This window comes from Brassica napus, chromosome C7 (assembly GCF_020379485.1).
Source record: "Brassica napus cultivar Da-Ae chromosome C7, Da-Ae, whole genome shotgun sequence".
In the NCBI taxonomy this organism is placed as follows: domain Eukaryota; kingdom Viridiplantae; phylum Streptophyta; class Magnoliopsida; order Brassicales; family Brassicaceae; genus Brassica; species Brassica napus.
Genome location: NC_063450.1, coordinates 20,079,659 through 20,223,837, shown reverse-complemented (window position 1 = coordinate 20,223,837; position 144,179 = coordinate 20,079,659). Strand labels below are relative to the sequence as shown.

General features: G+C 36.7%; 7 protein-coding genes and 2 long non-coding RNA genes across 11 annotated transcripts; 6 read left to right on the top strand and 3 right to left on the bottom strand.

Moving 5' to 3' along the window:
- Positions 1–26,100: 26,100 nt before the first annotated feature.
- Positions 26,101–27,829, top strand: LOC106394615. Its single transcript, XM_013835183.3, has 2 exons — positions 26,101–26,315; positions 26,434–27,829. The coding sequence occupies exons 1-2, from the start codon at positions 26,271–26,273 to the stop codon at positions 27,616–27,618; spliced, it is 1,230 nt and encodes a 409-aa protein (XP_013690637.1). The 5' UTR covers positions 26,101–26,270; the 3' UTR covers positions 27,619–27,829.
- Positions 27,830–28,158: 329 nt separating this feature from the next.
- On the bottom strand, positions 28,159–29,793 carry BNAC07G09110D. Its single transcript, XM_013831118.3, has 2 exons — positions 29,545–29,793; positions 28,159–29,436 (listed from the first exon to the last, which is right to left on the bottom strand). The coding sequence occupies exons 1-2, from the start codon at positions 29,578–29,580 to the stop codon at positions 28,375–28,377; spliced, it is 1,098 nt and encodes a 365-aa protein (XP_013686572.1). The 5' UTR covers positions 29,581–29,793; the 3' UTR covers positions 28,159–28,374.
- A 10,511-nt stretch (positions 29,794–40,304) lies between these two features.
- Positions 40,305–42,286, top strand: LOC125590242. The gene is made up of 3 exons (XM_048763603.1): positions 40,305–40,556; positions 40,943–41,706; positions 41,785–42,286. The coding sequence occupies exons 1-2, from the start codon at positions 40,509–40,511 to the stop codon at positions 41,621–41,623; spliced, it is 729 nt and encodes a 242-aa protein (XP_048619560.1). The 5' UTR covers positions 40,305–40,508; the 3' UTR covers positions 41,624–41,706; positions 41,785–42,286.
- Positions 42,287–74,289: 32,003 nt separating this feature from the next.
- Positions 74,290–76,388, top strand: LOC125590241. The gene is made up of 3 exons (XR_007326541.1): positions 74,290–75,584; positions 75,662–76,117; positions 76,233–76,388. It is a non-coding gene; the product is annotated as an uncharacterized LOC125590241 (long non-coding RNA).
- An 18,183-nt stretch (positions 76,389–94,571) lies between these two features.
- LOC106393659 lies at positions 94,572–95,953 on the top strand. The gene is made up of 2 exons (XM_048764054.1): positions 94,572–95,282; positions 95,387–95,953. The coding sequence occupies exons 1-2, from the start codon at positions 94,572–94,574 to the stop codon at positions 95,951–95,953; spliced, it is 1,278 nt and encodes a 425-aa protein (XP_048620011.1).
- A 1,162-nt stretch (positions 95,954–97,115) lies between these two features.
- On the top strand, positions 97,116–97,532 carry LOC125590476 (secreted RxLR effector protein 161-like). The gene has a single exon (XM_048764053.1). It carries the CDS (start codon positions 97,116–97,118, stop codon positions 97,530–97,532), a length of 417 nt encoding a protein of 138 aa, XP_048620010.1.
- A 14,573-nt stretch (positions 97,533–112,105) lies between these two features.
- LOC111211301 lies at positions 112,106–114,475 on the bottom strand. Its single transcript, XR_002662402.2, has 2 exons — positions 112,754–114,475; positions 112,106–112,454 (listed from the first exon to the last, which is right to left on the bottom strand). It is a non-coding gene; the product is annotated as an uncharacterized LOC111211301 (long non-coding RNA).
- Positions 114,476–125,134: 10,659 nt separating this feature from the next.
- Positions 125,135–128,450, top strand: LOC125574997 (CBL-interacting serine/threonine-protein kinase 23-like). 3 transcript variants are annotated; one of them, XM_048763601.1, is made up of 15 exons: positions 125,135–125,151; positions 125,375–125,734; positions 125,813–125,875; positions 125,952–126,023; positions 126,106–126,213; positions 126,285–126,365; positions 126,438–126,491; positions 126,583–126,708; positions 126,876–126,965; positions 127,069–127,188; positions 127,284–127,409; positions 127,494–127,610; positions 127,715–127,771; positions 127,854–127,928; positions 128,066–128,450. In XM_048763601.1, exons 2-15 carry the CDS (start codon positions 125,498–125,500, stop codon positions 128,189–128,191), a joined length of 1,452 nt encoding a protein of 483 aa, XP_048619558.1. In that variant the 5' UTR covers positions 125,135–125,151; positions 125,375–125,497; the 3' UTR covers positions 128,192–128,450. The 3 variants fall into 3 exon arrangements, with proteins under 3 accessions (XP_048619558.1, XP_048619557.1, XP_048619559.1); XM_048763600.1 differs by lacking the exon at positions 125,135–125,151 and adding an exon at positions 125,161–125,237; XM_048763602.1 differs by lacking the exon at positions 125,135–125,151 and adding an exon at positions 125,210–125,225.
- A 2,902-nt stretch (positions 128,451–131,352) lies between these two features.
- Positions 131,353–133,423, bottom strand: LOC111211298 (putative tyrosine-protein phosphatase auxilin). The gene is made up of 5 exons (XM_022712278.2): positions 132,873–133,423; positions 132,228–132,771; positions 132,037–132,126; positions 131,767–131,946; positions 131,353–131,655 (listed from the first exon to the last, which is right to left on the bottom strand). The coding sequence occupies exons 1-5, from the start codon at positions 133,307–133,309 to the stop codon at positions 131,611–131,613; spliced, it is 1,296 nt and encodes a 431-aa protein (XP_022567999.2). The 5' UTR covers positions 133,310–133,423; the 3' UTR covers positions 131,353–131,610.
- Positions 133,424–144,179: the final 10,756 nt, after the last annotated feature.

The window sequence follows — 144,179 nt, the reverse complement described above, 5'->3', positions numbered from 1 at the left end:
GATGATAGACAGTCACGTCTTGGAAACTCTCGGTTTCCATAGACGCCAGAACAGACAGTATCAGAACAGTTATGCCTCATCAAACCCACTCGGTTCCTAAGGACATATCATCAACACTAACACTAAGGTTTCAGTATTCCCACTTGTCCAGTTAATCAGACACTTAGTCTGGTCCAGCATTATCATTCCATGTCATCGAGCAGCCGTCTTACAATCAAGCTAAGTCTTAATGAGCATCTCAGCCATAAGTACCTAGACTGATCTAGACTCTCGCATGAAAGGAATCAATAATCTAAGCTCAAATGATCGTCCCAAATCATCGAACCGTCATCCAAAATCCAGCAAGCCTTAGCAAGCATCACAGCCCCTAATTACATTGTGTGATCTAGACGCTCATGGCAGGAACCGATCATTTACCACTTTTGAAACTCCGACCACAACTCATCATCTATAGCATCTTATACCTCCGAGTAGTTTCTTGCTCACCTAACAAGTGTTTGGCAAGTACACTTGACTTCCAATCTCTTGTTTCGATAATCTCAACTCTCGGACCGTACAAACCTACTAAGACAATCGAGCTTAGTCATACGTGACAATTCTCTTGTCCAGTTCTTTATATCCAGACTTGCTTACACTTGCCACTTGCTATGTGTAAGTCTCACGCAGATTTTTCTGAATCCTTCCATGGAACTTCCAGTTTCAATTTCCCGGACCAGCTTGTCCATCACTTGAAAATCTTAGAATCCGTCTAAGCATCCTCAACAGAACGTTCCACTTGAATGTAAGTCTCTCAACTTCACATTCCAGCATCAGTGTCTTAGTCATTATAGACTTTTCCATGGATGACTTGTCCATTTCAGTTTCCCGATTCCCCGACTCTTTCAGGTTATCTCACAGTAATCCATCCATTTCCTTAACCCGTTCATTGAGATACTATCTCAATTCTCGGACCACCTGTCCAACTCAGTTCCCGTTTACAACATCCAGCTCATCCACTCGGCTATCTTGCCTTGAAGGCCTTCCGTCTGAAGTCCCCCTTTCAGATCCAGTTACGGACGTCTTGTCCATACAAAATTAAACTCGTCAGTTCCTTGGCTCCATATCTGACATCATTGTCCTTGACAGTTCATTGTCTTACTTTGACATTTTTGAATCATCTTTCGCTTTCTCGAACAGCTTGGTTCTTCTTGACTCCAGTCTACTAAACCTTCCTTAAGCTTCAGAAATCTCTCAGTCAATCCTTCCCATTTCTTCACTTCAGAATCCGGATCCATTGACTGAGAATAATTTCTTGGATAACTCTCTTGAGTGATCCAACACTTAGAATAATTTCTTGGAGAACTCTCTTGAGTGATCCAAAACACCTTAAGCAATCCATTCATTCTCCAAGTTAACTTAAGCAATCCGATCATTCTCCAACTTAACTTAACTCAGACTTCATTCCAGCAGTCCAATCATTCACCAATGATCTTAGCTCCAGTTTCTATACACACCTTAACTTACATTTGCCCATACAAAGTGTAAGTCCGACTTGATCACTCCCAAGATCAAGTCTCTGGTCAGTTCTCCAATGCTCGCCCTTAGCATTCTTCGCGTCCACTCGGTGTAGATATTTTTGTTTCTTCCTTCGAACTCTTGTCCTAGAACCGTAATCGCTCTGATACCACTTGAAAGGCCCCGACCCGGTTTTCCTTACCGCCCGTACAACCCCAATTCGCTTCCCTCGACCAAACATGATCGATACCCGTTTTTTCTCTAATTTAGGATTTTATCCCAGTTTTCCTCTATGAGGTTCAGTCCAGTACACAGGGTTCGCTAAGTCTAATCCAGCAACTTAGCAGTCTACTAATTTTCGCAGCATGATAAACATTTACCTTAATGCCTCGGTGCTTCGTTGTCTGACAATCCATCCATATGCTCCTTCCTTGTTGTCTACATGCTTTCCCGTCCTTCCTTATCTAACCAGTAGCTTGATCAGACACTTAACCGAATCCCCTTGTTTCTTAGTCACTCAACCAACCATCCCCACGTGACCAAAGTAAACAAAGAGAGACGGCTTGGTCTCCAACCAGCCATCTAGAACAGACAGTATGCTAACCATGCATAGCGCCCCAGAACCAGTCCTTGATCCACCCGGATCAGTCAGTACACAATCGGCTCCACAGCCTCGATCCAGTCAGTTCTCCTCACGGCCATCCTACTCATCAATCTATCCCTTCCAGTACGTCACCAGTCCTGATCATATCCATCAAACCACTTGAACCAGTACCTTGCATCCAGACAGAATTGATCCGATAAGTAGAAGGAACCCTTCCATACGCTGTCTCAAGAACCCGCGACCATTACCTCTCTAACGTAACTGCCGAGCATTCCACAATCGTCGCGTTCCATTAGCACACAACTCCCATCAGTACAGACTAGGCCGACAGTCTCTTTTCTGTGGCTTCGGCATGGTCCGACAGACTGCACGCGCCGTATACCGTAGTAAGCACATCGCGAACCATCGCTCAGTACGCGGCCCGCCTTACACGATTCAACTAAGCCGCACACACCGCTACTCGACTCTCAGACGATCGGATTAGGACCCGATCAGCCCTTTTCCACAAAACCCAGTGTCTCTCCGGTCAGTTTTCCCTTTGTCTCTCTCCGGCATCATTAGTACGATCTGGCCAACGTTCAGATCAGGCGTAGTCGCATAACAGACAGACCCGCGGCCATATCTGAGACTCCGATCAGCCTTCCGGCCATCTCTCTCTCTTTCCGATCAGTTTCCTTCTCTCTCGGCTCTCTCTCCCCTGTTGTCTGTCCAGAACCGTGTAGAGAAGCCCCCCCCCCCCTTTTTTCCTTTCTCATCCGCGGGATTCCATTAAAAGGAGTTTGAGCGGTTACTTCTCGGCCTTAACCGTCCATAACCGTCCCAAAACTGCTTCTACGCCCCAATCCCATCAGTAACCGCTCTTAGACAGTTTCTTATCAGTCTGTAACCGTCCTTGACGGTTTCCCAATAACTCCCTGCAGTTCCAACTGCTCTATAACCGCCTTAGCAGTTCCTTAACCCAACTGTCCGTAAATCGTCCCAGTCAATTAAGCAGTCCAGTAACCACCCAGAACCGTCTTGTAACTGTTCCGGTAACTACTTTGAAACCGCTCCAGTAACCGTCAGTTAACTGTTCCTGTAACCACTACTTAACCATTCCAACCATTTTCCTTGGCTAATCAGTTCATGTTCAGCTCAGTATACGTTCCTGTCAGAGCTTATACCAGTCAGTCCACACATTGACTAACTGATCTCAGATGACAAGTCCAGCTACCTTGTCTGAATCCGTCCAGATTAGTCCGACAAGCTCAACTGCTATGTTCGGACAGATAGTATCGTCTTAACCTGGCCAATACTATCCAGATGTAATGTCCAACATGTCTATCCCGTCTGATCAGTCCGACCTTGGACTGATCCAGTTCAGAATGCGGGATGGGGATGCTACAGAAGGCCTTTGACGGTCACATCGAGCGCCGAGCGGTCGATCGATGGGTGCGTTCCCGCGCATGAAGTAAAGTTTTCGTAATTGATCGATCATCACAAAAGATTTGACCGGCTTTTGTTTTGTTGTCACATTCAGACGATCGATTGTTACATCTTGTTGTGCAATTGAAAAATGCTTTACTAACTTGGTTTGTTGATGGATCGATCCGACATGCGAACGGTTTCTGCGATCGATCGATCGGTCGTCGCAGGGGGAGCAAGTGTGCGATCGATCGTTGCAAGAGACCCGACCGGTTTTGGTTTTGTCGTAGCCGAGCTGGGCCTGGGCCTTGACATAGCAAAGCATGTTCGGATCGTTTTTACCAACCCTTGACGCATGATCGTCAATAAGATGAGAGCTAGTCTTGCTTATTGAACGGATTTCATCGGGAGAAGGTGTAGCATCCCCGTCCCGCAGTCTGAGCTGGATCAGTCCAAGGTCGAGTGTTAGTAGGAATGATCAGGCAAGCCAGACATGTTAGACATGTTGTCTGTCTGTCTGGACATAGCTGTTGAGCTTGTCAGACTGAGCTGGTCGGATTCAGACAAGGCAGTTGGAGTGGTCTTCCGAGATCAGTTAGCCTATGTACGGACTGACTGATGTACGTTCTGACGGGAACGAATACTGAGCTGAACGTGTACTGATAAGCCAAGCAAATGGTGGGAACAGTTATCTGGCGGTTACTGAATTTATAAACTGCTTGGTGGTTATCAAGAGCAGTTACCGAGTGGTTACCGAACAGTTTGGCGGGGTGGCTATTAATCCGGTTACTGAACTGCTGGAGGAGTTGGGAGAGCAGTTACTGAACTACTTAAGTGAACCGGGAGCGGTTACTGGTTTCTGAGTAATAAGTAACTGGCCGGATAGACAGTTGGAAGAAAACGGAGCGCGGGGATGGTTAGAGCGGTTGGGAGGCGGTTATGTGTGTCTGAATAACCGCCCAGCCTATTTTAATTAGATTTCTGCGGATCAGCTAAGGCATCTATTCTCTACACGGGTCCAGAGAGAAAACACAGAGAAAGGGGGAGAAAAAGAGAGAAATGCCGAGAGGGAAAGATCAGATCGAAACCTGAAGAGAGATGGCCGGAAGTCCTATCCGCCTAGGAGATTGTGGCCGTAATGATGTTCTTATTCATGTTTGGTTCCGATGTAAGTTCTCGACAGATCAAGACTGATAGGCGGTTGATCGGCGGTTATTGCTGCATAGGATTGAAGTGGAGTGAGCGGAAACAGTGGTCGGTGCAGTCTGCGGTCTTATTGATCATTAACGGATACTGTGTACTGGATCGAGTGGGATTGACGGGCAGACAAGCGGTTGATGAACTGAATGGTGGGTTTGGTGCGTCTATGGGTGGTTCTGAACGTGTATTGGAGTGCGAGTGTGCTCTAGATGCAATGGCTTACACTAACGGTATGTTCCGATGATCTATGGGAAGTATCAGATGCATATATCTGGTCGTGGATACTGAGCGTGGGACGGTCAGAGCTTAGGAGGGATGCGGAACTGATGAGAACAGTTTGAGTGGTTTGAGGGAGACGATCAGGTCTGGTGATGTACGGAATATGATTGACTGATAAGCAGGATGGCCGTGAGGAGAACTGACTGGATCGAGGGCTGTGGAGCCGACTGTGTACTGACTGATTCGGGTGTGATCAGGGACTGGTTTTGGGGCGCTAAGCATGGTTAGCGTACTGTCTGTTCTAGATGGCTGGTTGGAGACCAAGCCGTCTCTCTTTGTTTACTTGGGTCACGTGGGGATGGTTGGTTGAGTGACAAAGGAACAAGGGGATTTGGTTAAGTATTCTGATCAAACAGGCTGGATAGGCATGGATGGGAAAGAATGGAGCAGCAAGGCAGGAACTTATGGACGAATTAGCAGGTACCAAGCACCTAGGCAGTAAGATACACGTTTATTATACTGTCTGTTGTAGTGATTTGCTAGGATGCTGGACAGACTTAGCGAACACTTGGATCTGAACTGAACCTCTTAGAGGAAAGCTGGTTAGAAACCGTAAGTAAAAGGAATATTTCGTAAAGGGGCAGTTTGGGTCGGGGCAAGCGAACTAAGGATGAACTGGCGGTAAGGGAAACCGGGTCAGGGCCTTTCAGAAGGCCTCTGGCGGTCGTGTCAAGCGGTCGATCGACGGTTGCCTTCTAGTGTGCAACGTAGGGTTTACGCGATCGATTGATCGATCGGCATAAAAGACTTGACTGGTTTTGGTTTTGTCGTAGCTGAGCTGGGCCTGGGGCGGTTTGCATCGGGAGAAGTGATCGTTTGTGGTAAACGAAGCAAGTACCAAGATTTGATAGGGCTAGTTATCACACAGATCTCGTACTCCGTGACTGACTTGACTGATTTGATTGGTACTTTCTCCCTTCTCTTTCCTTTTTTTTATTATTCTCTTTCCTGTAAATAGGGGGGCTTTCCCAACTTTCCATCTTCTCCCAGCAATAAGGTATCCTCTCTTTCTTTCTCTCTCTCTTCTCTCCCTTTTTTTCTGGTATTCCTCCGCGACCTTCTCTCTCTCCGCCGTTCCCCTCTCCTTTTTTGTACTTCTTCCTCAGTTGAGATTCGCACGGCGTCAGCGTTTCAGTCGATCGCGTCTGATGCGAGAGCCGGCTTGCAATCGATCGAGCCGCTTTTGATTGTTGGTCATCGCTGCGATTTGTCTGATGGCGGGATTTTGGCCCAGGTTATCCGAATCTAAGAAAGGGAAAGGCATTGTGGCAAGCTTGAGTCCTTCGATCGACCGGTCGTCCGGTCCTAAACTGTTGGATATTTCCGGCGATGTTGTTGATTCGATTGCCGGTAGACTCGATGGCGCCGTCGACGTCCCAGGTGAGCTTGGGAAAAACGATGAGATTGTGGGAACCGAAATTCGCATTGTCGATTTCCGGTTAAATAAGGAAACTAGGAAAACTCAAATTTCCCAGAGGTCCCGGATATCTGCTAATACCACACGCCAAGCAATTAGAACACGAAACGAGAACAATAATGAAATAAGAAATCGAAAAAGAGAGCAAGATAGTTCTTATTCCGAATCTGCGTTTGAGCGTTTACAACAAGGTAAGTGCCTGGGTTACGAGAGCTGTCGGCGAGATTCCTAGTTCTAAAACCCTAAGACGGAAAAAACCTAATTGAGTCGCAACTCAAATAACAAAAACGGAAAATTGCCTAAAATTGCTCTAAGTGCTAAGTTTGCTGTGAAAAGTCCTCCTCAATGCCTCTCGCCTAGGACTCCTTATATACTGGCTCCAAGGTCGGTTTACGCTTTTCCCCTTCTGCCCTTAAGCCGCCATAGCATAAAAATGGAGATATTCCATTTTTTCCGATCTTTGTAATTATCTTCAAAATTTCGTATTTATCCGCGGAAACTTGACATTTATCTTTCTTTGCGAACCAAGCGTAAACCGTCATGCGGCTTACGGGATGTTGGATAAGAAATCGTAAGTTGGGCTTCGAGTCATGTCTTAGGTCCCTTTGGGCCGTATTCCGACTCGAAGCGTTTGTTACGGCTTCTTTCGATAAAGAACGAACTTTCCGCGGTTTTTACGGTAAAGTTTGATCGATAACTTAGAATGGCAGGGAATCAGGAAATGGGTTCGCTATGGTCTTCGGGAGATAGCATCGAAGGGTAGACGAGAACGCATGGACTAATGTCGTATCGATGTTTCGGAAGAGCTCGGTCGCTACGTAGCGACCAAACTTTGGTTCGAGCTTGGTCGCTACGTAGCGACCGAGCTCCGGCTCGAGCTTGGTCGCTACGTAGTGACCGAGCTGTGGCTCCAGCCCGGTCTCTACGTAGCGACGGGGCTCCTGCTCGAGCTCGGTCGCTACGTAGCGACCGAGCAAAACATGTGTTCGGCTGCTGCATAGCGACCCTCTTCGAGCTCTTGTCCGATGACTGGTGTTTCTTCCGCAAAGCTTTTCGTAAAGAAGAATCTATTTCGAAGAAGTATTTGTCAAAGAAGGTTTCTACGTTTTCTTCTTCGGGGATTTTGACGTTAACTTCGTTGCAACCGTTTTCGACCCCAACAGAGATTGCCGGTGGCGATTTTGATTTGCTTAGTGGTCGCGCGGAGAACAATTGAAGAGAGGCCGTGGTGGACGACGCGAGAGATAGGTCCGTCGATCCTGAATTTGCCGATGTGGTTTGGTGCCGATCGATCCCATTCCGTCTAGGTAGCGACGGATCGATCGAACAGCTTTTAGACCTTCCTCAAGAAAATTTTCGTCTGTCGGTGGTTTCAGGGCTAGATTGGGGAGACGTTTTGCTGACACAGTCTTCGGTTGGAACGGTGTTGCTGTTGTTGAAGGGGTGCAAAGCTTGCGGAGTGACTCTCATAATTCCTAGGGCTGAGCAACATCCATGGTCCGCTCCGATTGGCTACCATTGTGTTTATGAGTCCTTTTTTAGGAGGATTCGAGGTTATGGTTTCTGATCCCTTGTTTGATCACTTCGTACTGCTCGCCCCGTGGTATTGCGCTTACCCAACTAATGACTGGGGTTATCAGAATTGTTGTGGCGCTAGCGGTGATGGCGGCGGAGATTGACGTCTCGATGTCCAATCGCATCTTTGAAGAGCTGACACAGATTCAACCAAAGCCGAATGGTCTCTACACGGTGCATATGCGTTCTGGTCTTCAAATTTTGACGGGTCATTCTTCACGCACAAAGAAAGATTGGCACCGCTTTTACTTTTATGTCAAGGCGGACGAGTTCGCTTTTGAGGAAACGCCGGGCGATGATTTTCAATTTTTGTGGAGCCATTGCATTGGTAGATAACTTATGTCGAGTGATTTCTTTCTTTCATTGACTCTTACTCCTTTGTTCATGATTTTGCCGTTGGACATCCGACTACCATTGGGCCTTTGGATACTTTTTGGAGGGACGTACCGAAGGTTGTTGTACTCAGTCAGCACGAGTGGGGGAGTTTCGATCGTAAGAGAATTCGTTGTCAACGGAAACAAATCGCTTAAGGTGAGTTCTCCTCCTCTTGCCTTTAGGATGATAACCGTTATTTCTGTTCTTATTCTTCGTGCCCGATCGATCTTAACTCCGCCTTGTATCGACCTCCTCTTTTGCAGATGACTGGCCGTCGAACCCTCCTTGTGGATAAACTAAAGGGAGAAGAATAAAGCTTCCTCTCATGGGGCAGACTTCGAAAGCGTATCCAAGCTATAGCGACATTCTCCGGGCTCAGCTAGGTGGTGAGAATTTTGCCGCTGCGACTGAGTTGGGGGAGCATGGTGGCGAGACGTTGGATCCGAAAGGTGGGGAACCAAACCTTGTGGCTAATGAGGCCGTAGTGGAGAGTTCGACTGATCTTGTTGTTGATGCTCACCCGTCAAAGAAGAAGAAGAAAAAGAAGAAGACGGTCGGACCTGCTGAGAAAGCTGAAGCAGATCCCAAGAACGAGGTCGATCGGACGATAAGCAATGATGGAGCCGCTAAGACCGATGGATTTCCTGATGGAGTGCAGGCCGGTGGTTCCGCGGACTTAGCTAGGAAGGTTGTTCCTTCGGGGACGAAGAGAGGAAGGGTGATCGTTCGGGATTTTCCTGAATCTAGCGGGAAGAAGCCGAGCAGGAGTGAAGATGACCTGCCTCTTGCTCTTAAGGAGATGGAACCGTTGGTTGAGCGAGACCTCCAGCCTTGGGGTGGATCTGATCCTCCTTTCAAGAAGCCTTTGCTAGCTTCATCTGAACACCTGTGTTTTCTTTACAACAAGGACGCTCTGTTTGCTAGTAACCCCGATTCCTGTGCTGAGTTTGTTCGTCGGATTCGGAGCGGCACGCACCTGATGCCGGAGGTCTTCGAGTTCGCGTTTCCGGAAGGGTTTAGGGAATCTGCCCGGGCGGATATAGAGGTAAATTCTTGGTTCGCCGAACATGTTTTGTTTTGCATTGGAAAAGTTTCTATATATGCGACTGACTGTCATTCCTTCTCAACCTATGTCGATCGTCCTTCTCCTTTTCTTTTTTATTATCTCACCGGTTGCCTTTCTTTCTTTACAGGCTTTTGTCCGCAAAAACCAACTTTTATTGGATTATGAGATGGCCTTGCAGAAGATGGCTTCAGATCTTATCAAGGCCAAGACGGTTATTGAGACCAAGGATGCGGAGATTGCCAAACTCAAGAAAGATGCTCTCGACAAGGCGAGGGGAATGGTTGCTGAGCGGAGCCGCCATTATCGTGAACGCAGGCAGTATACCGAAACAGCCGCAGGCCTTGAAGAGGAACTGGAGAACGCTCGAAGTAAGGTTGCTCAGCTGGAGGCAGAGAAACTGATGAAGCTGGGAGAACGAAGAGGGCGATCGATCGTATGAGGCAGACTCACCGTCGCGAGCTTACATCCGCGACGAGCTGCATTGGGGCCGCGGCGACATACCGCTTTGATAAGTTTAGGCAGTATATTGCTGACTGGGATAGGCGTGAAGTGAAGCTTCTCCTTCACGGTTAGGCTCTCGGGACGTTAGAGTCGATGGGTATGTTGGAAGAATTGGGTATGCATATTCCGAAGAAGTTGAAGGATGCCTTGGCCTCTAACGAGGCAATGTTCAAAAAAGAGATGGAGGAGGTGACCGTTGAGAGTATTACGGAGCAGGACTTTGTTCTCCCTAGGTTCCACGGTCTTGATGCGCTCCAAGGTGTGAACCAATTCGGCTCGAATATAGGAACTGTCGATCCGATCACTGCATCTGCTCTTCGATCTCCTGCTCTAGTTAGTGAGCATCTCGTGACTGCTTCGAGCTCGAGTTCTGATGACCGATCGAAGCACACTACGTCAGGGGATCACGCGGGTAAGCCTTTGGGCTCTGGTTTGAGGGTTTCAACTCAAGAGACCTTGATCGAGGGGCGGGAGCCTCCGCTTACAGATTCGAAGGGAATGGAGGTCGCAGGGGTGACGGGTACTGCCGCTTCGAGACCGGTTGCTGAGGATTAGTCTTCAGGGATCGGTTGGACTAGCTGTTGTTGTGTTATTATATATCTTTTTTTTGTTGAAAATTGTTGGTTATGGTTTTTGAACTTTGCTTTCCCTTTTTGAACTGTTCCTTATGTTGTAGACCTTTACACCTTATTCTCTCATGTTCTATTTTCTCGTTGAAACTCCGTCATGAAATGTTTTTTCTTGATTAAGTTTTATGACGCCTTGATAAGGCCTTTGTTCGATCTCTTCGTCTTCGTTTTTATGTTTTGCGGATACTGTGTTGAGTCCAGATATGGACGATCGGCTGTCTTTGATCTCGTGCCAAAGCTATGCTATCATCGTTGCGGGCATAAAGACTTTTGCCAAGATAAAGTGATCTCCATGCTCCCATGTTCCAAGAGAGGTCAATAATTTACATCTTCTTAAAACTCAACGGCCAGCTCGGGATGTGACTTTGAAGACCACAGTTTCCAAGGGTTGAGACGGTGAGGTTGTCGAAGCCTGTGACGTCTCTTCGCACCTTCCACACGCATGAAGTTCTTTGAGAGGATAAGTGTGGAGAGGTTTATGTAACGTTGCAGCACGTCCATCTCTTCTGACAAATCCATAAAGCTGTTGTTGGATAAGGACAGTAACAGAAGAGACTTCATGTTCTTGGATCGCCGGTGAACTCGCTATTGGCCAAACTCAAGATCTTCATCTTGGAGTGGTGCCTGAGAAAATCCACAAGTATTGGTAGATAGCCTATGCCACGCAACGTTCAAGTGGCGATGTGCGATGTGCGATTGTCTGGACCGAATGAATGTTACGTATGGCCATCCGTTGATGCTTAAGTCATGATATACAATCATTCAAGCTGATCGAAAGTGATGTGTAAGCGTTCGCTTGGTACCTTCAATAGCACCCGGTCCATAGGACCGTCGTACAATCATTCGCGATATATATTTTTTGTTTTAAGTTATAGCTGGACCTGGTGACAGGCTGCCTACGTACCCCAAAAGAGGATCAAGCCAATCGTAGTTCGATTTGACCGAATGGCGGTTTGGTCAATTGCCATGATTAAGGCAAAAGTGGCGAGAACGTGCTCATTCGGCTTTTGGGCGGAAGTGATGCGGTGTCATCCGCCTGAAGCTGGAAGAAAGTGATGTGTTGTCATTCGTTCAGTTCTGAGCGATTCATCGAAACTAAACACTCATAGTCCAAGAACACGTTCATAAAACGTCAGAAAATGATCCAAACAAGGTCGCCATGTAGCGACCGGTCCTTGAACGAGCCGGTCGCTGCGTAGCGACATAGCGACCGACCCGCGAACGAGTCGGTCGCTGCATAGCGACCGACCAAGCCACTCGGTCAGTCGCTACATAGAGACCGACCCGAGAACGAGTCAGTCGCTACGTAGCGACCGACCAAGCCACTCGGTCAGTCGCTACGTAGCGACCGACCAATCCTTTCATTCGGTCGCTACGTAGCGACCAACCAATCCTTTCGTTTGGTCGCTACGTAGCGATCGATCCAGCTGATATACCATGGATTTTACCCACTTTCAGCCATGGTCTATAAGTGTTTTAATATGTATTTACTACTATATAGAGTCTATTTAGAGTATTTACAGGTTCAGGTAAGTTCTGGAGAAATATGGTGATTTTGGAGTCTTTTGAGGTGCAGAACTGCACAGACGCGTCGGATGTCTAGCAATGGATGGAGGCCTTCCCACCGTTAGATTGAGCACCTTTTTACTGAAGAGTGGTCAGTCTGCCTCGCGAGAGGAAGCTGTCGAGGAGATGAAGGACTGTCGATCGATATCACAGCATTGGTGTCGATCGACAATGATGCCAGCATATGGGCTGAGCATATTTTATGACCGACTGAAGCCCATAAGCAACCCCAAATTATCAGAATACCCTTAGACCACCAGAAACCCTATTTATGTTATTTATAAGCCATTGTTGACGGCTATGCTATCTAAGCTTTCTTTAATTTATTGTTCTTAGTTAGGAGAGAAAGGAGGAACTCCTTCAGAGTCCTTCTGGAACTCCATTGTCTTTGGTTTTTTATATCTATTCATCAATGATTTCTGTGACAAACTTCACGTTTGAATAGATCCACTTGTCAGGTTTAGGGTTCAGATAGGTTATGAGGGATTATCCCAAAATATAGAACTGCTAAGTTGTGATATTCATCATAGGATTGTTCTTACTGCTTGTGTTCTAGAGTCATTAACTAGAACCCTGATCATAGAATCATTAGGCACAATTCCATCGCTTGGTCTTTTCTCTGAACTGAATTCTATTGAGCTAGGATTGCTAGAAACATACGAGAGTTGATTTAGGAACCTTAGTGAACACATATTCAACCCGATCGTAAAGCTTGCTAGAAGCGATATCGATCGATGATCCAATAGATTAATCGATCGATATTGTGAAAGGAGTATCGATCGATATTCCTATAGAATAATCGATCGACACTTTCTACAGATCAACATGCGAGAGCTGAGATTTTAGATCTAGTAATAGATAATCTAGACATGCGAGAGCTGGTAGATTATTGTTATTGTTTGAGTTCTATAATATCTTGCAAGAAACAATTAGCCTCTATATCATTATAATCCTGATTACCTGAATAAAAACCTTAGCTCTAGCCACCATCCTTCCATCAAACAAATCTTTGCCAAGCTGAACAATTGTATTGTTCAACTTGTTTACTGCTTAATTTACTGCCTTGCTATATTTATTTACTACTTTATAAACTATCAGCCTAGCTTAATCATATAACGATTAGATCTAATTGGTTCCCTACCTCCCTGTGAATTCGATCCCTAAGTACTACAACTCGACATCTTATTTGAGAGAGTATAAATCACTCCTTAGGGTAATTTGAGTGATATCACCAACGCGGACCAGGTCGCTACGTAGCGACCGAACTGTCTTGGACATCGATCAACGGGTACGACCCAAATCTGTGCACTCTCGTCTTTTCCTCAATGCTAGCTCCCATATACTGAAGCCATATCATTTCTCACATCATTCCGATCAAAGTTACCGTTGAAACTTTACGATAAAACCGCGAAAACTTGTTTTTACCGAAAAGAAAATCGTAACAAACGTTTCATGTCGAAAGACAGCCCAACGAGGTCTAAAACGCGACTACAAGCCCACTTACGATTCTTTAAGAATGAGCTCGTAGGTACTATGGCGGTTTATGTTTTTATTTTATAAAAACATAATAATAATAAAAGATAAAGTTTCCGCACAAAAATTGTTAAGTTTCCGTGGATAAACATGAAGATCGGAAAAAATGAAATATCTCCATTTTTCACTTAAGACGGCTTAAGGGCAGGAAGGGAAAAGCTAAAACCAACCAATGAGGAGCAAATAAGGAGTCCTAGGCGAGAGGCACAAAAAAGGAGAACTCTCGGCACTTAGAAACTTTGAGACATTATTCCCGACATGCTCTGTTTCTATGACTGGCACCCGATTACCAGACGAACGCGCACAAGCAGTTCGATCTCTTGGTTCACTATTGAACTACGTTCGGCTTGATCCTCGAAAGGGGTACGTAGGCAGCCTTTCATAAGGTTCAGTTCGAAATCAATCAAAAACATTTTCATATCTTTTTCGTCTTCTGTTATCGAGCTGCGACTCAACTAGGTTTAAGGTTTTAGGTTGCTAGAACTAGGTAATTCGCTGACAGCTCTTGCGGCCGAAACTTTTATAATCTTTTGTAATGATCGCAACGCTCTTACACGGATTCAAAATAAGATCTACCTTTTCTATAAATTCGTTTTGTTATCTTTTCATATTTTCCGCATTTATTTGGTCACTTGTCGTTGGCTCTCGCAGAGAATCCAGGACCTCAGGGAAAGTTAGGGTTTCCTGACTTTCCTCCGATTACGGAAATCGACAGTGTGAATTTCGGTTCCCACAAGCTGTTCTGATTGGGCAGAGGAATTTCCTACATAACCGGCCAGCCACACGCTCTGCCATCAACCCACCACCCTGCACCAGACAAGACTTTGAAATCAAGCCAGCCTTGATCAGTTTAGTGCAGAGGAAGATATACAATGGATTGCCCGCGGAAATTCCGATGGATCACATTGAGAACTTTGAGAAATTGTGTGGCTTCACTCGAGCAAACGGAGTACCAACAGACTACATCAAATGCACACTGTTCCCTTTCTTTCTTGACAGGAAGGCTGCTCGCTGGCTGTGTTGGGGAAAAATACTCAGATAATGAATTCCTCCTGACCCCAGGCAGGACACCGGCCTCTAGATCCCCGCTGAAAGGAACTCCGGTTCCCAGGATCCCCGCTAGAAGGAACCCCGGTTCCCCGTTATGGAGTTTTCCGGGTCCGGTCCCAGGATCGTCCCCTTCCCCTGGGAAATGGAAAACTTCTGATAAGGAGGACCTTCCATATTTCCAAATATGGAAGAATTTAACCTACTCCAACCGACTAAAGCCCGCCGTAGGAAGACTATATAAAGGGAACCTAAACCCTAAAGCAAGAGATCGACACCTCCAGACTTGGAGATTATAGCTAGGCGGCTATAATTAGGGCTTATACACCAATCATTGTAGTTCCGGCTTGTTCTATCTAATAAAACATCTCTTCAAGTCTATTTCTCTCAAACTATACGCGAAATCTATACAAATACCAGCCTTATCCATCGTTCCGTAGTACTCACAAAGATCCTACACAAAAATCTCCTATTTTGGGGTTATAAGGAGGGGAGTAATCTAAAGTACGTGCTAATGGCGGTGAGCATGACGAGCTACCTGAAGCTACCTAGAGAGAAGGCGAACTCCAAAGGCAAATCGACGATCTGCAAGGTCAAGTGACCGGGTTGCATCGAACTCGAGAAGAGACCAATCCCGAGCTTTCCTCAGAGTTCCAGATCATGAAGGAAAAGCTCAACAAACACTCCAAGCAACTGGAGCAGAGCGCCGAGAAGCTCAGCCAGCTCGAATCAGAGAATCTTACCCTCCGAGACAAAAACCAAGCCCTTAACGCGGCAAGCAACAAGAAGCGTCGATTTTGGACTCGGGTTCGCCCTATGCCGACTCTAGAAACACCCAACTCTGAGATAGGTGCAAACCCCCCAACTATGGCGCTGGCAGGAGACACGTCTACGCGAGAAAAGGCCAAGGATGCTCAGGCCTACGACGAGGAGGACAGCGATTCGAAGCCCGAGCCCGATAAGGAAACATCAGATGGAGCAGCGAGAACGGAGTCTCCCATGATCGCTCACCTTCATCAGATGTTCTCCGATAGGCTCGACGCAATGCATTCCTTGGTGGAGAGACTCCCAGGGGTAGCTCCCTCTATCCGGAAGAGCACCCTTGATCGAGGTGCCCAGAAATTTCTCTTTTCCCAGCATAATGGCCTACGATGGCACCACTGATCCAAACGACCACGTTGCCCAATACCGACAAAGGATGCTCAAAGTTGCACTCCCAAAGGGGTCATGCGAAGCTACCATGTGCAAAGGTTTCGGCTCCACCTTGACCAGACACGCTCTGCAGTGGTATATCAATTGGCCCTCCAGGTCCATAGCCTCCTTCGCGGTTCTCAATGACAAATTTATGGAGCAATTCGCCAGTAGCAAGGACCTGGACAAAACTTCTGACAGCCTCTACGAAATCCTCCAGCACCAAGCGAAACCCCTGCAAGGTTACATAGCCCGCTTCAATAAAGAAAAGGTGGCTATCCCCGAATGTTGGGGTCAAAAACGGTTGCGACAAATTTAGCATTCAAAACGTCCGAGGAAGAAAATAAGAATTTCTCCGATGAGTACTTTCTGAAATAGATTTTTTTTTACGAAAAAGCTTTATGGAAGAAAGAATCGAGACGTCCGACGGAAGCTCGAAATAGGTCGTTACACAGCGACCAAACGTCCGTCCCGCTCGGTCACTACGTAGCGACCGAGCGATCGTCCCGCTCGGTCGCTACGTAGCGACCGAGCGATCGTCCCGCTCGGTCGCTACTTAGCGACCAAGCTCAAGCCAAAGCTCGGTCACTATGTAGCGACCGAGCGCTCGTCCCGCTCGGTCGCTACGTAGCGACTGAGCGCTCGACCCGCTCGGTCGGTACGTAGCGACCGGGCTCGACCCAAAGTTCGGTCGCTACGCAGCGATCGAGCTCTTCCGAACATCGATGCGACACCAGCCCATGCATTCTCGCCAAACCTTTAAATGATATCTCCCGAAGACCGTAGCAGGCTCAGTCCATGTTTTCCGCTATTCTAACTCATCGATCAAACTTTGTGGATTAGAAACCGCGGAAAATTCGTTCATTGTCAGAAGAAATCGTAGTAAACGTTTCGAGTCGGAAGACGGCCCAAAGGGACCTAAAACACGACTCGAGGCCCATCCTACGATTTCTTAACCAAAAGCCCGCAAACCACAGCACGGTTTACGCTTGGTCAACAAGGAAGGATAAATGTCAAGTTTCCGCGGATAAATATGGAGGTTTTGAAGATAATTGTGACGATCGGGAAAAATGGAATATCTCCATTTTATGCAATGACGGCTTAAGGGCAGAAGAGTAAAAGCGTAAACCGACCTTGGAGCTAGTATATAAGAAGTCCTAGGCGAGGAGCATGGGGGAAAACTTTTTCAGAGAAAACTTAGCACTTAGAACAATTTAGGAAATTTTCCGTTTTTGTTATTTCGAGCTGCGACTCAATTAGGTTTAGCCATCTTAGGGTTACTAGAACTAGGAATCTCGCCGGCAGCTCTCGAGCTCAGGCTTATACCTTGTTGTAAACGCTCATACGTAAATTCGGAATAAGATCTTCTTTGCTCTCTTTTCGATTTATTATACTTTATCGTTGTTATTCTCGTGTTCTGATTGCTTGACGTGTGGTAATTAGCAGATATCCGGGTCCTCTGGGAAGTTAGGGTTTTCCTAGTTTCCTTATTTAAACGGAAATCGACAGTGTGAATTTCGGTTCCCACAGTTTGGCGCTAGAAGGAGGGGGGGTACGGATCAATCTAACCCGCAAAAGCCACTCAACGATCAGGAACAGTATGCAAGATTTGACGTGTGCAAAAGTCATCTCATTCAAGGGGGGAGCAACGGTCGATCGAGTCAAACCTCGAAACGATTTCCTTGTTATCGAGTTGACGATTCGAGATATCGACGTCGCTAGAGTGCTAATCGATATCGGAAGCTCGGCCGATATCATCCTCAAAGACACTCTTTAAAAGATGAGGATCAATCAATCCGAAGTCACGAAATGCCCAATCCCACTGCTAGGACTTTCGAGGGAAACAACCATGGCCTATGGATCGATTAGTCTCGCTGTCAAAGCCGGAACCGTGACTAACGTCACAGAGTTTCTAGTCGTTGACCGTCCTGCATCTTACAACGCTATCATGGGAACGCCATGGCTGAACACCATGCGCGCAATCCCATCAACCTACCATCTTTGCCTCAAGTTCCCGACCCCTAACGGAGTCGAGGTAATTTGGGGAAATCCGAGAGTTTCACAGGTTTTTTTCGCCGCGGAACATATTGCTATAAGGTAATGCCTTTCGGCCTCAAGAACGCTGGTGCAACTTACCAACGACTCGTGAACCGAATGTTCTCCAAACAACTCGGAAAAACGATGGAGGTTTATATCAACGACATGCTCGTCAAATCCCTCAAAGCAAGAGATCACATGTCACATCTCGAAGAATGCTTTGCACAATTAAATTCCCATAACATGAAGCTCAACCCGACAAAATGTAGATTCGCCGTGGCATCAGGGGAATTCCTCGGCTACTTGGTCACATACTGCGGTATCGAAGCAAATCCAAAACAGATCAACGCACTAATCGAGATGGCTTCACCAAAGATAAAGCAGGAAGTCCAAAGACTGACCGGCAGAATCGCAACGCTCAACCGAATTATTTCACGATCAACAGATAAGTGTCTGCCCTTCTACGACGTCCTGCGTGGAAATAAAAAATTCGAATGGTCGGAGGAGTGCGAAAACGCCTTCCAACAGTTGAAGCGCTATTTAGCTACTCCTCCAGTCCTCGCAAAACCCGTGGAAGGGGAACCTTTATTCTTGTTCATAGATGTGTCGGCAACGGCCGTAAGCGGAGTCCTGATCAGGGAAGAACGCGGGGAGCAGAAACCTATTTTCTACATAAGCAAAACCTTGCTGGATGCCGAATCTAGGTATCCGTTGATGGAAAAATTGGCATGCGCGGTCGTCATATCGGCCCGAAAACTAAGACCATATTTCCAATCCCACACGATTGTCATCCTCACGATTTTTCCCTTACGGACAATTTTACATAGCCCAAGTCAATCAGACCAATTGGCTAAGTGGGCGATCGAGTTGAGCGAGTATGACATCGAATACCTACCGAGGACAAGCGTAAAATCACAAGTGCTCGCAGACTTCCTGGTCAAACTTCCAACGGGAACAATAACCAATGAGGAACCAAATTCCACCTGGCTCCTCCACGTCGACAGATCCTCATCCAAGCAAGGATCGGGTATCGGAATCCGTCTCACATCTCCGACGGGCGAGATCTTGGAACAATCGTTCAGGCTGGAATTCCATGCCTCGAACAACGAGGCCGAATACAAGGCATTAATCGCAAGGCTACGTTTGGCTCACGGATTAAAAATACGTAATCTCCACGCTTACTGCGACTCCCAGTTAGTGGCCAGTCAATTCAGCGGAGAGTATGAAGCCAGAGACGAAAGGGTGGACGCGTACCTCAAACTGGTCCAAGGTCTAGCTCAAGACTTCGACTCTTTTGCCCTTACGCGGATCCCCCGTTCCGAGAATGGCCAGGCGGACGCCCTCGCGGCCCTAGCATCAAGTTCCGATCCAGGACTCAAAAGGGTAATTCCAGTCGAGTTCATCGAACATCCGAGCATCGGACCACCAATCGTCGTCAATCTCATAGAAGGCCAAGACGACGAAGAAGAAATTATCATACCACCACCATCATAGCAATCTGATTACGGCTGTGATACCCCATGGCTTCAGAAGAGATGCAATCACAGGTCATCTCCTTCCTCAAAGCAAACGCTTCGACTTTTGCATGGACAGCTTCAGATATGAAGAGGATAGACCCCGCTGTAGCGTCCCACGAGTTGAATGTTGACCCTACGTTCAAACCTATTCGGCAGAAAAGACGGAAGCTCGGACCTGAGCGGTCTAAAGCTGTGAATGAAGAAGTCGACAGATTGCTCGATGCAGGCTTCATCGCCGAGGTCCGGTATCCAGAATGGTTTGCCAATCCTGTTGTAGTGAAGAAGAAAAATGGGAAGTGGCACATCTATGTCGACTTCACTGATCTAAACAAATCTTGTCCCAAACACAGCTAACCCCTCCCTCACATCGATCGTTTGGTAGAGTCGACAGCCGGTAACGAACTCTTAACCTTAATGGACGCCTTCTCAGGGTACAATCAAATCCTAATGCATCCGGATGACCGCGAGAAAACGGCCTTCATAACGGACAGGGGGACATATTGCTATAAAGTCATGCCCTTTGGCTTGAAGAACGCAGGCGCGACCTACTAGCGTTTGGTCAATCGAATGTTCGCGGAGAAACTTGGCGACACAATGGAGGTTTACATCGATGACATGCTGGTCAAGTCACTCCACGGTGAAAACCACCTCGACCATTTGTGAGACTGCTTCAAAACGTTGAACGAGTTTGGGATGAAACTCAACCCGGCGAAGCGCACCTTCGGAGTCACCTCAGGCAAATTCCTGGGCTACATTGTCACCCAGCGAGGCATCGAAGCGAACCCCAAGTAAATAACGGCAATCCTTGACTTCCCGAGCCCAAGGAACAGCCGAGAAGTCCTACGCTTAACAGGGAGAATTGCGGCCCTCAACAGATTCATCTCGCGATCTACTGATAAGTGCCTCCCTTTCTATGAAGTCTTGCGCGGAAATAAAAGATTCGCCTGGGACGAAAAATGCAAAGAAGCGTTCAATCAACTGAAGCACTATCTCACGACGCCTCCGGTTCTGTCAAAGCCTGAGGCCGGTGATACCCTGTCCTTATATATCGCCGTCACTTCCTCGGCGGTCAGTAGCATTCTTATCTGCGAAGATCGAGGTGAGCGGAAGCCCATTTTCTACATCAGAAAACGCATGACTGAACCGGAAATGCGGTACCCAACCTTGGAGAAGATGGCTCTCGCCGTCGTCACCTCGGTGAGAAAACTCAGGCCTTACTTTCAATCACATACGATCGAAATACACTCCAACCAGCCCCTCATAACGGTGATGCAAAACACAAACCAGTCAGGAAGATTGACCAAGTGGGCTATGGAACTCAGCGAGCACGACATTGTATACAAGAACCGCACTGCAGCTAAGTCGCAGGTTCTCGCTGACTTCCTGATCGAGTTAACGCCAGAACTCGAACAAGACCTAATCGTACCAAGCAAGAATTGGATATTGCACGTAGATGGTTCATCTACGAACAAAGGTTCGGGGGCAGGTGTACAACAACAGTCTCCCACAAGTGAGCTAATTCGACAATCGTTCAGCTTTGGCTTCACAGCATCAAACAACGAAGTCGAATATGAGTCTCTCATTGCAGGGCTCCGCCTCGCTAAAGTAGTCAAAGCTAAGCGAATCAGCGCATACTGTGATTTCCAACTCGTGGTAAGCCAATATCTTGGCGACTACGACGTCAGGAATGATAGGATGGATGCTTACCTAAAACTCTTCAGGATCTCACACGGGATTTCGAGTTCTTCGAAATCACGAAGGTTCCTCGCGGAGAAAACATATGCGCGGACGCCCTCGCAGCTCTTGGAAGCAAACTGCACGACCAAGTAAAGAGAATGATCCCAATACACAAGAATGAAAAACCAAGCATCAGCCAAATAACCGAGCAGTTGGCCATCGCAGCATCCGTCACCGACGCAATGCATATCGACGAAGCAGAACCTTGCGCAACGGAAAGTCAGCTCACCAATTGGCGAAAGGATTTCATCGCTTACTTAGCTGATGGCAAATTGCCTACCGAGAAGTGGGAGGCTGGACGACTCAAGCGACGCAGCGCACATTACGTCGTCATGGACGAAGACCTCCATCGATGGACCGCGACAAAGGTACTCCTTAAATGCATTTCCGGCTACGAAACAAGACTCGTCATGGCCGAAACGCATGAAGGAGCGGCAGGCAATCATTCAAGAGGGTGAGCTCTCGCATTGAAAGTTAAGAATCTCGGTTTCTACTGGCCGACCATGAACGCAGATTGTGAATCCTACGTCCACAAATGTGACAAGTGCCAGTGACACGCTTCAACCATCCACAGTCCAACGAAGTTGCTCCATACCTTGACTGCACCATACCCGTTCATCCGATGGGGAATGGATATTATTGGACCAATGTCGAACTCTCGACAGAAGAGATTATGTTGGTCCTCACGGATTACTTCACTAAGTGGGTAGAAGCAGAACCCTACGCCAACATGTCAACACCGAGAAACCCGCAGAGCAACGGCAAGCCGAGTCAACTAACAAAACAATCGTCGACGGCCTCAAGAAGTGACTCGACTTGAAGAAGGGTTGCTGGGCTGATGAACTAGACGGAGTCCTGTGGTCCCATAGAACAACCCCGCGTGGAGCAACGAAGGCTACCCCTTTCTCGATGGCCTATGGAGTCAAAGCAATGGCACCCGCGGAAGTAAATCTAACGAGCTTGCGCCGTTCCAAAATGCCGTAGAATGTCGAACTCAACCACGATATGCTCCTCGATGTCCTAGACGACATCGAGGAAAAACGCGACCAAGCACTACTTCGCATTCAGAACTATCAGCATCAGAACGAGAGTTACTATAACAAGAAGGTTAAGTCTCGGCCTCTCGAACTAGGCAACCTCGTTCTGCGGAAGGTGTTCGAGAATACCAAGGAATGGAAAGCTGGCAAACTCGGACCCAATTGGGAGGGACCTTACAAGATCACCGAGATAGTCAAACCCGGGGGTCTACCATCTCGAAACCTCAACCGGTGAAGCAGTGCCACGAGCTTGGAACTCGAAGCACCTTTGACGTTTCCACAACTAAACAAGCACCAAAAGCAAATGAACGACTCACGGTCACATTCACTCATTGCTAAAAAACGAATAAATGCGCTCTCCCCGCCACTTTTGCTCGAAAAACGAAGAACTACAAATGGCTTGATCCTCCACAAAGGAGGCACGTCGGCAGCCTTAACGGGTCCAGCTGTAACAAAAAAAAATAAACACCTCCCTTGAGAAGTCCACACCGCTCATGCGATGCCCACACGAGCTCGCCTCGGCCTCTCGATCGAACGTACCGGCACTCGCACCCCACCATCGAGTATGTCCTGATCAGACACGTGCTCGCGGGGACTTGGTCATATCACAGCATTAGCTGATATGTCCGAAATGATGACTCCTATCCGCTTCGTGATTTACTAAGTAAGGTTTGGCCGACCGAATGCTTAGAAATTACTTTGAAATCGGATCTGGAACCGTTGCCATTTAAAAACTTTTCCTAGTCCCAAGTTACCCGCCTTTGGCCCGCGTCTAGTCAGCGCACAGACAGCTGAGCCAAACGAGCGAAAGCACTTAATGACTGATGGCTCGGCGACAAACTATCGCAAGCCCACTGAATCTGTGATCTACGCGAGGCAACGTCAGAAACGACGATATCATTGTCTCGATGCAGCGTTGATCACATGCCCTAAATATTCGCCTTCGCGATCAGTATTTACGAAGCTCCTTAAACTCGATACAAAGTCTAGACTCTCTTATAATCCTTCGAAAACTCAAATGACAATGCTACGGTTTATTGAGTATTCGAAATTTAAGAAATGTAGATGAAGAAGAGTTCATAAAGTCTTCTTCGAGGAAAGGATAGATGGAGTCCCAAGCAAACAACAAAAGACCTCTCCGGGTCAAGTCAAAAAAAAAAAAAAAGAGAGTTTAAGTTCGAAAGGGACGACGAAGTCATTCTTCGGCATCTTTGGCCAGCTCCCGCGCAGCGTCTTCATCACCGACAGATGGTCCTGGGGGGTCCGCGTTCATCGAATAATCCACGCCTTCGCTCTAAATATGAGGAGTCGTCTCGCCCTCGCGAACCTCGAGTAAATCCTTAGGAGGGTTGACCTGGGAGTCATCTACCTCTTCACCTTGGCCCTTTTTGACCTCTCCGTCATCCTCATCCTTGTTCGATTCCCCATCGTGGATATCCTCTTGGTCAGCAACCGAGGAATCAGAGATCTCAAAGACGGCGGTTCGAGCCTGGTCTTGTGACGGGATCGCCCCCTCGTCGACAGTTTGAACGACGGGAGCCGGCACGTTGCTTCCTGGGGTACCGTGTCCCGGGGAACGAGACGGAGAGATCGAAGCCTCGAGACGATTAGCGGGACTTTGGAGAGCAGCAGCGGTCATCGGATCGACCAGGTGTGCATTGGTTCTGTGTGGGTCGAGACCTGTGAAGGCTCGCATATCGACAAAATGCGAGTCGAGCTTAAGTGGAGACAGGGCCAAGTCGTCCTCGGGGATCTCGCCAGGGTTTAGTTTCGCAGCTTCCCTCTCGAACTGCTTTTCTTGGACAGCAAACATGTCAACGGTCTCCTGAGGGATGTCACGACCACTAGCCTTCAAAGCTTCAAGGCATTTCTTAGTTCTGAATGCCTGACTCTGCAACAGCCGCGCTGTGTCGAATGGCTCGCAACGAGCCCGCCAGTCGCGCAGATTCCCGAAGTGCTTGCTTGATTTCGCGATCATCTCGGTCTCAACCCTCACCCTCTCCTTTGTAACCTCATAGATACGCGAGTCCCTGAGTCGACCTAACTCTTTCTTATGCTATGCGGCCTTAACTCCCATTTCCTCCATGAGATTGGCCTTTCGCAGCTCCAAAGCTTCGATGGTAGAGCGAGCGATGGAAAGCTCCGCCTCAGCTGCGTCAGCTCGCTCCTTCTGAGCCTTTCTCCGAGCAACTGCTCGATCCCATTTTCGGCCATTTTATCATACTCTTCCTGCCATTCCACCCTCTTTCGGCAAAGAAGCCTACCTTTGGCCGCCACCGTCCTCTTCAGCTTCTCCGACTCTGAAAGCGCTTCCTTCAGCGACGTGTCGTATTTCTCGATGACGAAGTTTGAGACTCCGTCGCACTGCGAAGCACGGAAGCCAAAACACTTAAGCAAATAAAATAAATACAATGCAAATGGAAAAGACGATGGAGACGAAGGAAAGTCTTACCAGCAACTTGGTACGAGCAGCATCAACGTACTCGTCCTGGAAGATCAAGTCAGCAACCGGCGGAAGAGGCTTTGGGCCGCATTTGATCTGACTGACCAGTTCCGCGCATCTGTTCGGAGCATAGATGAGGGGAGTCGGTCCATCGTATTCAAACGAGACGCGGTCGGGAAACTCCACCCTTAGAGTCTTCCTGACGACCGGAGCACCACCAGTCGACGTACCGGGAGCCGACGCCCCGGGGACCGATGGATCAGAAGCTCTGGAAACACTTGGAGCAGAAGCAGAAGGAACCTGGCAACTGGTCGTTCCATGCTCGCTCGCTTGCTTTGATCTCTTCTTCTGAAGCGGAACCTCGGGCGAGACATTCCCGGGTTCGTCTGTTAAAGCCAAGTTAGGAGTTTGCCCGACAGTCGAGCCAGCCCGAGCAGAGGAACCGGCAACTCCAGCACCTCGGGTCGCAATGTTCTCCTCCGGAGATTGCTGAGTGTTCGACTGCTTCTTCTTCTTTCTCTTCTTCGTGGGCGGTTTGGCGCCCTCAGTCTGATCAGTTTCCTCTGGAAGAGTCTCGAGATCCTCACCAACGGAGGGATCGTCGCGAGATCTCTTCTTGCTTTCTTCTTAGAAGCAGCGGCGGTGGCGCCGGGTGAAGAGTCTTGACGCTGGAGAGTCGCGTCGATTGTATCGGCAACCAGAATCTCATTAGAGGGTACCGATGGCTCAGCACTCGACAGACCAAGCTGGGTTGCCATCATGGCACTTAGATCAGGAAGGCCCCTCATTTTCCTCGCTTCGTTGATCCTCTTCTGCTCTTCTTTGGTGAACAGCGAGATCCGTCTCTTAACCTTGTTAGCCGAGGGAAGGTAACTTGAATTCCAATCCTCTGCGAAAAAAATGAACAAAAGGCTTAGTCACGAAAGTGGAAGCAGAGAGTCGCAGCAGAACAAGGAAAAGAGCAGACTTACTCCTGGAAATGTGATCAATGCAACGGTGAACCCTCTCCCAAGAAATGTTCCCCCAATGCTCTTGATTGAGTCTCGCGACGGCACGAGCGCTCGACAGGAATTCCTCTGGATACTCGCGATGTAATGCAATATTTGATCAATAAAATCCCGATGTTTTTTTCTCATTTGATTCTTTCAAGATTTCTCCTAATCCTCAAGAATCTAATCATTATCCTTAGATTATTTATTGTATGATTCCAACAAACATCACGAGCATAAACACCATTTTTGGGTCAAACATGTGCGTGGGTTGGGTAATTTTGGATTTTTTGGATTGAAATCGCAAAATGTTGTCGGGTTTTCAAAGCACTAATTCGGATTTCGGATTATACCCGCCCCGAACCGAAGAATTATCGTACCAAAAAAAAAAAAAAGCATTTCTGGCCCAATTGAGTGTTAAATGAAATATAACCAATTTGTAATTATCAAACCAAAACGAAATCAAGTAAAAAAGATCTAGACACTGGACCGGTTTGATTTAAAATGGTCGGACTCGGACCGTCCGAGAGTTCTGTTCTTTCGATCATCAGACCCAAAAGAAGAACGCAACATACGAAGTCTTTGAGGAAAACAGTCGAACGGTTGGTGTGCGAGCGGTCGAAGAAAGAATGTCAGGTCTGATTCTGAGAATGTCTTCTCTCGGCCGTGCCCTGGTATCGTTCTCTTCTCTTTCTCTCTCTCTCTCTCTCTCTCTCTCTCTCTCTCTGAGTGGTGTATATCAAAGAAAGCTTGGTGTTTGATATCTTCTTCTTCTTCTTCTTCCATTGGCAGAGACAAAGGAGGAGCTTTTCTTCTTCTTCGGTGTATTTGGCTGTGGGAAATAGGTTTAAGGAAGTTTTGGACGATGGTAGTGAGATAAGAGATGCGCCCTTCTTTGATCCGGCCAAGGAAGAGGTGATTACTGTCCCCGGCAAAGTCTCTTCTTCTGCTGGTGAAGACTCTTCCTTCTCTTCTTCCTTGACATACACGTCTCCCTACCTCATCTTTGGCCCTGGTGAAGAGTCTGGAACTCTCTTCTTTTTCAATATATGTTACTCCGAGTTCATGCAATCAAAAAAGAAAGTGCCTTCTGAGTTGTTTGAACCAAGGAGAATAATCGGAGCAGCTCATGGGTGGGTCGCTACGTTAAACAACGGGGTCTTTTCTCTCCAAGATGATCTAAATCTGTACACATTGGACCCAAACCCAAAACAGATCTCAATGCCTCCTCTTGTAACTTTGCCTGGCTGCCAGACCCAAGTGGTCACTAACGTGTCCATGTCCTCTTCTTCTCCAGAGGATGACGATTGTATTGTGGCGGTCAAGTTCTCAGGACCTCAACTAAGCCTATGCAGACCTGCTCATGACTCCAGCTGGACCAACATCAGAATCACAGACCCCATGTTCTTCACTTCTCGTGTCATGTTTTCAACGAGAAACCAGATGTTTACCTTGCTCGCTTCTGGAGGCCACCACACAGGATCTTGGGATCTCCACAAGCACAAGCTGCAGAAGTTGCATTTTCAGGACTTTCCCTTCACAAAGACGAGAGCTGACATCATTGATTCAACTTACTGTACCCAACACTTGGTTGAGACATCAGGTGGCGAAGCCTTTCTGGTCAAGTGGTATGTGCATAGCACCAAAGATGATGCAAGGAATGTGAAAACGAGAGGGTTAATGGTATTCAAGATAGACCAAGACGGTAATGCAGTTTTCACACAAGACATAGGAGATCTCAACATTTTCATATCAAAAGCTGAGCCTTTCTGTCTCTCTGCTAGCTCCTACCCTGGCCTCGACCCTAACGAGGTCTACTTCGTCGATTATGATGAGATTGGAGTAATCGATCCCTCTGAGCCTACCAACACCTCAACTGTCAATCCAGCTCTCACAAGCGCACCTTACTTTTTTCCTCCTCAAAAAGTAGACAGCGGTCTGGATTTTGGTATTGAGCGTGCTGCTCTTTTCAACTAAAAAACGAGGTCTGGATCTTCTTCTTTTTTCTCTTCTCTACTCTAATATCAGTTATGTAATGGTATTGTTACTTAATTATATTAGCTAGTTCCTAACAACGTAAGTTAGCTTCATCTCCTAAACCTTGTTTTCTCATGTGTAATCCCCAATGCCTTACTCTTTGAACTGTGTTGAATTATGTTGTTGTTTATCCCAAATTACTTGCTCGTAATATTTGTATCTTTTAGATATATGATTGTAGTTGTCTCCAAGTATTTATTCTCAAGCGGACTATGGTAAATGATTTGGAAAAAAATAGTAATATGGTGAACAAAAAAAAAGAAGGAAAAAATAGTAATATATATATATGTTTGTCATCCACTATTATTTCGAAAAAAATTGCTTGATAACATTTAATTTGAATTAAGCATTTTCTGTGAAAATTAGTGTATGTGCGCATTCACAAACAGAGACAGTAGACGAATACGAGGTCAGGGTGCTCTAACTCAATTGGTAGCATCGCCAAGCATATATGCACATTAGGAATCAGGGAGCAAGAGATAAAAAAAGAGAGCTCACAAGGAGCTTTTATATAATGATACAACAAACGATAGCATCTCCAAGCATGAGTAACACATCTAGTGAATACAAAATAGTAAAAAAACTAACAACAACAACATCATCTCGTGCTTAGTTGGAAGGCTCTCACAGTAAGCAACGTCCAACAACAACATCATCATGAGATATAACAGTAGTTATATAGCTTAGCCATCTTCCTCAAAGAAGATGAGAGCATGATGGAGGAAGCCAGTGAGGAAGGATGGGTTGAACCTCGGCCTTTCCTAGAGATGGTTGAACCTCGGCCTTTCCTAGAAATGGTTTCTCTTCAAAATGACGAAGGCTTTTGGTGGGGAGATGGTAGACACCAAAGACAGATTCAGTAAGATAGATGGAGTTGGGGACAAGACCAGGGCACGAGCCAGCCAGGACGCAGAAAGGGTCAGACTCAGAAATGAAGATGCACAAATCTCCAATGTCCTCAGTGTAACACATGTCGGTCATGCCTTCCTCTCTAAACACCATGAACACAGGGTCTCTCTCCAGAGTGTCGTTAGTGTAGCATTTGACCAGGAAACGCTCTCCAGAGGGAGACTCGACCCAGTAATCAGCCCTGGAACAAGAATCCAGAAGCTGGTGCTCGGACTGTGAGAGCTTGGGACGGTTGGTATACATAAACTTACGGAAGCTCGGGGTGAAGTGGAGATCCCAGGAGCATAGGTAGGTGCTGCCAGGAAGAGGCAAGTAGAACTTGCGGTCTCTGTTGGAGTACATGAGGTTGGATCTTTCCAAGAAGGGGAAAGGAGTAGCGATGTTAGTCCATCGCAAGTCACGGTTTGGTCGGCAGAGACTGAGCTGTCTGCCCAAGAACTTGACAGCAACGACCAAGTCCGGGTCATCATCACTAGGAGAGGATGAGGACATGGCGACATTGCAGAAGACGTCGGTTTGGCAAGAGGAGAGAGCAGTGAGCGGAGGCAGAGGAATGACCTTGGAAGAAGAAGACAGTGGGTTCAAGTGGTCCGAGATGTACAAGGAACGGTCGGAAAAGCCAGAGAAGAACCCCCATCCAAGAGAAGATGCAACGACAGTCGTGTCAGCGAGCTCATGGGGATGTGGTTTGTCAGGGACAGTGAGTAACTCTTCCTTGGCAGCATCGAACAAGAGAACGTCATCAAGTACATCTTCTTCTTCTTCTTCCTTGACCATACTGCCAAGCCTCAGAAAGGGACCTGAAGACGATGATGATGATGATAACATACGAGATCCCCTCTTGTGCATCTGCACCACCACCACCAACAACATACTTACATACATACATATGATTGATTCAATTTCAATTTCAATTTCAATTTCGATTCAAGAGACTAAAGTAAGCCAAGCTCTTACCAAGAAGGAGAGTCCGTTGTTAAGAAACCTAGACATGCTTCACAAGCTTCAGTGTCTCCCTCCCTATCTCCTCAGACGACGACCAAAGAGTGAAGAACCCTAGCTAGCTCTCTGACCACTGTTTTAAATCCTTCAGCATCATGTCCTAAATCCACCGGTTGAACCTGTCCGGTTCGACGCTTCTTATAACCTTGTAACAATAATAAACAGTTCTAGTTTCTCTATTTACGAAATCGTTATATAGTCCAACCAAAACCGTTCGACTCTGGTTCATTTGTATTGAATCAAAAACTTTTTTTTTGTAAATAGATTTAGACCAAGATTTTCCACTCGTGCAGCAGATGTATTAATTGGACCAGACCAACCGGTTGAACCTGTCCGGTTCGGGTTTCTATTCATATCAGGCGGTTCTTATAACCTTGTAATGAAAACTTGTAGTTGCGCATTGTCAACAAAGTAATTGCTAGGTTTGTGAATTGTGTGGGTCCAGAGGGGTTGTCATCATGAATAAAGATCTAGAAACGGAGAAAAAAAAATGTTAGAAAAAGGGAAGATAAAAGCGATCATAGTATGTTTTCTCGTATGTCACCCCTGTGTGGGTTTGAGTCGCCCCATTGTGGGTTCTAGTTGCTGCTTTCTATGGATTCTTGGTTCTGGGGCTATTTCGTTTGGTCGCCAGCTTTTGTATGAATATTGATATTTTGTGTATCAATGAATTTCAATTTGGGAAAGAAAAAAAAAAGCGATCATAGTATATGTCTATGGCAAGATAGATTTTTATAAAAATGATGTCATGCATCGAATTGATTAATAGTTTAAGTTGATATATAAGATGTGAGATCCTTCTTTCTAAATAGTCGTACAAATTAGTCCACAAGATATCGAAGACGATTCTAAACGATCATAGAAGCAGTTTTACAGATCGGATTTTTCATTAAAATTTCTATTTTCATCTGATCGTTACGTCCATTGACGTAGACATCATCCTGTGCTTCCTCTCTTTGACTGTACATGCGTTCAAATCCGTTGCTTCTCCAACACTCATCATCGTAGTTGGTGTTTCTCCACCTCCTAAGGCGTTTCTTAGCATATTCAGCGTTTCCGTAGATTTTTGTGTCAGGATTCTTTGGTCTTGATACGAGAAAGACTTTAATGTCTTTTGAACCAAGAACTGACCAACTTTTTTTTCTCTTACAAATTCTAATTGCCAACTCTCAAATCCTTCGTACATGATGACTAAACATATCTTTTTATTCTTTCTGATTTTCAAAAATTTATTTTTTTACTTAAAATTTATTTATTTTTTCTTTTTCTCTTTTCCATTGAATCTCTGCATTCGCTTTCAATTCAAACCCAATAAACTCAGAATAGAAACTCAATTCCTTCAGCAACACCACCAATAGCTTCCTTAATGTTAGAATTGCTCATCCTAATCTTTCTAAAATCTTCACCTTCATCAATACTCGTTTTGAGATATGTCTGAAGACGTGGTGAACGTGTTTGTCTTATGGAGGAGCACGATCGGACTATGAACCCCTTTCTCTTCTGTAGAGGTCTTCTTTCTCCCTGAATCTCGACGTCTTCTTTTTCCCCGAATTTCTCCCCGAAATCGAAATCGACATCTCGATCTCTGTTTCTCGACCTCGAAACTCTGTTCTTTACCGCCTCTGGTGATTCACAGATTAACTCCAAATGGAAGGTTAGATCCTGCTTCTTAAAACAACTACATGACTCTGTCTTCTCGGTCCAAACCCTAACTTTTGCATCTTGAGAAATTGAACCCCTTTCTCGAGGCTCAGTCTCGTGGAAATGATGGCGATGGCGGTGGAGAGCATGGTGGAAGAAGCGGTGGATACCGCAGTGGAGGCGGTGGTGGTTGTGGAGGTGATGGTGGAAGACTTGAGTATGGATACAATGGTGGTGGTTGGTGGAGGTGGCTGTCGAATCTTCATCCACAAAACCTTGAACATAATACCTCATCCACAAGATCTTCATCCACAAAACCTTGATTCATGTGTCCACATTTTCCCGTGTCCATAATTTTACCATCCACAATGTGTATGTTCATATCTAACTCGTCCACAACTTTTCGTGTCCACAAACACTTGATATGCAAGGTGCAATTTCTGCTTCAAAATCGAACCATTTTAGCTTTGTTTTGTTTCTAAGGATATATCTCAACTTTTGTCTCTTTGTTCTAAAATTAGCAGAGAACGGAGAAGAATAGTTTATTCCCTGTAAACTGTTCACCGTAACCACAAGCATTGCGTCCATACATATTCATCCATAATTATCTGATAAGTGTCTACATTTCTTGCGTCCACATTTTTTCTGTCCATAAATGTTATATTTATTGTGCTCGATGACTTTTCATATTTACTTAACTTTTCTAATATATTTATGTACATATAACAAGTAAAAAGATAATTAAACAGATTTTAGTCTGCTTGTCCATAACTTTTGTTTCTACAACTCATTTGTAATTTACGTGTTCACAACTCATGAATCTACTTTTTTTTATCCACAATATAGATGTCCATATTTCATTTGTCCACAAATGCTTAATCCAAAAAATCTGACGTCAAATGGTTAAAATATATGTTAATGGATGTTAAAATGTAGAAGATAAAAAGTTGGAATTTGTTATGTCAAATTTTTTAATTTATATACTTTAATATTTGAAAAATAATCAAACAAAGGAACGAGAGGTGAACTTATAAAAATAATAAAAATATATTAAAAAATACAAAAAATTGCAACTCATCGGTCAAACCATAAACTAAGTTACATTCATTTAGTCACTTACTGTGTCACCAAATCCAATTGACCATGTATTTTCTTCTTTAAAAGGAACAGACTTCCCTTTTCACCTAAAACAGGGGTAAATTCGTCCACAAAAAGGCAGTTGTATGGACAATGTGTCCCAACCACATAATGTGTCTCTCAAGGTAAGAGAAAGACATAATGTGTCTCTGTACGTAAATGTCTCAATAAAGATCTAGAAACGGAGAAAAAAAAGAGATAGTATTAGAAAAAGGGAAAATAAAAAGGAAAAAGATTTATCAGCTACCTGATGTTTACTATATGCAAACCATACAGAATATGAAAATGTGTCTACAACTACACGATGTATATGATAATACATGCCACATGTACGAAGTTAATAAATATATGGCGCCAACATCTCAATTGGTTTTAATTAATTTTAATGAAACATTTTGGGGTCTATTCGTAATTAAGAAACTTAACTCCGATTAAGGCGAAACCCGACCCGGCCCAATACGTAAACCCGGCCCTACACAACCATTTTCCCCCAAATCGATTTTCTTAAGGTTCCAACCCAAATTTTTTTGGAGATTTCGAAGGAAATAGAGACTGAGAGAGATTTCAGAGTCAGAGAGAGTAATTGCAACTGGGTTTGGTATAATCGATTCAGTTTTGGTAAAATCGAATCCGAATGAGCTAAAAGAAGAAATATGGCGACAATGAGGTAAGAACCTGTGACCCCTTGCTTGTTTACTTCGATGATTGGAATCAATCGATGTCTTTACCATGTTCTAATCATATTTTTTGATAACAGTGATTCAATATCAGTGAAGATTAACTGCTTCCACTCGGGTGTGTTCGAAACTGAAGATGGGAAGCTAAATTATGTCGATGGTCTTTTGGATCAGTTTGAAGTCGATGGTGATGCGGCTTATGAAGAAGTTCGGAAAATCATTGTTAAGATAGTTAGAGTGGGGAGAATGTGGTACAAGTTACCATTTGAGGATATATCAGAGAAGAAGGAATTGCTTGAAAATGACGAGAAAGCCAAAAGGAAGATGATTTCTAATGGTCGTTGGTACGAGGAGCTTGATGTCTTCATAGAGAAACCTGAAACTGATATTCTTACTGGTGATGATGCCGTGGTGGACGCAGTGACTGGGCACGTGGACGCAGTGACTGGGCAAGAACCTGTTGATGGTGACGAGTTTGATGTTGAGCAACAAGATGATAATTCTGATGGTGATCATGAAACAAGAGAGAGTGAAGATGAGTATCAAGCGAGTGATGAATCTGATAAAGAAGAGGATATTGACAGAAATTTTAAAGAGGATCTTGAGATGTTTAGGGACGAGAACTATGATGATGAGATTCCGGACGAGGAGGAGGTATATCCTGACACAGAGTAGTCATCTGATGATGAAGAGGAACAAGCTGAGAGGATGGCTAATATGGGTGAATTAAATGGCGTTTTTAGTCTTAGGCAGACCTTTTACATTAGTGAAGAGTTCAAGAAGCAAGTGATCAAATATATTCTGAAGACGAGAAGAAATATAGTCTTCAGTAGATGGGAGAAGACAAAGATTTGTGCTAAATGCAGTGGTAAAGGATGTGTGGCGTATATACTACTCAGTAGAGAGACCCATCAAAAAATAGATGGTGAAAGTGTATGTTAACACACATACGTGCCATCCCACAGGGAAGTGTAAACTCATCAAAAGCCCTACCATTGCTGAAGTTATGTTGAAGAAAATCAGGAAGGAACCTGAAATGAGTGCTCCGATGATTAGAGGAGAGTTTAGAGATAAGTTCAACATCATAATCTCTCCCGAGCAGGCACGTTTGAAATCCGCCACCCAATTCCATCTCTCTTTCTCTCTCTGTTTGAAATCGATCCTATTTTCCAGATATGAACCCTAATCTTCGAAATTGGGGATTAAAACAAGAGAAGTAACAAGACACGAGTCGGGTAAAGGAGTTGGCTCGAGTCGAATTAACTAAATTGGAGTTAAGTTTTTTAATTAGGAATTGACCCCAAAATATTTCATTAAAATCAATTAAAACCAGTTGGGATGTTGGCACTATATATTTATTAACTTCGTATATGTGGCATGTATTATCATTTACATTGTGTAGTTATAGACATATTTCCATATTTTGGATGGTTTACACCATATTATAGTAAAGATCGTGTAGGTGGGAAACTTTTTTCCTAAATTGTCGGGAGATTACTATATATAGCAAGATTTTTATAAAATGATGTTATGCATCAAATTGATTTATGTTATGAAATAACTTATAATTTATAGTATCGAGAAATTTAAATAAGAGTAGAATTTAATACCCGTATGAAGCAAATAACACTAGTATAAGGGAGAGAGTTTATTATAAGGAAGAAGAAGAAGATGTAATGGTTCTTTGATTATAAACTCTTGTTCTTGTTTATGGTGTACAAAAGAGTGAGATGAGTGATGGTATTTATAGTGAACAACAATACATAAAATAACAAAGATAGTGCTTAATTTGGTAAATGAGTGGGTGATCATAGTGTTTGATGAGTAGATGATCATAGTGCTTGAGTTGGTAAAGGAGTGGATGATCATAGTGCTTGAGTTTGGTAAAGAAGTGGATGATCATTTCAATGCTTAATTTATAACACTCCCCCTTGATCATCCATCTTGTATTACGTGGTGCCTCGTTAAAAACCTAGTCATGGAAAACCCAATGGGAAAAACCGTAGTAAAAGTAAAAAGAGTACAACTACGTAAGCTCCCCCTCGAATGAGTAGTCATAGAACCTTTAGAACAATGATAGATTTTCATCTCTCAAATTGTAACATTCTCTTTGGTTGTCTATCTTTTGTATGTTCTTTGTTGCCTCGTTAAAACCTTGTCATGGAAAAACCCAATGGGATAAAAAAAAAATGATAAGGAAAAAGAGTACAACCACACTTACTATCATATTTCTTTCCCTGGAAACAATATCTTCAGGATATGCATTCCAATCAACTCTCTTCAGAGAATTAAGCTTAAGAGAATAAACTCTATTCATTTCTATTATGATATCTAGGGCCTTTAGACTTCTTGTCCATAATTCTCTTTTGACTTAGACAATAGTTTATTGGTCTATTTGGATTTCAAACCAAATTTCTTACATATAATCGTATAGAAATTCGTCTCGTACATACGAATTATTCATTTGTAACTATAGAAGTTACTATTATGATTTTCTTTCTTTTCATATGAAATTACATCTTTCAGTAATGAAAAAGATTAATAATTTTCTTAAATAACACTCTTACGTATGGTATTTCAGGACCAAACATATACGAGCGTCTTAAATAAAATACTTTAAGGATCTTTATGATAACATCTCAGTTTTAGATCTCCAGTTTAGAATACATAAAAACAATATAGTATTGTCAAGAGTTTTCTTTCAAAATATAATTTTTCTATAACTCTTCAGGAGTTTTGATTATATTCAAATCATGATTCTATTGATTTATAATCTCTTGATAAATACAAATGGATACATTTGTTAACCTTATAATATTTCATATATTCCATAAAATAGTTTGTTTCAATTCGATCGAATATGCAGAGTTCCCGGGAACATGATTTTGATATCATCAATCCTTCATGGATTATACTTTCAGGGATTAACATTTTTCAAGTGGATTGTTTTATTCAAGTTCTTCCTTTATTACCAGACTATAAGGAACTTGAAACTAGTTGCATCTACCACATGAAATTATGTCTCTTCACAATTAATTTCATATTGATCCTTCTTTGTGTGCAACGGTTCATTTACATCTCACTTGTTTTACACCTTTTAGTGTATGGACTACTGGTCCAAATACTTCTCTATTTCACAAGAAGTTTATATCTTTGTCTATTGCATCTTTCTGATTTGGCCAATCATTTCTTTGTGTACACTTTTCAATAGACTTTCTTTCATGATCCTCTTTCTCATTTATTATATCAACTGCTACTTTGCATGTATAATATCATCGACGTCAATTTTCTTATCGGTTCCATTTTGTTTCATACATGACATAACTTATTGAGATCTCTTCATTTGTCTCAGGTACCTGAATTTTCGTCAGTCATGTTTAATTTCTCTTCTGGAGATCATACAAAACTATATTGCCTCGTTTTGACCATTATCAATATATGCTCCTTTTCATTTACGAGGATTTATCTTGGGAACCAATCTGTCTACCACGCTGCAGGCGTGACTAGCAGTTTGATATTGTTCTTGTAGAACATTTATTTTTATTGGAGCATTTACAGCTGGTATATGTGACTTGATCACTATATTTATATGGGTCGTGTCTGGCAACTGCTTTAGTAAGTTTTGAAATGAATTATCTTTTGGACTTCTATTTCACATTGTGTTTAGCCCGAGGATCAATGATAATTCATTTCAACTTATTTTCTTTTCCAGCTGTTTATTTTCTCCCCCTTATGTTGGAAGTACTAACTCACTTTTAGAATTCATGTATAGCCTTACTTATAGTTTTCGGGGATGGCTCTGGATTCTTAAGTGTCAATAGAGATTTATATCCAACATATATTTCCAACCTCATTTGAAAACACATCTTCATTTGAAGCTCTGTGGCGGAGCAACATCCAACATTCTTAGATGAAAATGATTGGTTTCTGATTCTATACCAATGATGGGGAGAACTAGTGAATATTTATTGGCTTGATGCGATCCAATGTTGCTCAAAATGTTTAGCACTTATCTCAGTGAATGTGCTATAGTCGTTAAAGACTTTAAGAAGTGAATTCACCAATATTATAAAAATGCATAGTGGGTGATCAGTCCACTAACATCTTCGTTATTTATGCCAATATCTTATTTTGGCTGGTGAAAACCATATTACCCTTTTATCTTATGGGTAAGCAACATATGTCAAATCATTCGGAAGAATCTTCTGGTTCCTATGCATATGACCTTTAAGTATATATTCGCATTATTAATGAACCAAAATGGTCTAACTGATTCATGCCAAATGTAAACTTCTAGTTTACTATACATTTATCTTCATTATACTAATCTTTGTGTAGTACAATATATAAGAGGCTGTAGATATTTTCTCTAAAATACTTATACTGCTTTGAGAATTATTTCTGATTGAAATGTATATATCATTTCGTTTGCTTATTGTCTCAACATAAGTGTCTCAAAATCTTACGGATTTACTTTGAGAAAAATTCATTAATCTTAGTTTTAGTGTAAACATAATCTTCTGGATGTTTGACTTATCATAAAAAGTGAGATTCTTTAACTCTTCCCCTCGAGATGATACTACTACAGGTTTATCAATCTCGAATGTATCTCATTTTCTTAATCAACAACATATCCTACATGGGTTATGTATTTTTCGTAGATCCTTTTAACTTTTGATACTTATAAAAATACAATACCTTAAGAACTTTAAATTGCATTCTTAAAAACTTTAAATTGAATTTTTATGTGCAGTAATACTATGTACACTTCTGGAGCATCATATATATCCTCTTTTTAAGCATTCTATAAGTTTTTACTACCTTGTATTGTACACACAATAAATTTTCTTTCATCTTCAGATGAATTCATAATTTCTTTTCTTTATTACCATGTTTATTTTCTCAACTTTAAGTGAGAGTATGAGTTCTATAAAGAAACTCTTTGGACCTTGACCTCATTTATGCTCACGTCTAAAACCACTATTTATGAGTTTTTTTTTTAAATGTCATATTCTCTTCAGGAGAATGAATCATAATCAACTAGACGTGATTTATCAATAGATATTTTTCAATATATATGCATCATAAAAAAATTTCTTGAAGAAATTTTACTTTTAAACTTAACATCCAACATAGTTGGCTTTATTTACAGACTTCAGGTCTTGTAATCTTTAAATGCAAAATACAAAATGAGCTTTAGGTAATCACTTCAGGTGATAATACCTTTTTATATATATTATCTTCCAAAACTTATGGATCTTTTAGAGTCAAGCTTTAAACTTAAAATCCTCAATATAAATGGTAATAAAATCAAAATATTTCAAATATATATAAATATGTATTAACAAAGGTGTCTTATTATATCAGAAAATAAATAAAACTTTCATAGTAATTATTATATAGACTATATTATTACTCTCATGCTTTTTAACAAAGTTTAACCTATCAATCAATTTAATGAACAAATTTATATCACTGCCAACTTCATGCAAATTGATTTATCTAATCAAGTTTGTTAAACTTGTATATAAAGCATAAAAATACTTATCTTATAAACAGAAGTATATCGGCGATGAAAGTTTCAGCTGTTCACGTTTCTGAATTGGCTGATAACTTGTACATATCTTTCCGAGAGAATACACAATCCTGAAAACTTTAAATTTTGCTCATATAAATATGGCCATTACATTAGTAAATATCAACATATAATCCAAATTCTTTTATGACATTAGACCAAAGACTAATCGACCACAAAACTAACCGATTACAAATAATTTCTTTTATGATGTGGACCATGAATCATAAAGTATGTTTCCTTAATACCATTAAACCATGAAGCATATTAAAGTATAATAAGCAAAATTTAATTCATCAAATAACTATTATTCTTACATATAGACAAGCGTTGATATATATATATATCATCGTCTAAAATGACAATATATATATATATATATATATATATATATATTTAGAATTTCGCAATTTTAAAATGAACCATTTATTATGAACTTCATAATTTAAAAACCGTTTACATTAATCATACAAGCAATTACAAGGAGAAGCGATGTAAAGAAAATTAAACCGATAATCATCTTAAATTCACTCGGAGTAAATTCTCCATCGAATAAACCATAAATAGAAACACAAATAAAAATGGCACATAAAAACAAAAGTGCGCGAATCATCTTTCTTGAAAAATCGGAGGAGAGCGATTTTGAAATTTTTGAGAGAAGATGAAATGTTTTGGATGATGAAATGAAGTGAAAATGAGTTGTATTTATAGATGAAAATTACTGTTCATGACCGTTGGAGAAAGGGGAAATTTTTGAAAAAAATTCTTTGTGACCGTTGGGGTTAAATCGAGTGCACCAAAAATTAGTCCGAAAATATCGTATTAAACGGTCAATCAAATCTATAAAATTTCATAAAAGTGAAAAATTATGACAATGAAATATTTATGTTATATGACAATAAATCATGCGACGGCTCAGCCGATCAATGCAGAATAATAAATCAATTATACGGCGGCTCGGCCGACCAATTAATAATAAACAGAATATAAGGCGGCTCAGCCGACCAATAAATAATAAACAGGATATAAGGTGGCTCGGCCGACCAATAAATAATAAACAGGATATAAGGCGGCTCGGCCGACCAATAAATAAATTAAATTACTAGTAAATAATATAGGCGGTATTCCGGCCATTATAACATGATATAAATAATAGTAGAGGCGGTATACCGACCATTATAACAGGGTATAAATGATACAAATAAATTTTACCGAATTGCAGAGTGATCGTGCTGATAACGTGTTATGAAATAACTTATAATTTATAGTATCGAGAAATTTAAATAAGAGTAGAATTTAATACCCGTATGAAGCAAATAACACTAGTATAAGGGAGAGAGTTTATTATAAGGAAGAAGAAGAAGATGTAATGGTTCTTTGATTATAAACTCTTGTTCTTGTTTATGGTGTACAAAAGAGTGAGATGAGTGATGGTATTTATAGTGAACAACAATACATAAAATAACAAAGATAGTGCTTAATTTGGTAAATGAGTGGGTGATCATAGTGTTTGATGAGTAGATGATCATAGTGCTTGAGTTGGTAAAAGAGTGGATGATCATAGTGCTTGAGTTTGGTAAAGAAGTGGATGATCATTTCAATGCTTAATTTGTAACAATTCACAGTTTAAGTTGAGATAAGATGTGAAATCTTTATTTTAACTAGTTGTAGAAATTAATTGTGGGGTTAGTGAATGGGTGTGGGGTCCAGAGGGGAGTTACAATAATGAATTAAAAAAATGGAAGAAAAAATGTTCCATATATTTCCATGGCAAGATTCCAAGAGCCTCTGCAAAATTTTTGGAAGAGAAAAAATAGAGCTAGGGTTGTCAAGCTTATTAAGCCAAAACTAAAAGAGCCTAAGAGTGGTGGGAGAGACTCAACTTAGCTATGTCTTCTCGCCTTTTACTCCGAGTCGCCAAACTCTCGCCAGTCCTTGTAAGCTTCACTGCCCTCTCTTGATTGTCTTCTCCCTTTTTTACTTTGAATTGGTGTTTGATCCATCTAGGTTTAGTTTGTCTGAGGAAAAGAGTTTATTAATTTGAATTGGTGTTTGATCCATCTAGGTTTTTGTTTGTTAATATATGGCATGAGAAAAACAAGAGTTTGTTAATATGTACTTTGAATTGGGTGTTGGATTTCCTATACGTTTTGGTTTGTCCGAGGGAAATTGAGTTCATTAACTTGAATTGGGTGTTGTATCCATCTAGGTTTTGGTTTGTCCGAGGGGAATTGAGTTATGTCCGTACGAGAAACTAGGACATGTTTTAGAGAACGAAAAGAGTTTATTAACTTGAATTGGTGTTTGATCCATCTCTCTTCAGACGCACAGGAGGAAGAGCTTTCGTTTGTTTTCATCCTCCGTAGCCACTAGTACTACTCCGTACATATCGCTGGGCGATACTCTTCAGAAAGATTCTTTGGTCGATGACGGTAGCGAAATAAGAGATGTTGTCTTCTTCGATCCGGCCAAGGAAGAGATGATTACTGTCCCTGACAAAGCCTTTCCCCAAGAGCTCGTCCACTCGAGTCAGATCGGGAGCTCTCAGGGATGGGGGATTTTCTCTAACGATCGTGGTCGTTCTGTATGTCTGAGCAACGTTTACCATCCCTTGTCTCCCAAATCAAACCCCGAGATAATCCCTCTGCCTTCTCTTATTGCTTTGCCATCTGACCAAACCGACGTCGTCTGGAACGTGGCAATGTCTTCTTCTCCTTCTGATGAAGACTGTGTGGTTGCTATCAAGTTCTTGGGCAATCAGCTCAGTCTCTGTCGACCCCACCGTGACTTGCGTTGGACCAACATCCAAGTACTCCCTGTTGAGATTTTGGCTAAGTTAGATACATCTAATCTCATGTTTTCCAAGAGAGACCAACGACTCTACTTGCCTGCTCCTGGAGGCAACGAGTTGTACTCTTGGGATCTCCACTTGGACCAGAAGAACAAAAATCCTAAGTTACATCAGGTTCCGTTCCGCGACCTTCCCCATTTAGCTGAGTCCTAGTGGGGGGTGCTTGATATGGTGTGTACCAGGACGGAACACCTGGTCGAGTCTGTCTCCACTGGCGAGCGTTTTCTTGTCAAATGGTAAGTATATATATATATATATCACTCTTTCAAGCATTGACTGTTGTCTCATATATGTTTGCTTTGCTTTGTGTGCAGTTACGCACAGGGTTACCCTTGGTCTGAAAAATTCAAGTACATGATAAGGCGGTTCATGGTGTTCAGAGAGGAGGAGACAACACATGGAAGATACAGGTGCTACACAGAGGACATTGGAGATGTGTGCATCTTCCTTTCAATGAGCGAGGCTTTCTGCGTCCAGGCTAGCTCCTGCCCCGGTCTCAAGCCTAACTCCATCTATTTCGTAGGCAAAGGATTTGGTATTTACAGTCTCGCTGACAACAAGACAATCCATTCTTTTAAAGCTCCTTCTTCCTCTGGACTTTACTGGCTTCCTCCATCTTGCATCTAGTGCCCCTTACCTACTACCCATTTGGTCTCTTCTCCTCTGAATGCTGTCTCTTGACGTTGTTAGATCTTCTGATCAAATCTTAATCCATATCACTTTGCTTTTAATCTTGAAGACTAGACAGTGTCTGAAGGATAATGTAATAGTATGGGATATTCTTTAAATTGCGAATGAATCGTTTTGGTTAGTGAAGTGAAGAGCAATGTCCATATGTTTGGTTGTTATTGAAGGAACCCTCTTTTCTTTCACAAGTGTCACTTCATACATTCTCATTGTAATTCCACATAATTTCTTCATACAAAAAAGAGCAAAAAACACGTACATGTCTCACTGTTTAGGTGCATTAATATAACCAAGTAAATTTGGTTCGTTAAACTAACAGATCTAAACAAGCTCAATTCGTTGGACCGGTCTCATTTTTATTATGACTTTATCATCTTACTAGTTATGAAGCTTTTGTTGGATATTTTCCCCAGTTTCGAGGGTTCACCATATCACAAAGACTTGGACATCATGCATAAATTGTATTAGTGAATAAACATGTAAAAATTATAAATGTTCTATACCATAAATTTACCGAACCGGTCTAGAAAAGTCTAACAAAATGAAATACCGCACAAGCTTTTGTCTGAGTCGTTTGGACTTGCACCGAGCCAGCGTAGCAAAGTCTAACACAATAAAATTAACTAAATCGGGAAATCTTTCTATCTAAAATTTTAAACTGAAAAATCTATCAAGAAACCCAGCCTTAATTTAACTAGTTAGATTAAACCATCCTTATCCATCAGTTAATCTCACAGCTAACCCACTACTAGTCAAAGTAGAAGCAGTTGGCAAAGATCATTTCAATTTAATTAATCAAATCTCATTAAAATGTGACGCACACCAGGTCAGTTAAAAATATTTATTAACAAATAATATATGAAATTCGAATTGAATTTGATCAAGCCAGAGGAAAAAAAACTCCAGTTTTATAAAACAATCCTGGTGTGGTTTGTGATGTTGTGTAATGACAGGAACCAAATAAAGTTTTTGCCTTTTCGATACGATCGGACGACTGAAAATAAGTAATAACTAATAAGACCATGATCGTACGGCCAAGAAAATGGCGATTACGCGTTCGTCTGTTGAGTCTACCGCGTGGAAGATGGAGCTCAAACCTGTCGTTTTCTTTCACTTCTTCAGCATTATATTTAATGTTGTATTTTAAATATTATTTATTACTAAGGTTTAATGTGAAGTAGAGGAGGAATACGGTGTCTTTTTTTTTCGTTTTTTTGACAAAAGGCAGACGGTGTCTTCTAGTTTTGGTCAAATAAATACAAATATATCATTTAAAAGTTGAACCATAATTACCCACTAGTTATCTTTTGCAACCAATCAAAGTAAACTAAAAATGATGAGTTGAATCTTAACTAATGAATCCTTCCTTATAAAGAACACGACGTACAAAGGTGTCAATTAAAAATTCATTGAGCTGAAAGCATCAAAACCTAGCCTCAGTTACCAAAAAAAAAATATCAAAACCGAACTGAACTTGATTTAACCATGAAAAAATACCGCTATATGTTTTAATATATATTTTATAAGGTATTAGAAATATGTCAATAAAGTATAATTATCCTCCTATTGGCGTGAATGTTTTGCTGGATCTTTTCCCACAGTTCAAGGATCCACCGTGTCAGAAAACTGGACATCCACTCCAAGATAATGTGATCAAAGATAGAGTAGTCCCATGAGTTGATTTCAGAAAGAAAGTAAACCACTGACGAATTAAAGAGGAAAAAAGAGATCAGAATGTTGCTCGGTTTCTTTAAAGAGATCAGAATGTTGCTCGGTTTCTTTCATCCTCTCTGTTTTGATGTAGATCTCTAAACTTTAATGAAAATATAATAACAGCTTCACTGTAAGTAATGATGAAAAAAGAGGGGTAGTGTATCATGGGAACACAAGTTTGTCTTGTCCAAGATTCTCTGTTTTTTTTCCTATTTTGTTTCTTTTTCCATAAGTTAGCTACTTTAATTATGAAATAATTTGATAAATCATTTAAGATTTAACTAATTTATTATGACAGTTTACTATAAATGGTAAGAGATACTAAAATGATTGAGACACAAGAAAATTCTCATCTCCAAGATTCACAGCACACAAACGATCTATTTACAAAATATTGTATATAATATATGTTAAAATGCTAACTATAGTAACAAATCTGGAATGGTTAAACTGTTTGTTTGTCAAAGTTTCTCAATTAAAACATATGATTGTACTATTCTTTCAACTACACATTCTTAAAACTTATGGATTACCAAGACCCAATATTGAAAGTTATGTTAAAACAAAATTATTTTTAACATCAACTAAACTAACTTTAAAATTATTAGATGGTAGGTAGGAAGTACAACGTCCATATATGTTTGATTATTGTAGGAAGATTTTTTTTTTCTTTCATAAGTAGTGTGGGGCCTCACTTTTGTCACCAGAATCCGATCTTGGAAGCTGGAATGTATAAACTTTTCATTAACGTCTTTATAACTTTCTTCTCTTGGTAGCAAGAAGAATACCTCTTTTTTTTAAAACCAGAGAAAATGCAACACTGAGTTCCAAACAAAAAAAATGAATTTCATCCTCCAATTGGTTTGTATAATTCGCTTGGACTTAAACCAAGTCGAATTAAAGTGTAACACAAATTACTGAATTCAGTTAAACCTGTAAAATCTTTCGATCTAACAGAAAAAACTATCAATTAGATTAAAATCATCACTTAAAAAGAGTTCCATCCACCAATTGGTTTTGTCTAATTCTCTGGACTTAAACGAAGTCGGTTCAGACTAATGTCTAACACAAATAACCGAATTCAATTAAACCTGCATCTTTTATGCAAGTTTTTGAACATAAAAAAACTATTAATCAGATTAAACCCGTCACTTATCCCACAACTAACACACTACTAATCAAAGTAAAAATTAACAGCAATCAGTAACTTAAATCCTAATTAATCAAAATCCTAATGGACAAAACGGTGTACAACCGGTCGAGTGAAAAATATATTTTTAACATCAAGGTGTGGAATCCAAATTGAATATGATCAAGCCAGAAAAAAATTGGTTTATGTTATGAAATAACTTATAATTTATAGTATCGAGAAATTTAAATAAGAGTAGAATTTTATACCCGTAGGAAGCAAATAACACTAATAATAAATAAATTATACGGCGGCTCGGCCGACCAATTAATAATAAACAGAATATAAGGCGGCTCAGCCGACCAATAAATAATAAACAGGATATAAGGCGGCTCGGCCGACCAATAAATAATAAACAGGATATAAGGCGGCTCGGCCGACCAATAAATAAATTAAATTACTTGTAAATAATATAGGCGGTATTCCGGCCATTATAACATGATATAAATAATAGTAGAGGCGGTATACCGACCATTATAACAGGGTATAAATGATACAAATAAATTTTACCGAATTGCAGAGTGATCGTGCTGATAACGTGTTATGAAATAACTTATAATTTATAGTATCGAGAAATTTAAATAAGAGTAGAATTTTATACCCGTAGGAAGCAAATAACACTAGTATAAGGGAGAGAGTTTATTATAAGGAAGAAGAAGAAGATGTAATGGTTCTTTGATTATAAACTCTTGTTCTTGTTTATGGTGTACAAAAGAGTGAGATGAGTGATGGTATTTATAGTGAACAACAATACATAAAATAACAAAGATAGTGCTTAATTTGGTAAATGAGTGGGTGATCATAGTGTTTGATGAGTAGATGATCATAGTGCTTGAGTTTGGTAAAGAAGTGGATGATCATTTCAATGCTTAATTTATAACACTCCCCCTTGATCATCCATCTTGTATTACGTGGTGCCTCGTTAAAAACCTAGTCATGGAAAACCCAATGGGAAAAACCGTAGTAAAAGTAAAAAGAGTACAACTACGTAAGCTCCCCCTCGAATGAGTAGTCATAGAACCTTTAGAAAAATGATAGATTTTCATCTCTCAAATTGTAACATTCTCTTTGGATGTCTATCTTTTGTATGTTCTTTGTTGCCTCGTTAAAACCTTGTCATGGAAAAACCCAATGGGAAAAAAAAAATCATGATAAGGAAAAAAAGTACAACCACACTTACTATCATATTTCTTTCTCTGGAAACAATATCTTCAGGATATGCATTCCAATCAACTCTCTTCAGAGAATTAAGTTTAAGAGAATAAACTCTATTCATTTCTATTATGATATATAGGGCCTTTAGACTTCTTGTCCATAATTCTCTTTTGACTTAGACAATAATTTATTGGTCTATTTGGATTTCAAATCAAATTTCTTACATATAATCGTATAGAAATTCGTCTCGTACATACGAATTATTCATTTGTAACTATAGAAGTTACTATTATGATTTTCTTTCTTTTCATATGAAATTACATCTTTCAGTAATGAAAAAGATTAATAATTTTCTTAAATAACACTCTTACGTATGGTATTTCGGAACCAAACATATACGAGCGTCTTAAATAAAATACTTTAAGGATCTTTATGATAACATCTCAGTTTTAGATCTCCAGTTTAGAATACATAAAAAAACAATATAGTATTGTCAAGAGTTTTCTTCCAAAATATAATTTTTCTATAACTCTTCAGGAGTTTTGATTATATTCAAATCATGATTCTATTGATTTATAATCTCTTGATAAATACAAATGGATACATTTGTTAACCTTATAATATTTCATATATTCCATAAAATAGTTTGTTTCAATTCGATCGAATATGCAGAGTTCCCGGGAACATGATTTTGATATCATCAATCCTTCATGGATTATACTTTCAGGGATTAACATTTTTCAAGTGGATTGTTTTATTCAAGTTCTTCCTTTATTACCAGACTATAAGGAACTTGAAACTAGTTGCATCTACCATATGAAATTATGTCTCTTCACAATCAATTTCATATTGATCCTTCTTTGTGTGCAACGGTTCATTTACATCTCACTTGTTTTACACCTTTTAGTGTATGGACTACTGGTCCAAATACTTCTCTATTTCACAAGAAGTTTATATCTTTGTCTATTGCATCTTTCTGATTTGGCCAATCATTTCTTTGTGTACACTTTTCAATAGACTTTCTTTCATGATCCTCTTTCTCATTTATTATATCAACTGCTACTTTGCATGTATAATATCATCGACGTCAATTTTCTTATCGGTTCCATTTTGTTTCATACATGACATAACTTATTGAGATCTCTTCATTTGTCTCAGGTACCTGAATTTTCGTCAGTCATGTTTAATTTCTCTTCTGGAGATCATACAAAACTATATTGCCTCGTTTTGACCATTATCAATATATGCTCCTTTTTCATTTACGAGGATTTATCTTTGGAACCAATCTGTCTACCACGCTGCAGGCGTGACTAGCAGTTTGATATTGTTCTTGTAGAACATTTATTCTTATTGGAGCATTTACAGCTGGTATATGTGACTTGATCACTATATTTATATGGGTCGTGTCTGGCAACTGCTTTAGTAAGTTTTGAAATGAATTATCTTTTGGACTTCTATTTCACATTGTGTTTAGCCCGAGGATCAATGATAATTCATTTCAACTTATTTTCTTTTCCAGCTGTTTATTTTCTCCCCCTTATGTTGGAAGTACTAACTCACTTTTAGAATTCATGTATAGCCTTACTTATAGTTTTCGGGGATGGCTCTGGATTCTTAAGTGTCAATAGAGATTTATATCCAACATATATTTCCAACCTCATTTGAAAACACATCTTCATTTGAAGCTCTGTGGCGGAGCAACATCCAACATTCTTAGATGAAAATGATTGGTTTCTGATTTTTTACCAATGATGGGGAGAACTAGTGAATATTTATTGGCTTGATGCGATCCAATGTTGCTCAAAATGTTTAGCACTTATCTCAGTGAATGTGCTATAGTCGTTAAAGACTTTAAGAAGTGAATTCACCAATATTATAAAAATGCATAGTGGGTGATCAGTCCACTAACATCTTCGTTATTTATGCCAATATCTTATTTTGGCTGGTGAAAACCATATTACCCTTTTATCTTATGGGTAAGCAACATATGTCAAATCATTCGGAAGAATCTTCTGGTTCTTATATGACTATGCATATGACCTTTAAGTATATATTCGCATTATTAATGAACCAAAATGGTCTAACTGATTCATGCCAAATGTAAACTTCTAGTTTACTATACATTTATCTTCATTATACTAATCTTTGTGTAGTACAATATATAAGAGGCTGTAGATATTTTCTCTAAAATACTTATACTGCTTTGAGAATTATTTCTGATTGAAATGTATATATCATTTCGTTTGCTTATTGTCTCAACATAAGTGTCTCAAAATCTTACGGATTTACTTTGAGAAAAATTCATTAATCTTAGTTTTAGTGTAAACATAATCTTCTGGATGTTTGACTTATCATAAAAAGTGAGATTCTTTAACTCTTCCCCTCGAGAGTATAATACTACAGGTTTATCAATCTCGAATGTATCTCATTTTCTTAATCAACAACATATCCTACATGGGTTATGTATTTTTCGTAGATCCTTTTAACTTTTGATACTTATAAAAATACAATACCTTAAGAACTTTAAATTGCATTCTTAAGAACTTTAAATTAAATTTTTATGTGCAGTAATACTATGTATACTTCTGGAGCATCATATATATCCTCTTTTTAAGCATTCTATAAGTTTTACTACCTTGTATTGTACACACAATAAATTTTCTTTCATCTTCAGATGAATTCATAATTTCTTTTCTTTATTACCATGTTTATTTTCTCAACTTTAAGTGAGAGTATGAGTTCTATAAAGAAACTCTTTGGACCTTGACCTCATTTATGCTCACGTCTAAAACCACAATTTATGAGTTTTTAAATGTCATATTCTCTTCAGGAGAATGAATCATAATCAACTAGACGTGATTTATCAATAGATATTTTTTCAATATATATGCATCATAAAACAATTTCTTGAAGAAATTTTACTTTTAAACTTAACATCCAACATAGTTGGCTTTATTTACCGACTTCAGGTCTTGTAATCTTTAAATGCAAAATACAAAATGAGCTTTAGGTAATCACTTCAGGTGATAATACCTTTTTTATATATATTATCTTCCAAAACTTATGGATCTTTTAGAGTCAAGCTTTAAACTTAAAATCCTCAATATAAATGGTAATAAAATCAAAATATTTCAAATATATATAAATATGTATTAACAAAGGTGTCTTATTATATCAGAAAATAAATAAAACTTTCATAGTAATTATTATATAGACTATATTATTACTCTCATGCTTTTTAACAAAGTTTAACCTATCAATCAATTTAATGAACAAATTTATATCACTGCCAACTTCATGCAAATTGATTTATCTAATCAAGTTTGTTAAACTTGTATATAAAGCATAAAAATACTTATCTTATAAACAGAAGTATATCGGCGATGAAAGTTTCAGCTGTTCACGTTTCTGAATTGGCTGATAACTTGTACATATCTTTCCGAGAGAATACACAATCCTGAAAACTTTAAATTTTTGCTCATATAAACATGGCCATTACATTAGTAAATATCAACATATAATCCAAATTCTTTTATGATATTAGACCAAAGACTAATCGACAACAAAACTAACCGATTACAAATAATTTCTTTTATGATGTTAGACCATGAATCATAAAGTATGTTTCCTTAATACCATTAAATCATGAAGCATATTAAAGTATAATAAGCAAAATTTAATTCATAAAATAACTATTATTCCTACATGTAGACAAGCGTTGATATATATATATCATCGTCTAAAATGACTATATATATATATATATATTTTTTTTTTTTTTTTAGAATTTCGCAATTTTAAAATGAATCATTTATTATGAACTTCATAATTTAAAAACCGTTTACATTAATCATACAAGAAATTACAAGGAGAAGCGATGTAAATAAAATTAAACCGATATTCATCTTAAATTCACTCGGAGTAAATTCTCCAACGAATAAACCATAAATAGAAACACAAATAAAAATGGCACATAAAAACAAAAGTGCGCGAATCATCTTTCTTGAAATGAAAAATCGGAGGAGAGCGATTTGAAATTTTTGAGAGAAGATGAAATGTTTTGGATGATGAAATGGAGTGAAAATGAGTTGTATTTATAGATGAAAATTACTGTTCATGACCGTTGGAGAAAGGGGAAATTTTTGAAAAATTTTCTTTGTGACCGTTGGGGTTAAATCGAGTGCACCAAAAATTAGTCTGAAAATATCGTATTAAACGGTCAATCAAATCTATAAAATTTCATAAAAGTGAAAAATTATGACAATGAAATATTTATGTTATATGACAACAAATCATGCGACGGCTCAGCCGATCAATGCAGAATAATAAATAAATTATACGGCGGCTCGGCCGACCAATTAATAATAAACAGAATATAAGGCGGCTCAGCCGACCAATAAATAATAAACAGGATATAAGGCGGCTCGGCCGACCAATAAATAATAAACAGGATATAAGGCGGCTCGGCCGACCAATAAATAAATTAAATTACTAGTAAATAATATAGGCGGTATTCCGGCCATTATAACATGATATAAATAATAGTAGAGGCGGTATACCGACCATTATAACAGGGTATAAATGATACAAATAAATTTTACCGAATCGCAGAGTGATCGTGCTGATAACGTGTTATGAAATAACTTATAATTTATAGTATCGAGAAATTTAAATAAGAGTAGAATTTTATACCCGTAGGAAGCAAATAACACCGTATAAGGGAGAGAGTTTATTATAAGGAAGAAGAAGATGTAATGGTTCTTTGATTATAAACTCTTGTTCTTGTTTATGGTGTACAAAAGAGTGAGATGAGTGATGGTATTTATAGTGAACAACAATACATAAAATAACAAAGATAGTGCTTAATTTGGTAAATGAATGGGTGATCATAGTGTTTGATGAGTAGATGATCATAGTGCTTGATTTTGGTAAAGAAGTGGATTATCATTTCAATGCTTAATTTATAACAGTTTAGAGTTTTTGTGATTGTTGTTTAATGAAGAAAGCCATAATGATTTTGTTTTTGCATTTTCAATATGATCGGACGGTTGAGAATATCCTAGAATCTCACGCGCTCGTCCGATTGTTTTTTTTTTCACGGTAGATGATGGAACTCAAACGGTCAAACCTGTCGTTCTGATTCTGCATTATATTTAATGATATTTTGATATTTTATGATCTTATAGTTTAATGTGAAGTATAGTAACATGATTCTATCAGGATATATGAATTTTCAGTTTTTAATTATTTATTTTATTAAATGATGTATTTGTAATATTTGTTTATATTATATTTATTAAGTAAATATTTATTTTTTACATCTTAAACTATCTATTTTTTTACGAATGTGTACTATCATATAAAAAATATTAAAAAATGAGTATAGAGCTAATTAGATAATTTTAAAAACAGAAATTTTTTTTTCGTGTGCGATATCATATAAATAATGATCCGCCAAGTTAACAAAAATCATGATTATTTTATGTGTACTTTTTTTTGACAATTTCCTTAAAACTATATTAAATTTTACATATCTTAATTAGAATATTTTTAATATCTTTACCTTTTTATTTGAAATGCAACTCAATATTTTTTAACAATTATAACAAAATATTTAAAAAATATTTTTAGAATTTGTTTGCAAAATATGAAAATTACATTTTAAATTAAAATTATCCTAAAATATGATAAGTTTTGATGTAAACGAAAACTCAAATTATGTCAAAAATAATGATATTCAATGATAATAACAATTTTAATTGATTATTTTTTAAAAAATACATTTACAAAAATATTGTTTGAAAGAAAATTTATTTATCTTTCAAATATAAAATGAAAATATTATAATTAAATAATAAAAAATATAAATAAAAACCATAAATTTAGCAAATGACAACTGAGTTATATTATGCTAAAATTTTCTTTCTAACAATTTATCAAATGACAAATGAGTTATGAGTAAATAATACCATATAATTTTTTTAAAACATAATCATTCTTAAATATTTTTTGAATAAATAATTATTTTTAAATTTAATCAACTGAAAATAATATGTAGAAGGAAACCTCTTTTCTTTCGTAAGTGTCACTTCATACATTCTCATTGTAAATAACTCGTACATGTCTCACTGGTTTAGATGCATTAACATAACCATGTAAATTGGGTTCGTTAAACTGACAGATCAATACCAAATTGAGCTTGATTTAAACCAAAAATGTCTGATTTATATTACAAACCAAAATGAAATTAGCTGAACCCACAAATTGGACCGGTTAGGTTCACTTGGACTTAAACCGAACCGGTTTAGTCAAATCAACGTCAACGGCTAACACTTTTGGTGGAGAAAATGAGTTCAGATTACCTGTAAATGTATAATATATTTGATAGACGAATCACAAAATCTAGAAAAACACTACAAAAATATGAAAATAAAAAGAAAACAAAAATCACAAGATCTAGAAAAAAAACAAAAATCACAAGATCTAGAAAAATGAGTTCAAAGAACCTAAAAATGTAGACTGGCTATGATAGACTAATCACAAATTCTATAAAAATACTACAACAATATGAAAATAAAAAAAGAAAAGGACATAAAAAATCTAGTAAGGTACTGACTTGTATTACAAGAAAATAAACTAGATTCGATCTGCACTTTTAAAGCCCGGAATTTTTTTTTGTTGGACAAAATTTGTAAATGAAAATTATAATTCCATATATTATTTATATATTTTGTGAAGTTATAAGCTTTCTTTTATTATTTTTCCAAATGCGCTACGCTATATAGTATCTATACTATTAATCATTGAAATTTAGATGAGCGCAAAATATTAAAATTGTAATATTAATTATGCTATAACTGTATATTTTAGTTTTTGATCATAAATTAATAAATAAATGGTGAAAATGTATTTTGTTATGTATAATATACTTACCGTTTGTGAATTTTAAAAATGTTTGGAATATACATTGCAAAGCTTTATTTATATTTTTAGGTTCTAACCCATTTTATGTTGTGAGATTGAAAACATTATAATATTTTAATTTTAACAAAAATATTCCAAAGTTAATATGTATTATATTAATTTATGTTTTAAATGTTATAAAACTGAAATGAATATTAAATCATAACCCATTTTGTATTGGTACATTTTTATAATAAAAAAATCGAATATATTTGTTCAACACATTTGTACTTTGTTAATATTTTACACTTGTATTACATTTTGACTTGTACTTTGAAAGCTCAGGATATTATATGTTGTGAAGGTCCAACAAAATTCATTACAGACTTTTTATGTTTGTTAAAATGGATAAAATGTATTTCGAATTGTTTATATTGGACCGTATTAAATATTTTGGATAAATTCTACAATTATTTTAAAATATGAAAATTTATTTTAAATTTATTTTTATAAAATGTTTTAATTATTTTATAAAAATAATTAATGTAAAACATTGTAGAAGCAAATTTTTTATAAAAAAAATAATTTTAATATAAAACTTCATATTTTATTACTTCGTTTACAAAATGAAATAATATATACTTTTTGAGCAAAAATAAAATATATACCAAAATAAAATTACAACTTTAATTCCAAGAAAAGTTACCAACTCATTTACCATAAACAAACTAAAATCAACATACACTAACTAAAATAAATACTTTCATGTTTTTAGTGTATGTTGTGTTAAGATATCATAAATATAAACAATATATTTTTATCATATACTAACAAGATAAAAAAAAAGATATTAAAGATTTTAGAATCTAATATATCAATTTAGAGTCCTATTTATATCTCATATTAAAAGGTTATAGTAGGACCACTTAAAGAATTAATTAATATAACATATTTGATTATTTACATTAATAATAAACCAACTATAATTTTTTTTTAAATTATAAAAAAAATCTGTTGAGAAATAATCTAACAAAATTTTACTCCAAAATTTAAATATTTTTAATAAAATAACACATTAATAAATTTTGTAATTAGTAAGATAATATTATTATAAATAAATTTTAACTAAAATTTTATTATAAAACAAGAAAATAAAATACTATTTTTTATAAATTCTATATTATATAAAATAGCAGGTGCTATATGAATTAAATATGAAAATTATATTAAATAGGTAAAATAACAAATTTTATTGTTTAAATTTTATTATTTAAATAAATTATCACTCATCTTTAAATTGGTTAAAACTCGTAAACTATGTAATATTTTATACAAAAATAAATGTATTAACATTGGTTAAACTTTTATATCTAAAACTATATATTATATTTATTTATTTTGAAATTCTCAAGAATATATAATGTAAAAATGTTTTAAAATATAATAATATATGATAACCTTTAGTTCATATACTATTTAAAAAATATGTTATTAGAAAACTATGAAATTTTAGTAATTCATTAAAAATATTAATGACAAATAAAATTTTAATTATAAATTTATTTTATTAGTTATAACAAATATGTTAAGAAAATTTAAGAAATATTACCGAAAATTCATATATTTTTTTTATAAAATAATATATTAATGTAGTAGCAAAAACAAATTCAAAATTCATGAAATGTTAAAAACTCAAAAATAGTTGTGTAAATTTCAAAAGTTTTCTTGACAAAATATAAAATTTTGAAAAAAATATTCAAACTCAAAATTATAATATTTCAATTTTACAAAAGATAAAATCATAAATAAGAAAGAATAACTTTTTGAAATGCATAACGAAAAAACTAACTATATATATTGTAAAAATTAAAGCAGGATACTGAACTAGTCAAGGATTATCACAAGCTTTTGGTTTCATCCAGGTCGGCCATAAAGCTGGATATCTCGAAGGCTTTTGATACAGTTCATTGAGGATACGTTGTGTGCCATGAACTATCTGGATATGTTTGTATCCTGGATAATGAGATGTATCAGTACCGCAGCTTTCTCGGTCTCAGTGAACGGAGAGCTGGAGGGATTCTTCACTAGTAGTAGAGGCATAAGGCAGGGCTGTTCCTTGTCGCCTTACCTCTATGTTATTGTCAGCAACGTGTTCTCCAAGCTTATCAATAAAGCAGTGGAGGAAGGAAATAATGGGTTTCATCCACAATGTGAAGCTAAGCTCTCACACCTGAGTTTTGTTGGCGATATAGTTATCTTCACAGACGGAACTCCAGATTCTCTTCGTGGCACCCCTCAAAGTGTTTGCGGATTTCGCATATGTGTCTGGTTTGAGGATCAATGTAGCTAAGTCCACTGTTTTTCCTGCAGAAAGAGGGAAGCAAAACCTTGAAGGTGCAGCAGCAGTGTCGGGTTTCTCGATCTTTGCGTTTCCAATCAAGTATCTTGGCCTCCCCCTCACTAAAAAAATTATGACTCGAAGTGACTATGAGCCGCTGATCACCAAAATCAGAAGTCGATTTCTATCCTGGACGAGCAAGGCTCTCTCATATGTGGGGCGTTTACAAATTATAAAATCGGTCATTTCCAGTATCACAAACTTCTGGTGTGCCGCTTTTTGTGTTCCTCAAACATGTATTGATGAAGTTGAGAGTATGTGCTCTGCATTCCTATGGAGTGGCTCTCCAAATGTAACTTCGAGAGCAAAGATTGCATGGGATGATGTGTGCTGCCCTTATGAAGAAGGAGGATTGGGGCTAAGGAGATTGCGCGAGGTTAGTATAGAATTTATGCTTAAACTTATCTGGCGCTTATTCTCGAGTACATCATCACTTTGGGTTCAATGAGTGAGACACTATCTGATCCGTACTGAAGTGTTTTGGGACATCAAGGACACATGCTTAGGCTCTTGGGTGTGGCGGAAACTGTTGAAAGTTAGGCAGTTGGCAAAAAGCTTCTTACCAACGGAGGTTAATGATGGGAGCTGATGTGCTCCGGTTCGTGGATCAGTCCATTGGAGCCAACCAGCATGGAAGCAGTAAAGATATATGTTCATTTTTTGACTCATATCTTCCAAACCTCGAGGCTTCTACGCATGAAATCACTTGGAGAATGTTCTCAACTCAATTACTGAACTCCTCGAACAAGACTCAGATCAAATGGAGTTCAGGTGAAAGAGTTATGCAATTTACAAAACCGGTGATCTTCAGTCCTCGCGAATTTGGACGTACGAATCGTCAAGCCCACGTCTGGATCCTTACCACCATGGACCAGAACGACCAGAATGAACCTGGACAGTAGTCGAAGGGTCTCCTTGACCAGTCCACCTCAAACTCAGCAACTTTGACTCATTTATTATTTCCTAGTCAAATTTCTCATTTCCTAGATGTTGATTCCCACAAATAATTATGTCTTTCTTTGACCACATCTAGTATAAATATGTAAACTCTTTTATGAATAAAATCAGTCTATGTTTTTGAGTTTATTTTCGTTTCTTTTCTGAGTGAGAGAGAGAGAGAGTTCTTTAGCTAGTTCATTGGTGTGAACTGGCTTGTTGATTTGGTAGTCAGTCAATTCATCTTTGTGTGTTGTTTGGTGATTAGCCAACACATTCATTCTTTCTTAGGTGGTTAGCCTTAGATCGTGGGTATATCAAGAGCCATTCCGCATCTCTTGACGATCCTTTCAATCCATCTCAGTTCCAGAAATGTCATTGGCTTCTCGGATCATATCCAACACCTAGCTAAAGTGATCTTTCCCGATTTAGGGCGTATCAGGAGCTCTCTGAGGCTTTGGACAGATTTGTGGCATTCCAAAGGCAGACTAATTGAGAACACTGGTGAAATCAGTACGCAGAAGCTAGGTATCAGAAGGGATGCGAGGATTTGTGAAGTTTATAGGGAGGGAGAGTGGAGATTTTGTTGCTGTCGGGATCCCATTATACAAAGTTTGGTGCAGGATATTAAACGTATCCTATTGACCTTGTCAGGAGGTAGAGATGCTCTTTGGAAGCGGGGTGGTGATGATTTTGGCACGCGATTCATCGCAGCAGAAACTTGGTAGCAGATCAGAACCCATAAAGCTAGAGTTCAATGGAGCAAGATAGTCTGGTTCTCCCAAGGGGTCCGCGTTATGCTTTCATTACTTGGCTTGCCATACATGATAGACTATCAACAGGGCATCATACTAGAATTTGGGGACAGACGCAATGCTGCATCTTCTGCAGTGAACCAGATGAGACCAGAGACCATCTCTTCTTCGCTTGTCCGTATACATTCACCTGTTGGTTAAAAGTGGCAGGGAACTTATTTGGTGCTGATCCAGACCCGGACTGGGATATTACTCTATACCGGCTGCATACAAGCACATATGATCTCTAATACGTAATGGTGGTTGTATTGATTTGTACTGAAAACAAAAGTTTTATTTTTACATACAAAAAAAAAGTTGACATGAATATGGAAGGCAAATGTTAAAAATTGGTGGAAATTTTGGTATGATTCCAAGTATGGCTAACAAAATTAGAAGGCTCTAAGTGAAACGGGATTCATAGGTAAGAAGGTAGCTAAATCTGTAGAAGGTTTTGAGTTTTATGTAAAAGAAAAACTAATGTCTTATCAATTAGCTCTAAGGACTATTTCTATTGTCTCTGTTTTGTTTGTAACAACGGTTATAAGTTTGATGAGCTTTATTTCATCTATATTCTTCAAATCTTTGACCACCTTTTTGGGTTTTATAGAGACGAACCATGTACTTATTAAAGCACAGTTGTTATATAAGTGACAATTTGAAAAGACAGACTAAAGAATAAATTGATGCTTAAGCAAAAACATGATATATGAACTAACCTATGCTTCGCAACAAACTAACAGCTATAAATTACGAGTAAAAAACGTCTTACACACAACATTCCGGCATGCCAAATCTTAGCAACCTCGCATCTATAGCTCCAAAAAAAATTAAAAACCAAACTCCTGACCTTCGGTAGTAGAAGAATGACACAAAACCGTAACATTAAAAACCCCACTGTCATAATAACAACCCCAATAGATAGTAGCCCTTAGCAACATTAGATGACCCGTCAAGCACAGATCCATGAACACAATATAACAGCATTTCCAACCCCACTGAAAAAAACTGCAAAATGGAGTGGAAAATGCAGTCATGAACAAACGAAAAAGGCATTACTCCATGGTGAGAATGCTCTGGAAGAAGGTGTCCCAGTCCGTAGGGGCACTTTCAATCAACCCGGTGGGCGCTCAGTAAGGATAAGGTAATGGAATTGATAGAGAAATTCAAAAACAATGGATTAATGTTTTTCTGTTTGTTTATGACTGCATTTTCTACTCTGTTTTGCAGTTTTTTTTTGCAGTATGGTTGGAGATGCTCTAACACTTTTAATAAACGGTTATTTGTTTTTTTTTTAATGATTGACCAAACAGATTTAGTTAAAATGCACGTCCACATTTTCCAATCAAGTTTATAAACAAGCTTTTTTGAAATGAGGACTTCCATCGCAATAATACGTACGAACTTCTTAAAACAACAAAACAAAAACCATCAGGACAGATCACAGGGTCGCAACAAAAAATAAACAAGTCCGAAAAAAATAATAAAAAAATATTACCACACATCTTTACAAGGAATAAATACTACATTTAGAAAACCCAAAATCTACGGTTCTCAAAACAAAAAAAAAAATCAAAATCAAAGCCAAGAAGCTACCTCCGCTATGAACATGCACCACCTCACTCTACAGTCACTGCATAGCACACACTTAAACCCCACAAAACAAAAGGTTGTCTTACAATAAACAAATTCAACAGAAAGCGTACAAACATATATCACATATGTTTATAAAAACAAAAAATCTGTGCATAGAAAATGATGTCGATCCAGAGGCTCCTAGGATGCCTCCTATTCGTCGTTTTTTTTTTGGCTCAACAACAAATTTCATTATCCAAATATGTGATTACAAAATTTTAAACCCCACATACATCGACGTGATCTAATATCACCCAGGAACACTTAGAAGGATCCTACGCTATCCGAATCAATACAACGATGCATTTTTCACCACGACGAGACAAATTCATCCCACGACTCGGAATGAACCGTCTCTTAGACCACCTAATTCTACGCCTTCTATTCGTCGTTAGTTACTCTTCATTCTCATATTTAAAATTTCTCAGTTACATAAGGTTTCGATTTAAAAACAATATTCAAAAATAATGAGTAATTTTTGTTTTTTAAAATATAATCAAATTTTATTTAGTCTCTAAATATAATAATTTATAAAATCCAGTAATATCTTTATCTGAATAGTAATAATTAATATATTTCTTTCATTGTATTTACTAAACTTTAAAAGAAATTCTATAACAGTGAATTGTGTATTTACATTTTGAATTATTTAATTTATGGATTCCAAAAGAATAGATTGAACTAATCTATCAGTAAATTCAAAAGTATGTACAAAGGAGAAAATAAACCTAATATTTTGAGTGTTAAACCTAACCGGAATAATAAAATTTATATTCCATTTGCTATATGTATATATTAAAATTTGAGCAAACGTTTAAGAAACTATATAACAATTACAATAATGAAAATATTTTATACCTAATATAAATTATGATTGCTAACAACACTAATAAAAAAATAAAAATGTTAATTTAAATTAGATGTATACAAGGATGAGATGAGGATGTGTTTTCATTAAAAATAAAAGGATACAACATAAAAGGAAGATAATAACTAAAATAGTACAATGTAGCAAAATATATTTGACAACAACCAAAAAATGACGAAAAATTAGAAAAATAAACAAAATCACATGTTAAACGAAATATATAATTTCGTAAACATAGAATACAAATAGATATGCAATACCTATTATAAACACTAAAAGTATTGATCATAATTATATGAATTATCCTTTCAAAATATGTAAAAATAAGATAAAGTTATACGTAAATTGTACACATAATTTATTTATATAATTCAGAATAGTTAATCTTTTAAGTTAAAGAATTAGAATATTATCTTCACATCAAATTTCAAAGAAATTGGCTAAATTTAGTAGGATTATTAAAATCTAAAAAGTAAAATAAAGAATAAACTAACATATAACCTCTACACACCAACATTCTTAAAAACCTTAAATATTATAATACATTTTTCTTCCAAAAGCTCATAGAACATACTCAAAAATTAGATACAAAATTATATCTTCATATATCATACATAAATCATATCTCGCGCGTAGTACGGACCGAGCCTAGTAGTGATATAATACAAACTAGAAATAGTATATAATCGTCTAATATGTTAGGCATAAAGTTACAGAGCTAAAGATGTGTAAATAAATTAGTCTTTGAAATTGTTTAACTTTGATTGTAGATGACATGCATCTAAACAAAGCTACCAATTAATTTATTATGATCAGTATTGTGTTCCAGCACGTGATATGATATATGCCCATAACACATGTAACCAAACTAAGAAGGTAGAAATTAGCAATAGTCAGCTGTCAGGTAAAAAATCACAAGATCTAGAAAAACTCGTCCACCTATTGGTTCTGTCTGATTTGCTTGGATTTAAACCATACCAGTCTAGTAAAGTCCAACACAAATTACTGAATTCAATCAAAACAGCAAAATTTTCGATCTAAATGAACCAAATAAAACTATCAATTAGATTAAGCCATCACTTATGTCAACCAACTCACTCCTAATCAAAGTAAAAATAAATAAACAGCTGTCAGTATCTTAAATCTTAATTAATCGAAATCATAGTAATAAACAAAACGGTGTACACCTTGTCAAGTAAATTATTTTTAACAAAAATTATGAAATTCGAATTGAAGTTGTCAAGTTGAGTAGAGTTTTGTGATTGTTGTGTAATACGATCGGACGGTTGAAAATATCCTAGAAGATCAAGCGCTCGTCCGTTGGGATTTTAACGGTAGACGATGGAGGTCAAAGATGTCGTTCTCCTCCTGCATTACTATTTAATGATATTTTGATATTAGATGCTCTTATATATAAATGTGAACCACAGAATTCAGAGATACAACAGTACACATATGGGAATTGACTGTATGCACTTCCTCTTTATAAACAAATAGATTGAATCATCCTTACGACCTTGCACATCAGTTATATGATATATCACAAGCTACAACTGATCAAAGTAACAAAAATAATGATCAGTTAAATCTTAACTAATTTGTATATATATTCCCATTACAATCTACCTACGAAGCTTTTTGTTGGATCTTTTCTCAGGTTCAAGGGTCGGGTCCACCATGCCACAAAGACTGGACATCTGCATAATTAGCGGGTAAACATCTAAAATTATAACTGCTCTGTATCATAAATACCACTAAAACCTAAAATGTCCCTGTTAATCTATTAAGTGGTCTAAAGAATCAATTAGTGGTGAAATGGCAATACGTATTGCATGCGTGCAGAACCAATAATGATAGACAGTATTTGTATAATTCTTTGTTATTCGTTATCTCTTTTGACAAACTGGACCACAAAGTTCTTTGGTTTTTTTGTTGTAGATATTTAATTTAATGTTGTTTGGGTCGTCTAACAGCATAAACTTCTAGTCTTTTTTTTTTCTTTTATTAGTTTGGCAACTACTTATTTGAGAGACTGTATATTGGTAAGATAACTATATTTGAATAAAACTAATGACAATTTACGATAAGTACTTTATGATAATATATACACTCACCAAATGGAAAAAATGGGAGCGGCTAGGGTTTTAGGCGACGAGCGAGACGACGTTCAGATCTAGGAGACTCCGAAGATAAACGACGAATCTCTTCTGTGTGCTCTTGAGTCCTAGGCCTAGTATACAAGGAGACTCTGTTTCCCTTGGCTAGTGTTGTTTCTTTGAGCCTCGAAAGAGTCTGTGTCCTTACGTGCTGATCACGTTTTACAATATTGTTTGAAGTTATAAGGCAGGGATTCAAGCTACTAAGGAGTTTCTCAAATCTGTGTTTGACATCAAGGATTTGGGAGAGATGAAGTATTTTCTGGGCATTGAGATATGCAGATCAAAGGAGGGTTTGTTTATGTCTCAAAGGAAGTATACTATGGATATGTTGAAGGAGACTGATGTGCTTGGAGGAAAGATAGCTAAGACACCCCTCGAGGAGGGATATAAGGTTCTGCGTGAGGGGGAGGTTGAAGAGAAGCAGCTGTTTGAGGATCCTAAGCTATACAGGAAGATGGTTGGCAAGCTGATCTACTTGACAATTACTAGGCCAGATGTATGCTTCGCTGTGAATCAAGTGAGTCAACATATGCAGGCGCCAAAGGTCCATCATTGGAAGATGGTTGATAGGATACTGAGGTATTTAAGTGGGACGGCTGGACAAGGAGTTTGGATGGGCTGCAATGGCAATACAGAAGTGGTTGGTTATTGTGATGCTGATTGGGCAGGAGATAGAGTGGACAGGAGATCAACTACTGGGTATTGTACATTCATTGGAGGGAACTTGGTAACTTGGAAGAGTAAGAAGCAGAAGGTTGTTTCCTGTTCAAGTGCTGAAGCTGAGTATAGAGCCATGTTGAAGCTGACAAACGAGTTGGTGTGGATCAAGGGGATCTTGAAGCATCTAGAGATTGAGCAGAGTACTCCTATGACTATGCATTGTGACAATCAAGCAGCTATCCACATTGCCTCTAACTCAGTGTTTCATGAGAGAACAAAGCACATAGAGGTGGATTGTCATAAGGTGAGGCAGATGATAATCTTAGGAGTGATTCTGCCATGTTATACAAGAAGCGAAGATCAGCTTGCAGATGTGTTTACCAAGGCAGCAAGATTAAAGACAATGGAGTCCATACTATCAAGGCTTGGACTCATTGATCTTACTCCGAGGAGCTGAGCCCCTTAACCATGGAGTCTCCACTCTTTTTCCCTCATCAAGGTTTTATCCCAATGGGTTTTCCTTGGTGAGGTTTTTAATGAGGGAGGTCTTCATGGTTTCCAAGCTTGACTTGTTCTACATGGTCAAGCTTGAGGGGGAGTGTTGAGATGAGGAGTAGTTATGGAGTGTTGAAGTTACTTGGGTGGAGAAAGTTACCACAGTAAATATTAGTTACTGTGGTAAAAAGGGTTAAAAGGAAGTTGTTGAAATGAGTTGCGTATAAGAAGAGAAGAAGAGTGTTGAGATGAGAGAATAAAGTGTTGAGATGAAGTGATGAAGAGTTGATACATGGATAGAGGAAGAGAGTTGGAGCAGACAGTAACTTTGGAGATTTACCACAGTAACTTAATTGTTACTGTGGTAACTAAGTTAAAAGGCTTTGGAAGTTACCTTGCATCCATTTGGAGAGTGAAACACGCCAGGAGGAGTCTGGATAAGCAAGGAGGAGTTTGGATAAGGTCTGGTCAATGCTAGAGAGCTTTAGACAGGCTGGCACTAGCTGGAAAGTTAAAGCAAGATACCCAAGCATGTGAGGAACCTTATTGGCTAGTTTAAATCAAGCATCTTTGACTACTCATGCTTCTTATCCTAGCTAGACTGAACCTGGACGTTTTTGTGTATCTCTTATCTATATATGTTGTAAACTCTCTCATTAATCAATCAAATGGAGTTTTGAGTCTCTCTCTCTCTCTTGTTCTTAATCTCCAATCTCTTTAATTCTCAGATTAAACTTAATCACTCTTTAAATCACAAAATCTAATATGGTATCAGAGCCAGGTTCCTTTAAAAGGAGAGAGTGATTTCGTTTTTCCAAATGTTCTTGAGTGTTCTTGAGTGTTCTTGAGTGTTCTTGAGAGTTCTTGAGATTTTTTCAAGAGCTAGATCCTTTAAAAGTCAAGTTTGTGTCTGTTGGTGTTTCTTTTGGAGAGTCAGCTTCAAGGGAGTCCCTTTAGGTGTTTGACAAGGTCAGAAGAGGTGTCTAGCTTGTGGTTAAGCTTGGCGTGAGAGATCAAAAGCATTTGAGGGAAGATCTAGGCTAAAGAAAATGGAGCTGCTTCAATCTGGTACAACAAGGCGTGAAGAGAACAAAGAGAGAGGGAATGAGTGGGGGTGGTTCTCACAAATGAAAACAACTCTGAAAAGGTGTGGAGTTTGGAGAAACCATGAGAAGGAAGAGTCTATGAAAGGTAAAGCTGCTGAGAAAGATCAGACAGCAAGAGAAACAAGTGGAGATTGCTTTAGTCTTGAAGAAAGTACACTGCTTGAGAAGATTGAAGATGTTTATGAGAACAAGATCAGTCTTAGGAGAGTGTATGAAGTCAAGAAGGTGATTAGTGAAGTTAAACCAGGAAGAGAAGGGTTTAATAACCATGTGAGGAAGCTACAACATTTGTGGGTTGAACTACAAGGGTTGAGATCCCATGTGGATGGGGATACTACACAAGAGCAAGCGACAGTCTTGAAGCTCTTGGCGAGCATGGAGTCATCATATGAGTGGCTGGTGGAGATGGTTCTAAGAGGGGAACAGCTTCCGGAAATGGAAGAGGTCTGTGTGCTTATAAGAAGGGCATATGAGATAATGAGAAATGATGAGAGGCTAACCATGAGTAGGAGTGAGAGCTCATGGAAGCCAACTGGGAGTAGGAGTGAGAGCTTCCAGAAGCTAACCATGAGTAGGAGTGAGAGCTCATGGAGGCTAACCGGGAGTAGGAGTGAGGGCTTCCGGAAGAAGAGAAGGTGCAGAATGCTATCCAAAGCTTATATCAACAAAGGAAAGGGTAGGAAGAGAGTTGTGGGAGAGTGTTCTTACTCAGCCTACATGGGGAAATCAGTAGAAGACAGTGGGGTGTTAAAAGAGCAGGAGAAAGGGAGTGGAGCTGATGATCGCATCACCAGGAAGGAATGGAAAGTGTTCATGGAACAAGTACAAGCCTTAGCAGCAAGCAGGAAGCATGCTATACAATCCGGAGCTTCTAAACCCATTGTGATTGATTCTGGAGCAAGTCATCATATGATCAGTGATATGAGGCTTATAAGTGAGATCAAGGCTGCAACAGGGAGTGTTATGATAGCTAATGGTGCCATGATCCCAATAGAAGGAGTGGGAAAGCTAAAACTGTTTGAGAAGGACACGGCTGCCTTCTACATGCCTCAGTTCACTTCAAATCTATTATCTGTGAAGGAAGCTACCATTGATCTTGATTGTCAAGTAGTATTCAGACCTGATGAAGTGGAGTTTCAAGATTTGAAGACTGGGAGAGTCATTGGCAGAGGAGACAGCAAGAATCAGCTATACCACCTCAACTTGGTATGTCTAGCTATGTATGGAGATCTTCCTACTGTTAGATTGAGCCTATTGTTTGACAAAAGTTATAGCTTTGAGTTAGCTTTCTAATGCCACCGGTTTGAGGACAATCAGCATCCTGTAGCAGAAGGTATGCTCATTTTACTGAAGAGTGGTCAGTCTGCCTCGCGAGAGGAAGCTGTCGAGGAGATGAAGGACTGTCGATCGATGTAACATCATTGGTGTCGGTCGACAGTGATGCCAGAATATGGGCTGAGCATATTTTATGACCGACTGAAGCCCAGAAGCAACCACAAATTACCAGAATACCTTTGGACGACCAGAAACCCTATTTATGTTATTTATAAGCCATTGTTGACGGCTACGCTATCTAAACTTTCATTAATTCATAGTTCTTAGTTAGGAGAGAAAAGATAAACTCCTTCAGAGTCCTCCTGGAACTCCTTTGGTTTTATCATTGCTTTTATCTATTCTATTATATCTATTCATCTATGATTTCTGTGACGAACTTCATGTCTAAATAGATCCATCTGTTAGGTTTAGGGTTCAGATAGGATGAGAGATTAGCCCCAAATATAGATTGCTAAGTTGTTAGGATGTCCATCAATTGAATTGCACTTATTGCTTGTGTTCTAGAGTCGCGAACTAGAACCATGATGTTAGGATGAATAGGCGCACGCGAGAGCATGGTTTATTTCATGAATAATTCATATTGTGCTAGGATTCCTAGAGAAAGACGAGAGTTGATCTAGGAACCTAGTGAGCATAGTTCAAACCTGCTTGGTAAAGCTCGCTGGAAGGATCGTCGATCGACAACTCGGTAGTTGCATCGATCGACGGTCTGAAAGGTGTATCGATCGACATTCCAATCGAATCGTCGATCGATATTCCAATCGAATCGTCGATCGACACTTTCTACAGATCAACATGCGAGAGTTGAGATGTTAGATCTAGTGATAGATAATCTAGACATGCGAGAGCTGGTAGATTATTGTTATTGTTTGAGTTCATGTGCATCCAACAAACATCTTATGCATCTATATCATTATAATCTTGATTTCCTGAATAGAAACCTTAGATCTAGCAACCATCCTTCCATCAAACCCCAATCAATCAATCGAGCAATTAACTTGCTCACAAACATGTCTTTTACATTTAATCATAATCAACCTAGCTTAATCAACATAATTAGATTTATTAGGTTCCCAAGCTCCATGTGGATTCGATCCCTAAGTACTACAACTCGACCTCTTATTTGAGAGAGTATAAATCACTCCTTGGTAATTTGAGTGATATCAGTGGTTAGCTGCTGCAGATCTTGTGTTATGTGCTTGTTCAGTGATGGTGGTGGTTTACTTAGGGTTTCTTCGGGTCTGAGAGATTCCGGTAACCTCTCGCCGTTACCAGGAGTGCTCCGGTCTTGGTTGGAATCGGAGGCGACGTTGAGGGCGGATGTAATCGTGGTGAAAGTGTCCTGCTCGATTCGTCGCGTATGTGCTTCTAGTTACTCTTTGACGGGTCGTCTATGGCTTTGAGAAGATCTCTAGATGCGCTGAAGCTTCTTCGGAGCTCTCACTCCCGGCGCCCTGTTTAGTTCTCTCTGAGAGTTTTGCGATGGCTTCGCTTGAGGAGTTAAGTCTCTTGTTCTTCCTCGTGGTATCAATCCTTTGGCTTAGGGGTTGAATTGATAGCGGTCAAGCAAGTGGTCCTTTGGTTCTCGAAGGCCAGGGATGCGTAGACGGTTCTCGGGAGAGTCATTCGCCGTCTCCGAGCCGCATCCTGTCCAAGCTCACATCCCGGCGCCGTAGTGTTCTATGGTGGTGTAGCTGACCTTTCTAGCAGGTTTAGGGACTGCTTTCCAGGTCGTGGCGGTGGAAACCACCCGTATTTGTACAGATCTCGTTGATGGCTGAAGCGAGTGCTTACTCGTTTAGGGTAGCGGTTCAGGCGTTGTGTGACGTTTCTTTCATTCCGGCTTTGGTGGCATCCGCAAGGCAATGGTATGAATTTGAACTCTCCTCTTCGGTCGTCTTGTGCTTCATTGACAGAGAAAGTTATAAGCTTTGTGGAGATCATCGGGAACTATCTACTTCGGAAACGTCAAGGGAACTCCCGGCACCGAAGAAACGAGGAGAACCTCACTTTCCCGAGAGTCACGTTGATGGTTGAGAATGGTTACCGATGTCGGATGATTTCAAAAAACAACCTATCGGAATGTGCCGGGTTTAGTGGGTGGGCGAAGCTAGGTTTGTAATAGTTTGATTTCGACATTTTGTTCAAAACAAGCTTGTAACCATATCTGATTCCCGATTTCGGACAGATTTATATATATAATCGTTTTTGGGAAAAAAAAAAAAGAAAAAAAAACTACGATGAAATCAAGGGTCGATCGATGGAGCCTCATTGTGGAAGGCACGGTTATGCAGATGCAGGTATAAGAAATTAAACATATGGTTAGCTTAAAACATTTTTTTTTATCTTAGAAAAACATGTTTGAAGCTTGCCCATGTAAATATTTTTTATATACGTATCTAACACGTGCTACGATCAAATATTTGAGTGTCAGCAATCCTTTTTATGGAAGGGGTCTTCCAGTTCCAGTTCGAGTGTTTTCTTACAGTTCACTAAGATCTCATGGCTCTTCCACAACCACAGCGTCCATTGTGCGTGCCTGCGTGGGAGCGCGTGTTCGTCCATGGGTCCAGCGTCGGATATTATATGCTACTAGTTTACTACTACGAGCATCTGCAATAGTGCTTCATTTTTCACTTTTCGCTTCATTTTTTATTCTATTGATGCTTCATTTTTTTCTTCATTTCTTCAAATTTTGAAGAATTGAACAATATTTTTTCAAATTCGAAGAAATACTGTTCAGTTCTTCATTTTTTTGAAGAAAAACTCTTTTATTTACAAACCAATCCATAATTTTTATTTATTGTCATTTTTTACTTTTTTTTTGGTAGGTGGCAGGGGACGATAGTCCCCTATTTTTTATTCAAATCCAAATCCATTACAATCAAATATGTCGAGATCTAGCAACTCCTTGGATATCATCCAACAAGATGGAAGCAACATGCTCCGGAACAAACTCAAAATAATGTAAACCGAAAAGTAAGGAAAACGCATAGTTAGCTAATCCATCTGCTAGACAATTAGCCTCCCTGTACACATGCGAAATTTTGACTAACCAGTCTCTTGATATGAAGCCATAGCACAAACGTACTAAGAATTACAGGGGATGAGAATCATGAATTCATGTCTTAAGAAAGCCCACCACATTCTCGGAATCAACCTCCACCTCTAGCCTTTTGATCCCATTATCTCATGCTATACAGAGGCCATAGTATACACCCCACAACTCCGTCAATGGGGCTGAGCAAATACCAATATTGATCGTAAATCCTCCTCTCCACTCTCCATCCTCATCATGCATATCCCCACATGCTGTAGCTAGTCCAGAATTTCCTTTAGAGGAACCATCAATATTCAATTTGCACCATCCATTCACCGGCTTACGCCATGTGATCTGCCTCTCCACATGTGCACCAACGGCCGACCGGGACCGTAGTTTATTATTTGCTAGTATCACCTCCTGAGTTTTATCTTTAACAAATTAAAAGTGTTAATGTCATCCAATTAACTTCAAATTAAAAGTGTTAATATCATCCAATTAAAAGTGTTAATGTCATCCAATTATTTGCTAGTATCACCTCCTGAGTATTATTGCCATTTGTTACTTAAACAAATTAAAAGTGTTAATGTCATCCAATTAACTTCAAATTTTACATTATTACTTTTATCTAATTGAATGTTAATAACGAATTTTATGTTCGATTGAAAAGAATTTAGAATAAAATAAGCTCATTTTTTTATTTTAAAATACATTTTTAATCACTTAAGCGATATATGTATCTAGTGCTTTTTATAAAATATTTTGTTTATTTATTTATGTTATGTGTAATAATTCTATTATATAATAATTATTAATCTATAATAGATAGTAATTGGGTCGAATTAATGTTAAAACAAAATAGATGGGTAACATTAGTAAATTTGAAAAAGTATAAAGTGTTACTAATAATTAATTATAAAGTGGTGGTAGAATATACTTAGAATATTCCATTTTGAAGAAAAATATGAAGCAAACCATTGGAGAGCATGTTGTTTCATTTTTTGAAGAACTTCAAATTTTGAAGAAAAAAAATGAAGTTAACCATTGGAGATGCTCTAATCAATTAGCAGTAAAAGTAATGTTATAGTGTTTTGTACGATATGTCAACAAATCTGAAAAAGAATTACAATATGTTTGATTTTCTGAAAATAGTCAATAAAAGAAAGTAAAAAGAGATTATTTATATATTAATTGAGAAGCATTATATTTTTTGTAGTCACGTGTTATCATTAGAATGATTCTTAGAATCGTTAGAAAATAGGTTGGTTCATCTAGACATACATTATACTTTTTGATAGGCTAAAATCCGCGCATTGCGCGGAATGAATATTATGTATACAAATTATTTTCTTACATATTATTAATTATTTTTTATTCATTTATGTATTATGAAATAATAAATATATTTAATAATTGAGAAGCGAGTAAATATTATGTATATAATTAAACTAGAGTACAAAGATAATTCAAAGTAAATAAATCAAAGCAATCATTTTTTTTAACGCTGATTTATTATGATCTTACAATTATGATATGAGAAAGATTACATAGACGATTCAACAACGGACAATACTACATGCCTTATGAGGACCTACGCCTAACTGCATCATCTGAGCCGTCCTATGAAGATCCACGCCTAACCAGATTTACTTGCACGATGTTGATGATCCATTGTAAGTCTTTCTTCCGTAGTCTGCATAATTTTTTAATAAATCGCTCTCTCCAGGGCTTGAAACCAGAATTTTCTGTAATCTGCAATAAATTGTATAGTCTGAGATTCAAACCCCAAACCTGGGTGTAAAAGCCTTTAAACCTTAACCAGTAGGATACAGTGCTTCCACTCATTTTATTTATTTTATATGGTATATAATTAAATTTAAGTGATATTGACATAAATATATAGTATATTTTAATATGAATATTTAATTAAAGTTTTCTAGTTTCTACTCATATGATTTGATTAACATTTGTATATTTGCTATTACAAGAAAATTTAAACCATTAATCATAAAAAATTTAATGTGAGATTTTTAATAGTTTTAGTAATTTTATAATCATTTTTTTTAAATCAAAGAAAATTTCAACATTAAAATATTGAAGTCTCAAAACCTTTTCAATGTAAATTTTGAAATTAACATATTTATGTTTATATTGGGTATATAATTTAATTTAAATAATATATACAAATATATATTTATTTAAACTGAACATCTATTAAATGATACTTCAAGTTCATATGATTTAATGATCATTTAATCTTTTTATAACAAAAAAACCATTGTTCACAAAATTTTTATTCTACGACTTTTAACAGTTTTAGTAATTTATAATCGTTTCAAGAAATTCAAAACATAACATATATGAAAAACTTTAGATTTTTTATTATATGTTAATGTGATATTTTAATTTTTTATTAATATAAATTAAACAAACATGATGGAGAATACAAAAATTATTATAAAATCTATATTATTCAAAATTATTAATTATCATATATATGTTAATCATATTAGGTAATTTTGTAGCTTTTATTTAAGGAAAGAATGTATAATATTCTTTTATACGTTTCTAATCAATTTGATAGTTAATTAATAAAAAAATATAATATATATTTAAATTAACCAACCTATTTTTCTAAGGATAGTGAGTATCATCCTAGTCATGACACGTGTCAACACTCAAAGGTTGTAATACTCCTCAATTAATATATAGGAGATTAAACTAACTATCATACTCCCTCCGTTTCATTTTAGTTGTCGTTCTAGGTTTATGCACACAGATTAAGAGAACATATTATTTTGTATATTTCCAAAACAAAAACACAATTACCTATACACCTAACCATATTTCAACCAATCGTAAAATAAAGTAGAGAATTTTATTAATAAATTTTTCATTGAAACTCTAAAATGACATTTATTTTGAAACGAATTATTTTCCCTACAACGACAATTAAATCGAAACAGAGGGAGTATTGATTAGTAGTTTACAACAGAATATTCTACATTTAAAAAAAAGTATGAAATTACCTAATATGATTAACATATATATGACAATTAATGATTTTGAATAATAAAGATTTAATAATAATTTTTTTATTCTCCTTTTTATTGGCTAATTTGTCATTATTGAAAAAAAATAAACAATTATATTAACCATATAATAAAAAATTTGTTTTTTCTAATATATTATATTTTGAATTTTTTTAAACGACTATATATTACTAAAAATGTTAAAAGTTTTGCACTGAAAATTTTGTAATCAATGGTTTAATTTTTTTTTATAACAAGATACAGATGATCATCAAATCATGTGAATATGAAGTCTGATATAATAAATATTCATATTATATATATATGTATATATTTAAATCGTTTAAATTAAATTATATAAAATATAAAAATACACAAATATGTTAATTTCAAAATTTGCATTGAAAAAGTATTGAGACTTTAATATTTTAATTTTAAAATTTTTATTGAAAAAATCTCACTTTGAAAATTTTGTGATCAGTGGTTTAAATTTTTTTTACAGCAAATATACAAATGTTAATAAAATCATATAAGTAAAAAGTCTCAATAATAAATATTTATATTTAAATATATTATATATTTGTATCAGTATTATTGAAATTTAATTATGTACTATTTACTAAAACAATATTATAAATAAACAAAAGGTTTTGTTTTGATGTATATGCTTAATATAAATTAATGATATTCACCTAGTCAATACTATTAAAACAAAATCACAAAGGTAGACCCAACTTGTCTTTAGGTAAAATATTTTTTTTTTAAAACTATACCTTATAATATTTTAATCAAATACATTAATATTAATAACAACATATCTTTAAATCTAAAATCTAGTCTAACTATGGCAAATATTAACATATAAACTTGCCTAATAAATATAAAACTCGAATTGCATTTTATATTTCCAAATATTTTAGTTTGCATGTTACCTAAACAATAGCAATAATTTGTGCATAATATTTGGAAACATAATATATGCTAAAAATATAATGTTGCCAAATCTTATGAAAATTTAAAAAAAAATTAATCACAAATTAAGTACGAGACATTCAGAATTAGATGTGATATCATCCCCTAAAAGCCTATTCCATCACTTTTTTTAACGCTGCATAATTATGCTATTATAAATTACGAAAATATTACAAACGATTCTACAGCCAACAATTCTACATGTTTTATGAGGATTCACGTATTGACTGCATCACCTGAACCGTCCTATATGATCTATGCTTGACGGTACTCCTTGCACCATGCTATAGATCTCCCGTTTTCTTTGGAAATCAAAACTCAGACCTATTGGTGTACAAACATTAATGAACACTTAGTCAAACCACTGGACCTATAGAGCATACCCAGTAAAACTTACAAGTAGCCCAGATATAAAGATGGCGACTAGAGTTGTTGTTTCCATTATTATATAATTGAAAGACCACAATGGATCTACGCTAAGATCGTTTATTTACAACGGAATAGTATACAAAGTCAACGTATCGTAATGAATACAAAATAAAATTTATGTCTACACAAAATGTTGAAAATAGTTCTAGATCTGGTCCAAAAAGCACTACTGTAGGAAAGTTATTGAAACCGTTGAATTCTGAATATGGTAAAATAACTCCTGGATGGGGAACGACCCCTTTGATGGGTGTTGCAATGACGCTATTTGCGGTATTCTTATCTATTATTTTGGAGATTTATCACTTCCACATTCCATCACCTTTCTAAACAAAAATAATAATTGGCACCTGTTACGAGATCACTAATTTCACTAGTGTCCAATATATCTGTATTAAATGGATCCTTATTCGTTTTTAACACTGCCGTAGACTTTTAAAAAAGTGTTAAGCAGGACAAATTGCTTCTTTTTAATGGATAGAAATTGTTTTTTCTTTTAACTTCATATTGTTAAATGACATTAATAAATGATATTAAATTTGGTTACAAATCATAAATATGATCACGCCACACGTTTAATATCTGTTATATTACATTAGTTTTGAGATTATACTATTTGAATACTATAATTCTAAAAGATATACATCTAGATTTCTTTTCAAACCATTTATAAATATTGAGTGCCGCAATAAATAAAGTTAAAATATTTTATTTCAAATGAAACATATTAAATTAGTGGGTTACTCTAATGTATCTTCATTATATAAATTACATTGGTTAAATCAAATTAAAATTTTAAAATAAAATATTATGATATTAATATTTTTAAATATATATATATACACCAAAAATAAAAATATTAGAAAAAGTATCGAAATATCTAATATATTCTTTACATGGTATGTCTTTAGAATATGTTAAAATTTAATAAACTTTATAATATATACTCTCTTTGTTTCATAATAAGTGTCATTTTAATTTTTTTTCTTGTTATAAAAAAGTGTCATTTTAAAATTGCAATCCAAATTATACTTATTTTTAACTGAAAATTAATTGAAAACTGTATTGATTTTATAAATATTTTTTTTATCTCAAATACTATTGGTCAGAGAAGTATAATTAATAAAAATTTACATATATTTTCGTCACTTTCTTAATTTGTGCGAAAAATGTCAAATTGACATTTATTTAGAAACGAGAAAGTATGTACCAAAGCAAAAATATTAACACACAAACCAAAATGTCAAAAGTTAAAGTTTTGTAGAAAATAATTGTAATGAATCTGTGCAGTTTAGGACGGGTGCACGGGTGAATAACACAATTTAAGGTAGGTGCCGTAGGGGTGTCAAAACCGATAAAATTTAATGGGTCAACCAAACCAATCAAAACTATGGATTTTAATAGATAGAATAATTGGGTACATATGTGTTGATGGATTAAATGGGTTAATGGACTCAGTGGATTAGGTTAAAATGGTTTAGATTGTAATGGATAATGAGTTATCCATAACCAAACCAATAAAAATTTATAACAAACAAAAACTCAAATCAAATATATAAACAAAAAATAACCAAACCAAATTTCTAAACCAATTTTACTACACCAAATTCTATTTATTTTTTCATATATATAACTAAATTTTAATAAACTAAAGAGAAATTTTCTAGGATAGACCTAAAAAAGTTTTTATCATAAATATAAACTTTAAAAACAAAAATGACCAAAATAGACTTAAATATTTTATTAAAAGAAGTAAATATACACTTATACCCCTAGGGTTAATTAATCCAGACATTAGGGTTTAGAGTTAAGGGGTGAGGTTTAGGGTTTAGGATTTAGGGTTTAGGGTTTACAGTTGAGGAGTGGGGTTTTGGGGATAGGATTTCAAATTTTAAAAAATAAAAAAGAAATTAAAAATTTAAAATAAAAAATAAAAAATGTAATTTTAGTCATTTTAGTTTTTGATGTCTATTTTTGTGACATAAACCTCTATCTAAGAGAATTACCCCGAACTAAATCTAACCCAATTATTCAGTATCTTATACAATAAATGAGGCTTTTTTCTCTCCATAGGGCATAGGGCGTTTGATGACACATGGCATCTAATACTTATACGTTGTGTTTCGTTTTAATGATTTCGGTTGGACTTTTAGATTCCAGGCCCAGTAATGATGTTTGTCCCTTCGTCACTTTGCTGACGACGAAACTTCCGGAAATTGTGATCGACGAATGTCTTTACGTTCCCTTCTCCATAACGGCGCATTAATTCCTATTTTGCGCCCAGCTTCTGCGTAATTAACCTACTCTTCCACTCTGCATCATTCAATCGATTTCATAGCATCCCCAAAATAACCGACTCAAGCTTCGACTATAAATATCCTCAATTTGAGCCATGAACAGCACAGCTTCGATGAGATTAATAAGAATAGTCTATTCTACTTACGGATTACTGCGATGGCGAATTCCTTTATCCTCCTTGCCGATTTGAAAGATAGGCGCTGCTCCAACATTGCAGAGGTTCATTTGCTGAGGTTTTGGGAGGCGAGATGGGTCATGTGCGAAGAGATATTGTGATACCTTAGCGTTGTACCCGGTAACTATGATCCGACAGGTAACGACCGCATTTTCTAAACCTCTCTGCATTGCCACAAAATAAAAAAACCATCTGAGGTTTTATCTTCTTAATAGATTGCTGCAGGTGGTACTCACTCTATAGTTTGATACGCGAAGGTTATGTGTGGACTTGGGGTCATCCGTGACCTCCCCATGACATTGTATAGATTAAAATTAAAACTCACAAAAAGGCATTTGGTGCATTATTTGGCTACTACTTGAATGTTCGATTTTGGTTTCCTCTCTACTGAAGAAAACAAATATTTGTTCCAGTGTTCAAGGTCCTCTGTCGGAGCATTTTGTAATGTGGCTCTTGAATAAGATGGGAGGCTCTTCGCACGACCCCTCATCATGTCCAAGTCCAAGGCCTCGATGATCTCACTTTGATTTGTTTCTTTCTCTTCCTTTTATTGATTCATTTTCTACTCACTAAAACCTTCAAAAGGGGACTCTGTTGTCAACTTATCTCTCTTTAAACTCATTTTTAGGTTGATATTGATGCGGGTGGCTTGCATTCAACTTCTTTAACTGGTAAAGGAGAGATATTAAAAAGTGTTCTCAAAGTTTATTTCCTTCTCATTCTCACCATGTGCTAGATCCTCCTTTTGATCAAGAATAGTTATTTGTTTGGTCTTTTAATTTTTAGCTAGGTGGACGGTTGCGGAAGAGAGAACACGGAAGACTCGGGTTAGGTGACAATGACAAGATCAGCAAAATAGTTCCACAGAGAGTTAATCTTCTCTCTGACAAAAATATCCTGCATGTTTTTTTTTTTTTTTTTTTTTTTTTTTGTTAAACTGCATGTTGTAAAGCCTTAAACTTTAATTATCTTTAGATCTCTAAAAGAGGATCTCATTCATGTAAAGAAGCGTTAACCTTTAATGATCAATAACCTTTTTACAGATACGTTTCTTGCGGCTGAACACATTCCGTTGCTTTGAAAAGAGATGGCAAAATATTATCGGCTGCTCTCTTGAAACCCAAGAAATGTGCTTTAAGGTTTACTTCATAAGTAAAGAGTCATTTTCCTATCATTATCTTTGTGATCAGATTGGTAGAGGAGATCATGGCAGACAGTTATGGAAAGAATGTAACACCTGGACAGCCATTGGAGTTGTTTATATATTTCACCACCTGAAAGAAGCTTTAATAACGCCAGAAAGAAGTAAGGAAAATGGTCAGCTGCTTGCGGTGGGCTCCATAGTCTTGCCATCGTGGAATGTATGTCTGATAATATTTGATCCTCCGGTCACATAACAAGTTACGAAGACAAGAAAGAAATATGTTGCAGGAATCAAGGCAAAAGGAGAGTATGCTTTATTAAAAGGTGGAGGGGGAAGAGAGAACGTAATCACCATTTCATAGTTATCGGAATTGATACCAGTAAATGAGGAAAAGCATGATGGCACAAGCTCTGGAAGACTGGAACCATCGGGGTTTAGATCCTTGCCGCAGGATAAGCACTGGCTAGCGACTATGATAGTGACATGAGTACATGACTGGTCATGAGAATCACAAACACACCAGCTCCAAAACTGTCTTTAGCGGCTTGCTTGATAACCTCGGTTATATTCTCTTCATCTGTTCATTGAGGAATTAAGGCACAAATTATTAGAAAAGAAATTTTATATTAATTCAACATAACTAAATATAATAAACAGTTTCCAGACAACTAATAAACAATATATCTATTATACTTTAACAATCAATCATTAATTCATTTACGGAACAACTTGAAAAATTAAAATTAAAGATATTCCTACTAAAAAATCAAAATGAAATTAAAATAAAAACCAAAGCAATATAACAAGAAAATAATAAATTAATAGAGTAAAACAATAAAATATATAGTGTTGAAAAATATGACAACTTATACACTTTCCATTCATCAAATAAATACAACTAAAAAATTTTACTTCAAACAAAAAACTGTTTTTGATCATTAAACTAGATTTTTTTTTTGAAAATAACCAATTGTACACACATCACATTCATCAAAGACAATATATAACAGTCTTGGCAAGATGTCTCTCAAAGATTAACGTTGAAACTCACTACATCAAAAGAATCCGATGGTGTTTTCAAAACAATAACACAATTTCTAAAACAAATGGCATGTTTGTGTAGCAATAATCTATCTAGCATAATAATAATGTTATAAATGAGAGATATGGAGGTTTGGAAAACATATTTAGAGAATTTCATATGGAAACAAAACAAAACAGAAAGAGATCAATGTTGAAGATGCATCAAATAATCATAACAACAATGATTGAGAGTTACAAGGCTTTTGGTGACACTAAAGAATATGGAACCAACAATAATATACAATCGCAACAACATAGAAAACAGATCTACCATCTGCTAATACTACAAACAAATTAAAAAGTGTGTATTAATGATAATAAACGAACAAAACTAAGTTGTTAAAAAAAACAACAAAACTAAGTTATATAAGTTTAAAATCACAGCACATATAGTATTAATTTTTTTATAATTAATCAATATAAAAAATTTATACCACATATAAGAACATGAAGAGAAAACAATTAGAACATACGTTAAATGGCATGAATTTAAAAAAAAAATGGACACAAAAATAATTCCAAAAACGAAATTCAAGTAGCAAAGATGACATGTTACTCTTATTCAACAATAGTGTAGAAAAAATGGCCAAACACATGCAAGAAATAACATTTGTTTCCTTTACAAAAATACAATTGAAAGAGTTGGTAATTGTTATATTCGGGTTTAATTATGGGCTTCCAACTTAAAATCAATTGGTGATTAGTGGATTGTCCCTAACCTTTTATATATTATTTAATGTCCCTTAGAATTCCCGATATGGGATATATATCACTAATATCCTTCCTCGAGATGATGGCTCTTATTGGCCAGAAATCTCGGAATTTTAGGACATTTATGTTCGGTCGAGCGAGTTTAACACAACTTTTATACCCGGTTGGAAGAGTTAATCACGATCTTTATACCCTGTCAGAAGGGTTAATTTAAATTTTAATTAGGAGTTTATGGTATTTAGGATCTGGGCTCTGATGTCATGTTAGATTCAGGTTTAATTATGAACTTCCAACTTAAAACCAATTGGTGATTAGTAGATTGACCCTAACCTTTTATATATTACTTAATGTCTTTTAGAATTCCCGATGTGGTGGGATATATATCCCTAATAATAATAAAAAAAATTAGACAATATAATAACAAAGGTTATATAAAGAATACTAAATACTAAATACTAAATAATATAGAAATTTTGCTAACGGCACAAATCCTAGTATATATAAATTTGTTATGTAAAAAGCTCTCTGGCGAATGGCGAATGACGATTGAAACGGCGATTTAGGGTTTCTATGATTTTTCGTGGATGGGATCCGAGAATTGATTCGGAATCTCCAATACCTGTGGTCTGTTCTCAAAAGGTTGATGTGGGGAAGAAAGGAAAACGAGATCGAGATCTGACAAGATCGAGTTCAGAGGATTTACACGGTTCTGGTTTGGATAAAGGAAGGAAGGGATCCGGAAGATGGAGGAAATCATCAATACTTTCGAATTGGATTTGGATCTGGATATCGGTCACCATCAAGGCAATATCACAGATCCGCAGGGGTATGTTTCCAGTTGTTCTAAACAGTTGGAGGAGAAGGGTACATCAAACCCCAAACAAGGGCCACCAAAAACCTAGTTTTATGAATCAAGTCAATCTACTTGAGTGGTTATGCCAGCAGGTTATGGGCATGGTTTCTGTTTTCAAGCTTTTAATCTTTCTAATAAGCTCTATGAGCATCTTGGTTTCTTCTATTTTAGGAGTTGGTATGGTTTCATTCTTATTCTGTTATGCTTGGTGGTATCCAATAAGTCATGTTTTACGTATGCAATGGAATAAAATTTATGTTTTGGATTGTTTGGTATGGTGTTTTTTGGAAAGGAATGACATAAAAAGAATTCCCAGATGGTTAAGTTTGATGATTGAGGATTGGCACCAATGGATAATAATTTTGTTATTAGACTTCGTAGGTTTTATTTTGAGGTTGTTCTCAGTGTCTGAGAAGTGGAGTGTTTGGTCTCATCAAACCAAACACAAGTAAGATCACCTTACACCTATTCTAGGTTCGGGAATATGCAAATTATTGGTGTCTATAGTGGTCAACAAAGGGCTCAACCAAACGGATATTATGATTTTTATGTGTGCCTCCTTGTTGTGATTGCTATGAGGTTTGGTGGTCCACACATGTTTACGGATTGGAGAAAAAAAAATGGAATTGTTGGTTATTTCTTCTTGCTTCTAGTCTTGATAAATCATTATGGTGATTGTTTCATCTTATTTAATGTCGTTCTATATTGGTGTTTGGTCATATGTTGGAAAATTTGTGAGAAACTTGGAAGTTGGTGTTTTCTTTGGAGGTTTCAAGGAAAATTCTTATGGGATGGGGAGATAGTAAAGTTAATAAGCTTGAAGGCATTAACGTGGAGGAGAACCTACTTACTATGGGGGTTGGAGAATTCAGGGTATCATTAAACCCAATTTAGTCAGCTCAAAGGAGCCTTTCTATATATTTTTTAAATGAGAGAACTAAGTTGGAATTTCCGAGGAATGAGAAGTAAGTGGACTATAAGTTATTTAACGGAGATATGGCATAAAAATAAGCTGGATTTTTTTATTTTTATCGGAGACAAATCAAGAGTTTGAGTTTGTCCAGAAATTTCAATCTCATTTCGGATTTGATAATCTGGTCACAGTGGATCCAGTGGGACGAAGTGGTGGACTAGCACTTTATTACAATAATGAGTATCAAGTCGATGTTTTATATTCAAGTAATCGAATGATAGATGTGGAAGCAGTGGCTCTTGGGAAAACGGTATATATGACATTTGTGTATGGAGATCCAGTTCAAGGCCTACGAGAACAAGTGTGGGAACGTTTAACTAGATATAGAATTTTGCGATCCGAACCTTGGTTTATTATTGGTGATTTAAATGAGATCACAGGAAATCATGAAAAAGAAGGTGGAGCTTTGAGAAGTGCGACCTCATTTGTTCCTTTTAACAATATGATAAGGAATTGTGGTTTACTTGAGTTTCCTGCCAAAGGAAATAAGTTGTCATGGCAAGGAAGAAGAGGCAAAGGAAAAGGGGCAGTAATGGTTAGATGTCATTTAGATCGTGCATTAGCGAATGAGGAGTGGCACACGCTATTCCCCTGTTCTTATACATAATATTAGGGATGGTGGCATCGGATCACCGTCCAGTGGTGGCTTACTTAGAAGATAAAGTTCTCAGAAGAAAAGAGCAGTTTAGATTTGATAAGAGATGGGTTGGACAAGAAGGCCTTATGGAATCAATTACAATGGGATGGTCCGATAATAGTGAAGGAACAAGAACTGGTATAGTGGCAAAAATTAGTAATTGCCGCCATGAAATAGCCAAATGGAGGAAAAATAATCCACCTTATGGGAAGGAAAAAATATCAGACTTACAGAAAGCTCTTGAAGAGGTACAAACAGATGATACTAGATCTCAGGAGGATATTATGGAGGAGGATATTATGGAGGTGTCTAGGAAGTTGCAAGAGGCATACAAGGACGAAGAGGAGTACTGGCATCAGAAAAGTAGAAATATATGGTATTCATCTGGAGACCTCAATACAAAATTCTATCACGCTTTAACTAAGCAACGAAGGGTCCGTAATAGGATCGTAGGGCTATATGATGTTGAGGGAAATTGGATTACAGAGGATAATGGAGTAGAGAAAGTTGCGGTTGACTATTTTGAGTATTATTTACTACAACTTCACCATCGGAGTTTGACGATTTTCTCTCAGAGGTAACACCAGGCATAACTCCACAAATGAATCAACGATTATTGAGGATAGCGACAGAGGATGAGGTCAGAGAGACTCTGTTTTTGATGCATCCAGAGAAGGCACCAGGACCAGATGGCATGACAGCTCTCTTTTTTCAACACTCATGGCATATTATTAAGAGAGATTTGGTGGAGATGGTGAATGATTTTTTGGTTTCTGGAGAAATGGATTCAAGGTTAAATATTTCTAATATATGTATGATTCCAAAGACAGAGAGACCTACAAGGATGACGGAGCTGCGACCTATCAGTTTATGTAATGTAGGGTATAAAATTATTTCGAAGGTTTTGAGTCAATGTTTGAAGTTGTTGCTACCCTCTCTCGTATCAGAAACGCAATCGGTATTTGTGGCTGGGCGACTGATTTCTGATAATATTCTTATAGCACAGGAAATGTTTCATGGATTACGGACTAATGAGGCGTGTAAAGGAAAGTATATGGTAGTCAAAACGGATATGAGTAAGACCTACGATAGGGTAGAATGGGAGTTTATTAAGGCAATAGTACAGAAAATGGGGTTTCATGATCATTGGATTAAGCTAATGGTGGAGTGTATATCATCGGTTCAATATCAGGTCCTTTTAAATGGCCAACCTCGGGGCCTCATTGTGCCACAAAGGGGTTTAGGTCAAGGAAATCTTTTATCTCCCTATTTATTTATTCTGTGCACCGAGGCTTTGATAGAAAGTATTAAGAAGGCGGAGAGGGAGAAACAATTAACAGGAATAAAGGTGTCCAGAGCATGCCCTTCAATATCACATTTGCTTTTTGCAGACGATAGTCTCTTTTTTGTAAAGCTCAAAAGGAAGACTGTCACACCATTCTCAGGATTTTAAAGGAATATGAGATAGCTTCAGGTCAACTAATAAATTTTGATAAGTCTTCAATTCAATTTGGGCACAAGATCGAAGAATCTATCAGACATGAGCTAAGAGATATTTTGGGCATACAAAATTTGGGAGGGATGGGAACTTATCTAGGCCTGCCGGAAAGTCTTGGGGGTTCTAAGATACAAGTTTTTGTCTTCGTACAGGATCAGCTAAATAATAGGGTCAATGGCTGGACTTTTAAGTTCTTTACGAAAGGAGGAAAGGAAGTGATCATCAAATCAGTGATTACGGCTTTGCCAAATCATGTGATGTCTTGCTATCGTTTACCCAAGGCTACTGCCAAAAAACTGACGAGTGCGGTAGCACAATTTTGGTGGAGCCCTAGCGGTAATACAAGAGGAATGCATTGGAAATCATGGGATAAAGTATGTATTAGTAAGGACGATAAAGGTTTAGGGTTTAAAGATATCACTGATTTCAACACAGCGATGCTTGGTAAACAATTATGGCGGCTGATAGAGAAGCCAAATACTTTATTTTCTCGAGTTTTTAAAGGTCGGTATTACAGGAATGAATCACCCCTGGATCCGATTCGTTCATATTCTCCATCATATGGCTGGCGGAGTATTGTATCTGCTAGATCTCTGGTAAGCACATGACTAATCAAAAGGGTGGGAACATGATCCTCTATATCCGTATGGAATGATCTTTGGCTCCCAACCACTCACCCGAGACCAGCTAATAAAAATCAACACAATCTTTACCCAGACCTTACAGTGGATTCTCTTATTGATTCTCATTTGCGAAGATGGAATTCGCTGGCGCTTCGGGCTTTGGTGGACCCACATGATGTGAAATTGATAGAAAGTATACCACTGAGTAGAACTCGGATGGCAGATCAAGAAGAATGACATTTCACAAATAATGGAAAATATACGGTTAAATCTGGATATCAGGTTGAAAGGATATACCCAGATAAGGAAAACCACCATTTGTGGATCCACGGTGGATATTTTGAAGGCATATTGTTGGAAAATACGGTGTCCACCGAAAATAAAGCATTTTCTATGGCAATTGGTGACAGGGTGGGTAGCAGTTAAGAAGAATTTGCATATGCGAGGGATACCCGGAGATATCTGTTGTGCAAGATGTGGAGCTGAGGAGGAATCGTTCAACCATGTTTTTTTTTGAATGCCCTCCTGCACTTCAGGTAGGCTCTTTCAAAGATTCCAACAAATCCAGCTATGTTTCCGACAAGCTCTCTTTGTGAACATGGATCATCTCTTTTGGAGAGTTGTTCCACAGATGGAGGATCATCAGTTTGGATGGATACTATGGTACATCTGGAAAGGAAGAAATAATAAAGTCTTTAGTAATCTGGATGTGGATCCTCTGGATACCCTTAAACTGGCAGAAACGGAATCAAAACTCTGGGCTAGGCACAAATATTAAATGACAAAAAGAGGACTCCACATGTAGAGGCTACGATTCTTCCGTCAATTCCAGGAAGATGGTGTTTTACGGATGGTTCCTGGAAAGATAATGATATTTTTTCAGGTCAAGGATGGTACAGTACCTTAGAAGGACTTGAGGGCTTGATGGGGACAAAGAATGTCCGGGCTTCCCTCTCTCCTCTTCATGCAGAGATGGAAGCGTTACTATGGGCAATGGAATGCATGAAAAACTTACGACAATTTCAGGTTATGTTTGCAACGGGTTGTTCTCAATTGGTGAAGATGGTTTCAAAACCAGAAGAATGACCAGCGTTTGCAAGTTATTTGAAATATATAAACAGCCTGAAAGAGAGTTTTTTCCGAGCAGAGATTATCTATGTACCAAGAACGCAGAACAAGAAGGCGGATAGCTTAGCCCGCAGTGCTAGGAAGGAAACGTCTTTTGTAGTTCACATGGATCAAGATATCTCAGTTTAGCTTAGCCCGCAGTGTTAACACCCAGTTTTTCATATATATATATAAAACTATTATATGTTGATTTTTTTAATAAGCCAAATTTAATCATAAATTTTGCCAAAATCATAAAATCAAGTTTTCCACCAAAACTCTAAATTGTATCTTTTTCATCAAAACGTAAATCTCATTTTCCCACAGAAACGACATAATCATGTTTACTGCCAAAACCACAAAGTCTTGTTTTCTCGTTAAAACCAGAAAATCGTATTTTCTGCCAAAACCGCAAAGTCGTATTTTCCAGCCAAAATCGTAAAATTGAGTTTTCCGCCAAAACCGCAAAGGCGTGTTTTCCCGCCAAAACCGTAAAATCAAGTTTTCCCGCCAAACCACAAAGTTGTGTTTTCCCACTAAAACCGTAAAATCAAAATTTCCCGCCAAAACGACAAAGTAGTGTTCTCCCGCCAAAACCATGAAACTAAGTTTCCCGCCAAAACCGTAAAATCAAGTTTTCCAGCCAAAACTGTAAAATTGACTTTTCTCGCCAAAACTGTAAAATTGACTTTTCTCGCTAAAATCGTAAAATTGAGTTTCCCGCCAAAACCGTAAAATCGAGTTTCCCGAAAAACTGCAAAATTGAGTTTTTCCACCAAAATCGTAAAATTGAGTTTTTCCGGCAAAACTTCAAAATCGTTTTTTCCGGTAAAACTTCAAAATCGATTTTCCTGCCAAAACGGCAAAATTGAGTTTTCCAACCAAAACCGTAAAATTGAGTTTTTCCGCCAAAACTGCAAATCGATTTTCCCGTCAAAACCGTTAAATTGAGTGTTCCCGTTAAAACCGTAAAATTGAATTTTTCCGTTAAAACCGTAAAATTAAGTTTCCCCGGAAAAAATTGTGTTTTCCGTCACAACCGAAAAATTGTTTTTTCCGCCAAACCACAAAATCGTGTTTTCTCTTGAAAACCGTAAAATTGAATTTACTTCCAAAATCACAAAATTAAGTTTTCCCGCCAAAACCGCAATATTGTATTTTCCGGCCAAAACAGTAATACTATGTTTTCTCGCCAAAACCGTAAAATTGTATTTCCGCTAAAACAAAAAATTCCGCCAAAATGTTAAATATAGTTTTCTCTATAAAATCACAAAATTATCTTCTCTGCAAAAACAATAAAATTGTTTCTAACACCAAAACCATATAATTGTATTTATCAAAGTCTAAATATTCTTTTTGTTTTCAGCCCCAATTAAAATTTTTTACTTAGTAACCATTTAAGCTATAAAATTATTGTTCATGGGTTAACCATTAAAACCATTAACTCATTAACTTAAATGAGTTATGGATTGACTCAATCCATTTGTGAAATGGATTGGTTAAAATCATAACCCATATAAGCTTAAAACCATTTGGATATGGTTTGGTTTGTGTTGGTTTACCCATTTTGACACCCTTAGATGTGCGGGTAAACCAGAAACTTCTGGGACATAAAACCTGCAGATTACATATCATACTTATTTGGTATTAATAAAACAAAGCCAAAGTGATTAATTTTGTAAATACAAAACCCAAATCTTTAAAAAGTTTGGATGTAAACAAAACCTAAATTATTCAAGCCCAATTTAATGAAATTATTAGATATGATCTGTATTTTAAATTTATTTTTGAAAAATAAAAAAATTTACAAAACTACATTAGTTTTTGAAATTCAATTATATTGTACTGCTAACTTATTAAAAGGTAAAGAATAACAATTGAAAATATGATTTTTAAAATTAAGTAAAACATACAAATGTGAAAATTTATTAATTGTAATAAAATACATTGTATTATCTAAACTTTAAGTTTAAATTTAATGTTTAAGTTTAAATCGCAGATAAGAATCTGACTTTAAAACATTAACTAGATTTTGATCCGCGCTTTCAAAGCGCGGATTTGTTTCCTTTGACATATTTATTATTATAACAAATGTGTTTATACATAAATTGTATATCAAGTGTCTTAATGATTTTTGTTACCAGTTGTTTTTTATGTTTACGTTTATTTTTCATCTATACAAAATGTTAGTATTGTGAAATAATTAATTTTTTACTGGAAACTACAGTAAGAAATTAAATTTAAAATTATTTGCGGTAAAATTAATTAAGACATGTTAATTATTTCTTGAACCGAAAGTGTGGGTTTGAATAGGAAACTGGTGCCACCTATTTATAATATCGATCTGATTTAAAGCGAGGTGCTTAGGTTTTCAGAAAAATTTGGGAAGAAAGTTGGGGGATCCTCTCTTTATTATCGAATATCTCTATCTTAATAGTATAGATTCGGAAAATCCAGTTACCATGTCAAACACAATATATTCTATGCGTGTTCATCAAGTTAATTTAATTAAATTGGAAAATCTTGTTTCTATATATTATCTTTTGAATTTATGGTATGTAGTAATTATGAAAAATGGATGTTATAAAGAATATTCTTGGAATTTATTTGATTTGAATCCGAAAATTTATGAGTTTCTATTTATTATGTTTTATATTTATATTTATATTTATATACCAAAATTGGTATGTATTTATATTTAAATATTTAAATATTATTGACTGTTTAAAAAGCCAATAACATTGAAAACCAATGATTTTGAAATATGCTAACCCAATACTATAATATTATAATTAATATTATTGAAAGATGATATTAAATATATTTTTGCAACTTCATATAAAAAAATTTTAAATAAGACATAGGCATTATAATGAACTCCAATATATTTTGTATAGTTTTTTGGACAACAGGTTTTTGATGGTGTTAATAGGGTTTGAATTGAATTAGGATTTGAATAGAGTTTTAGGGTATAGGGTTAGAACACAAACAAATTTCAACGGGTTAGTAAACATACATGAAATGAGCTTAAATTTTTGATGGATAAATTATTTAAATTATTGAGTTGTTTTGTTTAGTTGGACAAAAAAATACTTTCTAATTTGTTGGGCAATTTTTGTAATTAATTGAAAAAGTTAGGGGCATAATTATAAGAATGATTCTGCTTTAATAGTATAGATACCACATTATAAAAATTATAAATATGTAATAAGATACTTTAAAATATTTAAACTCTCAAGTATACTTATCAAAGTGCAAACGAAATCTTCACACTTTGAAACAACGTATATGACTTTTACATAAAAATATAAATCAAAAAGTTATCATGCTCTTTGGAATCACATATCAAAATCTAGTTATATATTAAAATTTAAAAACACATGAAAATCACCTAGGGTAGTTCCCGTTAAAGATGGAGACTACGAAAAGGAAAAATAGAAATTAACATTTTGGAGTAAAACGTGAAATAGGAAACTTTTGGAGGGCAAGGCTGTTCGTTCTTTCGTAATCATACCTTAGGGTTTTGTTTGTGGTATCCTCTACACTCGAGCTAATTAGAATATCATGTCTCGAATACTTTACCGCAGTCTCTTAAAGCGCTCGCTCCGGATTGATGCGTTTGTAAGCGACTTTACTTTGATTTTGATTTTTTCATAACTTTATCTTTGATTTTATTTTGATTTTGATTTTTTCATAACTTTATGTTTGATTTTTCGGTGATTCCTCTGTAGAGACAACGATTCTCCTTTTCTTCTGCGTCGTACACGCCTCCCTACCTCATATGCGGCGCATCTAAGGATTCTGGAACTCTCGTCTTCACCAATCTTGGTAACTCTGAGGTCGTGACTTCAAAAAAGAGAGTGCCTTCTGAGTTGCTTGAAGCATCAGGAACAATTGGAGCAGCCCATGGATGGGTGGGTACATTGAAGGACGGTGTCTTGTCTCTCCACGACAACCTCAACCCAAATGCATCCGACTCAAACCCCAAACAGATTTTACTACCACCTCTTCTAACTCTGCCTGATTGCCAGACCGAAGTTGTTGCTAACGTGGCAATGTCCTCTTCTTCTCCTGAGGATGACGAATGCGTTGTGGCCGTCAAGTTCTCAGGACCTCAGCTCAGCCTATGTAGGCCTGCTCATGACCCCAACTGGACCAACATAAGAGTTACAGACCACAGTTTTTTCTCTTCTCGTGTCATCTTTTCCAAAAGAGATCAGATGTTCACCTTGCTAGCCTCTGGAGGCCATCACACAGGATCCTGGGATCTCCATAAGCACAAAGACAACCCCAAGTTGCAGAAGTTGAATTTTCAAAACCTTCCCGCCTTCACAAAAATTATAGCCAACCTTATTGATTCATCTTACATCACCGAACACTTGGTAGAGTCATCGGCTGGCATAACTTACTTGGTAAAGTGGTACGTGCATAGCACGGTAGATGATGATACAAGGGATGTGAAAACGAAAGGTTTGGTTGTGTTCAGGCTAGACCAAGAAGGAAATGCATTTTACACCAATGACATTGGAGATGTCAACATTTTCATATCAAAGAATGAACCTTTTTGTCTCTCCGCTAGCTCCTACCATGATCTTGAACCTAATACCGTATTTTTAGTTGATTCTGATGAGTTTGGTTTTATCAATCTCTCAGAATCTGCCAACACCTCAAACGTCTCAGCTAGTCTCTCCTTCAAGGCACCTTACCTCATTCCTCCTCAAAAACTAAATCATGGTTTGTATTTGGGTAACTAGCCTCTCTTGCCACCTAAGACTATGGGTTGTCATCTTTTCGGCTAAACTATGGCTTTGTTTTTATGTTATCTTCTCTAATCTATTGCTCTACTGGTCACCTAAGGTTTGATAGTATGTTATGAAATTTCCACTAGCTATAATGTTATTCCAAAAAGAATTTTATATTGCTTACATGCATGCACCAAAGAGGAATGAGTTAAATTTGTGGATGCATTTGATGATTCCATGTTCTTGTATGGCACTGGTCAAAAATTCAAAGAAGAAAAAGACAGCTTTCCGAACATTAACATAACCAAAATGTCTAAAACTAATTAAGCAGTTGTAGGACACTACCAGGAAATTGGAGACTTTTTAAATATCAAGTTTTTTAAGGCCACTTTTGAATCCTCCTCAAGAGATATTAAGAAAAAGGTTGGACACACGAAAAAACCTGTTTTCATTATGGTAAATTAGTAATGAAATAAAAAAATTTATGTACGATGGAAAAAAAATTGGTAAAAATTATTTAATAAATTAGTTTATATGTTTTGCAGGTTAACTTTTACGCGGAGCAATGTCCCTTAATTTGAAATAACGATGGCCAGCTTCTCTTTGATGTCGTCTTCATGCTCACTCATATTGCTTGTGCCCTCTTCTCAAATACTTCTCCTGGTCTCCCACGATAGATATGCAGCAGGCTTTTAGGTTACAGTTGTGGAAAGATGCGATGCATCAAAGGTGAAAATGCATTACAGGGCGAGATCTCTATTGGCAAGAACGCATTACTTGACCTTTGCATCTCTTTATGCATTGGTTTGTCAAGTTCTCTGCCAAAGGAGATTTAACCGGTAATTCTCCTGCGCAAATAATTCAACTATTCACATGTGATCTACCAATCAAACCCTGCAGAGAAGTAAACTACATTTTTGTTGTTTTTGTATGGTCATTGGTTTATGTTCATACGTGGAGCCAGAGGCGGATCCACGTTATAGAATAGGGGGTCATCTGACACATGTTTAATTTTATATCTTTGTGTTTGAATAACAATTAAGGAAAAAGACTGTAGCTGAGTTGGTCTTTTCCTCTACAGCTGACAGACATTTTCCCGGTTCAATTTCAGCCTCTTGCATTTTGATTGTTTATTTTTTTCTATATGAATTATGTGACACCTCTTAAAATCAAATTTGGGTCCGCCACTGCGTGGAGCCCGTGGAGGGTGTGGATATCTATATTCCTCTTTGTATGAATATAGTAGGTGAGACACATTTAATCAAGTAAAAACTTTGGTTAGAATTATGCTATGTCTTTTGCTCCAACATCTGTGTAAACCAAAATTCGCACTATCAATATTTGTTACGAAAAAATTAAAGCTTTAACAGGTGTCGGGATTTCTTCAGAGCCAAAGACAAGTAATCAACAAAAATGCTAGAAAATAGTAAAATAATATGAAAAACGAATTTGAAGAAATTAGACTTCATTTCGAGTTCACATAAGCACTCCCGAGACAAAATCGTACAAGATGTTCATCTGGAAGAGAAAGTAGAACGGAAATATTGAAGCACATGCAATAAAAACATATCTTACAAGCTAGAGGAACCACTTATGGCGTAAAAAACCTACGCGATTCGCAGCTCGTTTAGCATGTCCCAAAGCATCGAACGCAATTCATAAATTATAACAGAGAAGACAACAGAAGACAAAATTGAACAGAGAGAAACGAAAATGTCTAGCTTATCCAACCCTAATTCTTCTTTTGTTCGATAAGCTAGACATCCTCGTTTTTCTATGTTCGATTTTTTCATTTGTTGTCTTCTCTCTATTAGGGCTTCTGTCGTAGACAAAAAAAAATCAAGAGAAAAACTAACTAATGAATTATAAGAGAGCCAAATCGTTTGGCCTAAATGATTTAATTTTTTCAGTCAATTATCACGTAATACGGTTTAATTCCCACATAATATAACAAAAACTTCACCTAATCAACATGTGTCAGACAGTTTATCTTCTGTAATGTTCGACTAGCGAAAATTATGTCAATTTATATTAAAACTGGATTTCATAAGTTCATGTATTGAATTTGGATTTTGTATTAGCTGATGTATGATTTCGCACAGGTGAAGTGTATGTATTGGGACTGTTGGCCCCCTGTTGATGTATGAATTGACCGATTTCTTATTACAGGTTGTCGATAACTCATATTCCATAACGTTTGATTGACGGAAATTAGGTCAATGTATGTTAAAACTTAAAACTAAATTTTGAAAGTTCATGTATGGAAATTGATTTTTGTACTAGTTGATGTATGTTTTGGAAAAGTATAGTTTTTTTTGCTTTACCAGCAAGGTTTTTAAACCCGTTCTAAAAGCTAATACATTTTTTTCCTTAGAATATGATCTTAATGCTTAGTTCCAATAAACTAGAAGGTATCATGCGTAAATAGTTTTTAAAAGCTATAGCTATTTATTGAATTTTAATAATATTTATATATTTTATTTTCTCAGTATGAAAAATTAAAATAAATATTTATGATTTGTTTTAATTGGTTTAACAAAATTGAATTTATATTTTCTGATTTATTTAAATTTTATTATAAATTAAATTTATTATTAATTGATTTTAATTAAAATACATTCAAGAAAAACAAATTATTTACTAATTAATTCAGTAAATCGAGTAACATTCACTGAAAGAACATGTTTAATGGCGATTATACTAGAAAACAAAACTAAGTCTGAAAAAATGATTAGTTGTTTTTACATCGAGTTAAAGTACAATTCTAAAATTAATTATTTATGCTAGAAGTATAATTATCAACAAGTTTTTTTTATTTTTAAATTCTAAAGTAGGTGTGAAACCTTTTTATATTTATAGTTATGTTATTAATTAATTTTTTACTAATGATAATACACATAAGTTATTCTTGTATTTTAAGACTCTTACCCGAATTATAAACTGCATACGTGAAATTGTATATGTCCTCATCCGCTTCAAGGATTGAAAAATTGTATATATCCTCTCTACGATATGCATGGCGTCATCCGCTTCAAGGGATATTGAGAAGATGGTTTGAGCTTAGTCAAACATGAAATCTGAGACACTGTTTTTTCATTCATTTTTTATAGCATAGCATAGCATATCCCTGGTAAATGTGCCTTATAGTGATCAATAAATTTGATATTCTTTTTTTTTTTTTTTTTTTTTGTAAAACTAAATTTGATATTCTATCAAGAAAAAATTGTACATGTCAAAATAAGGTAAGAGCCATGTCACATTTTATACTAAACTATGTCATCATTTTTCTTTCAAAATCAATAAATCACTTCTCAAATAATGTCCACGGATATTTCGGATTTGATAAACTATTAAATCATTTATTATTGATAAAATTATAAAAATAATGCAATGCATTTTTTACCAAAAAAACATAAAATACTTAATACACTTACACTGAGAAAATAAATATTATTCAATACATTTTTGTAGATTAATCTAAATCCTAGAGCCTTAGTTGCAAATTCCAACTATTCCATTAAGCATTTAGGAATTAATTCAATCTAGAGAGAGAAAGCAAATAGAAACAAGACATTCCGTAATCTACGCAATCAAGATGATGATGAGTAACTAAGTAACCGAATTAGACAACTAAATCAAATAAGAGCCAATTATATAACAAGTAAAGTGATAATAATTCTATGTTAATGAACAGCAATGTTCATTGGTCTAACAGAAGCAAACATGCATTAATTAGTCTAATAACAATCTAACATTCCTAAGATTCACCAACCAATAGTATAATATTCAGTATCTTTTTAAAAATAAACCAATATCTTGAGTCATTCTATGTTTTTAAAATAAAAATGTAAAAATAAATAATAAAATAGTAATAGTTGCAAAATTTGTTTTTAAAAATACTTTTAATGTCGTAAGCAAAACACTAGACTCTAAATCATAAATTCTTTGGTAAACCCTAAACCCTTAGATAAATCCTAAAACCTAAATCAAAAATATTAAACATTAAATATTAAAAACACTAAATCCTTAATCCCAACCCCTAAACCTTTCGATAAAAATAAATAAAAATAGTAGTAGTTGCTAAAAAAAAATTAAATATTTTAACGCCATCAACAAAACACTAAACCATAAATACTAAACATTAAATCTTAAACACTAAACTCTAAACCTCTGGATAAACCATAAACTCTAAGGTTTAGGATTTATCCAAACGTTTAGGGGTTAGGATTAAGGGTTTAATGTTTTTAAGATTTAGTGCTTAGTGCTTTTGATTTAGGATTTATGATTAATCCAAGGGTTTAAGGTTTACCCAAGAGTTTAGGATTTATCCAAAGGTTTAAGGTTTAGGATTTAAAGTTTAGTGTTTTTGCTGATGGCTTTAAAAATATTTTTAAAAATATTTTTTTTGGCAACTATTACTTTTTTTATTTATTTTTTACCTTTTTTATTTTAAGAATATAATATAATTTGATAATATATTGTTTTCTTTTTAAAAATATACTGAATATTAAATAGTAGAATGCTATTGGTTGTTGAACCTATTCACCCTAGGGGGTAAACCCAAGAATAACTCTTCCTAAAATCTTTAATATTGGTTAAGCATGCTAGAGACATTGCTAGATTGACTCAAGCATTTCAACTCACATTGCCAACATGAAATGGCTTATGATCTAGATTAATAAAAATAAAATCTAATCGACCATTAAGATTACTTAGGAAGCATCAAAACAAGCAAATCTAACATTAAATACCATAGCACTTCCTAAATCACCATAAATCTGCATATCCCATAAATTCGAAAGGTAAAGTTGCTCACTAGTTATCTTGATACCCTTAAAGTCGTGTTAAGTATAAGCATAATCAAATGCTGAAGCTTTACATTCAAGGACACTTTCTAAGTTATTAATTACAGTGTAGGTTAGTTTGTGCTCTTAAGACATTTTCAGCCGAGAAAAGTGAAAAAAACCCACTTGTAAAATTTCTGTTTTGCCCTCAGCTTTAACTACATGTTACACTACCCACTAAACAAAGTAAAAGCAATGTAAATTATGCTTCTGCCATGCTTTCACCACAACCTTTGATTTTTTTTCTCAAACTATGATTTGACTTATATCTACAAAGTTTAACAGCCACTGGATTTATTTTTATAGACCCTGAATCGATGTCCTAAATTGTGTTTCTTTTCCATCAACCATTAATTTATTATTATCTTTCTCTGCACATTCTCCACCTCTCTCATCAAGCTCATGTTCATCTTTCTCACCATCACTCCGTCGTTGTCTGCGCTTCAGAAGAATTAGAGCCACCGCTTGAATCAGAGTGGGCCATAGTTAGAATATCTTAAAAAGAAGACTCAGTTGTTGAATAATTTCAAGCTTGTGGAAACTTAACATATTATTAGATGTTTAATATGTTAAGATAAACACAATAAGTTAACCTAGAAATATGAAAAGGAAGTTTTCTATTTAGATTAGGTTTGTGTTTTCCATATACCACATGCTAAAGGGAATTGTCTTATACATAAATAGAGGTGTAATGGAGAGGTGTTCCATAAGAGTTCTAAGAAGAATATTGAGAGCTTTAGTTTTGAGTAGTTTCTAAAGCAATAAAGAAAAATTGGTCTTTATAATTCTTTTGTTTCTAGAGATCTCGGAGATTTGAATTGGTATCAGAGCCTCAGGTTGGAGACTCGATCTAAGCTTAAGTTGTAGCTTAAGATCCTGGTGCTTGTGAACAAGAGACCGTGAAGTCAAGATGGCTGACGTGGCTAGGGCTCCACGCACGAAGGACCTTGGATCTGCATCCATCCAATGTCTGATGTTGACATCGACAAACTACACAGTTTGGTCGATGAAGATGAAGGTTCTACTTCATGTTCATGAAGTGTGGGACACGATCGAACCCGGTTCAGATGATCAAAAGAAGAAAGATGTTTTGATAGCTCTTTTGTTTCAATCTGTTCCAGAGACGTTGATTCTCCATGTGGGAGATCAAACTGCATCTAAAGAGATCTGGAACACCATCAAGTCGCAACACCTTGGAGCTGATCGTGTAAGGGAGGCGAGACTTCAAACGTTGATGACGAAGTTTGATAGGTTGAAGATGGATGATAACGATACAGTCGATGACTTTGCAGGGAAGATATCGAGCCTATCATCCAAAGCAACCTCGTTGGGAGAAAACATAGAAGAATCCAAGATGGTTAAGAAGTTCTTGAAGGGTCTTCCGAGATACAAGTACATTCAGATCGTAGCGTCACTTGAGAAAGTCCTAGACCTCAACAAGGCGGGTTTTGAGGATATAGTTGGAACGCTTAAGGCGTACGAGGAGCGTGTAGGAGAAGAAACTCAGAAAGAAGACCAAGGGAAGCTGATGTTTTCAAACAATGAAGAGCATAGTCAGAGGGGCTATGAGAATTCCCGTGGTAGTTTGGAAGAGAACGGATTGGTAGAGGCAGAGGTCGGGGTAGGTCACACAACAAAAACCGTGCGTCACACACCAAAGATAACAACTCAAAGAAGAATCGCTCAAAGCTGATATGTTGGAGATGTGACAAGTCTGGTCACTAGGCAGCTGTCTGTCCCGAGAAGACAGTGAAGAATCAAGAAACTAACCTAAACGAGACAGAAGAGGTCGATGCACTTTATGTACACGAGGTGGTGATCTTGAATGAAGATAAGAAAATTCCAAAGAATCTTAATATCGACAAAGAAAATGCAAGTGTCTGGTATTTGGATAATGGAGCGAGTAATCACATGATGGGAAACAAAGAGTTCTTTTCGAGTTTGAATCTAAACACCAAAGGGAAGGTGAAGTTCGGTGATGGATCGTGTGTTGACTTTGTAGAAAAGGGTGTGGTTACCTTTGTATGCAAGACTGGAGAGAAGAAGGCACTCAAAGACATATATTACATACCCGATCTGAAGCACAATATGTTAAGTCTTGGGCAAGCAACAGAGAACATATGTGACGTTCAGATGAAAGATGTCTACTTAACACTCACAGATTTGTGTGGAAGGTTGCTAGTACATGTCACAAGATCTCTGAACCGTCTCTACAAGACCCTTATGGAGATAAGCTACCCGGAGTGTTTACATGTCAAGGATGAAGATGCTACATGGAGGTGTCATGCTTGACTAGGACATATAAGCTATGGAGTGATGAATAACATGGTAAGGAAGGAGATGGCCGTAGGAATGCAAAGTGTAATACACGAACAAGGCATATGTGACGCATGTCTTGCAGGGAAGCAAACGAGACTCTCATTCCCGAGTGTAACACACGAAGAAGGCGTGTGTGACATATATATCCCAGGGAAGCAAATTAGAGACTCATTCCCGATTGAGGCCATGGTTCGTACATCAAAGCCATTGAGATTATTGCTTGGAGATTTGTGTGGACAAATCGCACCACCAACGCCATCAGATATTTGTGAGGCATTCTATCGGTTCAAAAGATTTCACACTAATATAGAAGGACAGTTTTCATCAGCTAAGTTCAATCTAGGTTGCACTGATAGAGGAGGAGAGATTGCCTCAGCTATGTTCAATCTAGGATGCACTGATAGAGGAGGAGAGTTTGCCTCAGATGAGTTCAATCTATTTTGTGAAGAAAATTGGGTTGAAGCTATGACAGCCGACTTGAAATCTATCACAAGAAATAAGATATGGGAGCTTGTAGATAGACCGACTGGTTTTGAAAAGGAAGGAGAAAAGGATCGAGTGTATGTGTTACACAAGCCTTTATATGGGTTACGCCAGACACCTAGGGCATGAAATGTGAAACTCGATCAGGTTCTCAAGGAGATGAGATTTGAGAAGTGCACGAAAGAACCATCAGTGTACTGCAGGACTGAAGGAACCATCAGTGTACTGCAAGACTGGTTTTGAAAAGGAAGGAGAAGAGGATCGAGTGTATGTGTTACACAAGCCTTTATATAGGTTACGCCAGGCACCTAGGGCATGGAATGTGAAACACGATCAGGTTCTCAAGGAGATGAGATTTGAGAAGTGCACGAAGGAACCATCAGTGTACTGAAAGACTGAAGGAGGAGACGTCTTGATCATAGACATCTACGTTGATGACCTATTTGTGACGAGAACTTCGCTTAAGGTGATTAAGAAATTCAAGGAGGAGATGTCTAGGAAGTTCGAGATGTCTGATCTAGGTTAGCTAACGTACTACCTTGGCATAGAGGTGATTCAAAGAGCAGACATAATCAGAATAAAAAAAGAGAGGTATGCTCAAGGAATCATGTGTGATACAAAGATGGAAGCGTGTAACGCAACTTAAATTCCAATGGAGGCGAATATGAAGATCTCAAAAGCTGAAGATGAACGAGAGATAGATACTGCAGAGTTCAGAAGAATCATACGATGTTTGAGGTATCTGCTTCACACAAGACCCGACTTATGTTACACAGTTGGTGTTCTTAGTACCTACATGCACAATTTGAGAAACTCTCACGGACAAGCCATCAAACACATATTGTGGCATGTGAAAGGAGCAACAAACTTTAGTTTGTTCTTCAAGAGAGATGGGTCAAAGAGTATCGTTGGTTATAGTGACATCAGTCACAACATTGATCTCGATGCCGGGAGGACCATGTCAGGACATGTATTCTACTACGGCTCATCACTGATCACTTGGATGTCGCAGAAGCAGCAGACGGTTGCATTGTCATCATGCGAAGCAGAGTTCATGGCAGCAACATAAGCAGCGAAGCAAGCTATATGGATCAAGAAATTGTTGAGTGAGATACTAAGTAAAGAAGGCGAGAAGGTCAAGTTTAGGATCGACAACAAATCAGCCATTGCTCTAACGAAGAATCCAGTTTTCCATGGAAGGAGTAAGCATGTACTCAAGAAGTATCACTTCATTCGTGAGTGTGTGGAGAACATGCATAACAAAGTGGAGCATGTGCCGGGTGTTGAGCAGAAGGCCGACATCCTTACACTACAAGAAAAAGAGGTTTTTTATAGCGGAATAGGATAGCGTTTTTTCCGTTTATGCTATGGTTGATATATCATTTAATTTTGGATAGCGTTTCCGAAATGCAAACGCTATCTTTAGCTGGACCGATTTTTTTAAAATTTTTGTTACATACTTTATATAGCACTTCAGGTGAGAAACTCTATGATAGCATATTTTTAATAGCACATAACTCAAAACGTTATGTTTACCTGTTTGAATCCCTGAACCCTAAACAAAATTTTAAATTCTAAACATATTTTTAAACACTAAACTATAAAAACAAATCCTAAATCTAAAATATTTCCTATTCTGATTTTAAATGTTAAGTTTAAATTTAAAATTTTATATTTTCAAAATCTAGTTTCACTTTAAATTTCAAACCCTAAATCTTTAACATATTTTCAAACCTTAAACCCTTTATCCTATATCTAAACCTAATAACATAAACACTAAAGGTTACCTCAAAATCTCAAATCTCATATTTTCAAGTTTTAATAAAATAAAAGAAAAACTAAAAGATAACACTTATAAAAAATCTAACCCTTATACTCTCAAAACTCCAAACCCTTAAATCATAAACATAACCCTTAAATTTCAAACATTTAAAAAATCACCAAATTCAAAATCAGAAACATCTAAACTCTAAAGCATAAAACAAAATAATAAATTTAAAATCATAAACATAACTCTTAAATTTTTATAATATATTATCTTTAAAATTAGGCAAATTAAAGAATTTATAAGAATTGCGGTTGCTTTTTTCTATGGCCATTGATTAATTCTAATCTAAGGGTTAAAATTATCCTTTATCAATCTTCAACCTTCATTCTTATTGGTTAATTTTTTCACCTCAAAGATCTATATTGATGAAATATAATCTAAAGGCCACAATTTGTTCTCTCTCTTTTTCATTTATCTATCCTCTCATTAACGAAACATATCAACTCACTCCAGATCTGACAAAAAGAAAATAAAGTCTTTCCATATCCTTTTTTTTTCTACGATGTTTTCTCCTTCTTCACCACTCCCATTGATTTAGATCGACTTCTCCTCCGCCATGGTTACTCCCTCCCTGTTTTTCAACTGATGCTCTCAGTCCTCCTCTTCCTGTGGCGATGAATTGCACCCTTCCGTAGATGACATCAACAAGCCAATCGTCTGAACGATCCAACCGAGGACGATGACGAACACTGGTAGACAACTGTGGGCTGGAGCCGAGGAGATCGGATTGAAAGTATGGTACTTCGGTGGTAAAGAGGAGGTTCCCCACGAAGACCTCCCGAGATCTGACAAGCGACGTAAGACGACGAGGAATAAGAAAGAGGAGGATGTCGTGAGAAGAAGAGGAAGAGGAAAAAAATGTGAAGGTGGAGACGGTTCGAAGCTATCCTATGAAAACAAGGTTCTTTTGATTCTATGTAGTCTCCATTGCATTGGTTTTTGAACTCTCTGAATGCTCGTTACTTCTATTTGCAGGAGGATAACCCCAAAGTATCTTGTCCTCTTCTATTTAGTGTTACGACCGCAAGTGTCATGAGAAGTTGAATCTGGAACGGAGAAGATAACAATGGTGGCTGAGAAGATTAGATCTAGGTTTTTTTTAATTAGGGTTTAGGATTTTTTATTTTATTTAGATTTAGATTTTTGTAATACAATTTTAATTTATAAATCAATTTAAATTTATAAATTGCAATTTCTATAAATAATTTTATTATTTTCAATTTTTGTTTTTAATTTTTAACAAGAGAAACAATAACGCATAAAATACGTTATTAAAAAAATATTTAATAGCATGCATAAAACCGTTATGGTGTATCATAAAATGATAGCAGTGCGAAAACCGCTATTTAAAGTGTTAGATCTATTATGACGGGCGATGATACAACGCTTAACAAACCGCTATCCTATCGTTAGATAGCGTTATTTGTCCGCTATAAAAACGCGTTTTTCTTGTAGTGTTACGAAGCCATTAGTAAGGATTAAGTTCAAATAAATGAGGAGTTTAATCAGAGTTCAAGAAATTAAGTTCCCTAATTCAAATTGGAATTAAGGGGGGTGATTGTTGGATAATTCTAAGCTTGTGGAAACATAATATATTATTAGATGTTTAATATGTTAAGATAAACACCATAAGGAAATCTAGAAATAGGAAAAGTAAGTTTTCTATTTAGGTTAGATTTGTGTTTTCTATATCTCATATGTTAAAGAAAATTGTATTTCGTATAAATAGACGTCTAATGGACATGTGTGTTCCATAAGAGTTTTAAGAAAAATATTTTAAGCTTTAGTTTTTAGTAGTTTCTAAAGCAATAAAGAAAAGTTGTTCTTACTAATTCTTTTGTTTCTATAGATCTCTGAGATTTGATTACTGATTAGAACTTCTTAAGTCGTGATCCTTCGCTCTTCTACAATACTAATGAAGCGGTGATGAAACTCATCGGAGATAGATGGAAGTTAGATCGGAGAAAGTTTGATTCGTCACCGTCTGCCTGAGAATTTTGATTTGGACTTGCTAGATTCAGCTCGTAGACATGGTCAGCTTTGGGTTTCCGGTACTCCACCAGTTTATTTAAACAATTAGATTCCATCAAATGTCTATATATTTGAAACACAGTGAGGGATAGACTTGTTGTATGAAATTACGAAGATATCCATAAGAACATTTCCTTGTGAGGTTCAATATTTATGAACTTTCGTTGCTATGTTATGTACAACAACTGTTTTAGTGAGTTTAAGTGAATCTTAAGTTCTTTTTCTATTAGTTATTTGTTACGGTGATGTTGTTCATATTTCATCTGGTAGATTTTCAAATGGTGATCGGTTTCACATTTTCAAATGGTGATCGGTTTACATGGGGCCTACACATCGACATCCTTAGAACAATGTACATGTAGTAACAACAAAACAATGTACACATAGATACACATAGAAATAGAACTCTTCCTTAAAAACTTGCATGAACACAAACATTCATGGACATTATTAGTATCTATACATTCATGAACATTATTAGTATTTATCTATGTGTGCATCATCGATCTTTAGTTTTGTGTACATGTAGTTTATCAAACTCTTAAAGCATGTACACCGTCTAGGCATGTCCACGTGTACAATGCTGCGTTTCTTCTACAAATATCCATGTGTACACCTGTGGTGCTTTGTCACTGACCTTCTTTTGGTGCTTGGTGTTTGTCACCGATGTCACTGATCTTGCTCTTGTATTTTTTTTTTTTTTTCATGGACAACTGATGTCATGCTATTCTGTGTACAAACTAGCATAGACATGTTATTAATGTGCACATATAATAAATATTCTTCGACGGTAAGTTAGCATGTTTTCTATGTACAATGATTTTCTGTGTACAAAATACTTTTGTTAGGTTGTTGCTATTTCTTCGTGTCCACATTTTGTTGTCCACCACCATCCACGCTCTATTGTTAGCAGAGACCATAAGGTTTGTGTCTATGACTCCATGCCATCAAAAACTTGTAACTGAATTAAAAATAATAAAGATCTTGTCAAACAAACCTAAAGGAAGCAATAGCTTTTGAGAACCAGACCACCGACAAGCCCAGCTTCGGAAATCACTGAGAGGTTCATGGTGGAATCGCCAGTTGCGACTGCAAGACGAGGATAGGATTTCAATTCCAGCTTGAACACACCAGAATGAGTGAAATTAGTCTAGTTTGCTGTGTTATAATTAGTTGAGGGCTTTCTTGTCTTTTCCTTACACTAAACAACCTTAGTAGTAAAAACTGACTCAAAATGTAATAAAAACTCAAAAAATGACATGCTGTTATGAATCATGAAGTGGATGGTCCATAACTTAGACCATACAAGTTCAAGACTAGAGTTTATTGGAGGTTTACATCCAGTCACATGGAAGACCCATTTAACCATAGTCTTTATGAGTTTGACCATGTCATTATGTAGATTATCTTTGTAATCAATTTTCCTTTTGACTCCACCTTGTATGAACCACTATATATAGTGGTGTAAGCAATAAGAAATATACAACACATTCTCACAAATCTTCTCTCAAATCTTAACACGTTATCAGCACGAGACTCTCTCCACATGAGCAATCCCATCCGCCGGCGATCATCTCTTTTCCGGCCATCTCTTCCGGCCCTAGCCTTGCTCCGTCGGCCAAGTTTATCCCTCTCACGGTTTTCCGGCCAGCTCCTCCACCTCTCTCTCAACCACCTCAATCCGCGGATCACTCTCTCTCTCTCTCACGGTGGTCCATTAAGAATCCTTGTGGTGTAAAAGATAAACTAATCAAAACCTAAAGATCTAAGAACATCATATATCTGAATCTTGGATCTATATGAATCCTAAAACTTATAAAAATCTATAGATCTAAAATTATCTCAAATATTAATCTTGAATCTAAGATCTATATGAATTTTAATTCTAAAATTATTTGAATATCTAAAGATCTAAGAATCTCTAAAAACTTATAAAACTTATTAATAATCTAAGATCTATATGAATCTTGTTTCTAAGAACTATTTGAATCATAAAAAAATATTAGAGAAAATCATAAAATCATAAGCCTTTAAATCGGCTCTCCCTTTTTCCCCTATTTGATCCGACCTTAAATCCGGATTGTCTAAAGGATCAAAACCCATAATCAAACCCTTTGATCATCCGCATGATCACCAGCTATTCTAGCAGGATGAATAAACCGGCCATCAAAAACCTCACCATCAAAATCCTTAAATCTAGATATGTATCTTGATGGCCATTATACATATCAATCCCCTAAATCCTTCTTGTTTGGTTTTCTCAACCAGCAAATCCAAAATTCAAAACAATCAAAAACATCCTGAGCCATATTCGGCCAGATTCTTTGAAAATCAGTCAAACCAAATAAAATCGAAATAAATCCTAATCAATGCATATCTTTGACCATTGATGTTTGTTTTTGTAACTGATAAAATTTTAAAAACTTGTCTGATTTTATAAATGCGTATTTAATTTTTATAAATGCATATTTGATTTTAATAAATGCATATCTTTGCTTAGGTAGTATTTTAAATATTATAACCTATAGTCTTGATTTAAATTAATATGTCATAAGATAAAATAAATTCTGGTTTGATATCATTTGATCACATTATTGTTTGTCAAAATTTATCTATATCTTAACCGGCCTTGAAATCGGTTCATTATAGTTTGAACAAATGATATAAATTTATCTTATACCAACCTTAAAATCGGATTTTGTGATGATTAAATCATATACTGAACCATTGATCACATAGTTGCTTGTTAAATTAATCTTGATCTAAAACCATCCTTGAAGACTGATTTAGTGATGATTGAATTATATACTGATCTTATATGCATACCTGATAGCATCTATTAGATTAGTAAATCATTAGATCAAACTTAGATTATTTTGAACCAACCTTTTTCCATGCATCCTATTGTCATTTTGTTAAAACCGATCATGCATGCTTGCATATCATTGACTATTCTGATCATGGTGCATTTAAATTAAAATTTAATTGATTCATATTGCTTGCATCTAATTGATTCATATTATTTGCATCTAATTAGATTAAATCGGTTATTGTTTAAACTAAGCATGTTTGCTTTAATTGAAATAATAAACCTGCCTTGAAACCAAATTGATTGAAAATCTAATTGAATTTGTTCTAGACATATCCTGAAAATTATAAAATTTTCTTGTCTTGGTTTACCCTGTAAAAGGGGAAAGGAATCGGTTTTTGCTTTATGATCTTTGAAAACCAAATATCCTCATGCATTAGGAATCACATATAGATTGTTTAAGTCCAACGCTTAGTTCTGAACATGCATTCAGCTATTTCTTGATCCATGCATTTGCTTGATTTCATCCATCTTGCTTGATCTCATTTAATAAAATGATGATTGATCCTAATTCAAATTCTAAAGGGCCTTAATACCCTATATATATAATCAATCCAATTTTAATTATAATTAAAAGGATTACTAGATGAAATGATCAATTGATCATTCTCATACTAAGATTGCTTAAGCAAATGGATTATATGATTTGGGGGAAAGCCTTATTGAAATCATATACATTGATTTATTCTATTGCTTACATAGAATTCTTAGTGCTTGAATTACTCGTTAAATATTCAGATGTCGAGATTTGAACCCTCAGATTACTCTGCCATAAATCTCTCTGGAGATAATTACCTAGAATGGGTAAAAAATACTCTTGTTGCCCTGAGATCCAGAGGACTCGGACAATGCATCAATGAGTACAATGATATCATTGACAGTGAAAGGCATAGAGCTATAACGATTATTCGTTATCATCTCACTGAGGAACTAAGAGACATGTATGTCCATGTTGAGGATCCTTGTGACCTTTGGTTACAGTTAAGGAAAAGGTCCAAACCAGTATCGTGGCAAAAGGCCAACCATGAATGGAAGATCCTCGAATTCCAGGATTTTGAATCCATGGACAAATATAATTCTGCTATGATGGATATTGCTTATAGTCTTGAACTATGTGGTGAAAGGATAACACATTATTCTTTATTATATAAGACCTACTCCACATTCCATCCAAAGGATGTGCTGTTGTTACACACGGCTAAGAAGTTCACCACTTATAATGACCTTTTGTCATATCTTTTGGCTTCTGAACAAAGAAAGCAGAAAATCAAAGATACCATCAATAGATTTGACAAGCTTCAGAAAAGATACATTGAGCTAAAGAATAATGAGATGAGGCCTCCTATAGCTGATGAAGCTGAAGTTGAGCGACATATAGCAACACATGCATTGTGAAGGCCATATTATATAATTGTCTTTTAACATTCTCATTTTCATGTTTCCTGAGTTTATGTTTCATGAATTGCTTTGATACTTTGCTTTATACACGACTTCATTAATAAAATGAATTGTTTTGAGTTCATGATCATTATCTTATTCAAACTGTTGTTTGATAAGAAACTATATTTATATGCCTTTATTGTGCCAAGATAAATATGATTAAGGATTAATACCCCAACTCACTTTTCCAAAGAGTTCAAAGAAGCCTTTGACAAATGGCACGACATGCTCTGCCATCCAGGCTCAGTTATAAAATACTCTTGAACTCAACTGGACATTCCTTGAAAGAAAGGAAAAGAAGCTCGACCAAGGCTTTGACTAAATGACATTATATTCACTCTATAAGGTCCATTGAATTAAGAAGAAAAAATGGTTTCCAACAATGGACAAAAGGGAATAAGAGTACCTAAATTAAAATCGCCTAAGTGGTCGAGACTACATTCTCTATTGATCTAGTGATCAATATGATATTAGGCAAATAGTCAGGGCAATCATGTTTGATTAACCCACGAAATTTATCACTTAGATGGCATTACCATACTTAGCCATTCGGATTATGATGCAAATTTTTAAAAGGGCAAAAATGTTATCCCATAAGATCTCACGTGTGTGCAATATATCTATTCACAAGGGAATTTATTGTCCCAAGCACCACAAATTAGAGTATGTTCATGAGGGGGAGTGAGGACAAATCCCATGATACATGACAATACTAAAATCCGTATAAAGACCATATTACATATTAGTTGAATTTGATATAAAGACCATTACCTATAAGGTTTAAATTCTAAAAGTTCATATGCTTGGGGACACCATGAGTTATAAAAAAATGAACCTGCATCAGGCCATAGTAATTATATCAGGCCATATAAGTGATCATAGATATTCCCACCTCAGACTGATATGGGTCATGAGTCCAGACATATATCATCTTAAGATATTATGAAAGAATCCACCACAAATATATGTGCCATCTAAGATCATGTGATCTTAGAATCTCATAAAGAGGATTGGGAATATATGTTGGATATATATTATGAATATACTTTCTCCATAAGTTTAAAAGAAACCTTGAGCCAAAATGGGTGATCTAATTATAGGCCAAGGAACAAGGATTACATAAGGTTTATGAATCCGAATATCCAACAATGAAAGGAGAAAAGTAATAAGCTGGTATAAAGAATGATAAAGGATGGTATCTACCATCTGGTATCAACCATCAATGTCTTGGCAAAGATCCTCGGACTAGAAAATAATTTATAGACGTCCATATGCTACAATGATAGCAAAATAAAATGCCAGACACATTGACCCGAGAGAAAGAATGACTATGTCATCCCTGCTTAGCACCACACGGTTTTGATGTCTTAAAGACACAACCAAGTTGCTACAAAGTCTATATAAGGTAGACCAAATAAATATTCCAAATAAAGTTCCATAAATTCTAAAGGAACCTCGGAAAGAAAGAAAGGTGCATGTGATAAAATCCGAGTTTTATTAAAGGAAACCATTCCAGACATTGAGATATAAGGCTGGCCAGCTGAACAACTAGGTACCATACCATATAGATTGGGACGCCAAGTTATAAGGTTATTAAGGTCCTAGATAATGAAATCTCAAATTGATTTATACCATGTCTGGAACTAAAAAGAACTATATATATATATATATATATATAAGTGTGTCGACACATACATTCATAGAAAATGCGCAAGTATGTAGCACATGAATACAAAGATATGTATCGAGGATCATAAACCCACATAAGAGTACTCATAATGAATAATGAAAGAAACATGAGGTTTAAAGTGATATATAAAAGGCGTATTGTATTGGCCATGAATATGTAAATGCCATATGATGCCCAGTGAATATATAAATCCTGAAAGAAGGATAAATCGTGAGACAGATCGGGAAAAGTCTATATAATCTAATGTGGTGGATACTACTACATATGATGTCTGTAAGAAATTCAAAAGATATAGTATGCTATATATGACTCACTGGATGATGATGATAATATTATTGGTACCAAAAGGTTTACCAAACGGTATTGAGCTCAGAATCAAAAGATGAGAAAAGAAGTTCTCTTGAACAACATTTTCCTAAAGTTGTTCATGGATTGAATTAAATTACTACATGTAAGCAAGTGAAGAGTTCTATAAGAACAATTCAAATCAGTCCATAGAGGAATTTTAAATTCCTTGTGTTTTATACTAACCAGCCTAAGATAGGTTAAATGGTTATTCATTAAACCTTTGAAAATGTTATAGACCATCACCACAAATTAGCCAAATTTTGGTAATACTTATGGTTGGTCGAATTCTCAGCATGAACCAACCAAGTTGTGGTATGAATGAATAAGCTATCATAAAGATAAGCTATAAGATCAAAGTTCATCTTTGAACAAAAGGTATAGGACCACATTATGCGTCCATATGCGACCCAACGGGTCCGACCATCATATATGAAGATAATACAGCTTGCATTGCTCAACTCAAAGACGGGTATATCAAAGGTGACCGAACCAAACGTATTCTACCCAAGTTCTTCTTTACCCATGAGTTGCAGAAAGCTGGAGAGATCAACGTCCTTCAGATCCGGTCTACTGAAAACTCAGCCGATCTCTTCACCAAATCATTGCCCTCTTGCACATTCAGGAAGTTCACGCAACAAGATTGGCACGCGTAGACTCAAGGACCTTCAGTGATGTCCAAATCAGGGGGAGTAATGTGTGTTGTACTCTTTTTCCATTCTCTGGTTTCCCTTTTTACCACATTGGGTTTTGGGTTTTCCGGGAGAGGTTTTAATGAGGCAACATTAGCATGTTACAAACCCTATATGGTTATGGCATCCAAGGGGGAGTGTTATGAATCATGAAGTGGATGGTCCATAACCTAGACCATACAAGTTCAAGACTAGAGTCCATTGGGGGTTTACATCCAGCCACATGGAATACCCATTCAACCTTAGTCTTTATGAGTTTGACCATGTCATTATGTAGAGTATCTTTGTAATCAATTATCCCTTTGACTCCACCTTGTATGAACCACTATATATAGTGGTGTAAGCAATAAGAAATATACAACACATTTTCACGAATCTTCTCTCAAATCTTAACACATGCAATGTAAAAAATTAGCGACTATAAAGGGGATTGTAGGGTTATTTCTCGATCTCCTATTTGTTAGCTGGATTCATGTTTGTTTCAATTTTAAGGCAAACACATTTTATTCCATCTTTTCTTTTAATAAACTTCAGTGTGTAAGTGAAACTTACACAATATTTTTCTTCTCTTACAAACATAGTCACTCACGTAATTGAAGATCATCTTTAAGTGCTTCTAATAGTTTTGATCGATGTTTATGATGCTGGTTTTTTTGCTTGAGGTAGTAGTGAGGATTTAGAAATCGACATATCTAGTGTACATATAGTTGTGAGATAGTACTCGCTTTAGCAATGGTGGTGCATTGTGATAGATTTTAGTTATCTAGAATTCTTGTAACAACGTAAACACTCTTTATTATCAATATGAATGGAAAGTACAGCTCGAGTATGAATCGATCTAAGCTTTCATAACTAACTCAGATCAGATTCTTCAGTCTCATAACGACTGAGGTGTAAAGACTCATAACGTCAATTTCAAACAACATCAAGCATAAACTCTCTACTCATTCTCCTCATCCTTTATATAGATCACTTCACTCTCATTTGAGCTAACTGTAAACTCTCTCTCTCAAACAGAAGCTCTGCTTCCACCCTCTTCATTTGAATCAGCAACCGTACTTGCCACGTCATCCTCATCTGCTATCTCTTTTCCCTTCTTTCTTCGGTAGTATGCTACTTTATACCTATCAATACTTTCTCCAACAAAACCAAGCTTGCCCTCAAGCTTGTTACTTGGAAACTGCGCAATGAATTGTATATAAGACATCCAAGAATTCTCCTCTGCTGGTTTGCCCCGCCAAGTCACCAATAGTTCAAGCGTCCCATGCGAATCATATCATTTGTCAATCACATCCGAAGGAAGCATATCTTCTTGAGAACCTTCCAAACACACACGAGGTAACAGTTCCTGCTCCAACTCAAAATTGCGAGTAGAACCCTTCTCAAACGGCAATAACGAAGGCCGTTCGCGACCGTAGACCACTTTGAAAGGTGTCATCTGGAGTGAGCTATGGAATGTTGTATTAAACCAAAGCTCAGACCAAGACAAGTATTTGGACCAAGTTCTCGGATGTTCAGACGCAAAACAACGTAAATAAGTTTCCAGACAGCGGTTGAGAACTTCGGACTGACCATCAGTCTGAGGATGAAAGACAGTGCTATACTGTAGCTTTGTCCCTGCTAACCTGAAGATCTCAGTCCAGAAAGCACTTAAAAATATATGATCTCGATCAGAAGTGATGCTTCTCGGGAACCCGTGTAAATGCACAATGTCTTTGGCAAATGTCTTAGCCACATCTGCTGCCGAAAACGGATAATGCAGAGAAATGAAGTGAGCATATTTACTTAACCGATCAATGACCACCAATATCACATTGACACCCGCAGAAGTAGGTAGTCCCTCTATAAAGTCCATATTTATGTCTTCCAAAATCCTCTGAGGAACCGGTAATGGCTGAAGGAGACCTGCCGGTGAAAGTGTTGAGTGCTTATCAGTTTGACAGAATCTACAATTAGCTACATATTCCTGCACTATGCAATAAATCTGAGTCCAATAGAAAGAACGCTGAATTCACATGACCGTCTTTTAAACACCGGAGTGACCACCTGCTTTGCTATCATGACACTCAGAGAGTATGAGGGGAATAAAGCGTAATGTTGCCGCGATAACCAAACGATGTTTGGACCAGAGCCTTCCCTCAATCACTTGTAACTTCTCTGATTTTACTGATCCCTCCTTAACCTTTCGGATCATCAACTGAATATACTCATCATTGCTTGACTCGTTATCCAGCTTTTTCCACTGTATTACAGAAGGGACCATAACCGCCAACAGCAAAGATGAAACAGACATACACCTAAATAACCCATCTGCCGCTTTATTCTCGCATCCAGGTTTATAGAATATTTCGAAATCAAATCCAAGTAACCGTGTTAACCATTTCTGATATTCCAAATTGACCTCCTTCTGCTCAAGTAGATATTTGAGACTGCGGTGATCTGTATGAACCTCAAACTTACGCCCAATCAAGTAGTGTTTCCACTTCCTTACTGCCATGACGATAGCCATTAGTTCTCTTTCATATGCTGGTTTGAGTTGTTCTCTGTCCGTTAACGCATGACTGAAAAATGCTATCGGCCGTTTGTCTTGCATAAGTACAGCACCAACAACCACCCCTGAAGCATCGGATTCCAACACAAAAGTCTTCTCAAAGTTTGGTAACGCCAATTTCCGGTGCTGATACCATCGCTTGTTTCAGCTTATCAAACGTAATATGAGTCTCACTGGTCCAACCAAACTGATCTCATTTCAACAAGGAAGTGAGAGGACGAGCCAAAACGCCGTAGTATCTGAAAAAAATTCTATAATACCCTGTCAGACCCAAAAAAACCAGAAGTTGCTTGGTCGTAGTTGGTATAGGCCATTGGCGCATCGCTTCTGTCTTGGACTTGTCTGTTGCCACACCTTCTGCGGAAATAATATGTCCCAAGTACTCAACTTGAGAGACCGTAAATGTACACTTCTTGTGATTCGTAAATATCTTCTGATCACGCAAGACTTGTATAACCAATCTCAACTGCTCCAAGTGATCCGAGAGATTCTTGCTGAATATCAAGATATCATCGAAGAAGAATAATACAAAATTCCTCAAAAATGGCTTGAAAACCATATTCATCAGAGCTTGAAATGTCGCAGGAGCATTAGTCAAGCCAAATGGCATGACTAAGAACTCATAATGACCCTCCAAAGTGTAAAATGCAGTCTTCTTGATATATTCTTCTGACATTCTGATCTGATGATAACCTGACCGAAGATCCAGCTTAGTAAAAACGGAAGCGCCATGAAGCTCATCCAGAAGCTGATCAATAACAGGGATATGATATTTATCCGGTATGGTGGCTCTGTTTAATGCCGTGTAGTCGATACAAAAACAAAAGGAACCGTCTTTTTTTTCACTAACAGGACCGGACTAGAGAATGGGCTGTTGCTTGGTCTGATTATTCCCGAAGCTAACATATCAGCGACCATTTGTTCCATCATAATTTTACTTGCGTGCGGATACCTATACGGTCGCACTGAGACTGCAGTCACTCCAGGAGAAAGCATTATCGAGTGTTCTTTACCCCTTATTGGAGGTAATCCCGAAGGTACTGCAAAGACATTTGAGAACTGCTCCAGTAATGCATTTAACCCAGAGCTTGGAACGCAAGTTGTTGATGGAGATGTATCTGGTTTCATGGACGTGACGCTCGAGGTAGCCATCAACACTACTTCTTCTTGATGACGACCAAGATATATTGGAGTTAGTGACTTACAGGAGAGTTTGTCACAGTGCAGGGACTCATCGCCGTACAGTGTGACTCTCTTCCCTTTATAAACAAATGAACATACTTGTTGCTTCCAATCAACCTCGCATAAGCCAAGTGTTTCCAGCCACTGAACTTCAAGGATCACATCCACGTTTCCCAGTTCTAAAGAGATGAAGTCAGACGTGAAGTCGGTTTGATTGAGTTTGAAAGTTACAGCCTTAATCATCCTGAAAGCTTTGACTGCAACTCCATTCCCCAACAACACGTCTAGGCCGCTATCAGCACAAACTTTCAAGTGCAGCCTGTTCACAATTTTAGGAGAAATAAAATTGTGTGAAGCTCCGCTATCGAGCATGACTATCACCTCTTTGTTGTTAATACAACCTCGCAGCTTTGTCGTCTTTGGCGAATCCAATCCTAAGAATGAACTGAACGACAGCGTGCGTAATTCTTGAGCAGCTACAAAGTAATCTTCGTCCTCTGTGTCTTTTAGCTGATCAACCGTGAAGAAATGTTCGACATCAACGATCCAATCGTGCATAGTGCTACCTTCGAATCTATGCATTTCCAATTTCTTCAACATGTGTTCACGATTCACAAGATTCAATTGACCAGATCGATAACCTAGCTGAGATTCATCCCGATTTCGTTCCCAGTTACGAACCGGTACCTGATTTTCTCGATTCGAAGCCTCCAGATGATATCGGTGATCCTCCGGTGGTTCCATGGCGCTCATCGGACGTTTCCCCAGCGCCTTCATGATGTCTTTGAAATGCTCCTCCAATTGTTGGAATCACTGTTTATTCTCCACCGCCTGATTCATCAGAAGATTGTAGTCGCCGCGTAAAAACACCACTTCATCTTGCATCGTCGTCTCTGGTTCATCTGCTTCCATCTGTCTTCGCGAGCTCGTCGGCGACGCACACGGAGATCACATCGCATTGACTCGAAACGGCTCACCGCACCAATGATAGATTTTAGCTATCTAGAACTCTTGTAACAACGTAAACACTCTTTATTATCAATATGAATGGAAAGTACAGCTCGAGTATGAATCGATCGAAGCTCTCATAACGAACTCAGATCAGATTCATCAGTCTCATAACGACTGAGGTGTAAAGACTCATAACGTCAATTACAAACAACATCAAGCATAAACTTTCTACTCAATCTCCTCATCCTTTATATAGCTCACTTCACTCTCACTTGAGCTAACTGCAAACTCTCTCTCTCAGACAGAAGCTCCGCTTCCACCCTCTTCATTTGAATCAGCAACCGTACTTGCCACGTCATCCTCCTCTGCTATCTCTTTTCCCTTTCTTCTTCGGTAGTATGCTACTTTATACCTATCACATTGATAAGGAAGACTTCGATATAAATTAGATAGTATACGAAACTTTAATATAGAGAGCCTTAGATTTGATAATTAGACAAAATATGTTAGGAAACTTCAATAGTTAATGAATAAAAATCCAAGATACGGGAAAAAAAAATCCAAGATTCGTATATAGTTGTCATTACTGTAAGAGCTCGCTCACGAAGTTTTAACATTTGCCTTCTTAATCAATCATTGAAAAAAACTGTGCAGAAAGTTTTGGAGGAGGTCGGAAGGGAAGAAGGAGAGGAAACAAATTAAAGTCCTTACTTCCGGACATTATTCTCCAAAAAAAAGAGAAGAAACTCAGCTCATAGGCAGAAGTGGCATCGAGAGCGCTCAAAACAGCAAGAGAATGGATTCATGCACAGCAGCACAAAGAAACATATATAGTCAAACAACCACAACCAGCTAAAAGAAGGATTAATCAACGGAGGCAAGAAACATAAATCTCAGATCTTATCTTGTGCTTCACAGATGCAGCGTGGGATATAGCCTCCAATCAGGCTGGACTGTCTGGGATTTTTAGGGATCATGCAACCTCCATGGATCATCAAGGGTTGCTTGCATCGGATCATGTAAGCTCAGCGTTGATGGCTGAAGCTTTAACAATAATCTGCGATCTGCGATTGATCCCAGTCTCCGTTCCTTGCAACATGCAAACTTTTCATATAGCTGCAGCGTTCACTCTAAAATGATTGTTGTTTCTTAACTTGTAAAGTTCCGTTGATTTAGTTTGCAGTCAACAGCAAACGCGGACAGTGGGCCGGTGATTTTGTTTCCCAATGTCAAAATAAGAAAGTCGTTTTTTTTTCTAATACGAAGCTTGGCCATTTTAAAAGAAAAGTATGCATCATGTGTTATAAATTTCAAGTCAATCATTCGGGAAAACGTGGCAAGTTGATATTTTTTTTTTGAGCAACTGCAAGTTGATATATCTATACGAGAAATTTTTTAAGATACCATTTTAAAGTTTTTATCACAAAAATAATCCTCAGCGAAGAAAATGATCAAAATAAATTTTATTAAAAGATAAAAATGTATTTCTAGGGTTGACTAATCTAAATTTAGGGTTTAGAGTTAAATAGTGCAGGTTTGGGGATATGGTTTAAAATTTTAAAAAACAAAAAGTAAATATTAAAATTTTCAAAATAAAAATGGGCTATGTTGATCATTTTCTTTTTTCGAAAGCTATTTTTTTGTGACAAAAATTAAAAAAATGGCTATTTGAAAGAATTATCCTATCTATATTTCTCCCTCAATGATTTTCTTAAGAGGGTAGTAAACACTCAACTCAACTCAAACAAATGCTCAATATTCCTTTTTAATTATTTTATTTGATGAGAATTATACGACTAGAAACAAATTCTTAACCATTTTTTTCATAAAAGGCTTCAAAACATTTTGATTTACAATAAAATTTAGTTTTTTTTGAGAGAGTACAATAAAAAGTTACTTTGATGAATATATTTAGAGATTCCTTGAAAAATATATAAACCATGAATACGAAATTAAGATTATATTATTGGTAACTCTCTGCTTTTGGCATATTTAAATGGACTACTGAATCCCATGATATAATTCTCAGTATCCTAAAGCTTTATTACTCATTTTTAAATTTAAGCTTTATTTTTAATATTTTATTTTCTTAATATTAGTTCTAAATAAATTACATCACCAAAGAGATTCAGCAAATAAAATAAAAGATATTTTCTGCACACTAATAATTTAGCGAAAACGGTTTTCTTTTAAAAAACATTAGTGACATCAAAACAATATTATTTCAAGTCTTTAAGAAGTTAATTGCCTCCTCTATCGGAATAACAAATAGATTTTTAATACTTTTTGACGATAATACAATAACAATGCTTATGATTTATATAAATTTTCTTATTGCTTATTTCCTCAATTTTGTTCTAAAAGAATTATCTTCCTCAAATCTATATAGTTTATTTATTCTATATATAACAAAGAATTTTATTTTATTGATTGTTCTAATTCGGTCTGGTTAACCAGACTAACTTAAATTTGAGTAAAAGAATAACGGCTTAACTTAAAATGAATTAAGTGGTGCTATTTAAATTGAGCACCTTGTAATTGCCATTTTAAACATTGATTTCATAATGAATTATATAAATCTGGAGGAACACGTTAAACATGTTCAATTGATGCTTGTGACCTAGTAATAAATAGAATTTGTTCTGCATGTCATTACATGCAACTTTTCATTATAAATGTATAATTTTGATACTACCGCAAATGTTATATATATATGATTTCAAATTTAGTGTTGTATATTGTGTAAATCTATAATATAATATTTCAAATTCTTTCAAAACGAAAAATGCTACTCCGTAATGAACATATTCCTTTAAACATCAGTTAAGGGGAAGTCATTCACTTTAAAAAATTTGAGATTCCATTGTTATTGATTCTTAGATTTAAAAAATCTTAATAGTTATTGGTTTAATAATTTTTCAAACTCTATTCAAATCCCCTATATACTAATAGAAAAACATTTAAAAAGTTATAACATGTAGTTTATATTATTTAAAAAAATGCAATGCTGAGTTGTCACGTAATTAGAATGTTAATTTTGCTTACGTAGTCAATTGAGAATTTTGTTAGTCTAATATTAAATTGTTAGGGAATTTTATATTATATAGTAATGGACCATTCATTTATCAAATTAAAATTATGATATATTCTTTCCTTAAATAAAACCAACGGATTACCTAATGTGATTAAGATATATATAAAAATTAATGATTTTAAATAATAAATATTTGTTAACAATCTGTATACTTTCTATCATTTCTGTTTAATTATTTATTATTAAAATAAATTACACGATTATATTAATCAAATAATAAAAATTTAGATTTTTGTATATATTGTATTTTGAATTTTTTAAAACGTTTCAAAACGAGTATAAATTATTAAAAATGTTAAAAGTCTCACATAAACTTTTGTGATCAAGGTTTATATATTTTTCTATAATAAGATACAATGATTATAAAATCATATGAATAAATAATTTTATTTTAATGGGTGTTTATGTTTATATATAAATATATATATATATATATATATATTTCATATCGTTTAAATTAAACTATACATCATATGAAAACACATACTAATATTTTGATATATGCATTGAACATATATTAAAAAGTTAATATTTTAATTTCGAAATCTTCATTTTTTTTTAAAAATGATTATAAATTATTGAAACCACTAAACATTCTATATTAAAAAAATATTGTTGGTGTAAAATTTTGTTACACAAATATGCAAATAATCATAAAATCATATGAGTAGAAACCTCATTTAATAAATATCCATATTAAAAGTATACTATATATCTATGTTAATATCCTTTAAATTTAATTATATATCATATACGATTGATAAAATTGATTGTTTTGATTTATTTACCCTAAAATGAATGCGAATAAACAAGAGCGATCATTTTATTTATATGTGCACGCCAATTTATTACATAATATAACTGATTTTTTAGTTATTTAATAAATAATTATTATTTTATTATCTCATAATATGTAGAAAAACATAAAATAAGTAATAAATATAAAATATTTATTCTCCACAAGGAGCGGATCTTAACCTAGGTATGTGTCTATTTAATAATTTTAAATCTTAAACATTTTTTAAATCTCAAGCGAAAACAAATAACAAAATGAGAATAAAGTCAAAAATAATATTTATATCGAACAATAACTGAAATGAAAAACACGACACGACACAAAAATGAGAAAATATTGAAGATATTTCTTAAACAAATTATGCAATTAACAAAAAAGTTTTTAAAAAATTATTTAAGGGCCAAAAATATTAATTTGATCAAGAATATAAATTTTATTTTTCCATACGATATTTTTTTAAATAATTTTCATATAAATTCACTTTGCGCAAGGCGCAAGACTTATCCTAGTCTCTTATTATTCCAAAAAGTTTAGTTATTATTTATTATCTAATTTTCAACTAAATCTAGTGTTATTCAGAGATGAATTCTATCTATTTTTACTCATAAGACTCAATTTTCAAAATATCATTTGTATCAATGTGATTTTCAAAATCATTGTGATAAGAAAAACTAGGAAATAAAATAGTTATACTTACCAAATATATAGTGCACTTTAAATCCAATTATATATCCAAAACTATAATTCACTACATTTTATAAACATTTACATTTTTGAATATAATTATTTTATTCATTTTTGAATATATAATTATATTTATATATATATTAAAATATTTTTTTAATAGTTTCAAGAAGCATTTTTTGAATTTGACAAAAAAATTGGGAAACTATAATAAATTATTTAAAATTATAAGAAGTTCGAATTTAAAACATATAATTAAAAAAACCTTTTTATTATTTTTATTATTTACATATCTATAAAACAAGTGGTAAAATAATCTTTTTTCTTTTTAATGGAACATCTTTTGGTCATTTTGCTATTTAAGTGTTTTTTGTGACAAAAAATTAAAAGAAATTATTTAAGAGAATTGCTCCATTTTGTATGTAACATTACTTTTTATTTTTTAGTATGAAAAAAGAATCATGCTATATGATTTATTAGAAAAACTAAATTATATATTTACTTTACAAAAAGAAAAAGAATGATAGAAAAGAAATAATATAAATTCATGAAAATCTATACCAATCTATTAAAAAAGTTATGATCAAATTTCATAACTCAATGTACATAAATTTTCACAATTTACATAACATTTTTAAATCTATAAACTCTTAAAATTCACGAACTTTATACAATTCATCGTCCAATAATCTTCTAGGTGGTACCGGCTCATGAATTTTAAAGAAATTTTGGGACATTGCCGTCAACTACATTTTGTATATACATCTTTTGAGTCAACTCAAGAATCTTTATACTGTTATAAATCATATTGTGGATGTCCATAACCGGTCCGGTTCATAACTGACCCAATGCTAGAGGGAGAGAGTCTACCGTGAGGAGAGAGAGAGAGAGAAAGAAAATCAGCATCTTGCCTTTTCCTTATTAGATTATGATTTGTACTCTTTCCATATTTGTATTTTTCTTTCTTTAATCTTTCCATTATTCTATGACGGTGTAATTCCCTATATATAAAGAGCTCCTTATGTTTATGAATAATACAGAAACATAGATTTTATACTCTAGTTTCACAACACGTTATCAATCTAAATTCCTAAGCTAAAACAAACCGCCTAAAACCCTAACCCTAATCGGCGAACATCCTTACCGGCGAACCATCATAATCCCGATCGCGAAACCTTACATCCCGATCCTTGTTTGTAATCTGTTCCCGATCAGCTTCAGCTTAAGGCGTTCCTGATCCTAGCTCAGACGATCTCGGCTTGTTCAACCTCAGCTCGCAAACAAGACGATCTCAGACAGCTCGCGACCCGATCAACACGTTGGACAGCTCGCGTTCCCTATCTCAGCAATCAGACAGCCCGCGACAACATCAGCCCGCGTTCCGATCAGTTCCAGTTTGCGGTTCATCTCTTTGGTGGTCCATTCAACCCTACTTGAGGTTAAGGTAATTCGAAACCTTAAAGAGAACCCATAATCGAATTTGATTGTTTGATAAGAATCGAAACCATAAAAACCCTAATAGTATGATCTAATGTTGAAATCAAAACCATAGGGTAATAGATCAAAACCCCAATGAGTAAATCGAAGCTCATAATCATAAGTTCGATACCCCAAACCCTAATCGAGATTGATTGTTTGATCAATTAAAATCGAAATCTTAATGGTTTTGAATCTCAAAACCCCAATGATTTAAGATCAAAATCGAAACCCTAATATCCATGATCCTAGCCGCATACATACTTATTGCATGAATGCATGAAATCGATTTTATTTAAAACCCTAATACTAAAACACATTCGATTTTATAAACCCTAATTCGAAATCAAATTGATTGATTAAATGAATTAAAATCGAAACCCTAATCTAATGCTTTGAATCGAAATTGATTGTTTGAATGATTGTATGTTTGGATATAGTATGCTAGCCTTAATTAATTAAAACCGTATTGAATTTGATCACATAGAATCGATTGCTAGGATTGATAATCTCATTCTTGAATTTGGTTGTTTGAATTGATAAAACCGATTGAATGATTTTCAAATTGAAGTCATATTGATTGTTTGATCGAATCCCTAATGTCTTGAAATTAAAATCGAATACTATCTTGTTTGATTGATTAAAACCAAATGCTTGAACTGAAATAGAAATCGCTTGCTAGGTTAAATGATTTATGCATTCTCGTCTTGATAATGATCCGGCTAGTATTGATAGTTTTTATACATTCTCGAATGAACCCTAATTGTTGCATTGCTCGACTGTTTGATTGCAATTACACATTGAACTCTTAGAAAACTGTTTGCTAAGATTGAAAACGAATAACCATTGTATTGATTGCATTGAAACTGTTTGCTAAGATTGTAGCTGTACGACTTGTTTGTATCATGCATGCATATCACGTATGAACTGATTGCATTTAGAAATCGTATGCTAGGATTGTAAACGAATACATATTGCATGATCATCTCTTGCTTGGCCATGAGGCTTGTTCTTAGCCGTGAGGCTTGTCATGGCCGCAAGGCTTGTTTGAACTTAGAAACCTAATTGGTTGAACATATTGATTGCATTCGATTGAACACTATAATCTTAAAGATGAAATATAAGATTTCAAATGTCAAAAATCAACAACTTGGATTTTGCTGCCCTAAGTCTCTCTGGAGATAATTACTTGCAATGGGCACTTGATGCTAAGATCATCTTAAAATCCAAGGGACTCGGTGAATGTATCACCGAGGGCAATAATGCAAGTGAGAAAGATAGATACAGTGCGATATTAATTATACGCCATCATCTTATTGAGAGTCTCATAGATCAGTATTTGACTATTGAGAATCCTCTAGACCTTTGGACAGAGTTGAAAACGAGATATGATTACCAGAGAACGGTGTTATTACCAAAGGCTATGTATGATTGGAGGAATCTCAGAATCCAGGACTTCAAGTCCGTGGACGAGTATAACTCGGCCCTGTTTAAAATAGTTTCAAAATTGAAACTGTGTGGTGAGGATATAACGGATAAGGATATGCTTGAGAAAACCTTTTCCACCTTCCACATAAGCATTGTGTTGTTACAACAACAATACCGTGAGAAGGGTTTCACAACTTATGCTAATCTGATCTCTTGTCTCTTGCTCGCTGAGCAGAACAATGAACTGTTCATGAGAAACATTGAATTGAGACCTCCTGGAACAAACCCATTACCTGAGGCACATGCAACCGTAGAGGCTAAGAAAGAGTCGAACCATGTCCAGAGTGATAGCCAACACAACCGTGGTCATGAAAAATGGCATCGACGTGGTGGTCGAGACCGAAACTCGTTTGGTCGAGGCCAAGGCAACTCATATGGCCGTGGCTCCTATGGAGGCCATGGACATGGCCGTGGACATGGCCGAGGCCGTGGTATATCTTTCAAGCCACAAAACTCGACCAAATCCGTGTGCCATAGATGTGGTATGGATAATCATTGGGCTAAGACATGTAGGACTCTCAAACATCTCGTTGACCTCTACCAAGAGAGTTTGAAAGGGAAGAATCCTGAAGCTCATATAACTTATCAAGATGGTGAAGATGATTTCAATCATGAACGAGACTATCTTATGGATTATGAAACTTTAGATTGTTTAAAAGAATGAAATTGAATTCGACATCTATGTTTTCGTGTTCTTTGCTTTATGTTTTTTTATGTTTTAATTGCTTTGAACTTATTTTATTAATGAATGAAAGTTTTTATATGAAGTCTCTAAAGTATCATTCCGGGTATAGCCAGTCTCATAGAGGGCTACGGCCATGCTAACATCCTGTTGCCTAAGGGTACGCATCTAGAGATATCTGATGCATTGTATTCACCCAGCTCTAAGAGAAGCCTATTGAGCTTTAAAGACATTCGAATGAATGACTTTCATATTGAGACTAAGGGTGAAGGAAACAAAGGGTTCCTTCAGATCATAGAGATAGGGCAAGGCTATAAGAAAGTCCTAGAGTCTATACATGCGCTCTCTACTGGCCTTTTACTATGCTAAGGTCGGAATGATAGAGACCAATGCTGGTGAGTTCACGTCCCAAGCGTTTAATGATTATTGTATGTCCATGGGGGTAAGTGTGGAACACTCTGCGGCATATGTACATACACAGAACGTCTTGGCCAAATCATTCATAAAACGAATTCAGCTAATAGCTAGACCATTGCTTATGAGGTCTAAGCTTCCGGCCACAGCTTGGGGACACGCGGTCTTAAACGCGGCCGAACTGATTCGTATCAGACCGTCTAGGGAACATAAATATTCCCCATCACAATTGCTTACGGGTCATGAGTCAGACATATCCCATCTTAAGACATTTGGTTGTGCCGTCTATGTACCAATTGTTCCACCACAGAGAACAAAGATGGGACCTCAAAAGAGGATAGGGATATATGTTGGATATGATTTCCCCACGATTATAAAATACCTTGAGCCAACTACGGGTGATTTATTTAAGGCCAGGTATGTGGATTGTCACTTTGATGAATCCGAACATCCAACATTAGGGGGAGATAGCAATAAGCAGGTAAAAAAAAGATTACATAGAATCAAACATCCTTATCTTGGCAAGATCCTCGGACTCAGGAATGTGATTTAGAAGTCCAAAAGATTATACATTTACAAAAGCTAGCTAATCAATTGCCAGATTCCTTTGCTGACCCGAAAAGAGTGACTAAGTCATATATACCAGCTGCTAATGCACCAATCAGAATTGATGTTCAAGAGGGACACAATCAAGTTGCTACAGAGTCTAGACAACGTTTGAAACGTGGTAGACCAATAGGTTCCAAAGATAAGAACCCTCGGAAAACTAAGAAAGGTGCAGAGAATGAAACCGAGGTTGTTGAAACCCTAGACACGACCGCGGCCATTCCTAAATCCCAAGACTTAACCGCGGCCGATCCCAAAACCCTAATAGCGATCGCGGACGATCATGAATGCTTAGATGCGGCCGGCCCTGATGTATCTAATACTGATTCTTGGGACGCTAAGATTCAAGGTAATGAAGGTCCTGATAATAATGAGATCTCAATAAACTATGTCTTGTCTGGGATACAATGGAACAGAAAGAATGTCGACATTGATGATATATTTGCATACAAGGTAGCACTTGAACTTATGGATTTGAATGAGGGTCATGAACCCACGTCTATTTATGAGTGCACTCAACGATCAGATTGGATCAAATGGAAAGAAGCTATAAACGTGGAGTTAAACTCTTTAAAGAAGAGTGATGTCTTTGGACCAATAGTCCGGACACCATATGATGTTAAACCAGTCGGCTATAAGTGGGTCTTTGTGAGGAAAAGAAATGAACCCGGCAAGGTCGTGAGATATAAAGCACGGCTTGTTGCACAAGGATTCTCACAGAGACCAGGAATCGATTATGAGGAGACATGCTCCCATGTGGTGGATGCTACTACTTTTAGATTCCTGATAAGTCTGGCTATAAGAGAGAAATTAGACTTGCGGTTAATGGATGCTGTAACTGCATATTTATATGGGCCACTGGATAATAAGATTTATATCAAAGTACCAGAGGGTATAGAGTTGAAAAACAAATCGAGTACTCGAGAACAACACTGTATAAAGTTGAATAAGTCACTTTATGGATTGAAACAATCAGCCCGAATGTGGTATAATAGGTTAAGTGAGTACCTAGAGAGAGAAGGATACAAGAATGATCCGATCAGCCCTTGTATCTTTATAAAGAAATTCGGCCAGGGCTTTATGATTATAGCAGTGTATGTTGATGATTTAAATATCCTAGGAACCTCTGGAGAGATTTCCCAAACAGTTGAATATCTTAAGAAATAATTCGAGATGAAAGATCTTGAAAAAAACAAAGTTTTGTTTGGGATTACAGTTTGAGTACATAAGAGATGAAATCCTTGTGGATCAAATGACATATACAAAAAAGTACTCAAGAGATTCTACATGGCCGAGTCTCACCCCTTATCTATCGCCATGGTCGTGAGGTCTCTCGGCCTGGACACTGATCCATTCCGTCCTAAGATGGACGATGAAGACGTCCTTGGTCCCGAAGTGTCATATCTCAGTGCCATAAGAGCTTTGATGTATCTGGCTAGTCACACACGACCAGATATATGTTTCGCCATGAATCTATTATCTAGATTTAGCTCTTGTCCAATCCAAAGGCACTGGGACGGGATTAAACATATTCTTCGTTACCTTCAAGGAACGAAAGACTTGGGTTTATTTTATACTAACCAAAACAAAGAAGGTTTAGTTGATTTTGCTGATGCAGGTTATCTTTCGGATTCACACAATGCTCGATCACAGACATGCTATGTTTTCACACATGGTGGAAAGACCATATCATGGCGTTCCATGAAGCAGACGATCACGACCACATCTTCAAACCATTCGGAGATCTTGGTGTTCATGAGGCCAGCCACGAGTTGTTCAGAATAGGGGGAGTAATACGTGTTGTACTCTTTTTCTTTCACCATGGTTTTGTCCCACTGGGTTTTCCTGGTAAGGTTTTAATGAGACAACATCTAAAGCGTATTACAATCTCTGTATGGTTATGACATCCAAGGAGAAGTGTTATAAATCATATTAGACCCTGACCCACGTGCCAGCGCGGAAATGAATTTTCGGTTTTTGATTATTTATTTAACTAAATGATGTATTTGTAATATTTGATATATATTATATTCACCAAGTAAATAATTTTTTTGGCATCTTAAATCATCTATTTATGATGAATATTCGATATCATATACAAAATTGAACAAATAGACGTAATTAGAGAATTGTAGACGATATATAAAAACAATGGTTATTAATGTAAAATATGAAGAAATAGTATATCATGACTTAGTATGGCATAAAAGATTATAAATTAGTTATACATGTTTAAATAAAATAAAATGATTTTTAAACTTCTATGAAAAATTTAACATATAAAAAAGGGTGATGAATTAGTGATCAAATTGTAAATAATTTCATAATTTTGTTAATAATAAATTATTTATAGTCTTTGTTTTTCGTCAAGATAATTATTAAATGTTCATAAAATTAATATGTTAAAATACCATATTATGAAAGCCCATGTTGTAACCATTTGTTTCCGGGAAGTGTAACAAAAAAAATTACCTTTAACTCTTCGTTTTATTTAAGTTCTGTGTCGGTAAAAGATTAAAAAAAATCTCTATCTTTTTCAATGTTCAATTTGAAGCTTATTATGCGAAAATCATACGCAAATATAGGCAATTGGTTGGAATCTCTGTATCCTTATATTCTTATAAATTTTAAATTTATTGTTTCCTCTTCTGCAAGCAAATCAATTACCGTAGTAATAGATCAATTGGTTGGAATCAAATCTATTCTTATTATTAGTGTAATTATGGTTACAGTTTCTATATTTAATAGGTACATTAAAGATACGACATTGAAGATATTCTGTTTTGATTAATAGAAGATATTGAATTTTGAGTTTGTATTTATTGATTTGTTTTCTATAAAGCTTAAAAAATCAGTGGGATGATTGGTTGGTTGATACATCCTATAAAGAAAACGAAAACTATAGGTGGTTTGACTATTCTACATCGATCGATGCATGATGTAAGTTGACTATATAAAACTTGAGCATGATCATTTCAAACTAAAGTATAGGTAGGTTATATGCATTTGTTATATTGTAGTTAATATATTTTAAATATTAGATAAGTCAAATGATTCACGTTTTCGTAAAAATAAAATTCAAGTTCATTATTGGGCCGTACTCGTCCGTAATAAGCTACGTTAAATATGATGTATTTTTAAGTTCATTTAATGACATTAATTTTAAATTTCATTAAGAAAACTCATTAATTTAACTGGAAAAGACAAGCATTAAAATAGGCAGGTTCATTTAATGACATTAAGTTTAAATTTGATTAAGGAAAACTCATTAATTTAACTGGAAAAGATAAGCATTAAAATATGTAGTTTAATTTAATTCCCAGTGGCATAGAAGTGTAAATAAGTTAGAAAACTTAGGGGTATTTTTTAATAGGTATTTCTCTTTTAATAATATAGATTGTGGATGTCCATAACCGGCCCGGTTCATAACCGGCCCAATGCTAGAGAGAGAGAGTCGACCGTGAAGAGAGAGAAAGAGAGAATCAGCATCTTGTATTTTTCTTATTAGATTATGATTTGTACTATTTCCATATTTGTATTTCTTTCCTTTAGTCTTTCCATTATTCTATGACGGTGTAATTTCCTATATATAAATGGTTTCTTGTGTTTATGAATAATACAGAAACGTAGATTTTATTCTCTAGTTTCACGCAATATACTAATAAATACTATTCGCAATCACGTTTGTTATTGAAAATGTAGCTATTGCCGACGTATGTTATTGAAAATGTAGGATGAGAGATAGATACAACCTTCCTCGTATAATCCCCCTAAACAGAATAGATCAAACATTTCTATTTAATTAATCCGAAAGCAATAATAAATCTTAGCAATTAATTAACTTTAAATACCCTCCTCCCTCGAATCAGGTACCTTCCTCTCTATCTCTCTCCCTCTCTGGCGCGTTTTCATCACGATCGGCTTCGATTTTTCTTACAGCCGAGTTTGCGTTTTTGTCAGACTTTTTTTATTTATTTTAATTTTCCGTTAATATTGAAAGTTTGGTCTAGATGGGTCGTCGTCTTCCTCTTGGTTGGAATTGAATATTCCTCCGCACACGAGAGTTGAAATATCCGTCTGTTCCTTGTGCAGATCTAAAAGGATGAGCGTTGCGAAATCTCAGGTATAGCAGCCATGCAAGAAGAAGCGTTCCTTAAGCCAATAACCCAATAGCGATCTTTGGAGATATAGATATAGAGATAGAGATAGAGAGAGATGGCTTCTCGAACAACACCTTCGCGATCCACTCCTTCTCGATCGACACCTTCAGGTAGTAGTAGTAGTAGTAGTTCGATTAGTAGGACACGAGTGGGTAAGTACGAGCTTGGGAGAACACTTGGTGAAGGAACCTTCGCTAAGGTCAAATTCGCTAGGAACGTCGAGAAGGGAGAGAGAGTGGCTATCAAGGTTATTGATAAAGAGAAGGTTCTGAAGAACAAGATGATCGCTCAGGTATATTATCATTAAAAAAGCTCTCTTCTTTTCTATTCAAGGTTTAAACTTTCGATTTGGGTTTTGTTCTGTGTTAAGATTAAGCGTGAGATCTCGACCATGAAGCTGATCAAGCACCCAAATGTCATCCGCATGATTGAGGTTTGATCTGAATCTCTATATATAACATATGTGCAGTCACATATCTTATATTAAAAGTTTTTTTTCTTTTCTTCAGGTGATGGCTAGCAAGACTAAGATCTACTTTGTGTTGGAACTTGTTACTGGTGGAGAGCTTTTCGATAAAATTGTAAGCTTTTTCGATTTGTTGAACATGTCTTTTTTTTTTTAAATCAAGTGTAAGGACTTGATTCTGTGTGTGTATTAATTAGTCAAGCACTGGGAGATTGAAGGAAGATGAGGCGAGGAAGTACTTTCAGCAGCTTATTAATGCAGTGGACTATTGCCATAGCAGAGGTGTTTATCATAGAGACCTTAAGGTTAGAGCCTATATTATTTAATTCTCTCAGGGTTCTTGTGAATAATGTGTTACACCACCTTCTGGTTGCAGCCCGAGAATTTGCTTTTGGATGCAAACGGGACTCTCAAAGTTTCTGATTTTGGACTGAGTGCACTTCCTCAGCAAGTCCGAGTAAGCCTTGTTGATCTATTTGATTTCTTTTCTTAATTTGATTAAGTTTCCCATGTGACTCTTCTTGTTTAGGAGGATGGGCTACTTCACACAACATGTGGAACACCCAATTATGTTGCTCCAGAGGTATTATCTACCGAGACGATGTTGTTCTGAAGCTTCAACTCTGCTTCTTTTTCTGATCACAGTAACCATCTATGTTCTTTCGTCTCTATAGGTAATCAACAACAAAGGTTACGATGGAGCTAAGGCTGATCTGTGGTCTTGTGGTGTGATCCTCTTCGTCTTAATGGCTGGTTACTTACCTTTCGAAGATTCTAATCTCACGTCACTATACAAAAAGGTGTTAATACTTTCTTTTTTTTTGTGTTCTTCTTCTACCTTTTTCCTCTGATGCACATTCATTTTGCATGGTATGTGAGAAGAGTTCAAGTTTTGCACTTAACTAGCGTCATTTGGACTTATCAGCATAACATGCCACCTGAGTCTTTATTTTTTGATGATAAACAGATATTTAAAGCCGAATTTACGTGCCCGCCTTGGTTCTCAGCAAGTGCTAAGAAGTTAATTAAAAGGATTCTCGATCCTAAACCAGCAACGGTATATCTCCTTTGTACTATGCCATTAGAAGAGGCAAAAGCTTTTACTGTAACGGCTATATCTGTGGATTGACACACAGTTTTGTTTTTAATGGTTGATACAGAGGATAACATTTGCTGAAGTCATTGAAAATGAGTGGTTTAAGAAAGGGTATAAGGCTCCTAAATATGAGAACGCTGATGTCAGCCTTGATGACGTTGATGCAATCTTTGATGAATCAGGGGTGAGTAAAGCTAATGTTTTTAGTTTACCAGTTTCTCAAAGAAGGTTAGTCTTGGATGATTGCTTAGTTTTGTGTTTATGTTTGTTTGTTTATAGGAGTCTAAGAACCTTGTTGTGGAGAGGAAAGAAGAAGAACCTAAAAACCCAGTAACTATGAATGCTTTTGAGCTCATCTCAACCTCCCAGGGTCTCAATCTGGGCTCACTTTTCGAAAAACAAATGGTACAGAACTCTGATAAGTAATAATGATCCTTAGATTGTTTGATACAAGTAGTCATTCTGAGTCATATGCATCTTTGATTTCAGGGACTTGTAAAACGAAAAACTCGATTTACTTCGAAATGTTCGGCTAATGATATAGTCACAAAAATTGAGGCTGCAGCAGGGCCTTTGGGGTTTGATGTCAAGAAAAACAACTACAAGGTTTAAATACTGTTTACATATTCATTTTTCCTATAAAAAAAATTGTTGTATTCATCTGTTTGCTTCTGTTTATACCCTTTTACCATTTTTCATGAATCATGTAGATGAAGCTGCTAGGAGAGAAATCAGGGCGCAAGGGTCAGTTAGCAGTTGCTACTGAGGTTAGCTATCTCATCCACCAGTGATCATCACCCTTCTTTATGATGTGCCCTGATTTTAAATATAATTGCCATCTACTTTCAGGTTTTTCAAGTAGCTCCATCGCTTTACATGGTTGAAATGCGAAAATCAGGTGGTGACACGTTGGAATTTCACAAGGTATGCTAACTCTGCTTTGGTTATATCGAAACCAAGCTTGTGCTTGTTCTTTTTTTCACCTGAAACCTTACTGGTCCTGTCAAACGGTGTTCCAGTAACTGAATCTTTTACCATTTTGTGGCTCTTTTCTTTATTAGTTTTACAAAAACCTTACCACGGGTCTTAAGGATATTGTTTGGAAAACAATCGACGAAGAGAAAGAAGAAGGAACTGAAGGTAAAGCATCAGGTGGTACTACTAATGGTACCGTGGCTGCTTCTTGATACCGGGAAATAATCAGTCTGCGTTTTATTTTATTTTTAAATAGAAGATTTTGTTCGTTTAATATTTTACTTTAGTACTGGGTGGGTTTTGAAGTTATACAAGCGTTAAACAAGTGGAGTAAAGCTTAAAGTTTGAAAACCATAATGGGGGAGTGCTTTTTTTTTTTTTATAATACCAAATCTTGTTTGATTGATTGATTCCTTGGAATGTTGTGAATAGCATATGCGTGTGCGAATACATATTTGGTTGGTTTGAGAATCGATTTCTACACCATCGGCTTTCCACTTTTGAGTTTTGACAGTGAGGTTCGATAGACATTGTAACACAAAAAAGTATATACAAATTTAAACAACAAATCGGGGAAGAGCTACGAGACAGATAATGTACTTAACAAACCAAACAGTGAGAGAAAGTCATTGTCACTGGGCATATATAAATGCTTTAGTTAGTGTTCAGGAAAGACTTAGTTACCAGAATACCAACGACTGCTGCTAACCGAGGACATCTCAAATTCTTGCACTATAGTTCATAGATAGGTTCAGACGACAATTACCAAACTCAAAAAGAGTTTCAAAATAAATTGAAGCGTCACCGTAGGAGCAAATCCTCGTTCATATCCACAAATGTATATATAAAAGACGAAATTAAAAGAAGAATCATCCTCAGAATTGTGGAAACCCAATATCTCAGCATCATACAAACTTTGCATTCTACTTCTGTAGACTTGTATTATAATAAATCCGGAAACACTTAGATAATTTAACTCTTTATAAAATAGATATATCAACTATTTAGTTAACTAAACTCTATGAAATATAGAGCAACAGTTAGAGATGTCCCCTTCCTTAAATATGTAATCCATCTAGTAATCTTAGATATTTATTGCTTTTGAAAGTCATAAATATTTAAAAGAGGGTTATTGGTTCTTGGATTTTACTGAATTTAGGAATCTAAAATTGTTATAGTATTAGTGATTTTATTTTATTTGTCAAAATTATTTGTTCTTTATTAAGTGATTTTTAAATACTAGTTGAACTATGAGTTATCAATCATATAAATTAAATTACGAATCAATTTTAAAATATATCTTTGTAAATTTAGAAAGATTTATGTGTCAAAAATACAAACACATAAATCCGAAGAAAAGCGTATAAATTTGAAAATATTTATTAAAATATTTTTAAAACAATAGATAGTTAAAATCTCTATAAAATTAAAATATCAACTTTTTAACAAAAACTATGAAATTTTTTTTTTGACTTAACTCTATGAAATCTAGTGCAACAATTAGTGATGTCTCCTACATATCTTAGCAGTCTGGTTATCATACATATTTATTATTATTTGAAAATCATCCAAATATTTAAAAGAGGGTTATTGGTTCTTGGATTTTAATGAATTTACAAATCTAAAAACTGTTATAGTATTACTGTTTTTAATTTTTTCGGCCAAACTATCTTTTGTTTATTTAGTGATTTTTAAATACTGGTTGAACTATGAAGTTATCAATATATAAATTAAAATAACGAATCAATTTTAAATGGATTTTGTAAGTATATAAAGATTTATATGTTAAAAATACAAAGACATAAATTCGAAAAAACATATAAATTTTTAAATATTTATTAAAAGTCACTTTTTTGAAACAGTAGATGATAAAACTCCATATAAGATAGAAATATCAAACTTTTGACAAAAACTATCAGCTATTTTTTTATAGAAAAACTAAACTCTATGAAAAAAACTCTATATAATCTATTGCAACAATTAGAGATGTCTCCTTGCATATTTTAAAAATCTAGTAATTATAAATATTTATTTTTATTTGAAAAACTTCCAAAAATCTATAAGAAGGTTATTGGTTCTTGTATTTTAATGAATTTACAAATCTAAAAACTGTTATCGTATCAGGGATTTTATTTATTTTTTCAGAATCAGTTGTTATTTATTTAGTGATTTTTAATTACTAGTTGAACAACGATGTTAACAACCATATAAATTAAATTACGAAATTGATTTAATTTTTAAAAAAAATTAGAAAGATTTCTATGTTAAAAAATACAAAGACATAAATTCGAAGAAAAGCGTACAAATCTGCAAATATTCTTTTAATTTTTTTTGAAACAATAGATAATTAAACTCTTTATAAATAGAAATTTTCAAATATCAGTCATATAAATTAAATTACAAAATATAATTTTTTCATTTAGAAAGATTTATAAGTTAAAAATACAAAGACATAAATCCGAACAAAAGCGTACAAATTTTCAAATATTTATTAAAACTCACATTTCTGAAATAATAGATAATTAAACTCTTTATAAGATAGAAACATCAACTTTTTAACTAAAACTATCAACTATTTTCTTAAAACTAAACTCTATGGAATCTAGTGCAACAATTAGAGATATCTCCTTACATATCCTAGCAATCTAGTAATCACCGATATTTACTGTTATTTGAAAGTCATCCAAATAGTTTAAAGAGGGTCTATTGGCTCTTGGATTTTAATGAATTTAGAAATCTAAAACTGCTATAGTACTGGGGATTTAATTTTTTGTCTAATCATGTGTTATTTATTTAGCGATTTTTAAATACTAGTTTAACTATGATGTTATCAATTATATCAATTAAATTATGAATTAGATTTTAAAATAGATTTTTGTAAACTGAGAAAGATTTATATGTTAAAAATACAAAGACATAAATCCGAACGAAGGCGGGCAAATTTGTAATTATTTATTAAAATTCATTGATTAGATTTTGAGATCATTAAACTTAATGACAATGCGTAAATCTTAAATAGATTTGAAAATTAATTAAAATAAACAAACACATAGCATATTTTAATTGTAAACACAAAACACCTTTTAAATATGGCTGCTTCAGCAAAAAATAAGCTATGTACTACTGTAGACAATATGGCAATTGGCTTGGAGAGTGATAGAAAGATTAGATGGGTACCTAACTAATGTTCTTTATAGCTTTTCTACAAAAAAATATTGTAAATTCTATCTTCGCACTCTTACAGGACATCAAACCACAAAGAAAAAAATAAGAAGAATATAATGTATATCGAAGAAAGAAAACAAAAGTCTCTAAGCCAAGTTACAAAAAAAACAAAAAACAAAAGTCTCTGATATATTTGACAATGTATCTATTATTTTCTTATCCAAGTTCTACTCGTTTCACGCATTAGTTTGTTTTTCAAAGTAGTTTTGGAACATTTTGTTGTTTTCTGTAAACAAAAACATTCACAATGCAACAACACATGGGAATGTTCATATGAATTTTACAATCATTAAGAAAACAAAACTCTGCTGCTTACAAAAAAAAAAAAAAAAAAAAAACTCTGCTGCTTTTCCCTTTTCTTATTCTTCTTACATCATTAACCGGAAAATGATTTGCAGACTTTGGTTTAGCTTGAGAGTCCTTCATTCGTTACATACACAGCCCAAGCTTCCTAAAATTGCAAGAAGCCAGCTTAGAGTTAGTGAAAAGAACAAGAACCAAACCTTTAAGGCCAGCCGATCTCGGTTATTATTTGGTTTATTATCAAAACCGGTTTACATACCTGAAGGATGGAGAATACTCTGCAGGCGACAGACTTCTGAAGAGGTGAAGTTCCTCCTCTCTGTTGAAGTTTATCAGGATGTAAACAAAGCCGAGCTTTTTGGTAAGCTTTCTTCACTTGTGACCCATCTCGAAGATTTGCCAAAGGAATCGCATGCCAATTGCTATTTGACCATAGAACCTGAATTAAAATACCGGTTTGGTCATAATCAGTAATCGGTTTACTTGATCTGAGAACAAATTAACATATTCAAGGTTATTATTGACTTACGTGATGTAAAGTTGAGAGTAGTAGTCTAATGTTGGTCTCTTTTCCGGTTAACCAGATTCTTATTTCTTCATCTTTAATCTCCATCTCCATCTGCAATTAATTCAAGAAAAAAGATGATCATCTATCTAAAAAATAGTATTAAAGTATCTCTAACTATATGGTTAACATGGAAAATGAGAATTACAACTAACCTCTTCTTCTGATTTGGCTTCTTCTTCTTCGCTTCTTCTTGAATCAATCAAGTCTTGTTCTGTTGGCTTTGCTTCTGGTCGTTGAGACCTCTCTTTAGCCCAAGCTATTGCTTCATCCATGTCGTTTGAATCCGAGTTTCCTCCTCCACCTCCACTTCCTCCGTCTCTGTAACGATCAAACCGATTTGAGTTTATTTCGATCACGTAAGAGCTCATCTCTTCTTCTTCCTCTTCCTCCTCTTCGATATCACAGTCTCCGGTCATTCTTTGTTTCGCCTCACTTTCGCAGATGAAAGAAGAAACAGGGGAAGATGCAGGAGAGCTCGGTCCGAAATCATCCATTCTCCTGAAGGAAAATGGATCCAAGCTCATTGTCTCCGGGGAGGATCTTCTTGATCCGCCGAAGTGTGGTTTTTTGTAATAAAAATCGGATTTTTCCGGTGTGTTCGCATGGCCGGAAAATGAATCGTCGGATGTTGGAAACGCCGGGAAACTCTGTTTCTTCGATTCCCGCTTATGGCTTCTCGACGGGACGTTTAACGGTCTACGCACAAAAAAAAAGAGCATACTAAATTACAGAATTGTCCTCAGAAAAACTGTATTAAAACGCCTTCTGGTGAGGGTAAATTCGTAAATTTAGTTCACCTGAGTCTAGAAGTAAAAGAAGAAAACCCGGCTTCACCGCCGGGAGTTGCCGCCGCCGGCTGATAAGGAGGACTAACCTCCTCGGAAGTGAGCACCGACGAGGATTTCGACCTAGATTTAGATTTCGCGACCGGGCTCTGCTTCTTGGATCCCTCTCCGCCGGACGGGATCCTGAACCCCGGCAAGTTTCTGCGGTGAGATCTAGAAGACGGAAGAGTACCGCCGGAGGAAATTCCCGGGGGTAGGAAAATCTCGTCGTAGAAACAGTCGGAACGGGAAAAGTCGCCGGAGAATTTGCGAGTGATGACGCTGCGTGGCGGACCGCCGAAGACATCGGAGAAGTCTTCCGCGTCGATGCGAGCGTCCATGGATTTTCGAGCAATGGAGAAGAAAGGATCAAGGTTTAAACCCATCTTCTTGCGCCACGATTCGTCCATTTCGCCAGTGATGTCTCCTCCGGTCAGTTGAAATGGTTATAGAAGAATGAATTCAAGTAAAGGGATGTACACTGACGTACTCATTATATAGTGGGCAACCCAATTGAAGTAAAGGGATGTACACTGGCGTACTCTTTATATAGTGGGCAACTCAAAAAAAATATTTTATTGTAATTAGTTCTAAATTTAATTTAAGGATGACATTGTATAGGACACTGTTGATAGTACACATTTTATGATTTACCCCAAATAATAGATTAGATGATCAAATTCTGTTATATATACGTATGATAGATATCACTGTTTACTCTGTCGTTCGAGGATTTAATTTGTTTTCATGAATTTTATTCTTTTTAACTTTTCTCAGCTAGTCCACTTGTTGACGCTTCCCATTTTCTCTCTAAACACTCCATCTTCTCTCTAGCTTTACACAAAACTTGAAATCATCTCCGGTGGCCGGTAGGGGTGGTGGGCACAAGTCGGATACTTGGTATTTTCGTTGTACTTAGTACTTGGCTTGGTTTGTCCGAGTAGTAAAATTTTGGACATGTATTTGGTTTGCTAAAAACGAGTACTTGCAGTTTCAAGTACTTGTTAAAAATTGATGGACTTTCAAGCTTCTAGTAACGGCTGAAGGCGAAAGCTAAATATAAAGAGTACAAAATCAAAGTGAATCGAGGATCGAAGGTGGGAAGATGAAGCTCTGTCAGCGGTGGTAAGAGAAGTTACCGGCGGTGAAGGGAAGGCTCTAGATTTGCATATCCCATTAATGTCTCGTGGTTGAAATTATTTTGTTACTCTACGCATGTATTCCACTTTGTAATATATTAATATGTGTGTTCAAAATATATATATTAATATGTGTATAGGTAAAAATCCTGTACTCTTTATATTTAATTAAATCAAAAGTTGACAAAAAAAAAACTTTTCTCAGTTAATTCTAAGCCTATAGCACTGTTTTGAGTCATACATCGTAACATTGTTTTTCACAGTAACAAGGACGAATGTTTTGTCATGTTTGAATTAATCTCGTAGTTGTTAATATAATAAAGGCAATTTAAAAAAAAAAAGTTGTTTAACCAATTTTAATTTGAGTATTTTGTTACTGGGTTATCAAGTTTCAAGAGTCTTTGTTATTAGCAAAGCATGATTTCTAATTTAATTTGGTTAAACTGATTTAAGAGATTTCGGTATAGTTGAAACGTTTTTATCTAGTTAGCATTCAGTTGCTTTGGTCTTTTCTGAAAGCAAAGTCATATATATAAGCAAAATATATATGATAAAATTAAGGATAACTAATGTTTGATTTTTTCAATCGGACATTATGATTAATTATTTTTCATTAGTTATATATTTCTTTTTTTACTCTAACACATATATATATATATATATATACAGATATATTCAATTATTTCATAAATTTTAAATTTTTAGTAAAAAACAAATATTGTGATAGTTTCGTTATTATAACTATTTTATAGTTAATAGTATAAATGATACATTTATTTATTCATTATTATATCAATGACACTGACGAATATACTTTTAACGTGAAAATTCGAATGAAAAAAATAACATTTCGCAAATAATATTATAAAGATACAATATTAATAGATTATAATTTATAAATAGGAGCACATATGAAAATCATGTTTGTAAAACAAAATTTTTGATTTTTGTTTTGTTTTGATTTGGCATAAACTAACATAGGCTGTTGCCACTTGGATGAAGTCCCTACTCTGAAAGACATGATTTAATGGTTTCCCTTTTGTGTTAGCTGTATAAGTATTTTCTCTGTATTTATCCTTCAAAAAATAATAATTCATAAATTAAAATTTCAGTTAGTTTTGGGTTATAGTGGTCCTAGTGGAGTGTAAAACCAAAAATAAATCTCAGCTTTTAAGCTTTTTTTCTAAAGTTTACATTATTCAATATTAATTTGGACCCTACCTTCTAAAATATCAAACTATGACATTTGTAAATCCGATATCTTGTGTTTCGTATGTTACATTGCCAAACTTGTCAGTAGTTACAAATATCGATGTAGTTTAGAGTTTGGTACGTTGACGTTCAATGTTCATAGATTGCGAATTCAAATATAGAATGTACTCTATTTTCATACAGAATTACTATAACGAGAGATATTGTTTTTTGCTAAACAAAGGAGATATTTCTACGTTTTTTTAAATTTAAAAATATTTCTACGTTTCTCATTTATATATGTTATACGATACAGGTTTCTATTAAAACCTAGAAATATCATGTTTCTAACTTTCTATTTAGATAATCATTATATATCTGTCAACATGCAAACACAAGAATTTTGTTTATTAAATGATTCCAAGTTCGATAAAAAGTCACAATCCAATTCTTATACAATATTTTGGACAGTTTGACATGTCTAGTAACCAATATGGTTGCCTATACAAAGTTTATTGAAAATATTGTTAAACATCAAGTTTGATGACTGTAATCACTTTTTTTTTTGACATGCGAAGATAGTAATGAAACCGAACATTTTTCAAAATGTAATCCTTCTAATTGATACCACTTCTTATGTATATACATATATATGTTAAGGAAATGATTATTAATATTTTATCCAGAAAATGATTATTAATAAAATACATTTATCATGATGTCGAAGAAAAGTGGGTGTAGGAATGACATATACTCTATGGAGGGGACAATGCATGCTATAATTCGATGTCAATTAACTTTCTTCCCTACCAAAAAGCCATACCCTTCTTTTCTTTACAACACATGCTTATCATTATTACCAATTAATTATAAAGAAACCATTGTTAATATCTTTTCATTTATCTGATGTCCCCGAATGGACAGATCATTAAATTATCAGTTTAGTTGTGCCTTTTATTTTACTGGTGAACAACTGTTTTCGCATATGGGGCGTATGACTAGGCTATTCCATGAATGATTACAAACTTACTAAGCATAGGTTAAGATGAGCCAAAAAAAAAAAAGCATAGGTTAAGCTCAGTCTACCGACTTCAGTAGATACACTGATTGGTAGGCTGAGCTTACAGCATCTCCAACCCAATGCTATTTTCATCTCTATAATAGCATTTAGAGGTAAAATTGCTCTAACTCACCTCTATTTTTTTCTCTATAATAGAAATTTCTATTTTTTTCTCTATTTATAGAGAAAGAAATAGCATTCCTCTATTTATACTCTACATTTAGAGATTGCTATTTTAGAAGAATACATTGGAGCATATTTCACTTCTATTATAGAATTCCTCTGTTTTAGAGGTGAAAATAGCAAAATACATTAGAGATGGTCTCAGTCTACATGTTTCGATAGATACACTAATTGTTAGGTTAAGCTGATCAGTCTACCGACTTCAGTAGATAGACATAGAGCACCCAGATGGTGCGGGGCCCACCAAAAAGGGAGAGACGGTTGTCTCCTGCCATGAAATAAGCGACGTATTTTGCACTGTTTCGTGGGTCCCACTGACACGTGGCAGCCCGCGAATGGTTTATTTTTAATTTTTTTTTTCTAAATCAGACAAAAAAAAAAAAAAAATAGAAAACCCAAATTGGGTATTTGCGTTGAGGGTGCTCTTATTTGGTGAGTTTTATTTGTTTCTAGAGATAAATAGGTAAAGAACAAAAAAGAAAGAAAGTTAGAACAAGCCTTGATTTAGTTAGAACATGTAGCAGATTCAGACCATGGTATAGAAACATTACACGTAAAAATTGCAGATCTGGTGGTCTTGAGAGGGGACAACTGTATCTTATTTTAACAATATTTGAATACAAATGTAATAAAGTCAGATACAAAACAATCATTGTTATGAGATTTGCTCCCTTAAGATTCGAGCTTAGATCATCTTTTTAAATAATAAAACAAACTAAAAGAGATAAACTAAAGAATGGTGAGTGATCTTAAAAAGAATAAAGAAACCCATTAATCCTTAGAATGCCTTCGCTCAAAAAGAAAAAAAAAAAACCATTAATCTCTAGCTCTTCCTCTTCCAAGCGTGTATGTGAGCTGTAATGCTATGTTGGAAAGAAGTTGTATCTAAGTTATCCAAGATCAAATATTTATTTTGATAGGGTAAGATCAAGAACACAATATGTTCATTTTATTTACTATTAATCGAAACCAAACCAAACTCCAAAGGGGGAGAATGCCCACTGTTGAGGAAAAAAAAAACATAATACTGAGAAACCAATATATAAATAAAAATAAGAGGTGTGTGTAGTCGTTTTTTATATAAAGAACTCTAGAGTTTAACCTAGAAGTCTGCAATACACATTTTACTAGTAGAGCCATGCATGCATTAATTATACTTGTAAAATTGCATTAATTATACTTGATAAATTTTACACAGGAATGTCAATCTATAGAGGCAATGATCTTAGCGCAAATTGGAAGACAAACACAAGTAACAGAACATGGGAGGTGACTCAGCAAACAAAAGCATTAAGTGCCAGACACAAAATCCTCAAAGACAGTCTAGGTCAAGCACAAAGAATGGGTGAAAGCCAAATAATAAGCCAACGAGGTAAGCGATTGTAATCATAAGCAGACACAAATAGTGTATAGTTAAGATCACACAAAAACACCGGATGATGCATGCATTTGTAGAGTGGGTGAAACAAAAATAAAAAAAATGAAAATATTTAGGTGGCCAAAGGAGCTACGTACTCATGAGCACGGCCGACCCCGAGATTAGAGACTTTAGGCTATTTAGTAAATATTTTAACAAAATTTGTTTTTTAGAAATTTGGAAACCTATATCTTTATAATTTTCCTCAAAACTTTAAAGGTCATAAGCGAATGTTTCATTCGGCTTTGCCAAAGATCAGCCATGCCCATGAGTCGGGAAAATAGAGCAAAATGGAGTATTCAATTGGTGTTTTGTTTCAGAGTAATTGAAAAGTTTATGTGATGCCAATGGAACCACCATAACCTGAATCATGCAAACACACATCATTTGAAAAGAGTGGATACAATGTTTAGTTTTAAAATTAAAAAAAAATCTTTGTATACATTAATGTTTATGTTTTCAATTAACAGAAAAGTACCAAAGCTAACTCTTTTGAGGGTATTTTCTCAATACATAAGATACCAAGAACTTACTAGATGATGGTTTAGTCATAGCCCTTCTACAAACTATTTTTTGATGTAAAGTTGTAACTGTAAGCCAACTGACCACGTAAAACACAGTACATTGTACAGTAATGTAAAGATATTGAAGAGTTCTCGCTATGTTGGCATATAAAGTATCGTTGACTGCTAAGAGAAATCACATTATGGGTTGATAAAATACTATCTAATAGGACTGATAATTAAAAAAAAACTACTTAATAGGATTGATATTTCATTTTATTAATAATATTTTTGGTTCTTAGATCCAAGGTAGAATTATGTAGACAAGTCCTCCACTAAAAGACAAGAACAAATATCATCACTTTCATACATGGGGAGATGCCATTTGAAGAACTACAAACAAAACAACATATCACATCCCCAAAATATCTTCCAAAAAGCCTTTTCCCACAAGATTTTCTTTTTAGCATGATTGTGTATGGGATTATATGGTAACAGATAATGCAGCGTAAGAAGCGAGCTTCATAAGAGTTCTATCAGCCTTGCTTTACATGGAAAACAAACAGCAACACGGCAAATTTGGAAAAGCAGAGCAGACATGGTCTTTTGTTTGCAGAATAAAAGAATCCTAGGGCAAACTAAAAGCAGTAGCTGAGGAAGGTGCCGGATAACCTCTTTACTTTTAGTATTTCTCAACAACAGTTTCCAGCTTTGGCTTACTATGCCAAGATGCAGACATGATCTTGGTCAAACCGGTCTCTACACGCCAAATTGTACAGAAACTAAAGAGACTGAACAGTTCGCACTTTGTTGGCATCGACAAATAGCCTCTTAGCACCAGAAGCTCCAGTATTGTTTACTCCTGAGTCCAGTATCATAAATCCCAAGGTAGAAGCCAGTAGAAAGTCTTCCACATAAAGAAAACAACAGTTATAATCGCTGTCATAAACTGGGACATACCATTTAAGCATTACCAACAAAAAAGCAAATCACATCACCAAAAATCACCTCTTTTTTTTTCTTCTATAAACATCATTCAAAAGCGATTCTTGAAAGTAACACTTTTCTTTTTTAGCATGGTTCTGTATAGAATGCTGTGGTAACAGAGAATGAAGAATGAGAAAACGAGTTTTGCATAAGGGGCTATTGGACAAACAGAGTAGACATGATCTTTTGTTTGCAGATTATAACAATACATACAACAAAAGCAGTAGTAATACAAGAAGAATGCCATCTTTTATTTCACTTTCCCAACAATAGTTTTATTTCTATCCTTGGCTTACTATCAGAATCAGCCAATATGCATGCATTATCACAAAAATCTTGTCTGATAAGTACTTTGAACATCACCAGGTTCAGACCATTCAAACAAGCAAGCTATCAACTTCAATACCCAAATACAAAAAATATTCAAAATAAGGAGTGATGTGTAAGAAGGACAAGCCTTACATTTCATCTACTCAAAATAATGTGTTAGTCTGAGGCCGTGCGACCGCCTTTGCTTTACACGTACGAGAGAAAGAAGAAAGGAAAGGATCAGAGGGAATCAAGTGCAGAGCGTGACGTGTCGACAGCTGCTACATGATTGGCTGCTTTATGAGGAAGGAAGGGAATAAAGAATAAACGCTGTTGTGACGTTGATGGGCTGGAGTTAACGGCTAACGTCCCCACGAGATGCGTGTGTTTACTTTTCGTCTTTTATATAAACGAGTGAGGTTTGTTATTGAGAGTATCAAGAGATTTGATCAAACCAGTAAAAGGGAGAGAGAGACCCTAGAGTAATTCTCTCAAGTTTGTATACGTTTATCTCAGATCTATATATCATTTCACTTCTCAAAAGAACCCATAACAACGTGGTATCAGAGCCCTTCTTTCCTGGAATCTATGGCTCCAGCGAAGAAACCTGATGTTGACGTGGCGATGGAAAACTTGTGAGAAGAGGTGGGTAAGATCGGGGTGATGGAGAGTACGATGGCGGAGCTCAAAGGAACGGTTGCTGAGATCCGTAATCGTATGGGGGTTTTGGAGAGGTTAGAACAGCGACTGAACGAAGATGACGAGACACGGAAGCGGGAGGTTGCAGCGTTGTTCCAAGCTTCGCTGCGACGACATGAGGAGGAAGAAAACAGCCAGACCTTTCAACGTCCAGGCAAGCAGATCGAGACCGAAGAGGATCAGAGCGGTCTCTTTCGCGCTGGTGGGTCAGGGCTGCGATCGGAGACGGTGGCAAGGGCTGGGGAAGATCGAAACCACTCACTGAGTCCACTCGGTCAACCTTGGCGCCAAACGGAGGAGAAACAGGACGAGCTGACGCGCAAGGCCCGGAAGATCGAGATTCCTCTGTTCAACGGGGAAAACGCTGAGAGTTGGGTCCTTCGCGTGGAGCAGTATTTCGAGTTAGGGGAGTTCTCGGAGGAAGGGAAGCTCCGAGCGGTGAGGATGTGTTTTGACGAGGAGGCTCTGATGTGGTACCGTTGGGAGCGAGATCGGAATCCATTCATGAACTGGGAGCAGATAAAATATTGCGTTCTCGAACAGTTCTCCACATCTTACGAAACGACGGCCAGAGAGAGGTTGATGACATTGAAGCAGGAGGGGACTGTTAGGGAATATTGTCGAGATTTCATCTCCCTAGCAACGAACGCACCGGAACTACCAGATGAGGTGTTGGAGACGGCCTTCATGATCGGGTTGAAACCACAGATCCGAGCCGGAGTTAAGCTTATGGAGCCGAGGAATCTTCGCAAGATGATGAGCGTCGCCAAACTGGTGGAGGAGTGGATTGGTTACGCTGATCAGTCGTCGGAAGTACAAAGCGGGAAGGGGTTTAAGGGAGGTTTCTCACCGGGGTCGACCAACGTGGGTCGTAATGGGTCTGGAGGGGGAAATGGGCCTGGGGGGCATTCACCTCAAAAGCCCAAAATGAGCCCACCTCAGGAGAAAGGAGCCCCGATGGAGAAACGAACGGCGCCGAAGATGCCTAATAACACCGGGAGAGGAAGAGCGCCGTTCCGTCGACTTTCGCCGACGGAATACGCTAGGTATCGAGCGGAGGGATTGTGCTTTCAGTGTGGAGGGAAGTCCCATGCTAGGCGCGACTGTCCTAATAAAGAGTTGATGGTATTGGTGATACAGGAGGAAGGTGAAGAGGAGAAAGCTGAGGAAGAGTGCGACGGGGAAGAGGAGGAAGAGACACCAGACTTTGCGGAATGTGCTGCATTATCTGCCAAGTCAGCAGTAGGCATCTCGTCTCCGCGAACCATCAAACTTCGCGGAATGGTGGGCGATATCCCAGCCACTGTTCTCATCGACAGTGGGGCGTCGCATAATTTCATCGACTATCGTCTGGTGGAGAAGTTAGGCGTGATCGCAGAAGAGACCCAAGGGTTTGGGGTGATTACGGGGTCGGGAAAACCAGTGAGAGGGGGAGGAATCTGTAGGGATGTGACGTTAGTATTGCAAGGTCACTCAATCACGTCAGATTTCTTACCTTTAGAACTCAATAACGTGGATGTGATCTTGGGAATACAGTGGCTGGAGACTCTTGGAGAAATGCGAGTCAACTGGAAGTTGCAGACGTTGAAGATTCCGGAGGACGGGAAGATGGTGATGTTACGGGGGGAGCCGGACATTTGTAGTTCGGAGATTTCGCTCAAAGCAATGAAGAAGCTGTTGGAGCAACAGGAGATGAGCGTTTTGGTGGAGTGTAGAGAGTTGGTGGCTGATAACAAGGAAGAGATGAAGGTTCCAAGGACCCTGCGGAAGCTAGTAACGGACTATGCGCAAGTGTTTGAGGAACCACAAGGCTTACCCCCTTCGCGAAGCAGGGAGCATGCGATCACTCTCACACAGGGTAGTGATCCTGTAAGTGTGCGTCCTTTCCGCTATCCGCACGCACAAAAAGAAGAGATTGAGAAGCAAGTAAGAGTCATGTTGAAAGCGGGCATCATTCAAGAAAGCATCAGCCCTTTTTCAAGTCCGGTGCTGTTGGTGAAGAAGAAGGACGGGAGTTGGCATTTCTGTGTGGATTACCATGCATTAAACAAAGCAACGGTGATGGACAGTTACCCCATCCCAATGATAGACCAATTACTGGACGAGTTGAAGGGAGCGACGGTGTTTTCCAAACTCGATCTGAGAGCGGGGTATCATCAGATTCGAGTCAAGGCTGAGGACGTGTCGAAGACAACATTTCGCACTCATGACGGGCATTACGAGTTCCTAGTCATGCCCTTCGGTTTGTCGAATGCACCTGCCACGTTCCAATCAGTCATGAATGAGGTGTTCAGACCATTCTTGAGACAGTTCGTGCTCGTGTTCTTTGATGACATTTTCGTGTTCAGTAAGAGCCATCAGGAACACGCTACGCACCTGAGGTTGGTATTGGACAAGTTGCGCCAGCATCAGCTCTATGCCAATAAGAAGAAATGTGAGTTTGGTTGCTCGAGTATTGAATACTTGGGGCACATAATATCGGCGTCGGGAGTTGAGGCTGACAAAAGGAAGATTGCAGCAATGACGGAATGGCCAGTACCAAGGAATGTCAAGGCATTGCGAGGTTTCCTTGGCCTCACAGGCTACTATCGCCGGTTTGTGCAGGAGTACGGGTTGATTGCGAGACCACTAACTGAACTTCTGAAGAAAGATAAATTTGGGTGGAGTGAAGCAGCATGGGAGGCTTTTGTCGCACTCAAACGAGCTATGACGACAGTGCCAGTCCTAGCTTTACCTGACTTTAATGAGCAGTTTGTGGTTGAGTCTGATGCTTCAGGGAAAGGGTTGGGGGCAGTGTTGATGCAGAACCAGAGACCAATAGCGTTCTTCAGTCAAGCTCTCTCAGAGAGGCAACCGTTGAAGTCCGTGTATGAACGCGAGTTGATGGCTATAGTGTTTGCTATACAAAAGTGGAGGCATTATCTGTTGGGTAGGAAGTTCATTGTGAGAACTGATCAGAAGAGCTTGAAGTTATTATTGGAGCAGCGTGAGATTAACTTGGAGTATCAGCGTTGGTTGTCCAAGCTGTTGGGGTTCGATTTTGACATCCAGTACAAGCCGAGACTAGAGAATAAGGCTGCAGATGCGTTATCAAGGAGGGATGTAGCTGCTGAGTTAATGGCGTTATCGGTACCCACAACCATTCAGTTTCAGGAGGTAGAGAAGGAGCTCGAAAAGGATGAAAGGTTACAGAAGCTAATGCGTGATGTGTTGTCCGAACCCAGTAGTCATCCTGATTACACAATAGTTCAGGGAAGATTACTGCGTTGCGGGAAGTTAGTATTACCAAAGGAGTCGCCACTGATTGGAGTGATCTTATGGGAGCTCCATGATGGACTCACAGGCGGGCATGGCGGGGTACAGAGAACTCAGAGAAGGGTGAGTGAAGTATTCTATTGGGCCGGAATGATGAATGACATCAAGCAGTATGTGGCAGCGTGTGCGGTGTGTCAGAGACACAAATATTCCACCTTAGCTCCAGGAGGGTTGTTGCAGCCACTTAGTATTCCGAACGCGATATGGGAAGATGTGGCTATGGACTTTGTGGAAGGGTTACCGCGATCAGAGGGGTACAATTTAGTTCTAGTGGTGATCGACAGACTATCCAAGTACGCTCACTTCATTAAGCTTCGCCATCCGTTCACAGGGACAGAAGTGGCACTGCTGTTTGTTCAGGAGGTGATCAAACTACATGGTTTCCCAAAGACGATTGTTTCGGACCGTGATAGAGTTTTCACCAGTCAGTTTTGGAAGGAGCTATTTCGTCTGTCAGGAACGGCATTATGCATGAGC

Bases quoted from the DNA above. Each gene is read 5' to 3' on its own strand.
- LOC106394615 (XM_013835183.3), top strand. From the start codon at position 26,271: ATGTCAGGTCTGATTCTGAGAATGTCTTCTCTCGGCCGTGCCCTG. The intron at 26,316-26,433 runs GTATCGTTCTCT...TTCCATTGGCAG, and splicing joins CTTCTCTCGGCCGTGCCCTG to AGACAAAGGAGGAGCTTTTC.
- LOC125574997 (XM_048763601.1), top strand. From the start codon at position 125,498: ATGGCTTCTCGAACAACACCTTCGCGATCCACTCCTTCTCGATCGACA. The intron at 126,024-126,105 runs GTAAGCTTTTTC...TGTATTAATTAG, and splicing joins GAGAGCTTTTCGATAAAATT to TCAAGCACTGGGAGATTGAA. The intron at 126,709-126,875 runs GTGTTAATACTT...GATGATAAACAG, and splicing joins TCACGTCACTATACAAAAAG to ATATTTAAAGCCGAATTTAC.
- LOC125590242 (XM_048763603.1), top strand. From the start codon at position 40,509: ATGTCTTCTCGCCTTTTACTCCGAGTCGCCAAACTCTCGCCAGTCCTT. The intron at 40,557-40,942 runs GTAAGCTTCACT...ATCTCTCTTCAG, and splicing joins CCAAACTCTCGCCAGTCCTT to ACGCACAGGAGGAAGAGCTT.
- LOC111211298 (XM_022712278.2), bottom strand. From the start codon at position 133,309: ATGGACGAATCGTGGCGCAAGAAGATGGGTTTAAACCTTGATCCTTTC. The intron at 132,127-132,227 runs GTTAGTTGTAAT...AATTAATTGCAG, and splicing joins AAGCCAAATCAGAAGAAGAG to ATGGAGATGGAGATTAAAGA. The intron at 131,947-132,036 runs GTAAGTCAATAA...ATTTTAATTCAG, and splicing joins TACTCTCAACTTTACATCAC to GTTCTATGGTCAAATAGCAA.
- LOC125590476 (XM_048764053.1), top strand. From the start codon at position 97,116: ATGGAGGCGAATATGAAGATCTCAAAAGCTGAAGATGAACGAGAGATA.
- BNAC07G09110D (XM_013831118.3), bottom strand. From the start codon at position 29,580: ATGTCTAGGTTTCTTAACAACGGACTCTCCTTCTTG. The intron at 29,437-29,544 runs GTAAGAGCTTGG...GTGGTGGTGCAG, and splicing joins ACAACGGACTCTCCTTCTTG to ATGCACAAGAGGGGATCTCG.
- LOC106393659 (XM_048764054.1), top strand. From the start codon at position 94,572: ATGGCTGACGTGGCTAGGGCTCCACGCACGAAGGACCTTGGATCTGCA. The intron at 95,283-95,386 runs GTAGGTCACACA...TCTGGTCACTAG, and splicing joins TGGTAGAGGCAGAGGTCGGG to GCAGCTGTCTGTCCCGAGAA.